Source organism: Watersipora subatra, chromosome 1, assembly GCF_963576615.1.
Source record: "Watersipora subatra chromosome 1, tzWatSuba1.1, whole genome shotgun sequence".
NCBI lineage: Eukaryota > Metazoa > Bryozoa > Gymnolaemata > Cheilostomatida > Watersiporidae > Watersipora > Watersipora subatra.
The window spans coordinates 46,170,879-46,280,106 of NC_088708.1; the positions used below are offsets into that span (position 1 = coordinate 46,170,879).

Below are 109,228 nucleotides of genomic sequence, written 5' to 3' on the forward strand. Positions count from 1 at the left end.
TATTAGCTATGAATATATTGAGCAGATATCAAGGTCACCGTGTCCAGTCATAAAATGGTTTTAAAAGGAACTCTTAATCTGAGCATAGTTTTAATATTGGAATCTACCTAATCAAATAAAATAAAATACTATCAACGCATGAAGTTCAGGTTTTTTCTGATTTTAAAAAGGTGTAAATTTTAAATTACTAAAGTGTAATGTCAAAGGCTAAAAAACTTCATGGACTAAACTTTGGATTGAGCTCACACACAACAAATAGGCAAACCTTGCAGGGGTCCTAAAATTTTATCTTTTTACCAAAACTGATATTCAAACACCTTTAAAATCATTGTTTGCTACCAAAACGTATATAAAATACAAGTTTAATCTAGCTGTTATGTTAGCTGATGTAATGAATGTTACTGCCTTTTGATATAAATTGTGAGTTTGTTGTAAAGAAAAGACAGTACAATCAATTTTACTGTGTTCAAATCAATAATTTCACTAGCTAACACTACGTTGCAACAAATCTTTTCATACATCAGAAGAATTCAAGGTCAGACACTGGCGGGCTTTGCAACATTTCTTCATGGTTTTGGTAAGTAAATTATCAGCAGAGTGTGAGTCTATTTTATCATTTTTGATTTGAATGCTGCTGTATTTTAAAATAAAACTAGGAACGCAATTAATAAGACCATGCTTTAAAAATTTTTACAAAAACTATTGATCTATTGAACCAGTTTGAATTTGTCGCTTTAAAGAGTCTTTCAAAATTTCTTTTAGCTTTTGAGATATTCACTGTAGTCAATTTGAATTTTATTTTTAATTTACATATATTTTTGCGCATAGCATTTGCTATAAAAATTATTTTAAATGATGTGAAAACAATCTGGTTTCTTTGATTTAGTTGTCGAATTAGAAATTGTCACACAAAGGAGAAATAACTCACTCAGGCAAGTCACTACAAATTCATTACATGTAAATACCTGGTATGTACATGTACATACTAATACTGTGCATTAGTATGTACATGTAATGAATTACATGTACATGTAATTAATATGATGTGCATATAATACATGTCTGGTATGTACACGTGCAAGCATTACTCGAAAGATTTGGAGTTGCTTTCTTACGCATATTACACACGGACACGTGTGTGAAATGAGGTTATAAATAGCGTTTCTACGTCAACTGGTTTATACGTATACGCAGTCGAATTTTCCAGTCGAAATATACGCAGTCGAAAAGAACTAAAGTTCAGGGCTGTTATCGGGGAAAACGTCGTTAGCTGGTTGGTCGAGAATGAGTCCTTGTAAACGGGCGTAGCTAAGACATTTTTTTACTTTATTTTGCTTTAGCAATTTTCATCGGAAAGAAAGCATTAGTCCGCTTATCGCGTTTCTGGATATTTGCTCAACGTATGCTTTGTCAAACATAATTTCTTCACATAGCAAAAGGTATGCATTGCATTGAGCAATGATGTAATTTTATTTAAAGCTTTGAATCAATTGTAGTGTTCAATGTCGACTTTCAAGGTGTTTCTTGTGGTTGGTTGGTATAATCAAGAAGCAAGTTTTTATTACACGGTACGCAAACAACCTACTTTTTTATCATACTACGGTTCCATAACACGACGTTAAAACATTTAGTAGAACTGTCAGGGCGTGTTTCTGTTCTCTTCTCGTCTGCTGCTACCTTGGCAGAGCAGGGAATGCGCGAAGCTGCATCGTGAAACCGGCTCTTGATATTACTGCTCGATTTATACTAGTTAATGCTGCTCAGGATAATTTTTAATTTGGGACAATTATCAAATTTTTAGTTAGCTCTAATGTGTCATAGGGTCTTTATTTACTTCATTAAAATGAAAGCCCAACACCTACAACCCGGGAACTTTAGGTATTTTAAGTGATGAAGCAAATGCCCTGGGAATAGATAATCTCTGCATTATTTCTTATTATGTGTAGTGTTTATAGTCAATGACTTTTTTAGCTAGTGCAACAAAGCTCAAAAGACAAGTAGGTGCTCTCAGTGCAAGAGTTTTATAAAAGCTGTTCATGAACATCAAAGTATAATTTACTTAAAATTGTAAATGCTAAACTCTAAATAATGTTGTATAGAGTTTTTCAATTTGGATTAACTGAAATTAATTGCCAGCTGGGTAATAAAGATGGTGCATACCTATTCAGCATGAGCTTATATTATTGGGTTGAATATTAGATATTAGAATATTCATATCTGGCTACTTTTGATGAATATTAAATACATACATGGTTGGTGTTTAGTTTTATTGCATGTGAGAGTTGTTGGAGTATGTTGTCAGAAGATCTTCAATTAAAACAACAGAAAATTTATTTTATTTTATACATGTAGCTCTAATTAAGAATTTATGTTTTGTGAGTACAGTATAAACAAGTAAAGGATCAACTGTGTTCCGTGATTCTAACTCGCTCTACATAATGATGAGAGTGTCAAATAAAAAAGAGCTTTGAGGTAGACTGGCCTTTATGTGCTGGTTTTAATCAAAAAGTCAGCAAGATCTCTCTTTTTGTAAAACTTGCATATACTCTTTTCAAACAAAATTGTGCCAGTTTTCCATTTTTCACAACCGAGTAAATCAGTTGCATGTCTTTAGCGTATACATTGTCGTCATGGTTACAGCTCCATGGGTGAACTCATAAAGCTCTTGAAATATTTATCTTGTTCTTCCACTTTAAAGCTCCATGATAATATTCATTACTGTAAAATGTTTATTATTTACTCAATTTGTGAGTATTCTCATTTTATTCGTTTGCATTTTAATACTATTATCTGAAAAATATGTTCCCACTCCAATTTTTCTTATTCTTTGAGCATCCCAATTACACGAAGATATTTTTCAATATGTTCAATTGGACCATTTTAAGAATGTGTCTTCTGTAATACGAGTTGCTTTGTGTAAATATCAACCAAGCAGTGGTAAGTGGCTAGATTAATACAATAGCTCTCACCGTTGTATATTGTACTGCGCGCTCCAATGGTCCTCAAAAAGGCCGACCAAAACTGTTTAATGACAAAGGGATGTAGGTATTTCACGAGGACCATTGAAGTCGTTCCCCTTAAAGCGTACAATGGGAATATTGGTGTGCCGTCTCGGCAATCATTCTTTGTCCACGGTATAGATTAGCTCTTTGAAAGGATAGAGGAAAAGTCCTGCCAGAGCAATTAGTGGTGGAGTAGAAGAATTCCTTAGTTAGTCTGTCAACTGTCTATCTACTAGCTGATCCAGTTGGCCCCTTTGACTGTCAATAAATCATGTATGTGAATACATAACTGATTGCAGTTCCATATTTATAGCTCATAACAGTACTTCAAGGATGCTGACACTGCCAATGCTGAACTTGAGTTGATACTCTCGTTAAAGGTGGGTGTGATTTAGTGCTGATTGATATAAAGGTAGTGATTCTAGTGATCAAACAGTGGTGTAGTTTGGCCATGAGTCTGCCATTTTTGGTTTCTTTCAAAGTTCTGTATCAAATCCTTTTATAATCGTGTTCGCGTAAGTTTTATCTTGTTCAAACAAGTTTGATTAGGAAAATTTTAGAGGATCAGTTACGCTGCAATGAATTTATTGCAAGAACTGCTAGATCATGTTTAGCAATTTTTTAAAATGCGAATTGTGTTACACGATGGGGAATGATCAATGCAAATTTTAGTTTTTGTAAACGCCAGCGTGTAAGGTTCTGGGCTCGACGCAGGTGCGATGAAATACTCATGCTGAATGCATGAATGTTTGTGTTTGCTGCTGCATCATTGGAAAGCACAGCTTTACGTAATTAACCTATATGTAAGGGAAAGGTCGAGCAAATCTCTCTAAACTGGTTTGACAAAACTGATGATATGGCATCTCACCAGCTGTGGCAAGTGTAGGCAGGTGCATTGTAGACACGGGTATATGCTAGATGCTATTAACACTTTGAATGTTGTCTTTTATCAGATCACTACTTTGTGGTTACAACTGCTGTAAAATTGTCAAACAATAGCCACTAGTAAAATCTTGTGAGACTCGCAATTAAATATAAGCTCCGCCTTCTTCAATGCATGACTTAATGCAGCAGTGCACTACAATTTTTGACCAAATAATGTGCTATAAGACATCAGTTGTTTCTTATCAAGGTTAGGTTTACTCTGATGTTGGGATAAAACTTCTAACCAAATTTAATTGAAACAAATTTTATTTTTAAATTGTTTAATTTCCATAGTTACGAATGCAATTAAATAATGATGACAGTATTTAGCCTTTTGACAAATATAGGGACATAGCTAAGTGCATATTTTGTTTTTCATGCCATTGATGCGGGTGGTGACCAGACCTGCTCCATCTTAGGTATCAGGTATGTACAAATCTGCTTTGCTCGCTTTTTCTAGCGATTTTTTCTTTGCTGCGTTGTTTATGTACATCATAGAAGTTAGGCGTATGCCTTATTTAGGTTTGTAGGCAGTGCTGTTAGTAAGTTTTACACTGTAGTAGGTTTGTACTTTTAGTCCCAAGTGCTTTCAACAAATTTTTCCTTTCATATTTTGATAAGGTTGCTATAAGTATATATGTCCAGAATATCATATCTCGCTCTGTATAGCATTATATAATTCATAGCTTATTCGTTTCCTAAAAGATACAAAAAATTCATTGAATTATTTTTTTCTTTTCATCTACAAGTTCACAGTATGTAAAAAATCCAACACTTCTAACAGAGATCTTAGCATTTAACAATTCTCAAGTTTTCAGCAGTTTCTCAACAGTTCAACAAGTTCATTCCATGATTCCTCTAAGTTGCTATAAGTATATATTACAGAGAATAACATTATGCTGCATGTTAAATGCAGTCCTGAGGTTGTGAGCTTTTTGACAAGTGTAAACAGGTCATTTTTTAACTGTATTGAGTTAAATCAATGATAGAGCTGCTAATTTTATATGGTGCATGTATATGTTTGCTCTGCCAGTATTAAAAATGTTTAGCTACATAAAAAATTCTTACAATTTGTTTTTATGTTGATATGACTTTCAATTCTGGGCTAGATATTGTCCGACACAATGAAAATTACACAAAGATATTTTAGTTGTGTACCAGGACAAGTATTGATGGCAGCCTCTTTGCTTATAGCTTTCTTTTTCACTGAGTTTTGCTTTATCTCAGCATTTAAGCTTTTATTGCAGTGCTGGAATCTGTTTGTCTAGTATCTTAGCACCTCTGATTGCTATTATCACCCAATTACTGGTAGATGTTGCCTGATAATACCGGAGCTAGCTAGTCATTCTCCGAGTATCTATCACTGCTAGTGTGTGGCAGATGTGAGCCTAGAGCCTAACTAGTCACGACAAGTGACAGCGAGTGCTTTGTTTACCCACTTATTTCTCTCTATTGACGCTATTGATTGCACGCCAGTTCTCTAGCTGTTTGTTTAATTTCTTCTCTATTTCATCTAAGAGCGTTCGTTGTGAATATCATAGGCAATTCGCACAAAACCTCTCTCAAATACAATGACATGTTTAATCTTTACTTTTGTAGAGCAAAACCAAAGTACTGTTACAAGATGAATAACGGTACAACTGGTTACACCCGTAGCGAAGAGCTACAGCATGCCTTCGAATGTTCAAGCTATCTGTGTGGTGACAGTGAGGGCAGTATTTCTTATAGCGATTCCTCGTATGTTCTCTATAGCGTGTCAAGGGTACATATTAGTTCTCCCATGATGGAAGAACCCGAGCATGTTCGCGTCTCTAACAGTATTCTCGAGTCGGTCAAGGAACAGGAAGCGCAGTTTGAGAGGCTTACTCAGGAGCTGGAGGCGGAAAGAAGAAGTGTCGTGGATCAGCTTGAACAGGTCTGGATGATTATTTTTGACTACATTGGTTGATGTTGAACATCGGTGTGTCTGGCATACGCTTCTGATAGCGTCAGTACTAGCTATAACATATAATTTATTCTGAACACTTTTGCATCGCTCACATCTCATTGGTAACTCTGTTATTGACGAGCACACTTGTTTCTTTTTTAAAGTTGTTATGACAGATAAATTAGTTATTACAACTAGTTTTTGAGACTATAAAAGGAAAGCATATCGTTGAAAATACTCTTGGATGCATGTTTGGCATGTCTTGGTTAGGATACTGTCTTCTTTACAAGTGCATGTCGTACATCATAACGAAGGCCTCAGCATACATACTCTGTGTAGCTACTAATTCATCAACACGACATCCCTTAGGTATTTGCCTTAATGGTAACTCAACCTTAACTCAACCTTCTACTGATAAATTCTGAGCTTCTGCTTACAAAAGTAAGATCTTACCTACGTTGCGGCTGCTGTTGAGATGCCATGCCACAGTGGTTGCCACTGCTAGTGAATAAATGGTATCGGCTGGTTGGACGCAGTATAGTATTTCAACTGTGATTATAACGAGTACAAGGCTGAGGCAAAAATCGCCTTGTACTAAAAATTAAAAGGGAAATTCATCTTAATGAATAGAATTTTAATCAATACAAGTTTTAATCAAATACAAATTTTAATCAAATCTTTATTTGATTTGAGTTTGTATAATGATGTGACTTGTGCTTTAGAAAAATCTCGGTCAACAGTGCGGCCAACAGATATAAATTTTCCATCTGTACCCTTGGAATTTCAAATCTATCTAATCTTTTGTAATGCGATCGTTCCAATATGCAAGATTTTGTTGATGTCTATTGTCAAAGTCGGCGAAAAAGATTAATTTTTAATTGAAAAAATGGAAAAAAATTAATTTCAGCAGTTAATTTCTATTTAGGATAAATTTTTGTATCAATCCATGTTTAGCAGTATTACTATAATTAGTGACAAGGAATAACTTTGGGTGCTTATATTGATATCTACTGGGAGATAACAAGAAAAAATTGTTTTGATTTTGGAGTTAACATTACCTGTCAAACATTTTCTTAAAACTGGAAATGCATTTTTCAAATCGCTTATGGGTTTTGTAAAATTATTCATCTCTGTATGTCTGGGCTAATAGTGTATATTTTATGTCTGATGCTGTCATAAATTATTATACATGTAGTATAATAGTATATAGTAATAGTATATACTTACTTGATTTATTAGTCACATCACAAACTTCACATTACAGTCATACTTCAACTTACGAGCTTAATGCGTTCCGAGACTGAGCTCGTATGTTAATTTGCTCGCATGTTGGTGCAATTTATTTATATATAGAACAATTAAATATATATTGATTGGTTTCCATACTCTAAAAAATGCAAATAAAACACTCAAAACAAGATATTGTAATAGAAAGAACATGTTGGTTATTGTCCTAACTTACCACATGCTTTCAAAAAGCAACAAATAAAAATAATGCAAGGAAATGTGATTAATTAAAATGTAAAATTAAATACATACAATAGCAGCTAACGCTAGCATTTGCCAGAGAGGGAGATATAAGTTATCCTTCATTACGACAGTTGACTTTGATAAATCTGGATTTTATCAATGTCTTAACAGACAAACTTAAAAGCAAACCTAAAAGCAAACTTTCATTTTCAACTTAGCGTAATTAAAATTTCTTCGGCGTTCATAGTTTGAAGTTTCTCACTGGTTAGCTAATTTTTCTTTTGTTTCGCTTTCACGACCAGCCGGCCATTTTAAGATAAACCTATCTAAGAACGTTTGCCTTTGTCGCCCTTTCAACATGTTGCGATCAGGACGAACACAGGTGTCGTCACCAAGCATTAATGCACGACCACTAGCCAACTTGTCCGAATGTCTATTTTTATAGTTTTGATAGACAGAACCGGCCTTTTCACATAACATCGTTTCAGTTACACTGTCACCGGCCAATTGTTTATCTTTTATCCAATGCCTGAACAGTCTCTCCATCAGCGGTCGTGAAGATCGCTGTACCGTTTATAAACTATCGTTAGTCCTTTTGTGAACTAAATGCCCTGAATATAATCCTTCTGTTTGATAATTGTGGATGTATTTCTGTCAAATTGCTGAGCTAGCTCAATCACGCATATATATTTCACATATTTTTCAATAATTTCCCGTTTAATATCAACTGTTATCATTCGCTTTTTCTTTGCATTATTTTTCATTTTACTGGCAAACTTTCGGTCAACGCACAGTACTTTTAATTCACATAATTCTGCACTGAAAATCGCGCACAAAAAAAACACGATACAAAAGTATAACCTGAGCAGTTGAAAAATACAGAGTGGTGCTGTTTTCATAAAACACCTCCAGCATACTTGGCAAGTGACTCACGTGCTCGTATCTCAAACATGGCTCGTATGTTAGTGCTAACACTTGCTTAAAAGCTGGCTCGTATCTCAAGTTTCTCGTATGTTGGAGCACTCGTAAGTTGAAGTATTACTGTACAAGAAACTTTTCTAATAACAGCTACTAACTTATAACTAAAAAATAGTAGTCTGTTATACCCATCACAGTAATTGTAAAATGTTTTATGTTATGATTTTAGTATTTAAAAATGTTTTCAGAGTCATCACAGTTTATTGCTGATCATTCCATGAAGAATATACTGTATTGTAATATATACTGTATTGTAATATATACTGTATTGTAATATATACTGTATTGTAATATATACTGTATTGCAATATATACTGTATTGTAATATATACTGTATTGTAATATATACTGTATTGTAATATATACTGTATTGTAATATATACTGTATTGTAATCAGCTATTTATACTCAGGTATAAGAGTTCGTCAATACCTCTAGACTCAATCGAAAGATTGACTCAGTGAATCAATTATGACAGATATGAGTAGATCTATCAGTTATAACGCAATGGCTGGTTCAGGAAGGTTATTCAAAATTTGGTATCAATAAGGAAAAAAATCATTCCTTGTTCCAAACACTGCAGTCTGACATAAAGCATACTATTCTTGAGTTGTCCCCTCTTGGTGGCTGGTGATGAGTATACTTGGTCTTACTTAGATTGTGTGATTAAAATTTGATGATATCAGATGACTAATATAATTTAAACACAGTTGTATGCATTTTGACTGTCGTCTCAGCTCTTCGTTTTAGTTGAAATTTTGTGCACAAGTAGCCAGCAAGTTGAGAACCGGTCTCTAAATCTGGAACTTTTAGACTTGGTAAAATTTGATTGTCTCGACACGCTTGGAAAGATGGTATACGATAACTGGTGAATTCATGTATGGCTCAGAAGGTGAATTGGAGTACGGAGATGAAAATGGAAAATCCTTATGAATCTTCTTTTAAAAAAGAAAAGTAGTCATCAATTCATAAACAAAATCTTTATTTTTGTGACAATAATTAGTAGTAGGCTATTACAGCAACAATTATTAATACTAATAGAACTGAGTACTGGTAGAGATGTTATATTTGCTGTATAACATTTAATGTTATACAGCAAATATAAGCTGTATAACATTATGATAAATTTGAATGCTGTATGTTAGATGTAATTATATATAAATCATAAGTTGTATTTTCATGATGTTATTATAATATTATGCATTCTGCTTTTGGGAACAATTGGAAACAGGTTGAATATTTGTATGATGTCATGGTGTAGTAAGCTAATCAAGTTTAGGATCAATTAGAAACTGAGATAAAAAGCTTTTGTATGATACGTAAGTTTTGACAGTAGCTGATATCATGCACTTTAAAATTACTGAAAGCAGCTAGCCACGGAGACGGTGGCTACTAATTATTATTTAGACAGCAATGTTATAAGTCGTCTCGCTGTATTTATAACAACAACAATGAGAAGTTTCTGTACGAATATGCTACAGAACTTATATTCAAATAATACAGATGTGCTACATAGAACATGCGGATGCTTCAAATTGCCTAATTAAAGACGTGCTTTTCACCCTAGGTTTGAAGTAACTAGTACGTATCGCACTGCTCTTTGTCCAAGCTTACAGTCATAAGTGAGCTTTTCATTAGCTACAATATCAATTCATATCATTACTCTAGAAACATTCAGACTTAAAATGAGAATTTTAGTATAACTGAACTTGAACTATCATTTTTGTAGTTGGTAAAACTTAATGAGCGCCGTCACAGGGGCACATAACTCCAAGTCTTAGAGGATTAAATGCAAATCCTAAATCTGACTATTGGACGTTTATTTAGGCTGCTGCCTTATCACGGTAGTTTTTGGCATCTACGTGTACTACATTACTCCTCCCTGCATCATTGCCATTCATATATGACAATCTTTTATTATATAATAAAAGCTCAGCACTCATGTGCTGACCCTGGATTCATTAATTACCTCTATTGGAGTAAGCCGTCTGAACACGCAGTTTTAGTAAGCTGGTAGCAACATGCACCAGACGTACTAAAAGTTTAGTCAACCACCGGTGCGAACTAAGCGCCTACCGAAACACTGGTGAAACCTCACCCTGTCAGACAAGACTTGCTGTCTTCAGCACAAATTATTGCATTTCATTTGTAGTGTAAGGTGGGCAGTCAGGTGGGCTCCATGCGCAGTCTCAGCTCACCAGGCGTTGACTATGTGGAGCAGGGACCAGCTAGCATTACTAGTGGAATGGATGAGATGACTAGACACCTTAACAATGGGGCTGATAATGACAGCACTCACCTCGTCGACTCTTTTCTGTGAGTTGAATATTTAGACACCGAGTATCCAAGTGTTTACAAAGAGCACTTTTATCTCATTTTTTGACTAGATTTATGTACTAGAAGCTACTAGAACATACATTTGCTATACCCTTGAATCATCTTTGTGTATGTAAGGTATTAGATAAGATGAACAGATGCATTGTGGGTACATATCTAATGACACATTTAGTAGAAGCAATGATATACAGCCCCCAAGGATAGCCGACGGCGCTCATATGGGCGGGGTTTAATGATGAAGCTCTGTTAGGATTAACCCGAATACGGCACCCGAACAAACAAATATGCTGAATAAAGCACCTTGTAAATTTACGAATATTATGAACTATAGTGGTTATTTTACTTATCTGTTGAATTCATTTTGTTGTCAAATAAATATAGTATCCCAATATTGTCACCGTTATGATCAGTCAGTTGCCATTCACAAGCATTCGTGATATTAATAGTCACGATCGTAAAATAGCTCAAATTCGGTTTCGCATTTAGATTTTGAGTATGAAAACTACATTGCACAGCTTTGCCTGCTGTCCCATCTTATTGGCAAGGTAAAACAATGTGAAACCGATGAAAGACTTTGTCATTTTATATTAGGGGTGGCAAAATATTAATCAAAAACTAGAAAAAAAATGCCGTTGTTCGAGTAATTATATTTAACTTTAGGCATATACTACGACCTTTACCAATTTTAAAATTACTAAAAGTAGGTAATTTGAAATGTTTTATTTTGAATAAATACATTATTTTGGTTAGGTATTACCCCTACATTGCAGAAATTCAATGTTTGCTATTGTGACCCGCGGGGTCTACTGGCTGAAAAAGCTAATGAAACGATAACAGCGATTCGTGTTTTCTAAAACCTAACAAGGCAACGCGACCGCCCCGCGAGAGTTGTGTTTGCTCCGAAACCCAGGCTAGCACAATCCTAATAGAGCTCCATCATTAAATCCCGCCCATATGATAGCCGTCGGCTATCCTTGGGGGGCTGTATATCATTGGTAGAAGGTAGTACTTAAGAGCGAATTCTGAAGTACTACAATAGAATCAAGCTATCTGCTTGGTGATGCAATCCTTGTGCTGAAAAATTTGTCTATTTTTAAATTTCATCAATCTTCAATTGTTCAAATGTTGATTGATGCACATCAACTGAACACTCGTAGCAAATGCTATTAAAAATATGGTTTCAGACATGTTTCTATAATTGCCAGAAGGTACTGCTGTAATTACATTTAAATGGTGCACAGAATGGCTGAGAAAATAACAACATTTATAAAATATGACTTAGAAATAGTATTTTTATGTTACTCTGAATAATGCTCGGTTTTTTAGCTGGAGTGTTTATGGAAGCTCCTAATGCAAACAGACAGCGCACTGGTTGGCTGTTCAAGATGGCTCTTAAGAACAGCTTTTTTCTTGTTACAAATTTTCTAATTTTGAAAAGAAAAACTTATTGGAAATGCATGTCCATGAGATTAGATGGACAAACGAAGCCAGTTATGTCCTTCGCAGGAAGATTGACAAGCGGAATAGAAAGTTAGTAGGCATAGGATTGCATTGGTACATTGCTATGTGGTAGCATCCTGTTTTCCATAAGCAGGAAATAATACAATGCATGGCTGTAAATACATCAGCAGTTCTATAAACTTGTGAGTTATGATTTAAACCGTATTGGAATATCGTGAGTCTGCTATGGCAGTTCAGTTATAATTGTGTACAACTTGTATTCAGCTTGATCAGATAGACTCTTCTTTCTGTTGATTATGTAATTATAATGATAATGTAGATAAGAAATTAAAAAAAACTAGAATTTATAGTAAAGAGTTTTACTGACCCAGATTTATTTTTAAATTCATCTAAAAATATGAAAGCAATATAATAAAGACAGTAATAAAAAGAATCTATTCATCATTTTAGAGCACATTAAAATTAAAATAAAGTATGATATCATTTACTCTGTATTAGTGCTAGGCCTATATAATATTGTATGTTATTATATGGACATGTAGTAAAGTTATATCTAATTTCATTATTAGTCTCGTGCATAGTGAGGCAGGTATTTCTGCTTTGTTCATATTTCACAGCTAAAATCACTTGTCCTACCCAGACAGTTGTTCTGTTTGGAAGTTCACATATTCTATGTCGTAAGTTGATAAACTTCCAGCAACCATATTGTCCGATCCGCAAGTCATACTGATTTGCTTATATAAAACTAGCTACTCACTTGTAGAGTCTCTTGCATCAGTGATATGTTAGGTTTATTGTGATCAATCATCTCTTTATTTGTACTCGAGTGTGAAGTGCTGCCAGTCATCTTTATCATCTGTACTTGGCAGCGTTCTCTGAGATAAGCATATATAGAAGTGTGCATACCAGAAAGAGGTTCTTCTTTTTGTTTGGAAACACACTAAAATAGTGTCCATTTTTCATTTTGTCTTATTTTCTTCCATGAGTTCATCACATGTACATAGTTGTTCAGCAGGAAGTCTATATGCATTTGCAGTTTAAAATCATACTGTATTTTCACATATGCAGCAGAATGTGCATGGGACACCCTTTTCAAATTGAAACAATGCAATGATTTTTTATGGATCCTGTAGTACATTCAACCGCTAAAATTCTAGAAAAATTTGTTTGCTCAAAGTCCACATAATTTTTACCTATCACGAATATTTATGGAAATTTCAGAAACAACACAGACTAATTTTTGCGTACATAAATATACGCATCTATATATATATATATAAATATCAATGTTTGTCTGTTTGTTAAACCCTGTGTCCAGTTGTAGCAATTAAAATCTAGCAATGAGCAATTCGCATGGCACTGGATTTGATCTCAGAACCTCCAGATCTAGAGGTGGCGAACTTTACCATTAAGTTACACGGAATATAATGGATTCATGGGGCAAATAGTCATTACATTGGTTAAGATAATCACGTGCTTAAAGCGCTTGTTGGGGTTTAATAACTAGCACTGCTGACCATAACGATTGTTAAGCTGGCCCAAAATGCGGGTATTACTTTAGTATAGATTTTAGTAAAGATCTAACTTTCCAGGTAAGTTACTCAAATTCATTAGGTAGTTATTATATTACCCGTGCAACACCAGACATTCGGCTAGTAATTGTATATTATTGCCAATATCTTTGATGGTTTCATGTCAAGAGGGCGTACTGTTGTCGTTGGATTTTTTATTTACATCTAGCACATAAAAAATTATACTACAAAACAATTAGTGTAAGGTTTATAGTGTAATAGTATTTATTAATGAACATTGTTATACACTAGATGTAATAGAGCATGGAAGAAAGTCTGTTATATTAGGAGGTTGTCTGATGACAACATTCTCATTTTGTCAAAATTATGTAGCTGTCGAATGTACATAGGCGCTCCACTTCCAAAAACAATATACTTCAAATAGAAATATACTTCATATTTTAGTGCTGTTCTACTTATTGACAAATGCTGCGATCGTTGAAATAGGAAAATGAGGTGTATGTTACAGCATCAAATACATGTACCTTATTGTGTTATTCTTAAGCTTTGCAACTCAAACTGTAAATATAAAAAGGTTAAAATTCTAAATGTTTAGTTCTAGTTCCAATTAACTGATGATATTCTCGGCTATGCATTGAAGCCACATTATCGCAGTTGTCCAAATTATTATTAAATATAACTAAAATAAGCTAATATTTAAATTAAAAACTTTTTTTTTTCATTTCGCTCGTATTTGTCTGCAATTCTGTGCTAAGAGTAATGCAAAGCATAATGTTACTATGATAAATCTCAATGCTCTGGGTTTATATATTCACTTGTCAGAATGTTTACCAAAACAACCAGCCAATGACTGCCGACCACAGTGGGTGATATCATTGGTTGGTTTATAATAGTATTTTACTATTACGCTTTCCAGATCGCATAGCTACATATGCTCTAAAGAGAGCTTGCCAAGTTGATATCACTGTACAACTCTTACAAATATATTGTATGAACTTTTGTCTCTTTAGTTTTTTAGAATATATGTGAAAAAATATCAGTGGGCCCTACTCGGTTAGGTTGTTTATTATGTAGCACAATCAATGGAAAACTACCATGCTTCCTGAAATTATGAGGGGTTAGTTCGTGGTTACAGTTCGAGCAACTCTCGTGTACCGTAATCGTGTACCCCTATGTGTAGGGAATCCCTAATGTGTAAAGCACTCTAATTAAATATTGCTTCACATGATCATATTTATAGGGATTTGCACATTACTTATCGCGAATAGGATTATTTACAAATTGAACCAAGCTTGAGTCTGCTTTGGCTGTAGTTAAAATCATTTTTGCGTTTTCGATAGAGCTGGTTATTACTGAGTATGTAAGATCCATAATAAAAATCATGGAAACATAGAATTCAAATACTGTTTTGATTGCGGCTTCAGTCTTACAGAATAATCTTTAAGGCTGAAGCCTTAAAGATCAGATTAAGCATAATCTGATCTTTATTAATTCTATATGGAGACAATGATATTTGAAATGTTTTCTTTAGTAAGGTCCTTTGGGGTGCCCTAAACGTTCCTTTATGAGATATGAGTGAAAAAGGTCTACCCTTAAATAGGCATTCTAGAAACAATTGTTCAGGCATGTTTGTACACAAAATAGGAGTAATCCTCTCTATGTTGGTTTTAACACTGCAGTTAGCATGGTAATTACTCTATCCATTAGAGAATGGCCCAACATTGAATCCATTTTTTACTTTTGCAGTAAAGTGCTCGTTATTTTGGCAGCCTTTTGGCTGTTATAACCTGCATATCTTAACTGCCTACAAAGGTTTCAAGCCACAATGTGTAATTATGTGATGAGAGGTAACCGCTAACAAAGCTCCACCTTACACCTACTCCATGTACCACATAAAAGTGCCACAAATCTTCTACAATTGTTTAGTGGATGCCCTGGAAATCTGACTGCCATACGTACACCTCATATGTGCATCCCCAAGCAGTAGACATTGGAGAGCATCCATAATCAAAATTTAACCGCATAGAACGTATTTATTTATAGATTGCAGGATTCATGTAATACGTTGCTGTCATCACTTTTACACCTAATTTCGCTGTATACAGAAAGCATCTGGTAAATAGTTCTTAGGCGTGCAGACAACTTCCATATTCAGAAATCTATTTTATCTAAATGCTATCTCTCTCTCATTTGGTTGTTCTGGTATGAACTTAAAGGTAATATTTAATTATACAGTGTGAGCTGGTCGTGATAACTATGTGCTGCTGGCACCGACTCCTTAATACTGGTAACTTCAATCATGGTTCACTTTAGTCTAGTAAAAGCATTTATTTATGTTATAAAGTTAAAATTAAAAATTGAAAACCTCCAATTACTCATTTGTTTTATCTCCACCTAGTAATCCTTACTAAATAAACTATCACCTTTTATCCAGCAGAAGGAAGCTAACTGTGACCATCTGAGCCAGTCTTTAGCTGACAAGTGTGATTAGTTTAATAAAGGGGATGTGATTCTACAGCATGTTGCAATTTGTTATAATTACAGGACCCTTGCCATACAACTTTAAATTTGTTCCAGTGTTGGCATCGTAAGGCAAAAATGTCATATAGAAGGGTATAGAAACTTATAGTATTTATTTAATGCAAACACCTCCTGGCAAAAACATTAAAATTTTGTATACGTATTAAAAATTAATAACAAAATGGTACGTTAACCTTTAGTAATTATAGTTACCTGCAGTAACTTTAGTGTATTTAGTGGTTATGATCTACAATAAAATGTAACATCACAATGTACTATGGGCAGTACGTACCATATGGAGTTCTTACCTTTCAGACAGGCGAATAACAAGGACATTGAATGTAATTTAAATGAATTGAGCTCACTAAACACATAATTAAAGCTAAGTTTTAGTATGTATTTTACTAAACTTTAACTTTGTCATTGCTTAGAATTTTATCACCCATCTGTTTCCGGTTTAGTTTTTGCTATAACCTAAAATGAATAACGCTGAAAAACAATTTCTCTAATCCAAGCTATATGACCACTGTAGTTTCAGCCAGCATGTTAGTTAGTCAAGTCAGCAATATGACCACTGTAGTTGCAGCTAGCATGTTAGTTAGTCAAGTCAGCTATACGACCACTGTAGTTGCAGCTAGCATGTTAGTTAATCAAGTCAGCAATATGACCACTGTAGTTGCAGCTAGCATGTTAGTTAGTCGAGTCAACAATATGACCACTGTAGTTGCAGCTAGTATGATAGTTAGTCAAGTCAGCAATATGACCACTGTAGTTGCAGCTAGTATGTTAGTTAGTCGAGTCAACAATATGACCACTGTAGTTGCAGCTAGCATGTTAGTTAGTCGAGTCAACAATATGACCACTGTAGTTGCAGCTAGTATGTTAGTTAGTCGAGTCAACAATATGACCACTGTAGTTGCAGCTAGCATGTTAGTTAGTCGAGTCAACAATATGACCACTGTAGTTGCAGCTAGTATGATAGTTAGTCAAGTCAGCAATATGACCACTGTAGTTGAAGCTAGCATGTTAGTTAGTCAAGTCAGCAATATGACCACTGTAGTTGAAGCTAGCATGTTACTTAGTCAAGTCAGCAATATGACCACTGTAGTTGCAGCTAGTATGATAGTTAGTCGAGTCAGGTGAAGAAATTGTACAGCTAGGATTGCTCCAGTTTTATTGTTGTGGCTAAGTAATTGTCCTTCTAGGATTGCTCCCAGCGTATTGTTGTGACTAGGCTGCCAAGTACTTCACTTTGTCAGTAACTTCTTTTTGTATTCTTTGTCCGTGAGTTGTTTGTATTAGCAAATAATTAGCTGATTTCCTGTTTTGAATCAGTGTGGTGTTTGGATTGGTGATTGGAATTTCCTTGCATTCTATTTGTTTCATAGCATTTCATAGCGTGTGTTTTATTTGAAGAGTGCAGAGCAGGTTATTAAAAAGGCAACATACTCATAAAATATGATGAGTATGACCTTAAGTCATATCGACATGAACTTTGACTTATGATCATGTCTACATACAACTTTTTGTGACATGACATCAAGTCTTAGCTAGCATATGTTTCAACGTTTAAAATAGTTTCCATCATATGACCTGAATAACGTAACCTAATTTTTTGAAGCAAATGTATAAAAATCGGTAAAAATTAAAGACCCAAAATGATACAAAATTTATAACTTACATTAGCTTGTGCTATATTTACTGTAGGTTATGTCACATAATTTTATTACTCTCTATACCCCTGCTGACTTAACTAAATGCTAGTTCCAACTATAGTGGTTGTGTTGCTTGCACCAGAGAAACTGTGTTTAAGGTTTGATGACAATAAAACATAACAATTGCTCAGACAACTTTGCATTGCCAAGCCTAGATTTTGGGTCTCTCAGGTAAAGTAATGCTAATAACCTCTATTGATTATTACTTTATTTATTTAATTTTTAACATGTAATTAATGTTTTCATTTTTATGGTTGTATACAAAGGGCTGTTTTATTACTATATGTCAACACTTAAAGTGTTTATCATCGTTAGTTTCAGCTATGGAATAAACTAAACAAAATACAATCACGCCTGCAAGAATATTAATTTCAACATTAAACAGTTTCTATATATGAAGCAAATGTATATATATTGTATATATATATAATACTTTATTGCAATAATTTCATTTCAAACAAATGTCTTCCAAATTATGCCAAACAAGAATCTTAAAATAAACAAAAAAGGGCGACATTTAGTCAATAAAATGAAATGAATGGTCATATAGCATTTAAAATACCTTTCTCTTTTAAGAGAGAAAGATGGAAAATGGAAGGCGGAAGATTGTTAAAGCAGCTAGCAATAATTTTTCAAAATTACTGTTAGAGGTGGGATGCATTTTTTTCATATCCCATCAGCTGAAATAGTTAAAAACCTGTAATTGTCATGTGAAAATTGAGGACCCAAACCATGAAATATCTCGAGTCTTAATTAATTAACTTAAAAATATTTAGCATCTATATATAGGCGGAGTAAGATATGCATATATAGTAATGGACGAACTCCATAGGTTAAGGTTTGACTATATAATTATTTCAACAGGCTTTGGTGTATTTGTAGTTAATAGGTACTCTTAATGGCAAGTTTATTAATCTGCATGAATATATATAGTCAAATATCTACGTGAGAATTTATTTCATACCAAGACCTGCGCTGATTTTAAAATGATCATATGTTGAATCAAATGCTCTGGTAAGAATGCATTGAAGCTAATTTAATTCATTCCACCATCTGACAACCTACAGTAACTCTACTCTAATACATGTAAATACTGCAAGTAGTTGCACAGAGAGATGTAAAAACATATTAATAGAGAAGTAACAGATAACAAGAGTTTTGTTTGTAATTACTTTACCTGAAAGGAAGTGTAGACTTTGTGATGCAGGAGACCGGCAGCGCTAGGGTAGAAGTGATGGTAGATACGTATGTGCAGCGTAACGTACTCTAATTTAGACTAGAAGTGATGGTAGATACGTATGTGCAGCGTAACTTACTCTAATTTAGACTAGAAGTGATGGTAGATACGTATGTGCAGCGTAACTTACTCTAATTTAGACTAGAAGTGATGGTAGATACGTATGTGCAGCGTAACGTACTCTAATTTAGACTAGAAGTGATGGTAGATACGTATGTGCAGCGTAACGTACTCTAATTTAGACTACACGAACTTTGAATTTATTTAGCGTATGCGTTATTTTATGTTTTTAGCTCTTTTTGTTAACTTTAATTTTTATTTCTAGCCTTATTATACATTTATGACATACACTGTGTCACTTCAGAACATAAACCTATTAACTATACACTGTATAGTTAATAAGTCTATGCTTCAGAATGTCTTATGTCGGAGATTACTTTGTGTTTAGGGTCAAATATTTGCTCATATTTATATTGTATGTTGAAAAACTTCCTTGCGTGGCGACCATAATAAGGGGTTTCATGATAATAACAATATTTTTGTAATTTAATGGTTAGTTAAAACCCTTGTTTATCTTGTTGTGGAAATTTCAAGCTGCATGTGGAAAAAGAAAAACAGCAACCAAAAAGCACACTGAGCATGTAATAGGAAGTTGTCTTACCTTGAGTGTTTACCACCTTCAGGCAGTTGTCTACTAAAAAGCTAGGAATTCGGAGTGTCTGCAATTACACTGTGGGAAATGTTGAAAATAAGCTGAATTTCTCAATTGAAGGAGTTGGGCAAGGAAAAATCTAGAATTGTCTACACGTGTGCATATTTATGTTTGTCAAACTATCGACAGTTATGAAAGTTCAATCACACTAAACAAGTGAAAGTATTTAGAATACTTTTTATAACTCTAGTAATTGTTTTTTTATTTAGGTTATAGTGTTTTTTGGGTCTCTCTATGGATTTGTTAGTAATCACCCTTCTTCTGTGGACAATGATAGTGTCATAGATCATAAAAATCGCTTCTAGGTGTCATTTTCTCTTAGCCACATAGGAGGCTGGTGTGCTGAGCTGTCGGCAGCGGTGGAGCCATGGTTGCTCATTTGCCACTGTTGATTACTATTGCCGTTAGTTAAGGCCTGCCCTTTGCTACCTATCAATACTCACTTTGTAACTGCCTATGCAAGCATTGTGAGCCATATTGTATGGCATTGTTTGTCATAAATAAACAGAAAACAATGTGAGGAATTTGTCTGACCTTGTTCTTATAATGACTTTGCAGTGTCGTTAATTGAATGATTAGTTGAGGGGTGCGTCGATGCTCTCTTGCAGTTGCTAGTGGTATCTTCTGCTGTATCGCTACTTACTCATGCTGTATATTTTTCTGTTGACAGCAAAGTGCTCGAGGAGAGAGGTATTATGCAAAGGTAAGTGCAGGAAGGTGTCACTAAACTTTTTTATGATAGCCACATGGAGAGAGATACTTACAAACGATCTTTCATTCTGATTGGTCTTATGAAGGGAATCGTATTCCCTTCATATGAAAGCACCTGCTAGCTGTGTCACTTTTCAAGTTCTCTTATGAAAAGCTATATGTTTAAGTAGTTAGTCAGTTGGGTGAAAAGCTGATTAACTTGATGTGAATAAGAACACATGTGTTGGTGATTGTTTGCTTCTCCTGTCCTAAGGCCGTAAGGTTGGTGGTTTGAGTACTTTGTAAAAGAGCATCATTGATGTATGGATGGGGTTTAATGAAGCTGATCAAAGTGATTTTATCAAACGTCGGGAACATTGTGTGTAAAACCAGCAGCAGTCTAACACAGAGGCCTTGTTAAATTTAAACCAGTCTTTGAAGTTATCATCTCCATTTTCTACAGCTGGTTCATTAATCAAAGTTCACTCTCTAGCAGACATCAGAGAAAATTAAACTAAATGCTCGTCAATAGTGTCATGGCGGAATTGAAGCATCTTGGCTGCTCTGGTAATCCATGCAATTGGGATTTTGTTTATTAAAATGCTCGAGTTGTGCAGTACATTAAAAATCTGACAACGACATGAGAGAAGCTATTTTTTATAGCCTACGGTTCTATTTACATCTTTGGGTAGTCCTTGTAGTAGTTTATTGATTTGTTGGCTGACAGGTTGAGTTGAGAACTGCATCAAGAAGACAACTAAAATGATTTTATTATTCAATTTGTTGTCACTCCTTTGCCTAGTTGCATATCATTGCTCTGTTTAGAATTAATAGGTCACGGAATGAAGTTGTCCTTCCTTCTGTTAACTGTTTTTCACACAACTAAAAGGATTCCCATTTTGAAAATTATTCGAAAGTTTAAAAATCGTTTTCTATTGACAATTCTGACTGTTCCCGTGATGGCATGTAAGTTTGATGAAATCTGATAATTTGATTTCTAGGAACAAAAAATGTTTCTCTAATACCAAACTGTAGATGTGACCTCTATGCAGACATGCGTGAACATAGTTGCCCTGAATGGTGGTGAAGCGGTAGTAAGTTTCCCACACTAATGTTCCTTTGTGTATTTCACTCCTCTCATATATGCATTCAAGTGTGCTGCCTCAGACGCGTCAGTGAATGTTTACCACATCTTCTAGACTGGGTAGCTAGACAATTGATTTGAATGCGAATTATCTGTATTTGACAGCTAATTATTTCTGAGCTTGAGGAATCGTCCAATTCACTTGGCCTCGCTGATATGCTCCCGTCAAGCGTTTTAAGAATTTGAGGAGACCATAAAATTCTTGCTGTTGCATTCGTAACCGGCTTGCTCATAAGGCATGTTTTATTGCAGCGGTGAGATGGAGTCACGGGGTAAGACTGTAGCCTTTGGGCAGAATGAGACACACCAGTACAACGGATATGATAGCAGAGGCACCAATTCTACACAGAATAGTTACAGACACAAGGTTGGTTTTCTCTTCAACTTATGTGTTGCTTTTTAATTACTAATATTTTGTTTGCTGCTTATTGTTATACTCAAAGTAATTCAGGCTTAATGAGCCATGAGGGCATTGCATACCGTATTCCTAGGTCTCTAGGGAGCTTGTTGTGGAAATTATCTTCTCATGCAGACTTTACCATACATTTTTAATGATATTTTCCAAGATAAAAACAATAAGACATCTGTTAAAGTTTTTTATAGTGTACTGTGATGTAAATAGCAATCATGGCAAAACAACTCTACCCAGGCCAGGCTTTTGTTAGTGATCCTTAACTAAGTAATGTTTGTTATTCTTGCTTTTTCCATGGACCCAGTTCAGGTACTATTTTTGTAAAAAAATGTAAAAAAATTTTTCAACTGCATTGATTTGATAAAAATACTCAAAATAGTTTTGGTCTGATAATTTTGGATCTTAGACTACTCCTTGTCTAATAGTTTTGGAACCTCGACTACTAATCATCTAATAGTTTAGACAACATCTCACAAAGTAATATGTAAACAGTAGGAAAAGATAAGGAAGTTGTGTATACTGCTGTCTGATATGTAGCGTGTCAGTATACAAGTACATCCTTCCCTGAATAAGTAAATACTGAGAACAGATACTTGTTGCCGTCAGCTGGGACACACTAAGATTGATTACTTTATAAACAAACTGTTCTCATGTATTGAGAGGGATAAATAACAGCCTCAATAAATCATATTGTTTAATGAAGTTGATTTAAATCAGATCTACTCCATCGACATCAGGACATTTACTTATCGTTTCAGTTATTAATAATTCTAAATGAATATACTTACATGATAATACTCGAGTAGACATTGCAGGCTATGTCCAGATCGGAAGGAACTGAGGCTAGATAATGTTGTTTTGTTTTATTTTAGCTAAAGGGAGGCATCATGTTTGTAATTGTACAACCCCAATCGTGTACCTCAGAGTGTTGTGTAGTTTTGTTATGGGTAATAAGTACAAATGTGTATGGAAACTTTGGTAGAGAGTTTGTTCCACGAAGCAATAATACACCTGCAGTCTTCGAAAAGCTTTTGGGTGCAGATGTTGCTATATTGATAAAAAAATGTTTTGTTTCGACTTGCTTTTTTCTCTTTGTAATGGGAGAAAGATTGTATCAGCATCTCTATCTCTCTGTAGACTATGATAGATGCTCTTGGGAGGTTGTTATATTGATGTGTTGGTTGTTTAGGATTCCGATGTGGCAAGATCTCAGGCTAATTATTCTCCTAGTAATCCCGCTGGTGACTATATATCATATGGAGAACTTTCATCAAACAGACAGGGATCATATCGGCAGTCGGAAGGGTCGTATCGGCAGCAGGAAGGATTGTATCGGCAGCAGGAAGGGTCATATCGACAATCAGAAGGATCATATCGACAGTCGGAAGGATCATATCGGCAGTCGGAAGGATCATATCGACCGCAGGAAGGATCATATCGACAATCAGAAGGATCTTACCGGCAGATGAACGATTTTTACCCAGAAAGGGAAGCATCATACAGACAACAGGACAGTTTATATCCAGAACAGGGAGGATCATATCGGCAGCAAAACAAACTTTATGAGCAAAAAGACCAACCTTATCATCAGCAGGACGAATTTTATCGACCACAGGAGGGGTCGTATCGACAGCAAGACGGGTCATACCGACAAGAAGAAAGTTTTGACTCATTTGGTGATGACAAACAACCTTATGTCAATATAAGCTCACTATCTCAGCCAACACAAAACAGGTAGAGATACCCTCTTACGTACTTGTCTTGGATGAAATTAGGGTGTTGAATAGAACAGGTAATATCAATTAGGGTGCAAGCAAGGTAAGTGTTGATGTTAGTTGAAAAGGAGTTTCTTTCTCTCTTTCTTCTTTTTCTTTACTCAGCATTCTAAAGTCTAGTTCACATTGGACGCTCCTCCAATGTAGTTTATACGTTAAACTTGATATAATAGATGTACGTCTGCCAGGCAATGCAAATAGGAATCGTTGGGTTGGTCAAACTCTACAACCTCACTTCATCAATGTGAAGTTTGACAGGCTCTCTATGTATGTGTTATTTGAAATGTATTTGAAAATGAATTTTAAACATTTAAAATTTTTCATAATGCGTTTACAAACAGTTAATGATATTTTAGCAGTTTAATTTTTTATGTTTGAATTTAATAGTCTATCAAAATTCGACAGATCACGCAACCCCTTTAAAGACAGAATACTATCAAAAAGGAATTTAGTTTAATATTTGTGTAGATGTCACAGATATTCCTGAAAATTTCTCGTCAAGTCTCGTAGGTGATTATGGAAAATAAATAATTTCCATGCAGCCGTCTGCTTTCCCATAAAAATGCTCCTGCCATCTACGCGGCGTAAATCCAAGTTCTGGTTACGAATAAAATCATCAGTTCTAAAAACTAGTTATTGTGGCAGACTTCATGTAAGTCTCTAAGAGGAAGTTGTGTTGGACTTACTCCTATAATCGGAGGCTAGGTTAGTGCCAAGATTAGGCAATCCTAAACAAACCTCTTTGTATGTCAACATAACTTCCTGATGACATAGGTGACAGTAGATCGAATGAGCTTGATTAGCATCCAGTGTCGACAAGTCTTGACGCTAGTTTCAGTTAATAAGTTATCATTCAATTGAGTTCCTTTAAGAGGCTGTCTTGCAGTCTGTATAGGCATAAGTGCTGCTACAATGTCGGTGTTGCTACTATTTTTCGCTGTTGATAACTATTAAAACTGTATTAAAACTATATGGTGTGGAATGCAATGCGTCTGTGTTATCTGCTTGTTGTACGTAACACGGCAGCATTTGCGTCTATGCGCTGCTTGCTCGTTGTTTGTTTGGCTATATCTGTTCTCTTACAGTTTTAATCACCTGGTAAGATTGTTTTGTTTTGATTTGTTGAACAATATTTACACTGCTACTCATGTTCCAAGCTCAAAAGTTTTATGTGGATGCAAGGATAAACACTTAGTTTTATCTGATTCTAGTGTGTGTCTATAGCTTTAGTGGGTCTATGGTTTAAATATATTTATGCTATCTAGGCTTTTGATATATAGACATGGTTTCATTTTTCATGGTTTTAATGAAAGTTTATCTTCATTGAAACAATGAAAGGTATTCTGATAAACACACCTTTGGTATGTTTATGATTTTATTGTGGTTTCAGTGTGTCTATATGGCACAAGGTTGAGACAGTTATGCAGCAATTGTTCTTTGCAGATCTGCAGACTATCCTAACAGCTTTAACAGTTACAGAGAGCAGGGAAACTCTGCACCATCAGATCATACTCCGAGTTCTCATGAGGCTGGTCATCATAGACAAAGCTCTGGCCAGCTCTCTCAAGCCAGCCAAGATCTGCCTAAAAACAGTCACTCTGACGGCAGCACTGGCTTTCTTGAAGGCCAAGGTGCTGACTATTTAGAGAGTGAACGTACAGACTATTCAAAAGAACCAATCACGGGTTACCAGGAAGACAACAGAGGCTATCAGGAAAGAGGCAGAGATCCAGAAAGAGATAGAGGTTATCAGGACGAACGCCCAGGCTATCTTGAAGGCAGTCAAGGGGGAAATCAAGGCTATGAAGAAAAAAACATGGCCTATAATTCTCCCACTCCAACTAGTAATGGCCAAAGGTATAATATATAGTATTATTATATAGCTTCTGTCCACGATGAAAATTCGATCGATTCCTTTAAAAGATTGATCTTTGTTAGGTGGTCTATACCAGTTCACAAGATCGACTTCTGTTAGGTGGTCTATGACAGTTCACAAGGTCGAGCTGTCTTAGGTAGTCTATGACAGTTCACATGATCGACCTGTGTTAGATAGCCTTTGACAGGTCACGTGATCGACCTGTATTAGGTGGTCTAAGACAGTTCATGTGATCGACCTTTGTTAGGTGGTCTATGACAGTTCACAAGGTCGATCTTTGCCAGGTGGTTTATGACAGTTCACAAGGTCGATCTTTGTTAGATAGTCTATGACAGTTCACAAGGTCGATCTTTGTTTAATCCAATCCACGATGTCTCATTCTGTGTGTTGACCTACATCTAAGTAATAACTGTAACTATCATGCAAACGGTGTGTCAAGATCGTCAGCAACAATAGCTGTCTTGGCCTCTTGTGCCAGCTAATTGTTGACCATCTTTATTTCTATGTGTTGTTACGGCTGCTTTTTGGCACAATATAAGCCAATCTTTCAAGGCTGGCTTACTCTCATGAGCAATATTTTGTCATTCTGATGATATAAGTACTGGTTATCTAAATTCTGGCAGATGTCAATTCATGGCTGAATTCTATCGATCTACTAATATATCGACCTTTTAGCGATCAAATATATATTATAAACCGTAACACGCAGCACATCGATTCAATTCTCCTGGTACTGTAATGATTGCAAAAAGAATGGCTCACTGGTTGTTGGTATTGGCAGCACAGGCGTTTACATCCTAGCCTCATGCAACCACCATTAAGACTCGGTCGTTGCGACACTATGGCTTCCTGTTTTATAAGTTGTAGTCACTCTGAACTGGCTCTTTTATGTCTTAAGACAACTGTCAGCAGGTATGTCCGACTGTTGCCTCGAATGGAAAAAGAAAGTGGCTTCCAGTTAGTCAAGCTACAGATATTGTTTTTACTTGCAGGTTTAGCAGTTATCAAGGAGGAAGTGCTGCAGGCGAGCTCTATGCAGAAGAACGACCAACAACATCAGGTAAACGCGTTGCCTCTGTATCATCTCAGTACTACCTTTCACTGTCTTTTGTTCCTTGTCATAAAATGTCTATCCAGCGTTTTTCCTAGATGACCCATTAAAGAATTTCATGTAGAATTAAGGTTTCATTAGTAGACTAATTGGGTGTAATCGACTATGTGTCTGTCCATTGATTGGTTGAAGCCCTCTGACTATGCAGGCCACTCGACTCCTCACTTTATGTTAATTGTCAATTGTGCCTTAATAGAGCACCTGTCATATCCGCCTGCAGCAATCATCTGCAACTTGCGATCTTTGGCAAGTGCTTGGACCAACATACCTCTGAGAAATGTTTTTGTCATGTACTCTTCAACCATTGCTTATGTCAGACAATCTTGTTCCACATTCAAGATGTATGAGCTGTAAAAGAAGTTGTCTGCTCACAGCAAACGATACATCCCTGCGGAATGCTTCATTGAATTTCCTGTTTACAAGATTAACCATTATTGTAATACCAGTTTTTTTCTAAAAATCTCACCGAGTGTTGTATCGGCAGTATAAATTATTTATGATTTTTTAATACTTTACAGTGCTATGTAAAATTCATTAAGCTAAGATCACATAACAGTTGGTAATGGAAGAAGGCTGTTTTCTTCACTAATATTTTCTTACCGCATAAAATATTTCATTTTTACAAATGCTTTCATAAATTTTGTAGAATGTTATGTCTTACTCATTTTGTGGTAGTTCCTTGCACTTAATCTAGTCTCAGTCAAATTCTTTTCCGGTTTTTGGCCTATCAACTTGAGCAGATGCTCCTAAAAGTATGGCTGTTCAGCACTTGGCCTGAAGCTTCCATACTGAGCATCTCTCAGTTGAGGCAACTGAAGTTTGTACAGTGGAACTAACAGGTCAGAACTGAACTCAAAGTTAATTTCATTCAGGCTATTTCCTGTTTCATGATCATGTGATTTCATTTGCTAAATTCTGAATTATTATCGAACTGATCGATTGTGAAGAAATAAAGGGAATAAGGTACTCACTAATAATATATTGTCCAATCAAGCGCGAGCTTGGTTACCTCTGGCCAAAAAATATTGAGCATGATCCAATTCATAAGCTTTATACGCTTTGGTTACTTCGGCTGACTCACCCAGCTGACTTTTCGGTTGCTGTAAAGCCATGGCCTGACCATTCTATCCAGCAGTAACTGACTAGTTCGCAGACATGACTCCCTTTTCAATGCTGAGCACTCTACTGTCCTGAACAGAATCTATTTGTCTTGTTCAGTCGACTCAAGAGAGATGAGGCATCAGCTCTAGGTCAGACCTGCGTCAGACCCTTGGCTGCCCATCTCAGTTGACTTGTTCAGCTACAGAAAGGCTGTTAACTTTGGTGCTTTTGATTCATTTCTGTCACTGATGAAGCTCATCGCTTGTTGATACCATTCTTTGTTCTCACACTCATAGTTAGACCTGAAATAATGCAAGCTTCTCTAGCCTGCTAGATAACCAGCTTGGGCTTGTTGCTGCCTTTCTAGGAAATCCATACAGCCGGCAGTCCTCCTATGCAGACAGACTTGGCAGCAGTCAACCAGGGCGGAGCAGTCATCCTATGTTAGCCGACCCGGAGCTCCTTTATGGCAGTCGCCAGTCTATAAATAGTCGTCCAGAGGCTGATAACAAATGGAAGCCTCCTGATATACCAGAAGTGATTGAGTACCTCAGCCACCCGAACACAGCGATCAAGGCGAATGCCGCTGCTTACCTCCAGCACCTTTCCTATGGGAACAACGAAGTGAAAGCTCGCACAGGGTGAGCCACTGACTCTTTATTGCTTTGGAAATTAGCATAAGGTTTATGCTTCAATAAGACTTGTGATGGTGGTGTTTGCTAAGCTTGGATATAAATATGATGATTATGCACTTAGCACATGTGGTAGTCTTTTTAATATATATATATATATTTATATGTATGAATGTATGTCGTTTCAAAGTAAAAGCTGTAGCTGCCGCAAAAATTTTAGTCATAAAAATCATGTACTAGAAAATATATGTACATATAAATATTTATGTATAAATATATATAGGTATGTAGCTATATTATATATATAAATTTATGAAAGGCCTTGAAACCCTTGAAACTGACAGTGGCTGAAAGCTAAGTACAAACTATTTCTTCAAACTATTTATAGCTAGCTTCATACCTCATGTTGAGTACTTTTAGTTTAGTAGTGTATATATATAGACTGCTAAACTATATATATATATATATATATATTATATACATAATATATATTATATATATTATATCTTAACATTGGCACAGTTCTGCTTTCAATTCTGCTCATTTTGCTTCCCTTTTTTGTAGCTTGAATTTTGCGATAAATATTTTTGTCATAAGCTTTCATCGAAGCCAAATTGCATAGTAAATTTAGATTCATGTGGTGCTATGGCTTTTAATAAACTAGGAAAGAGGCTTACTGTTGCTTTTTCATTTGTGACCTTGCATTTGACAGGTCCCTGGGTGGTATCAATGCTCTAGTGAGGCTGCTACGAGAGGATGTACCAGAAGTTCACCGTAACGCTCTGGGGGCGCTTCTTAATCTCTCCCGAGGATATGAAAATGACAACAACAAACGGGCTATAAAAACTGCTGCAGGCATTGAGGCACTTGCAGCTTTGCTGGAGAGGTCGAGAGACAATGATGTTAGAGAATTAATCACTGGCATACTTTGGAATTTAAGTTCTCTCGGCGTGAGTGTCGCTGTCTCGACTCATATTTAGTAGGCTTTTATTACTTGTCTTGTTACTCAAGAGCGGGGAGAAGGGCAGTAGATATGTCATATAGCCTTAGAGATAATAAATGTCATATAGCCTTAGAGATAATAAATGTTATGTAGCCTTAGAGAGTAATAGTTATTGAATTTGCAGCTTCACAGTTTTACTGGCAATAAATTTTGCTTTAGCGCTCCTGTATTCTGACCTTCACTTCGCATCAGCATCAGTTATGTTTCATTCATTTTCGCCGTATACTTGTTTCAGGAGCTGAAAAAACCGGTAGTAACACGTGCTCTCAAGCCTCTAGTTAACTTTGTCATACTTCCGTCTGCTGGCCTCCCTTCATCTGGTCAACTCTCCTCAGCTCCCACTGTCACCAGTGTCAGTTGGTCTACTGAATTCAGGAATGCGACTGGAGTGTTGAGGTTAGATTATGCTATTTCTAAACCAAGGTTAAAGACAATGCACTGACCCTTTGAAACTGTGATCGTAAACAGAGAATTCATTACCTGTTCATCAAATGCTCAGCAAATGTATATTTTATCACGTTTAGGTAGAATTTCAGTAAATATTTAGCGAGTCTCACAAAAATCATCTGTTACTGATTACATGAAATAAATGCGTTGTTAAGAGTTATCTTTTCTTTTTACGCATCGTCTCAAAAAGAGCGCAAACCTTATTACTATAGTTTTAGTGCAGCGTGTCAAACCTATTCGAGTGTTCTGACCAACATTTTAACAACCACTCAACTCCAGCATTTGATCAACAGTTAACAAGTTATCTTCCTGCCGGCTTATTGTCCGCTGATTGGATGCCTGTTTTTGCTGCTTGTAGGAATGTCAGTTCTGACGGCCTATTTGCTAGAAAACAGTTGCGAGATTGTGATGGCCTATTAGAATCTTTACTGAGTGTCATCTACTCCGTCATTGGACGAGCTGAAATGGGTATGGTTTGCCAGATACCTTTAGAATGACCTTGCAGCTCGTAGTAGTTGTCATCAAGGTGTCTAGTGATACTTTTCAAATAGTAAATGTGGTTTTATTGGAAATACTGAGTTTGAGGTTGTACTGAAAATACGGAATAAAAATATATGGTGAAAGTATCGGTAATATGTTTGTGCAAAGAATTATGTTTGTGTATAATCGATAAAGATGCCTTATATAGTATTTTAGTAGGACTGTAACCCTGGTTGAATGTTTTATAGTTGAACGCTTCAAATTGTTTGACATTTTATCTGGTAATTTGAGAAATTTCTGCATTAAAATGAGCTGCGCTAATTTAAACGACATAACTGTCATTTTCGATACATAGATCATGCATACATATATATGCTTAGATAACAAGACACATGTACAGATAGACAGATGGATTGTCCATATATGTATATTTTTAGATAATAAGCCAGTAGAAAACATAGTCTGCACACTGCGCAACCTCTCATTCAGGCTCATGGAGGTAGACTACCCAACTTTTTATGAAACGAAACTTTCGGATCTGCGGCAGCCAAAGAAATCTCAGGATCTTTCTATTCTCGGCTGCTTTGGCAAGTCTAAAGAATCCACAGAAACGTCTATTGAATATCCTTGGTATGTTTTCTGTTGGTTCCTTTTATTGTAGCAAAATTCTCAGACACGACTTTGGTGTAGAGAATGTATAGTGAGTGACCCCACTCTCTACTGTCCTCTATCTCAACCTTTACTGACCTCTGCCCAAATCTCTACTGACCTCTACCCCACTTTCTACTGACCTCTACCCCAATCTCTACTGACCTCTACCCCAACCTCTAGACTGGCTTAGCTTGAGTCTATACATTGGAATAGCGTTACTCAATGATTGACTTCACTTTATGTGATATAGTTACTAAGTTTTTGACCCTTTATTAAATAGAGTTACTTAGTTTTTGACTTCAATTTATAGAATAGAGTTACTCAGTGTTTCACTTCTTTTTATGTAATAGAGTTACTCAGTGTTTGACTTCTCTTTATATAATAGAGTTACTCAGTGTTTGACTTCTCTTTACATAATAGAGTTACTCAGTATTTCACTTCTCTTTATGTAATAGAGTTACTCAGTGTTTCACTTCTTTTTATGTAATAGAGTTACTCAGTGTTTGACTTCTCTTTATATAATAGAGTTACTCAGTGTTTCATTTTTTTTAAATAGAGTTACTCAGTGTTTGACTTCTCTTTACATAATAGAGTTACTCAGTATTTCACTTCTCTTTATGTAATAGAGTTACTCAGTGTTTGACTTCACTTTATTTGAATAGAGTTACTTAGACTTTATTTAACACTTTATTAGAATAGAGTTACTTAGACTTTATTTAAGTAGATTGATTCAGTTTTAATCGTTTGAACATTCAGTAGAGTTACTTAAAGCTGGATCACAGTCTAATTGATGGTTTATTGAACCAATCATTGATCATCATTGATGCTTTCTTGCTCAAATCAGTATTATGAATTAAAACAAGCATCATATGACACCTGCTGCTTACCTGTAGATGCTGGCAGTCAAACTACTTATCTTTATTAATTTGCGAGCATCATTGCTACATGTTTGAATTTTCAAGCAGCAATCTAGTTGAATCTGTAGTATTCTTACGGTTTTTACCCTCACTTGTTATAGCTTGATTATATCTCAAGTTTCACCTGCCTCAACTCACTGTCTTTCTGTTTTAATCAACCTTATTTATCATTACTGTATGAAATGTCTTGATTTTTGTCATTGAAAATGCAACCTTTTTTAACGCATACATAAAGCCATTCATCTACTATCCATTTTATAAATTTAGTTCAGTTAAATGCCATGTATCGTTATATAATGTTGTGTAATACTAGATAACTCATTGTAACACCATATTTACCATATAGTACCATATATTACCAAATACTATTATATAATAACATGTAATGCCATAATATACATGTATCAGATAATCCCAGATACTATCAGGTAATAACAGCTAATACCAGATAATCCTGTATGAAACTAGATAATATCATATAATGCCAGATATTGCTACAAATTTTCAACTGCGATGTGAATACTCAATTAGCAGATTTGAAATGTAAGTTGATATTATTAGAACAGTGAACAGGTTTAACACTGCCTTGTGTAATAATGTCCTATATAGCTTCTCCTTCGGGCTGGCTTGCTTTCTCTCTCGTTATAAGCGCTTGTCTGCAACCTATGCCATTACTAGACTCCATACATATTAATAACAGTGTAAATATTTCCTCTGCTTAGTCGAACACAGCTAGGTAGCAGAAGGGGTGAGCAACTATGGCAGCCTGAGCTGGTCGACATGTACCTACCTCTCCTTTCGGACTGCTCCAACACTGACACTCTAGAGGCAGCAGTCGGTGCCATACAGAATCTGACAGCGTGCGAGTGGCAGCCCTCAATTATCTTCCGAGAGCATGTGAGTCTTCCTCTTGTTTTGTATGTACTGATGTTTGTTTTTATTGAATGATTTGAGTCTGATAGGAGTTGTCTGCTCCTTGCAGTTCAGTATAACTTGTTGACATGGCTCATATATCGAAAAAGAAAACAGAAAATCTTCTCATCACATTTAACCTAATAAATTCAAAGCTGGCAAATTATCTTTTACAAGAATATTGAAAAATTAACTCCTGATTAGTGTATTTTGAATTTTGTGCACTTCAATAATTTATCATCTAAATACAACAGGTTTTTTATTATTCACAACAAAAAACTACAGATTATCTTCATAGATTAGTATCGACAATCAGCTGGGAAGTGTAGCTACTACCTATTGTAATGAAACTATGTCCAGGTTTTTTTCTGTCTTCTGTTTGAACTTACAACGGTTGTACAGCATCCTAGTATACTGATTTTGGATTTAGTTTGCAGCAGTATTTTTCACAGGCCTTGCCTATAGGCTATTATTTGACCATTGTTCACATAGATATATGTTTTAATACCTGCTCAATGTACCTTTGCAAAAATTAAATTTATATACCATGTCAGCTGGTGCTGCCACTCTGACTCAGTTTGACAGCTGTCTTATTTTACAGATTCGGAAGAAAAGAGGTCTGCCGACAATAGTGGAACTGCTCGGTCTGGAGGAAGCGGATAACGTTGTGTGTGGTGCTGCTATAGCTCTGAGGAATCTAGCACTTGACAAAAGTAACAAGACTCTCATTGGTTAGTTTATAAGAAAGGCCAATTGGAGGTCACATGGGCCGATCTTTGCTTCAGTGAAGCTGCTTTGGGCCTTATTAGTGTTTATTTTATCACCTTTAAAGTTCCCAAAAATATGCTCATTGTGACTGCGGAAGAGAAATTGAACATACAAGTTTTTAGGATATACAGATAAGGCTAGAGAAGTACATGAGCTAGATTATATTATCTGTATTATTATTCCTTTTTGTTGATGAGTTTCCAGTGCAATCACAAGTGTGTCAGTAACACAGGATTCATGAATAACAACCTGGGGCTGGGCAGAGACTGTTGGATGTTAAATTTCACAGGGTTAATTTGTCCAACAACTTGGTCCATACGACTACTAACTGGGTCTATATGACTACTGACCGGGTTCGTATGACTACTGACTGGGTTCATATGACTACTAACTGGGTCTATATGACTACTGACTGGGTTCATATGACTACTTACTGGGTTCATATGACTACCGACTGGGTTCATATGACTACCGACTGGGTTCATATGACTACCGATTGGGTTCATATGACTACCGATTGGGTTCATATGACTACCGACTGGGTTCATATGACTACCGACTGGGTTCATATGACTACCGACTGGGTTCATATGACTACCGACTGGGTTCATATGACTACCGACTGGGTTCATATGACTACCGACTGGGTTCATATGACTACCGACTGGGTTCATATGACTACCTACTGGGTTCATATGACTACCGACTGGGTTCATATGACTACCGACTGGGGCTATATGACTACCGACTGGGGCTATATGACTACCGACTGGGGCTATATGACTACCGACTGGGGCTATATGACTACTGACTAGGTTCATATGACCACTGAGACTTACATAAAGACATGTCATACGTGTGGGTAAATTTTTTGCTCCTCCAATAAATTTTGTTGAAATTTAAATTTGTTTCTACAACCTCTAGCAATTAAAGAAAAATGATCTAGAAGTTTTTTCTAGATTTGTCTGCTCTAATACAGAGACAATTCCAAATATAGTTGAGTTGGTTAGAATAGTCATCCACTGACTAGTTTTTAGATTTTTTCCATGTTTGCATCATTGCTTACTAGTGGTGGTGAACTGACATACCCTTATATGCAATTATTGTTAGATAATGTACAGATATTCTAATAATTATGAGATAAAAGGTGGAAGCAATTATTTTACCTCTCCAAGTATGGATAATGACTCTTTGCTTAGGTTTAAAGCGTTATGACTGCTCAGCTAAAAGGATTCTGTGCAATGATGTTACAGTTAAACTAAATGTTTTCTTGTTTTCAGTGCACTTAGTCCTATAGTATTCTTGAAGTTAATGTGATATACGTCTAATGCTCTTCCGTTTGTAGGTAAATATGCAATACAGCAGTTGGTCTCCAGACTACCCCCGGCCAGAGGAGGGTCACTTGAACACAGCCGAGCCTCAGAGGAGACAGTTCGAGCTGTTCTGGCTGCCCTACATGAAGTCCTTAAGGACCGAGACTTGGACAGCGCCCAGCACGCTAGGTAGGACATGGTAGCTTGGGCTATCTTACTGTACCATATACGTATATTGATGTATATTGCAGTTCTCGCTGTATGTATTATTATGTTCTTAGATACATAACAATAACGGTATATATCACTATATCTTGATGTATATACTTTGCAGCACTCTGGTGTGTATACTATATCCTTGTGTATATACTTTGCAGCACTCTGGTAAATGATAGTGATGGCTTAAGGCAGTTGATGAATATTGCCAAAAGCCAAAAAAAGTACACATCAAAAACCTTGCGCTGCACCCACCACCTACTTACATCTTTGTGGCGGTTTTCTTCCCTTAGAGATGTCTACAAACTCAAAGGCTATAAGGAGTCAGACTTTCTGTCTAAGTCTATGGTACCCAAGTATGTTTCTACTACTCAGTATTTGTAAGTCTATGGTACCCTAGTCTGTTTCTGCCACTCAGTCTCTCTATGGTACCCAAGTCTGTTTCTACCACTCAATCTCTCTATGGTACCCAAGTCTGTTTCTGCCACTCAGTCTCTCTAAGTCTATGGTACCCAAGTCTGTTTCTGCCACTCAGTCTCTCTAAGTCTATGGTACCCAAGTCTGTTTCTGCCACTCAGTCTCTCTAAGTCTATGGTACCTAAGTATGTTTCTAACACTCATTCTCTTTATGGTACCTAAGTACAGTGAAACACGGATAACTCAAACTTCAAGGGACTGAGCGAAAGCGTTCGAGTTATTAGAGCGTTCAAGTTATCAGGACAGTCATAAGTGCACGTATTTATCAGTAGATACATGTACATATACAAACTATATATCAATCAAAAGCATAGATTGCTTGTTGCAAGTTAAATGGTCTCTCGTGTGAAGTTTTAAATATTTTTAATCAGAAAGTATAGATATTTTTTTATCACTTGAGATTTGTTTGTTGCTTTAGGTGATGTGACTGCCAGGACGTTCTCAGATTAAAATTGGCAAAACTTGATCGCGGTTAAAACGCTCAGAAAAAATACATACATATTTTTCTACCGAGCATTTTAACCAAGATCAATTTTGCAGTAAGTCAGTTATTACAAAACTGCTTTACTATTAAAAACCCATTATTAATTTTGCCGATATTACTTTAAAGTTATCCAAATTTTACCTCACTTTTCTTGCTTTCGGAGGGCTTATTGCTAAGCGGATGTTTGGTAAAATTTGATTTTTGAAAACCTTTAGAAAAGTCGTTAATGAAAATATTTGCTGATGTTGGTAATAACGAGGCCTAAGAACTACTAAAAGTCGATGCTTATCTCTATGGCTTGGAATAAAGTGATATTCTAAAGCGATAGTAACAACCGTCTCGGTAGCCGTTTGGCAAAAAACTGTTCGAGTTAACGAAGTTTCGGTCAAGTTATCTAAAGCCATTTATCATTGCGTTGGAACTGACCAAGCAAATCCATTCGAGTTAACCATGTGTTCGATATATCCGAGGGCGATTTATCCGAGTTTCACTGTATGTTTCTAACACTCAATCTCTCTAAGTCTATGGTACCCAAGTATGTTTCTCCCACTCAATCTCACTAAGTCTATGGTACTTAAGTATGTTTCTACTACTCAATCTCTCTAAGTCTATGGTACTTACCAAGTATGTTTCTAACACTTCTCAGTCTCTATTTGTCTATAGTGCATAAAGATGGGTCTTTCACACAGTCTCTCCTTGTCTGTTATGCCCAAGTACACTTCTCTACCCCGTCTTTTTCATTTTATGCAGTCCAAGTATGCTTCAATCTTACAATCTCTGTCTATGTATGGTACCCAAGTTTGTTTCTACGTTGCACTCTCTATGTCTGTCTTCACATCTGGAGAGCGAACTAACATTAAGCTTAGATAATTCCAAACTTAATCTTTCAGAGGGGTTCAGCCTCAAAATATTTTTACACAGGATATTGTAATTAAGGTGATCTTGGGCTAGAAACTTGGTCTCAACATGAACCTTTTTAGTTGATGGCAAATGCTGTTATTGATAGATAAACAAGGTATCTACAGAAACATTGACTTCGACTGCTGATGTACAGGGCTGCCACATGACTTCAACTTTAGCCTTGTTATTATTATAATTTGTTAAGCTGGTCAAAAGCATGATACTGTAGTTTGAAAATTCAGGCCAAAGTCCATCAAATATGTGATGTGTTCTACTTCTTTAAAGCTTGATTACACTGTACGTCTATATCACATGTATCTATGTAAATTTTTTATTCTGCTGGAAATTAGACAACTCCTCACTATCATGACTGGATATTAATGCAGCTTTTTACATGTTGTAAATGCTATGTGCATAAAGGTATTACGTTGTATATAGTGCTTGGCACGAGTACTTCTTGGCCAACAGGTTTCTCGGGTATCGGGTTTGTTGATACCGGTTTCATGTCTAAAATTTCTAAACATCAGACATATGTTAAAATTTACAATGCAATCATAATTCTATTCATTTATTTATTATTTTTTACTGTTTTTTATCGATCGATATTCGTGCTCGCAGCGTTAACAGGTAGGTGTTAAACAGTGTTTAGAGTGCAGGGCGCAATAGATCGAGTTTTTGTCCTTTCTACTTGACAGATTCGTGTACCATAACTCGAACTCGCAAGTTAAAACTCGAACCTGCAAGATCGAAATGCTCAAAATTTCTATTACCGGAGGCTCAAGAGAAATTAAACCCGCGAGTTTAACGATTTTTTTTACCCGTGCCCAGCACTAGTATACATACGCACAGGAACCTATTAAAGTTCAGCCCTGGTTGAAAGAATCATTGCGTAACATGTAAATTTTAATGTTTATGGTCTCATCTTGAGAGATAAAACAATAGGAACCACACCATAGGCTAGCTGACGGTGGAAATTCAGCTTACATCATTGTCTCGAATCATAGTGATTTCAGTGTTTATACCTAGCATATATGTATTATTGGTACCCAGTAACATCTGTGATCACTAGATTGGAAAGAGAGTGTAATATGTTGGCAGGTCCGCTGTGAACACTGGTAACACTAGTGCATCAAGCACACTTACTAGGCCTCGAAGTGAGCCCCCTAGCAATAGCAACACAATTGCAAGAACAAATGGGGCTTTCCGTGATGATAGAATTGATGAGCGAGCAGGCAACTCCTATCCAATGAATGGAACAAGCAGTAGCTATCCTTCAAATGGCACACTTCCTATCCAGCGGCCCCTTTACCAACAGGTGAGCAATAGACATAAAGAACCTTGCGCATATAGGTTATTCTTTATTTCCTGATTGGCTATTTACGTATGAGGTTTTAGTCGTAGGCGATTTTGGATCGTAAAATTGAGTATTTGAAATTCCCTTTGTATAGTTCGCTACAATCTACAATTTACCTGCTTTGCTAAAGTGTCGTATGTTTTTAAATAGCAGATATACTTCTCATTCATTACATTTAGTCAAAGCACTTAGTAAATGTTAGCATATTCTCCTATTTTTGTCAGTCTGGGGTTATATGCTGGCCAGTCACAGCCATTGATCACTAGTGTTGTGTTGGATTCATGACTATTGCTGTACATATTTGTAGCAGGAAGGATGGCACACCAGCCATCAATCTTCACCCAATTATGACTCTAATCCGACTGACCTGTATGACCGATTACCACCTGGCACATACAGACGGGGTACGCCAGAACCATCCCGCACTTTTGATCGCCAGGAGTCGTCAGACTATCCTAACCTTATACAGATGTCTCAACGTTTCAATCAATCACACGAAGCCCTAATACAGGTAATCATAGCTGATTCAGAGGCTAGGCACAGGGGCTAGGCACAGGGGCTAGGCAAAGGGGCTAGATACGGGGGCTAGATACGGCGGCTAGATACGGCGGCTAGATACGGCGGCTAGATACGGGGGCTAGATACGGGGGCTAGGTACGGCGGCTAGATACGGCGGCTAGATACGGCGGCTAGATACAGCGGCTAGATACAGGATTATATTTGAGAACATTAGAATGCTAACTAAAAATACAGTTGGCTGTCTACAGAACAGGCGGCAGCATCACTAATTCATGCACCACATCGCAGCAGGCTGTGACAACTTCCATGACTTGTTTTTTAGGAATGATTTCTTGGATTATGGTGCATAAATATGTTTGAATGTTTAGTTGTATGTTTTAACAGAAAATATCTTTTGTGATTTTTTTCTAATTGAAGTGTAATCAGAATTTTAATCAGAATTTTAATCTGCTAAAATTTGCTAATAGAATTAAAGTGTAAGACAAATGACTATATAATATATTTTGGGTTAATTTATGTATATAAATATGCTTGATAATCATTGGTATAAATGTATTTATATACGTATTACTTTATTGGCAATATTTTCATTTCAAACAGGTATGTTGTCCGAATTACATCATAAAAGAATCACAAAAAGGCAGCAGTTAGCCACTAAAATTAAATAAATGGTTTGACATATAGTGTTTAAAATACATTTTTCTGCTAAGAGAATGGATATTAATTGAGCATACATAGTTAGAAAAGCTAATGATAATATTTTCAAAATAATTGTTAGAGGTTGTATGTAATTGGTGCAAATTATGTAAGCTGAAATGAGTTGGAAACCTGTTGTCACATAAAAATTAATTATTGGTATTCCACTCACGATAAACCTTGCTCATATGCACAAACATCTACATATGTTGCTAATTATTTTATATTCAGATTCTCATCCATTAGATTATTATTTGGTCTCCTCCACCCTATTTCATCTTTTGTCTGTTATGAAATCTTCGCAAATCTTTTCATATTTGTTCACTTTTTCCCAGCTCTGAGCTGGATTTCAGAGCCACTTGCAAACACTTATATACATATTTGTGACCGATTACTCTTCTTAGTATTATGTAGCAACCATGCTTGAGTCACCTCCATCGCCATAAATCATTATATAGCACTGCTGTGTTTGTAGATGGACCAGCACAGTTACGGAGGCAGCCAGCCTGGGCAGCCTCCAGGCGAGCCTTTGTACGCCAAAGTCGACAAAAGAAAATCAACAGCCAACCCTAACAACGCATTTCATAACCCAAATTACAGAGAAGCAGTAGCTCTCAGCATGGACTCCATCAACCAGCCAACAGAAATGTATTCAGTAGGAGACAACTCTCGGCAGGCGAGTAATGCCGGTGTAGATAGTTGGGTCTAGACACTCCAGTATTTTGTTTCTACCTTTTAATCTGAACAATCATTTTTCTCGAGGCAATTGTTTTATTTATTACAAATTTGTATAAACGCTATTCGCCATGCTAGTTTTTGTGCATGTACTGCACGTACACTTCAGCTGAAGCATTTTCATTACTACCTGATGCATTCCACACAAGGATTATATTCCTTTGCTTTTACAGTTTTTGTAGATTTGTTTATATAATAAACATGAATATGCCAATGAATTCACTTCAGTATTTATAAAAAAGCAATGCTAAAACCTCAGAGCTCATGACAATCCAGAATATCTCTCAATAGTCTCATAGAGTTCACCAGACAACCTGTGCTTTTCTCCTTGCCATGTGAAATGGGTTGGTGAGTCTCGATCCCCGACAGCACCTTCCTCATAGCTAAAGCTGTTACTCCATTCTATAGCTATGAGGGACTTGACCAGGCCCACCCCGCCTAAAGCCTCAGGTCCAGGGTGATAGACTCGGCCTGTACCAGGTAGCATGCACACCCCACTCGGTGTAAATGGAAATGTCAGTTTTTCATCACCATTATTATAGGAGAGCCTAATTTCACCCTCAATAGTCAATACCTTGGTGAAAACAATAGGAAGGTCATCGCAGCGCACATAGTTCATTTCAGGGCCACACGGAGAAATGTAGGGGAACTCTGGGTATTTGTTGCTCTTGTTAAACTTCAGTCTTTTGAAGAAGAATCGAAGGAAGTCTTTTTCTAAAAATGCAGAAGACTAGTGAGGGAAGCTCTGCAACAAGCTAAAGATCCATCTTAATTATATTACTGCTAGGTAAAATACTATTATATATTAATCTAAATATAATGTATATATAATATAATAATATGTAAGAATATAATTATCAATTATCCACCATTTTTCAATTCCAAAAAAAGACTTTAATGAACCATAGGATACTGAGAATTGTTGAAGGTGTCAATGTTAGTTAAACTTGATAATTTTTAAGTACCTAACAAGTTTTAGTAAAAAAACTTGCCCATATCTCAAACAGTGCCATGCATATTCATGCTGCCATTCTTCAAGTATTGTCTAAGGTTTGCCATCAGGTATGTCTGCTGTTTGATTTGTGAAAAAATCTTATCACCTCTGAACCTTACAAATCACACTTTAAAGGAACCCAGTCCTCCAGCAGAATAAAAAGCAGAGTGTTACTAGCTAAGAACATACCTTTGTAGCAAGAGGTAAAGTTCTTCATTTTTGCATCATCAAGAAAGAGCTACAAAAGTCCACGGCAACAGTTGCAAAGATATATTTTGGGTCCAAGAATATAAAACTCACTTTTCAGGTATTTAAAAGCTACACAGAAAATGTTGAATCTAGTTCACGTAAATTTTGCTCCAATTGAAAGGGTTCATAAACATCCTGTTAGCAAGAATTATGTCTCTTTGCAGTAGGCTATTGAGTTCTATCATGGTTTATAGATCTAGAAATAACACATCAATGTACAGCTGCATGGGTAACACTTTATTGATAAGACTGAGATGTCAAAAACCAGCAGCAAAACAGACACAAACCGTGTCATAGCTATAAAATAAGTGTACTGCTGTCATTCCTTTTTGAAAAGTTTATGATTGACAGCAGCTGTCAGATGCTCTCCGGAAATGATAGGATATTGTCTAATGTTTGATGGTATGTTAGTTTGCAAAGCAGGTTGTTGAGTTGAAGCAGGGGATGACCAAAATATTGCTATTATGATCATACCCCAAAGTATTGCTATTAAATGTGCTCTCTGTCATAACGCACACTTTTAGCTAATCGGCGTGTCTCTGGCACAATCTTTTATGAGTCAGAAACATTAAGATTTTACTTTGGACATTTGTCTGTTTCTCATTTCAACCCGGAGGAATAGTTACGGGTGTACGACAAGGAGCTCACTGTGAAATATGAGGGAGCATTATGTGAGGTTCATTTCAACCCAGAGGAATAGTTACGGGCATACGCCGAGGAGCCTACTGTGGAATGTGAGGGAGCATTATGTGAGGTTTATTTCAACCCAGAAGAATAGTTACGGGCATACACCAAGGAGCCTACTGTGAAATATGAGGGAGCATCATGCGAGGTTCATTTCAACCCGGAGGAAAAGTTACGGGTGTACGACAAGGAGCCCACTGTGAAATATGAGGGAGCATTATGTGAGGTTCATTTCAACCCAGAGGAATAGTTAAGGGCATACGCCGAGGAGCCTACTGTGGAATGTGAGGGAGCATTATGTGAGGTTCATTTCAACCCAGAAGAATAGTTACGGGCATACGCCGAGGAGCCTACTGTGAAATATGAGGGAGCATTATGTGAAGTTCATTTCAACCCAGAGGAATAGTTACAGGCATACACCAAGGAGCCTACTGTGGAATATGAGGGAGCATTATGTGAGGTTCATTTCAACCCAGAGGAATAGTTACGGGCATACGCCGAGGAGCCTACTGTGGAATATGAGGGAGCATTATGTGAGGTTCATTTCAATCCAGAGGAATAGTTATGGGCATACGCCAAGGAGCCTACTGTAAAATATAAGAGAGCATTATGTTAGGTGCTAGTTCCAAGTATGTTATTTGGGAATCAAATGGTAATAGAAAACACCCTGGTTAGTCTGAACGTAGTGATTTCGCAGAGGTTCTCCACAGTAAACCTGGGATGTGGAGCCTATCTGACATTATCCTTCCTTTAGCACAATTGTTGTCTAACGATCTAATCTAAAGAATAATTACACCTGACGATCTCTCATGGCGCATCGAATGACCAGGGTACTAGTATGAATAAAAACTCAACATGCTTCTGCACAGTGTGCACCTGAACAGACATATTAAAGCAAGAATGCTGGTTCCCATGTTTCGAATTACTGAGAAAATTCTGTATCATTACAACAAGTTCTCAGACCTACCTGACCTTGATGATCTATAAAATAGAAGTACTCTCTAGTGTTCCTATGACCAGTTTGACCTTGAACATAGCTGCTACAGTCTCTGTGAGCTTGTAGGGCAGAACCTTTCCTTACCAGACAGAGTTGCCTAATAATTCTTACTAACATTTCTTTCTAAAACTAAAAATAAAGAAAATTAATAACGTGTCATTAAAATTATCGTAGATATTCAAATCATCATAGCAAAAAGTACTACGCAAGTGCATGAATCACATGTGCCTAACCATGTAGAGCAAACACCAAACATAGCATCAATCTTGCCAAATTTGTAGCAAACTATTCTAATCATTTACTTCATGGTTATCCTTCTGAATGCATAATATTTGGGTGCCTCTTTCCCTTTTCTTAATTCATAATGCCATACATAAATATTTCAGACAACTGTAGTACTTTCACTAAAAACTTAATTTGCATATAGTACCTAGAAGTGCTCCAGAAGAGATAGATGGCACCACGATTACAAAGTAAAGCATTGCAGAGGCACATCACAATTGCTACTGCTTTGTTTTCTTCTGTATAATTACAGTTAGAGAATTCCTACTTCAAGTATTACTGCAATTGTATGGAAAGATAACCAATCTTATTAAAGGTAAGCTCAGAACAATAAAGATGAAAAACTTGGAGCAGTCTACAGGAAGAAAAAAAAACAATCTTGCAGACATCTCCATAACTAACACATTAGTAACTACCTTTAAAAATAAACAATTTAAAAAAAATAACATTCAAACAACTCTTAGTTCAATAGTAAAAAGGAAAGCTAACCTCGAGAATGTAACGCTAACTCGGTGAAATCATCGAAGTATCTCTAAATACTATAATTAGTAGAATCATATTTCATAACATGAAATTTGATGTTTAATTTTTATTCAGTTAATAAAGCTTTTATTACCAAATGCAAGTATACTACAGCGTTTGTTTTATTGGACAGACATCAGCTAGTCCGTTGCATATTTCAACATATGTTACTGGATAAGTCCGGTTTCTTTTGTGAACCTTTTTGAGAGCAACATATTTTGATTAAAAGGCACACACTGTTAAAATAACTCTGTGTCAAATAATATTCGTGGTTTTTTTCAGAACCGCCCATTTGACAACCATAATAGTGATTTATACACAACAACAAGAATCCTATCATGGCCAAAACTCTACAGGCGTGTGGTTATTCTGTGTTTTAGGTTACAAGAGCTAGCACGTGCATTTGTTGTTACATTTCTTGAGCGACAAGCCAATAGACAACTAGAAATTTATCGCGAAGCCAATAGTGTAAAATAGACTATTTTGTGCGTGGTAGCGATATTCATGTCATTGTCAAAGGTTTTTGATTGTGTATACAAACTATAGTAAGTTATTATTGTCATTAATTTACATTGGATATCTTTATTTATACTATTAAATAATAAATAGTCACTGTAGAAATCTAGGTTTTTGCAAACTTTTCAAGGTGAAAATACGGAAATTTTCATACTCGCAAAATACGGTATGACTAATCATCATTACAAGCAATTAAAGTATAATTTTAAGATATTTGCTTTTGAGCCTCAATGCAAACCTCAATGCCTCAATGCCTCAATGCCTCAGTGCTACTGCACAGAAAGATATTGCACTTAAAAGTTCCCAATGTTTATATTTAAGTGCATTCGCGACTAGTTTTGCTGTAACATCATTGAGTCACAGGCAGAGACAAAATATTGATATATACGTCATGGGCAATTCTCCTTAGCTGGTTACTGTCTTGCCAACCTACTTGAAAATGACTAGCTATGCTATTGCTATATTGCCCAACTGTTGATTTCGATATAGATTGTGTTGCAAATCAGACATGTTGTTCTCAATGCAACCAGCAAGTATAACAGTAACCTCAGTTATAATATCTATGTCGTAGTTGATGGCTTGAGCTCACACAAAAACAGAGAATGTCGACAGCTTCAACCAAGCGAGCTTGGCGGCTCCGTAAGTATTTTATTTATAAACAGCAGTGCTTTAATGTAGTAAATGTCTGATGGTATCACAAATCATGTAGGATCATTGAAAGTTGTCTTGAACTGGAACCCGAATATTTGTAATAGATTTATTATTTTACAAAAAGTGAAAAAAATTGCCAATGTCAAAAATAAATAATAATAAGATAGAAAACGACTTGAAGTAGTTGCAATCCATTTGTATTTCTGTAGACACTTGAAAATACTAATTTGATATGAGACAGGCTTCACTTTATCTGTTAGATCAAATGTTGGATTGAATGGTTTGAATTGCACATAAATTAATTAAACACAGACCAAGCTGTAATTGCAGTCATAACAGTCTGCAGGCAAATATTCAAGTTGTTTCTTCAAGGTTTATCTTATGTTGTATCACTCTACCTGGTGTTGATGTTTATCCTTTTTGGCATTATTACCAGTTTTCATTTGTTTCAATATTTATGATAGCTGGATTAAATTTTTGTGATGATTAACACAGCACAAAGCTAGTCACGTCTGTGTTGTTACCGGCTGCTAGAAACTGCTAGCAAATATATGGATGAACTTTTTATTACAGAGGAATTTGTTGCTCATGGTGCCAATGTAAATTGCTTGGCTTTGGGCCACAAAACTGGTCGTGTTATGGTGACTGGTGGAGATGATAGAAAGGTGAACCTGTGGACCATAGGCAAGCCAAATTGTATTATGGTATGTAAACTAGTTGCCTCGCATTTTCTGCTTTAGCTGTTCACTTCCTTACACTTGAATCATTAATAGACAACTATATCAGTTATATTTACATGGCTGCCAATGCCTGGGTTACCATTCTTGCCAATTTAGAAGAATTCATTTGCAGCCAAAATGTCTACAGTATGGCTGCACTTTATCTTAGAATAGCCTGAGATCTTTATCATATGCTTCCTAAACAGCCGCTGTCCTACAAAAACTAATGGATCAGTTATACAGCTTGCGTCAGCAGGAATGTAGACCACTGCACAAATATTATTTTGTGTAGTACTTTCCGTTCAGTACTGTTTTCGCACTGAAAACACATTCTTTTGGGATTATGAATAAAAACTAGCAAGCAGGCATTGACAAAACTGGCATGATAACCTAAAGAGCAAATGAGTGCATCATGCATTTTTCTAATCTGGTCCGAATACTTTTCTCTTCACATTGTATACTCAGTCCTGGTTGTCAAACCCATCGTTTCCTTTAACGACTATAAATGTCTCGAAGCCATAACATTGATATGTCGTAGGTCCTGTCTGTATATATAACTTTGTATTGGCATTAGTGATCCTCAACAAAAGGCTGTTTTTTATTACACGCCAAAAGAAATGAGAAAACAGAAATCAGGATTTATGTGGCGAGTTGAACGAAAGTGTTTTAAAAGTTGGTAATTTTATAGTATTGCGGAGGAGTCAAGATAGTAAATTGAAGGGTGTAGCAACAGTAAGTTCATAAACTGAAACATACGATGGTGGATGTAGTACGTTGGTATCATGAAATAGAGAACAATGTTTTTGTATGTGTTGAAGGATTAATACAATTATTCTGGCAATAGTTAATGCAATATTTTCAAAACTGTGACACAAATGTAGAAACGAGCAAGTTTGAGATAAGGCAATACGTGTATGTTCAAAGATTTTGTGAGGTGATTGGTGAAAGTTTGGTAAGCTGGAATACGTGTTCGGTAGTACGCATGTCTTAGTATAGATTTCTGTAGGAGGAATTTCCTTTTTCTGCTGTCGATATGGTGAGACAGAAAAATATATCTATATCAACCCCATTGATCGGATGACTATGCATAAGGGTCTTACACCTTTTTGATTTGCAACTGATCGGTTTGGTCTCTGACAGTAAGATTGTCATCTTTAATTTCGGTAGAGAGGTGGGGCATCGTAGATGGCTATGCCATTAGCAAAGGACTTCAATCCTCAGATTATTGTAACACATGCATTGCCCATCCTTTGTCCAGCTATCGCTTTTCAAATCAATATTTTCTTTGAACAAAACTGTCGAGAACAAACACAAAGACTGGATTCTGGAGTTCCTTTAGCTAATGATCTGCATCTGTTATAATGAATGAGGATAACTCGCTAATTTCTGTTCAGTTTGTTCAGCTCTGCTCCTCATCTCTCACGGAGGTTGATAACCCTCGACGCTGATAAGGGATTACTTTTTAAAGCTCTCCTTGCTATGTTTCTCAGGCAAACTAGTTCAATGTTTGCTGAGAGTTATCACAAACATCGCGGTAGAGATAAATCTATTGTGACCTGATGTCTGTAGCTTTCTTTTCCGAAGACAATCATGGAAGAACAGAATACAATTTTTGTACAAAATATTTGCAGCGGTTTGTTAACAAATGCAGGCATTTGCTGACGTTCACGATTACAATCTCATTGCTTTATCTCGCGGCTCTCAGGATTCCTCAACAGATTCATGTCTGTTTTGCAGAGCTTGTCAGGCCATACGAGTCCGGTAGAAGCTGTGCGGTTTGGTAATGCCGAAGAGATGGTAGTTGCAGGTTCTATGTCTGGTGCTCTCAAGCTTTGGGACTTGGAGCAAGCTAAAAGTAAGTTGACTAGAATATATAAGGAATTCTTTTTTACTCTGCTCTGATGTGTAGTAGTGACTAGTAGGACAAATGGTTGATGAATGGAAGGAAATGTAATTGTGAAGAAGAAAGGGCAAGATACAATCTTGTTAGGAGGCTTTTGGTGTGTAAGGAAGAGGCGTATATCAATTATTTGAATAGTGCAGAGGGAGTAGTACATTATTATAGAAAGTAGTACATTATTATAGAGAGTAGTACATTATTATAGAGAGTAGTACATTATTATAGAGAGTAGTACATTATTATAGAGAGTATTACATTATTATAGAGAGTATTACATTATTATAGAGAGTAGTACATTATTATAGAGAGTAGTACATTATTATAGAGAGTAGTACATTATTATAGAGAGTACCCTAGGACACTTAAGTATTCGCCTCATCTAACTTTCGCGTTTTCGCGGAGTCATCTTCTCGCGAAAATTTAATGTGCGAAACTAAACTATCATAACGAACGAGCGAAACCGCGAAATTAAATAGCTTTGTTCATTGATAGTCCAAGAAACAAATGGCAGCAAGCGATCAAATTACATTATCGACCTCGCCCACACCATTCTACCTGCGGTTCACAATTACAAACTAGTCCCAAATTGAAATTTTTTTCTTATCGGTGAACCAGGCCAGTATTCCCTGGAGCAGCTGGCCGGCTTAGCCGTCCCAAATTTTTAGGAACTTTCTGCTGCTATGTACAGTCAAACTCGGATAACTCGCCCTCAGATAAAATGTAACATTTCATCTCAAACACAAGGTTAACTCGAACGGATTTGTTTGGTCCGTTCCCACGCAATGATAAATTGCTTCAGATAACTCGACTTCAACATCATTTATTCAAAAAGTTATTTGCCCAACGGCTATGGAGACGGTTTTTATTGCTGTAGAATATCACTTTATTCGAAGCCATAGAAACAAACATCAACTTTTAGTAGTTCTTAGGCATCATTATTATCATCATCAGTGGCAAAATATTCTTGTTAACGACCTTTATAAAGGTTTGCAAAATATCAAGTTTTACCAAACATCCGCGTGGTCATGTCCCATTGAAAGCGTGGAAACCACCGTGTGAACTTAAAATAAAATCGGCAAAATTGATCTTTATTAAAACGCTCAAAAAAAAAGATCTCTTTTTCTGAGCGTTTTAATTGCGGTCAAGTTTTGCCTATTTTAATTTAAAAACGTCTCGTCAGTCACATACCTAAAACAAAACTAATCTCAAAAAATAGAAAAATATTGATCATACTTTCCGATAAAATGTTTTAAAACTTCACACGAGAGGCTCGGCTGAGGCCCTACATAAGAAAAACCAATAGGGGGGCTTACACCGCCTCCCTCAACACCCCCAGGTGTTCATAACTAGTCGCCTAACATTAGCCGCCCCAACTTGCAACCGGTGAATACAGGCCTGCGGTGAACTGAACCTGAGGAATCTAGTTATGTTTGTTCCACTGCATTTATTTTCACATCACTATATTTTCGCGCTCACCAGAGCTGCGAAATTGAGGTGCAGTGAAATTTTACTCTGTTTGCTACTCACGAAACTAAATACTAGCGAAATATAAGTGTCCTAGGGTAGTACGTTATTATAGAGAGTAGTACGTTATTATGGAGAGTAGTACATTATTATAGAGAGTAGTACGTTATTATAGAGAGTAGTACGTTATTATAGAGAGTAGTACGTTATTATACATAGTATTACGTTATTATAGAGAGTAGTACGTTATTATAGATAGTAGTACGTTACTATAGAGAGTAGTACATTATTATAGAGAGTATTACGTTATTATAGAGAGTATTACATTATTATAGAGAGTAGTGCATTATTATAGAAAGTATTACATTGTTATCGAGAGTAGTACATTATTATAGAAAGTATTACATTATTATCGAGAGTAGTACATTATTATAGAAAGTATTACATTATTATCGAGAGTAGTACATTATTATAGAAGGTATTACATTATTATCGAGAGTAGTAAAATTAGCGAGTATTAGTTTATTAACAAAAGGCTGTTGATTTTTAGAAAAATGGAAATTAACAGATAGAGCAGAAGATTGTTTGAGAAAATAATACATTATTAGTGAGAGCTAGAGGGTGTTAAATAGATGAGATCATTAGAGAGAATGTTACGTCATTAGAGAGAGAATAGGTCTATAGAAATCAAGAGTTGTTAGAGAGAGAGCAGGAGGTTGTTAGAGAGAGCAGGAGGTTGTTAGAGAGAGCAGGAGGTTATTAGAGAGAGCAGGAGGTTGTTAGAGAGAGCAGGAGGTTGTTAGAGAGGGCAGGAGGTTGTTAGAGAGAGCAGGAGGTTGTTAGAGAGAGAGTAGGAGGTTGTTAGGAAGAGCAGGAGGTTGTTAGAGAGAGAGTAGGAGGTTGTTAGGAAGAGCAGGAGGTTGTTAGGGAGTGCAGGAGGTGTTCCTAGAGAAGGAGGTGTTTAGGGAGAGCAATAGTTTTATGAAGAGAGAGCAGCAGGTTCTTAGACAAATTAGGAGGTTGTTAGAGAGGGAGCAGCAGTTTTTTGGACAGTCGAGGAGGTTGTTAGAGAGAGCAGGAGGTTGTTGTTAGTTATTAGTACAGACAGTCTATTACTCAATCTATTATCTTTCTCAGCTGTCTTATCAAACCCCTGCAGAGCGTCTGTACTACTGCTAACTGCTGTAGCACGGCTCAGGTCCCAAGATTTTCTCGCGTGTGCATACTGGTGTCATGCGCAGACAGCGATAAACTCTTTCACTATATGCAAATCGCATTAACATCCAGATATGATTTTTTCCTTATTGAATTAACCATATGTGAGGGCGTAGCATTCAAATAGTCTATGAATCCGTCTCATTGATACCTGACATTTGCATTGAAACTTGAGAATAAAATGAATTGATATGCAGAGCGCATTCAGCTCAATATTGGCTCACTGTTACAATAATTCGTATTCAAACTCTCTTGTGATGGATGATTCCGGAAAGAGCTAATTGTTGAAGACTTTACAATTCTAAAGTCTATCTCCTCTGATCACTACTCATCTGTCATGTAACTGACATGCATGAAATAGAGTTAGCTGTTTCTTCATGCTTTCTATGCGTGTTGAAGCTCTCGGCACTCTTTGTTAGCCTTTATTATCCTAGCGGATGCCTAGCTTCTTTCTTATCCTTGCCGTCTTAACGCAACCCGCTTTACAAGCACCTGTTAGCACCTGTTATACTTTCGAAACCGTTCTCTAGATGTCAATAGACTGTACAGGAGTTGTGTGTTAGTTGTCATGATGCTTAGTGTTATTGAATATAGATCTGTTTATTTATGAGAATGCTGAGGATCATTTGAATATATGTAAATATTCTTTTGAATATGAGAGATGTTTAGCCTGAGAGAATGTAGGATTTGATTGTGATTTAAGCACGTAAATTTGACTTTGCCCATGAAAATGGCAATCATAAAAACCTAGGCTATATATACATATATATCTGTGTATATATATTTATGTGCGTGCTTGTGTAATTGTATGTATGCATGTATAATATGGAACCAAAGTGCAACGCTCAGTCTGTAGAAACTATACTACATTAAATAATATTATGTAGTGTAGACAACTTCACATGCAACGACATTCTTATGAACAGGCTAGTCAGTGTGACACAAAAACCACAGGCTGTCTGGATAATAGTATTTGGGGATTTGTGATCATGGAAACAGAATTGTATCGTTATTTCATGTTTGGTATATCCACCCACTGCCTGGCACCAGTCCGTGATAACTGATTCAGTTGCAAGCATCCATGAGCATAGAATATTCATGAGCATAGAATATCCATGAGCATAGAATATCCATGAGCATAGAATATCCATGAGCATAGAATATCCATGAGCATAGAATATCCATGATCATAGAATATCCATGAGCATAGAATATCCATGAGCATAGAATATCCATGAGCATAAAATATCCATGAGCATAGAATATCCATGAGCATAGAATATCCATAAGCATAGAATATCCATGAGCATAGAATATCCATGAGCATAGAATATCCATGAGCATAGAATATCCATGAGCATAGAATATGTCTGTATTGTTCAGTGAAGGTGCTTTGAAACACTATCACCATATTAACGGAATTCCTTTTCCATCCAGCTATGTATGGCTTAACTCTCTGTATGTCAGCTGATTATTGATCTATCTGTTAATACGATGGGATGGGCTGGCTTTGCTTGCGTATTTCCACTAGAAGGGCAGCTATAACCACTGCAGGGTTTAGTTTTGATAGGCGGTAGTTTTGATTGTCACATTTTCTGTGTACCAAGTCTTTGTATTAAGGTTGGTAGTATGTTTCTTCTCCCTTAATTTCGTGGTGAGTTTTGTTTGCCTCAACTTTGACAGGGAAGGTTTATTCAGCCAGGCATGTCGTAATTTGACCAAAGCTATTACCAGGACACTTACAGCTAACTGATCGTAACTCTAAAGGTTTGCCATTTTGTGCAGTTATACACCTAAAGCAAGGGATTTTTGTTGAGATCTTTGTAGTGGAACTGATGGATTTACTGTTGTTGACTCTACAGTGTTCTTTGTAGCCTCTGCTAGCGCTCCGTTCCTTGTAACCTCTGCTCATATGTTGTAGTAGTCAGTACCTTGTAACCTCTATTCATATGTTATAGTAGTCAGTACCTTGTAACCTCTACTCATATTTTATAGTAGTCAGTACCTTGTAACCTCTACTCATATGTTATAGTAATCAATACCTTGTAAGCTCTACTCATATGTTATAGTAGTCAGTACCTTATAACCTCTACTCATGTTGTAGTAGTCAGTACCTTGTAACCTCTACTCATATGTTGTAGTAATCAGAACACTTACCGGACATAAAGCCAACATTCGGTGTCTTGATTTTCATCCTTATGGCGACTTTGTGGCCAGTGGTTCCTTAGACACCAACGTTAAGGTAGGCTGTACGTTTCATCACCTGCCGATTCCTGCATTAAAGATGTGGTTGCGTCAAATTTGAGTTGATTTTAAAAGCCAGTCCTGCCATTAATGCTCAAAGTTCTACAACAAAATCAAACAAACTCAGGAAACAATTCTAAAATACATGTAAAACTTCTTGGTTCTTGTTCATGTATATTAGACATTTAGTGCTATATTCTATAGTGCTATATTCTATAGTGCTATACTCTATAGTGCTATATTCTATAGTGCTATATTATATAGTGCTATATTATATAGTGCTATATTCTATAGTGCTATATTCTATAGTGCTATATTCTATAGTGCTATATTCTATAGTGCTATATTCTATAGTGCTATATTCTATACTGCTATATTCTATAGTGCTATGTTCTATAGTGCTATATTCTGTAGTGCTATATTCTGTAGTGCTATATTCTGTAGTGCTATATTCTGTAGTGCTATATTCTGTAGTGCTATATTTTGAAGTGCTATATTTTGTAGTGCTATATTCTGTAGTGCTATATTCTGTAGTGCTATATTTAGTATTTTATTACAACTATACTAAGATACTAGATTAATGTTCGGCGTTGTCCGGGTAATAAAAGTGTTTGCACAAAAAATTATTTTTCTTTCACAGCAGTCACCATTCTAACTTTCAAACTTCACATCATGAAAAAAGTGTTTTGTGCAGGTCAAATAAATTAAGAAACAAAATAAAACAACTATAAAAGTGTTTAAATGTAAAATAATTAGCAAGTAATAGCTAAATTAAGTCTGTTTTGCTACGATTGCAATAAAAGATGATTTGATAATGATACAATTAATACGAACTGAGAAAACAAAATAAAAATCCTGAGTAGGTTGAATTAATAATAAGAATTCTTGCATAGAAGCGCGTGTGTTTGAGAAAAAGGTTACTGTTCCAGCAGAAGATATCCATCAAAACTTTGAATACGATGATACAGGTACCTTTCGATACTAGTACAAATGAGATATCGGATACTTTGTCATCAGCTAAAATTTGATCACCTATCTGTTCAGCGCCATTCTTTTTCACTGTAACTTAAAACAAATAACGGGGTATAACGCTGAACTGAGATAAAGAGCGAGCTAGCATCGTATCTCTTTCAGGCATTGTGAGAGGGATTTTGGCAAATAGCATATCAGCATCTTCATCTCGTTGTAATCAGCGCACCAACCACCAAATTTCAGTAGAATTGTTTTGTTGATTTGATATGGCGGAAAAAGTCAAAAAAACTTTCGTCTTCGTATGGCAAAGACGAAAAACATCGTGTTCCACTTGGTAAGGCGAAAAAAATCGTATAACATGCTCATCGTAACCCGAGGGTGCACCATTTAAAAAAATGCATGTTTAGTGTGTGCAATCGTGAAAAGGATATACAGTATATGGTAAGAGTGATGGGTGTGAATGGCTTAGCTTTATGGTTACGTGTGCTTGTTAGTAGACTTGTAATTTGAGTGTCGTGAGTTCAAATTCACTATGAAGAGGATTTTTCGTTGTTAATACATTATTGTTATGCTAATAATATAATACTAAGGAGATATTTGCTTTATCTGAAAGCTTTCAAAGATTAAAAAAATATGTGGAAAATATCATATGATTAGCAGATCAGTTCTAGTATAGCCACAATCTACTCATAATACATACATGTACAGTACTTCTATATTGTTTTGTACGCTAATAATATATAGATAAGTAATACAGTGAATTTATCGAATATTAATTTCTTTTAATATAGTTTTATATTAATCCTTCACCTAGTAATGCTGAGATATACAGTAGTAGAAAAGTATCTGTCTGTAATAAGTCACTCAATTCATAGCCCATCTCTTTTCCTTAGTGAAACATGTCTGAGAATGTGTTTAACCTCTCATCCCTTTCTCTATCTCCCTCTGTTTCTAGTCAGTTTCAATGTTTGTCCTGTATCTCTGACTGTTATTATTCACATCTCTCTCAAATTGTTACCAAGTTTTATGTAATCATACCACCTGTAGGCATGCCTCACTTATCCCATGCAATAAATATTTCTGCATGTTTTAGCTGTGGGACATTCGCAGGAAGGGCTGCATATTCACATACAAGGTAGGCCAACCAGGTTTTCTAGCCTTCCTTTGTCTTATTATACATGTACCTGCTCGGCAGTCACCCGCTGTTCCAGATGCAATGGATGATTACTACTGCTATGTAATGCTTTATCAAGGACCTTTTCTATGGGTTTTTTATTTTCTCCCACGCATGACATTCAGTTACATATTAGGCACATTGAACTGGTCAGCTGTTTTTGTCACCTCATCAGTGCGGTGTTAAAGTCTGTTCAAATTACAGCAAAGATAAATCTGTTAGGGCGTTGGTTTGTCCGTTGGATCACTATGGTCATTTATTGTGTTGAAATATTTCACTCTGCTTTTTGTTTCTTATTGGTGTTCAGATATTGTATATAATCATTGAATGAACTATGCTAACAGGAAATTGAGAGTTGAGTCTTAAATAAAAATGCTGTGTTCACTGAATTTTAGCTCAAGTTTTACAGTTTTGTTCACATTTGTCATCACTTGGAAAAACTCTCAGTCAGCCATTCGATTGGCTGATATTTTTGGGCTCACAAAAGCATATGGTATACAAAAGGTCTCTATGGACGACGCAATGACGGTGTCAAGAGAGTTGTGCTCTCCTTCTACGAATTGCTAAAAACCTTAAGCTATCACACCTGGTTGTATACTACACTGTGGTATTGCCACTGTCTCTTTCCTAAAATTGCTGAGTGCCTAGCTAGGAAGCTAGCACATTCCATTTTCCATGAAGCCTGCTGGCCTTGAACCAATAATAAAGCTCAGCCTCTACCTTCTATAGACAAATATAGATAGCAGAGTCATGGCAATTATGTAAGTATAGCTTCTCCTATTAACCAATTATCCAGGGTCACAGTAATGGAGTCAACTGCCTAAGGTTCTCTCCAGATGGCCGTTGGGTGGCCTCGGCGAGTGAAGACTCGACCATCAAGATCTGGGATTTGGCAGCGGGTAAGCTTCTTGTCGACTTGAAGCAGCACGCTGGGCCAGTCAACAGCATGGAGTTTCACCCGAGCGAGTATCTCCTTGCTTCCGGCAGCAGTGATCGGTTTGTAATAATTTGTAGTTGATTTGGTTTGCTGTACTTAACTACTATTGTTTAATTGTTAGGCGGTTCAGTGTCATAGCATTGTTTTTCCGGTATCATATACTCGCTATTCTACCTTGTGTTGGGGCCAGAGTTGGCTGATTAAAATTAAATGATTAAAATCATCCTAAAATATCATGTTTGATATATTTTCTTCAGAACTTTCCCATCTCAAAGGCTGATCCTCAAAAAATGGGACTTATAGAGGGTCTACTGTGAATATGAACTGCACAACTTGGTCATAATTAAAATTGAAACAACTTTTAATAAATTAAAGTGATGCAAAGTTGTTTTGTTATGTTGCTAATGTTTCATGTGGCACTTTTCAACAAAATAAAATAACATTATGTTAACGGTTATGAAAAAAGCTGGTAATTGGTGTTTTCAAAAAGATCCAATTTAAATTAAAAAAACCAATATAAAAATCATGATTTTTTCCAACCCTGGTTGGGGCTAGTTTACCACCCCCAAACCGCCTCTGATTGCAAATATGCTATTAAAGCTAACTTTGATATTAATATATTATATTATAGGATTATTAAAAATGTTTTCAAGGAGCTCAGATATATGTTATCTTTTGAATATTTCTAATGGTTTGAGTTATCGGTTGGTGTGCCTTCACTGTGGCACGAGCAGTCTTAACCATGTTGTCAGCATAATCGGCCAGTCTACATTTATTAGATAAGAATTCAGAGCATAACTAGCTTTATCTAGTTAAAAGTAGCTCTATCTAGCTAAATGTAGCTTTATCTAGCTAAATGTAGCTTTATCTAGCTAAATGTAATTGTATCTAACTAAATGTAGCTCTATCTAGCTAAATGTAGCTCTATCTAGCTAATGTAGCTCTATCTAGCTAAATGTAGCTCCAACGTATCTCCACACTTACACTGGAAACTTTGTTTCATCATTCTATATTTGGAAAGTGAGGCAGCATTTAGTAGAGTGGCAGCACATGTGGGCTGTCGAGCTCTCTATCTTCACCAAGTCTTAGCAATACAGCTTAGCATCAGGAATAAATATTCTGTTACTGTCTACTTTTAAGATAGTCTTGTGGCTTGTGTTGCAGGTCGATACGCTTCTGGGAGTTAGAAAAGTTTCAGTGCGTTGACTGTACAGACTATGATAACAATGCTATTCGGTGAGTCATCAGTGTGAGTCATCAGTGTTCAGTTCCTCTGCCCTACTTTTTACCTAGTCCCATCAGTGTTCAGTTCCTCCGCCCTACTTTTTACCTAGTCCCATCAGTGTTCAGTTCCTCCGCCCTACTTTTTACCTAGTCCCATCAGTGTTCAGTTCCTCCGCCCTACTTTTTACCTAGTCCCATCAGTGTTCAGTTCCTCTGCCCCACTTTTTACCTAGTCTCATCAGTGTTCAGTTCCTCTGCCCCACTTTCTACCTAGTCTCTATTCTGCACTGCGTGTTTGGTTTATGTACCATTCAAATAGCACTCTATGTTTTGTTTAAACTTTACTAGAGCGACACTAGTCTGAGTTAGTTTTTGCTTCTCATCAGAAGCATGATGGGGTGATGTGGGTCTCTGTAACTATAGTGAGGTGTTTTGACAATGCACAGTTCCAAAGGCCATTGATATAGTTGTATTGTTATTAATTCACTTCCTTTCATTCCTCGTGCAACAAGTAAAAACGTCAACCATGTACAAGACTTGTTAAAACGGGGCATTATCACGGTCAGAAAATTTATGCCTTCAAACCGTAGTATATTAGGTTCATTTTTTAAGCAACAATTATGCTTCCGAAAATTAAACAAAACATCACTGTTCATTCAATAGAACATAATGTTGATAAGGTATAGTCAACCAAACAAGATGTACGCTATGTAAACATGTAATACTGTTGTGATTTTGTGAGTCATCCTTGAAAATTAACTCTCAAATTTTAAGCCAAAATATTGCATATAGACATACCACAAACAATATTTCTGACTGTTTCTTCCATTTACTGTAAAACCTCTAATTGAACGCCATGGCATTTAAATAGAGGTTTTACGGTACTCATTTGTGTTGATTTATTGAACTTATCTGCTCTTGTTAAGCAACGAGCAGATAACTGAGATGTGATCGAATTACTATATACAGTGAAACTCGGATAACTCAAATTTCACGGGACCGAGCAAAAGTTTTCGAATTACCAGAGCGTTCAAGCTCAAGAGCACTGTCACAAGTGCATGTATTTATCAGTAGATACATGTACATTTACAAACTAATGTATATATAAATCAAAAGCATATATTGCTTGTTGCAAGTTAAAGGGCCTCTCGTGTGAAGTTCTAAAAAATTTTATCAGAAAGTATAGATATTTTTCTATCATTTGAGATTTGTTTGTTGTTCTAGGTGATGTGACTGCCAGGGCGTTCTCAGGTTAAAATTAGCAAAACTTGATCGCGGTTAAAACGCTCAGAAAAAGACATCTTTTTCTCCTGATCATTCTAACCAAGATCAATTTTGCCAATTTTACTTTAAGTTTATCCTAAGGTGACCTCGTTTTTTCTTGTTTGCGAAGGGCCATCGCAAAGCAGATGTTTGGTAAAATTTGATTTTTTGCAAACCTTTACAAAAGTCGTTAACAAAAATATTTAGCCAATGGTGGTAATAACGACGCCTAAAAACTACTAAAAGTTGATATTTGTCTCTATGGCTTGGAATAAAGTGATATTCTAAAGCGATAACAATCGTCTTGGTAGCTGTTAGGCAAAAATCTGTTCGAGTTAATGATGTTAAGGTCAAGTTATTTAAAGCAATTTATCGTTGCGTGGGAACGGACCAAACAAATCCGTTCGAGTTAACCATGTGTTCGAGCTATCCGAGGGTGAGTTATCCGAGTTTGACTGTAGTTAACTATACATGCTATACATGTACATACAGTTCTACACCAAGCTATGATCATATTTCCAGATCAGTTGTATTTCATCCTGATGGAGCATGTATATTCGGAGGTTCTACTGAACTGCTCAAGGTGTACGGCTGGGAACCCTCACGCTGCTTTGATTCCGTCAACATGTCGTGGGGGAAGGTAGCAGACATGGCTGTCGCGCAGACTCAGCTGGTTGGTTGTTTTATCTTGTGTAGAATCTTAATATTGTATCGATAACCCTTTTTCAAAAAACTTCTGTTTAAATCCTGTGAGCAATTTGTGTTAAAGTTTTCTTAAATTTTGCGCTACGGCTGCAAGTTTAATGCCACCAGTTTCGTATCCCTCAGTGCTATGCATTTGTATCCCTCAGTGCTGTGATACGCATTCGTCTCCCTCAGTGCTGTGATACGCATTTGTATCCCTCAGTGCTGTGATACGCATTTGTCTGAAAACTCATTGTACCTAGCTTTAGATGTCCATAACTCTTTAGTGGGCAACTTGTTCTTTAAAGTTTCCCTCCCTGTGGGCGAATTTATTTCGAAAAAAAATTGTCAGTATGTTTTACGTTCACTATTTTAGTCATAGCTCAAAAACCATTTCTTTGATCTTCATGAACCCATGAAAACTGACAACTTTATGATAATGATCAATGAAAAATTTTCTATAAAATTATATTATTAGTGACTAGATTACATAAATATACAGTAGACGCTCCTATAACATATACCTCCTATAATGTAAATTCCAGATAATGTAAAAATTAATGTGAAGTTTTTGCTTCCTACTACGTAAAAAATTCCATATAACGAAAAATGTCAAGTTGGGTGAGTTTTCAAATTCAGATTTTAATGTTAGTTTATCTCGCCGTACTTGCGTGGAAGAAAAACCGCCGTGCGTATAGCGTTATGTATAACTTTCGCGACATTCTAGTTTCTCGTAATAGATCATTAACTGTGTCGACAAAAAGAAGAATAAGATAGCTGCGCAATTGTTCATAAATACAAAGGCGATCGATTGGTTCAGGTGTTACAGCGTCGGTCTACCAATCTGAATGTGATGAGTTGGAGTATCGTCGAAAGTTATCTTATATTCTAACCTTGACCCCCTGGATGCAAATAGACGACGGCCAGGTAGAACCACTTTTTATAATAAAAATATTTTTTTGTTTCGCCTTATTGTAAGTGTTCAAAATATTTGTTATTAGTCTTTGCAGTCTTATTAGTCTTATCAGTCTTATTAGTCTTATCAGTCTTATTAGTCTTATCAGTCTTATTATTTTGCAGAATAGAATTTGCTGTGTAGAAAAAATAAGAAAATCATTGTAAATGAACGTCGAAAATGTGTAGTCCCCATCCACTTGTTGTAAAATTATCGCAATCGTGGTCTATAAAACCAGTGAGATTGTTTTTAAAAAGCAGAAAGGTTGTCGATGCAAACCAATAGTGCTGCAGTTACGGTTCAGCCCACAAATTAAAACAGTCGAGTCAAGTTTTTCCTTTTGCATGGACAAAGGGTTGAGTTTGGAAAGATCTTGGAACGGATTAGGCAATTTACATGTATTTTATTGTTCTTATAGCGTAAATTTCCCATAACGTAAACGTTCCTGGAATGGATTATTTACGTTGTAGAAGCATCTACTGTATATTAATTTTTTGAATGAATCAATAACATTCAAATCATCAGTTCGCGGTTTTCATGAATCATAAACTTTCTTCGTCGTTAAGTGTCATAGTTGGTTATATTAAGTACTACTGTTCAATAATACTCTGCGTTTCACCATAAAACCACACCGACCATCTTTGCATCACAAGTGCCCATTCTGGTTGTAAAAAATGTGGATAGCTCTGCATGACAAGTTGTTGTGATTATCTCTGCCTACATTAACCTGTTGCTACATCCGCATCTTTATTGGTACTAGGCCACTGTAAAGAACATGTATGCATGTATGTGAACATAACTTCTCGAAAGCATAGACAGTTACCTAAATTCCACTGGGTTAAATTGGTATCTAGAGTGAATTAGGCTTTACATAATCATGACAGTAAGCAATATATTTCTAACTGATAGTTACAAAAGTTTCTAGTTTTACCAAAGAACGAAGAGGACAACATTATTATGTTCACTAAGAGACACTTGTCGATAATTGTCGCATTCCTAAAGAATATCGCAGGCCCAATATCCTATAGCCCCAATATATTTGTTTAGCTATATATGCAGACCATTTTATTTTCTGACTGCAGATTGGTGCCTCCATAAACCAAACCACAGTGTCTACCTTTGTCCTTGACCTTACGGTGAGTACATACATCTCTGCCCTATTCTCACCTTTAATCTCTTTATTCACTCACTTTTTTATTTACTGCAATGAATGTTGGATTTAAAATGCAAAACTCTTACAATTTCACTTTGCGTCAATGTATTGTGTATCTTTACATTGTTACCATTCATGTTTGCTATTACTCATGGTTAGTACGATAGCATTATTTGAGCAATGGATATTTTCTTTTTTAATGTGTGTAGTTTTAAACAAACTGCAAGACTCTTTTACAGCTTAGAGCCATGCCGGTTGCAAACGGCTGCAATTAGAATTTTCTATTTAGCCTTAGTTCTAACACAATTAACTGGAACAATCAAGTCGGTAAATCACAAAATAACTAACAAAGTAAATCAAATTATTCTTGTAATTGCATAGTTCGAAAAGGTTAACAGTATGTTAAAAAAATTAAATACTGACCCGTGCCTCTATTTATTCACTCAATACTCCGTTACAACAGTACCGTGCATTGAGGTAGAATTCTATCAGACTTATGTTGTGTCATCAAATTTGAAACCAAGAGATTAGCGTCACATCACCACTTTCCCAACCAGTAGGCCTACTCTGGACTGCTATTGGTCAGGCAAATAGGCCTGTGGCAGCAAGGACCAACGATGAAACCATAAAAAGAATTACGCACCCATTTGCTGAGCTAAACAAGTACAAAGCTCAGTGCGATATTAAAATAAATTTAAATATAGTCATATCAATCAAGTCAAAGTTGATTTTGTTATTGGTAGGTTGCAATTCTAAGAAATGTACTATAATGTGTGTGCATCCAAATGTTCTGTAAGTCTCGAGTATAGGTAGACTTGTACACTGGTGGTTGCAGAGAGTTGCCCCGATTGGGGAGGTTCCTGGTACCCCTATCCCTCCACTTTCTGCGAGCGGTCGAAGAAACTTCAACCACGAGCGTCCGCCTACAACCTCTACAATGCAACAAATTCCGTGAGTAATATAACCTATTATAGCACCCATCTGTTGGTTAGTTTTTGCCGCTCTTCCGCTTTGGTGTGTCTTTGCAGTGTGACTCTCGCTCTGCCCTCTCAGAGTCGAAGTTATGTTTGTAGCTACCTAGATGTGTGTGATATTTCTCTATCTCTTCATATCTTATGATTTAGCGACCAAAGACCTGGTGTAGCATCAGTCCCTCGACATATCAGCAGGCAAGTAGCTCACAAGGTTTATATTGATGGCATGGGCAGTGTACCTAGCTCCCCCTCTGACACTCTCAGGGACATCCTTGGATCTCGCTCTAACAGTCCTACGCTTAGCAATCAATCCGCTAGTCCTGACCTTTTAAGAAAGCGTCGTAGTCACTCATCGCGCGGTGATGACACCCGAGCTGCTGTCAGACCGGGAAAAAAGTCGGATCTTCGTCGTGTCAATTCAATGCTTGCTATGCCGAGTGATCGTAATGGTGAGCGGGTGCGTCCTAGGCTCACTCGCAGTTCTAACCAATTTTTGCAAAGGTCTCAGACTATTACCTCACCAACTAGTAATGTTCATGCTGTAAGGCGACGCAACAGATCTACTGTCAACAGACCCAAACGCTTAGAGAAAACATCAAGCGGAGCTGTAGAGCTGATCAGCATGCCGTAAGTTGAGGCTCGCTACACTCACAATGGCGGCAGCGCACAACTTAGCCTTAGACCTTAAGTTCTACTTGTTGCGCTGCTTCCTCTGTCTCTCTCTTCTACTCACCCTACGAAAAGTAACTGGATGGGCCTTCCAATTTCATTCTTTTACTGTCTCTAACCAAAGCCTAAAACACATATTATTTTCACTGCCAATCTCTCGCTAATACTTATTTTGCAGTTTTAAATGTTGCTGATGCGCATAGCAGCAATGCATTGTGGTATTGCATGCGAGTCCTGCACTAATTACTTTGGTATTAGCGTCATTTATGTTGCTCATCAGTGCCAACCCTATGATATAGTGGTTGGAACATGGCAAATTGCTCAAACACAGTATTGCATGCTCACTGTTAATGATTTTAACCTACTCACATTCCGTTCTACACATCAACAAGGTTTAGTTTGTCTGTAAAATACAGATGTTTACCAGAGCACTGAATGGTAAGTATGCGAGAAATTTATTTTTAGAGTTCTTTCCAGTGACATGGTGCCACTCAACTGAGACATTCTACAGATCAATTAAATTCGGTTGTTGTTTTCATACTTCTGTGGTGCAGCAATATGTAACCTGTCAGGCCCTATTCCTCAGCTAAGTCATTTTGCAGGAAGCCTGCGGAAGAACCCGAGGAGCCTGGACCACCTGAGGATCCAGGGGAGGACGCGACATCCACAGCCGATGTTAAAGATCCGACTGAATATGCGGAGATATTTAAAGGCAGCACTAAAGTTGGTGAGAGAAGATGACTGCTTGTCTCACCAACCTCTGTTCATCTATCCATTTCACTGCATTTCAGCCACGTATCTGTTGGATTAGTTGAAGTTGAAATGATCACAAACTGCGTAATTCCTTCAGTCTCTTTTGTTTGTTTCAGCTCAGTCACCTCCACGCAAAATTCTGCCATTTCCTGCTCCTCAGGATGACGGTATGTATCCTGGTGGCTGTCTGTTCTCTTAGTTTATCTTATTTTGTTTGTTCTTGTCCTTTATAGCAAGAGCACTCTAGTCTTATCCTAGCTTATACAGCGCATCTATCTGCTTTTTTGGCAGTCTTCACTCATCCTAACTAACTGCTTGTAGACGTGAATAAACTGGCAGGTGACCTGCAGTCGGCATCACCTTTTCAGCCACCTTCCCACTCGCCAGTTAGTGACACAAATAATAGAGGGCAGAGAGCGCCTTCCGAATCCGTCAGACAATCAGGTGGTGAAACATATAGAGGAGCAAATAGAGCACCTGCTCCATCCAATCAATCTAATGCTCCTACTTCTCAATACCCTCCGTCCAATCAGCCTGCTTTAGATCCAAAGGATTTTATGCCTGTAAGTAATGGCTTGTGAAAATGTTACTCTGAACATTTAGTTCTCAGTTTGAAAAGTTATCATATTTAGTTGTTTGTTAACAAACAAGCACTGGTTACAGATGCCAAGATGGTTTGAAACTTGAACAGGTATGTTGGCAGGTTATGCTCCAGAGACTGTTGTTTTTGAAATACAGTCAAACATGGATAACTCGCCCTCGGATAGCTCGAACGCACATTGTTAACTCAACGAATTTGTTTGGTCCATTCCCATACAATGATAAATTGCTTTAGATAACTCGAACTGAGCATCATTAACTCGAACAGTTTTTTTTCCCAACGGCTACCGAGACGGTTGTTATCACTTTAGAATATCACTTTATTCACATATAGGTAAACATCGACTTTTAGTAGTTTTTAGTAATTTTAGTAGTTTTTAGGCGTCATTATTACCACCATCGGCAGAATATTTTCGACTTTTTTAAAGGTTTTCAGAAGGTCTAATTTTACCAAACATCCACTTTCCGATGGTCTCTCGAAAGCAAAGGAAAGCGTGGAAACCTTCGGATAAACTTAAAGTAAAATCGGCAAAATTGATCTTGGTTAAAGCGCTCATGAGAAAAATATGTTTTTTTTCTGAGCGTTTTAACCGCGATCAAGTTTTACCAATTTAAATCTGAAAACGTCCTGGCAGTCATATCACCTATAACAACAAACAAATCTCAAGTGATAAAAAAATATCTATACTTTCTGATAAGAAATTTTTAAAACTTCATATGAAAGGCCCTTGCAACAAGCAATCTATGCTTTTAATTTATGTATAGTTTGTATATGTACATATATCTACTGATAAATACATGCACTTGTGACAGTGCTGACTGATAACTTGAATGCTCTGATAACTCAAACACTTTCGCTCGGTCCCGTGAAGTTTGGGTCATCCATGTTTGGCTGTAGTTTGTATGTATAGAAGTGACCCTTCCAAAACACACAAAAAGATATCTAAGCTTTGTCTAGACTCTAGACTATCTGGTGTAATGCTCATGGCATTGATATCAATAATAATATTTAAAGGTTGACTTGCAACAAAATTCACATTACAGTTATTTGGTATCAAAAGATTCACCATGTCTTACTCTGCTGTGTTGTAGGCGCAAAATATGTGGAAATGTGATTACAAGCTCTTAAAAGCTAAAAAACGAACAGTTAATCGCCGCCATCACGAGACTGTCGTAGATTAGAATCTCTTTCCAAACGGCTCAAATGGGACGTAGTTGTACAAGATGGCTTCTGTTTACACTTTCACACAACCTCATTCGTCGAAATATTTTCACAAATATACTTCACGCATTCAATAAAACCATGTCTATCAATCTTACGCGTCTATTTTATCGTCATTGTAATGCTGTCACTTTCAGCACTGATATCTCAAAACCTACCGTAAAAATTCGTTTAATTTTTAAACCTTAGCTGGAAGGAGTATATATTATTGTCTGATGAACATGACCAGCCTGTTGGTCACCTGTGATAATCGAAAAATGCTGCAGAACTTATTCGTGAAGTATGGGTCACATGATCAGATTACGACTAGACGATTAGACCAAGCCGAAACAAAACTATAAAGTAGCGAGCATCTATATTTGATACGGGGTCTTCGGTAAAACCCAAAGTGTTTATCATAAACTAGTGCTACGAGAAGTTTTATATTGTGCCTTTTATTGGCCTTTCAATTCATATGAGAACATCACGTGACAAAACAATAACCAAATGTAATCACTACGTCAGAGAAATAAACTGATTCCAATCTACGGCGCTTTTCGTTCTTTAGCTTTTAAGAGCTTGTAATTACATTTTCGCATATTTTGCACATACAACACAGCAGAGTAAGACATGGTGAATCTTTTGATACCAAATAACTGTAATGGGAATTTTGTTGCAAGTCAACCTTTAAAAAAATTAAAGCTTACGTTGGAATCAACATGATACTCTCCTATGCATATCTGCCTAATTGTTAATTATCTCATTCCTTATTTTATTATGTATTGGAAACCAGGTTCAGTACGATAGCAAAGAGCTAAATTATGCTACATTTTTTACAGCTCAGACAACTCCAAAGTTCTATGTAGGATATTTAGGTGAATCCAATCTTTCATTGAGTTTGATGCCATGGCGATTTATTAGATGTTAAGTTAGTGAAATGCTTTTAGTTTTTGTTTGTTCTGTGAAAGGCAGATTACGGACTTCTTCATGTAGTTGTCTTCTTTTGTTAAAATGTTTTTCATGTAGTAGAGCAAATGCCAATGATTTAAAATGTTCATTCTATTACTTTAAAAGGCTGTGCAGTTGTATTGACATCTGTAGTATCAGTTTGCTATTTCAGCATTTATTGAATTATTACTAATATTTATCTATTAAGGTTTCCATCAAATACACAAATGCTCTTACCAATGCCAAATACTAGATGTCATACTGATGTCATACGGTGTATGATAGTACATCTGGTTTTGTAGCCTCACCAACCTGTGGTGCTGGGGGACTACGATGCCCTCGGAATGATATCCAAGGGACACAGCTCAATGAGTGCGAGTCTTTCTGCTAGAAATAAGAACCTGCAGTTGGTTAGAGCCATGTGGTCATCTGGCAATGTTAGGGTGGGTATATTATGTTCCTCGCCGAGCTCCCATGCTCAATGTTCCTCAATTCTCAGGGAGACTCGAGGAACAAAATTAAAACAATATTTGGCTCTTTGAAAGCTTTCTTAAACAGGAGTGCCTGCTTTGCTCAAAGGGTTTAACGCACGTATTGACAGTGACACTTTTACTGGGTCGGTTTAGATATGAAGTCAAATGCTGATCTTTCTGCTCAATTTTTATAAGAGCTGAGAAACAACAAGTTTTTGGTTTTTCTTTAATCAATGATTTCAAAAGCTTTGCTAGTTTTACAAGTTTACAAGACATAACATACGCAGAGATTTCCTATAAATATTGCTACAAAACTCTAACATCCAAAGTTACTCCATTCCAATGATTTTTTTGCGTGTCAAAACCAGCTTGTGTTGAAGTAAATTTTTCCATAAGAATAGGCTGCACTTGTTGTTGATTCATTTTATCTTTCAAAAACCTTTACAGCAAATGTTTCAGGTCAAACCTTACGATCACTTCTACAGAAAATTTGTCAACATAGGAAGTAGTTTTAACAATTACGCAATTATGTGTCTCGTAATATTCAACAAGCGACATATTTATACATATACACGCGACATAGTTTATATTGACTATTTTCGAAATTACAGACAGCCCTGGAGTCAGCGGTTCAAATGCAGGACAATTCTGTGATAGTTGATGTACTCAGTGTTCTCAATGATAAACCGTAAGTTTGTGAACTTCTAGGCTGGTGCCAACTACAAGTATTTTGTGTCGCGTCATAAGATGTCCTTGTCATCGTTTATTGTATTAAGATTGGTTTCCACCCAACTATAGGTATCGATTTATGATATAACCACTTGCATTAAAACCATTTTCTGCAGAATACCAGTATAAGCATTTAAATTTTTTTAAACAAAATTCCTTTGTGAAATCAATTATTTTAGCTGTTCAAGTTTCTTTTTTTTTCTGTTGCGTTTTGCCAACTGTTAAAAATTATTCTTGTTGCTCTACAAAATGCTTCAACCTTGCTAAAAACGGTTTATGGTGCAGCTGAAGACTTGTTCTGCTACCTCTGATATTGTGAATGTGGCTTGATGTGATGTCCTTCCACTCAGTGTTACAAAGCTTACTGAGGATTTAAGGCCTGCATGATCTCTACGTGTTCATTGCAAATTAAGAATGTTATAACGGTTCGGTTGTCTTTTGCAGCACGTATTGGAGTTTAGAGGTGATAGACCTGTTACTACTTCCTGTATATAAATTGCTCACTAGTAGATTTGAAGAGTAAGTTGTACATCTATCTGCCGCATGTCTTTCTTATTTATTGATTGTCAATTCCAGACAGCTTTGGAGTCTGGATGTGGCGGCCATTTTGCTTGCGCACATTAAGAACCTTGTTGTTAGCAAGCATGAAAGGTACTGTGCTGTTACCTACTGTGTTGTGAGTGCAGTCTTTACCACTCAGCTTATTTTTGTTGCTATAATAACCTTTAGATTCGGTAACAATTCACTCATTCGCTCCTAATAAGTTTATTTCCTGCAACCAGAAGATTTGCCACTCATATATGTAATGTAAAGCTTGTTAGATGGATGTGTGCTTTTCATTTAGCTGCCATGCACTGTGGCTTTATTCCACTATAACCTTCTCACCCCTTTGTTGGTTTCTGATTGGTTGATAATATTCTCAAATCATTTCCAGTTTTTTTGTTGTCTTTATTTGAATCTATAATTATATTTCTCAAAGTTTGTGTAAGTCCAGTTAGAGATATTAAAATCTTGGAAATTACAATTCTGCATTATGATTGGTTTGAACTCATGGATATTGCAACTGCAAGTCTTCAATCCATGCACTCTACCACTGAGCTATACAAGGCATATTGATCAAGGGCACTATCATACGCAATAGGCTAAATGACGTATTACTTTAGCATTGCGCTCACGCGTTACAATGCCCCTGTTATTAAATATTTTTCGTAACTCTGGGAAACACGGTGCTTTTTCGGTATTTTTTCGTTAGGGCAAATTCTTTTACCACATAAAACAATAATTTCTCTCGAAATTAAAATTTGGTGATTTGTGTACTGATTATATACGTTATTAAGAGATATACGTTACTCGCCATGGCGAGTTCAGCTGTCTCCGTTATAGTGAAAATGGATGCGAAAATGAATAAATGATAAAATTTTAGTGAAAAGTTTCAAGTTTACTAAAATACATATTGAAACTTTTTTAAGCATGTGTTTAGTAAACTTAATTGATTTAAGTTAGATTCAGCGTTTATGTTACACGTCTGTCTCGGAGGTAAGAACTCTCCACGTAGTACATTGTAATGTTATATTATTTTGCAGATCGTAGCAGCAAAATGCACTAAAGCCATTGTAGGTACCTATAGTTACAAAGGTTAACATATTATTTTGGTACTATTTTTCAATGGTGATGATTTTGACTAGGAAGTGATTGCATTAGATAGTTACTATGGGTTTTTATACCACTCTATGTACGTCTATAGCCAACGTCGCATGCCTATTTTCGCATGCGAAAATTGGCATGCGAATTTTTGCATGCTGACACTGAAATGAACTAAAATCGTAAACTTTTCATTGTAGTCATAGTAAAAGAGATTATATTTAGCCGTTACTTGATAATGATTTCACATTTACATTTAAACACCTTTATATTTTTATTTTTTCTCTTTATTTCAACGAAACACTTCTTACAAATTATAAAGTTTGAAAGCTACAGTTGTTTGACAAAGTTTGCAAACCTTTACAATTGTTTCAATTATCTCTCTTAATTTTATTTCAACTACACAAAAAACTTTTCTCATGATATGTAGTTTAAAAGTTAGAAAGGCAAATGTTGTTATATGTTAAGTACAAATAAATTTTCTGCCCAAAGACTGTTTTATTACCCGGGCAACGCCGGTTAGTACAGCTAGTATGTGAATAGAAATATTGTAAGTTGAGCCATTCTCTTTTAGTCACATTCTTGTCGCTGGACTATCTCTCAAGGTTATACTTAAGACATACTCGCCTCTGATTCGTCAAAATTTGTCTCCACCCTCTAGACTCGGTGTGGATATCACCGGTGAAGAAAGGTAGGTGACTCTCCTAACGCAGAGACTAGGACTGTAAAATCTGTTCAATTATGTTAAGTGTGGATCCAAATTCAGGTTGAAGCTTTGAACTTTTCTGGTGTCAAAGGCAGCTCAACAGATCTGAGCTCATGTTGATGAGATGTGTCTTTTAGCCAATCACATTCATGAGTTACCCAAGTAAGCTTTTGCTAGAATGGTGGAGCTGTTGTTAAGTAACATGTAAAATCCGATGACAGAAATTTCTTCTCATGTTGTGTCCGTTTGTCTCCAGGCACAGACGCTGTATGACTATCTACAAGCAAATGCAAGAAATTCGTCGGTTAATGGAAGGCAAACACTTTCAAAAAGGAAAACTTGAGAATACCTTCAAGGAAATACAACTTCTAATCAATAGTTTAGACACATGAGTCGTTGACATTAGGTTGCATGCTATTTAAATTTGTTGACGAACATCTCATATAATTACAGCTGTCGGACATTAAAAAAACTCGTATTACATTTCTTTTTTAAATTTGCAACAGCGTTATTTATTGGACTTTCTTATAGTTTATCTGCTGTGTTCTTTTACTTTCTGTTAGTAAGCCCATTGCATTGCAATTGGCCATCAGTCTCATTTGGTTAGATAAATATTTGTTCTCGCTATTCTAGTTGCTTCTTTTACTCGTATCGAATCATATCAAATCACTCTCGGAGCCATTGGTTACAGCTCTCTGCTCAATATAGATTACGAGTCTGTGTGTTGTGATGGATTTTTACCTGCGCTTATCTTTAGGCAATCACAGTTTGTATATACCATTAAATTTAAAACGTGCTGTGCTGCACCAGTAGATTTTCTGTTCATGTATTTGTTGCCAGTTTTAACTAGTAGATCATTCATTGCACTCTATTTAAAGGCATTCCTTCATTTTTTCAATAGTTTTCATAGATATTTAGGGTGTTAATAAGTATGTTTGAGTTTTTCATTGATCATGTTTAAACCTGTTTTTCCAATAAAAACTATTTTTGATGGCACACTGTTTAATAGCCATACAAGATGAATCATACCATAACAGTTTAGCATATTTTCATTATGTCTCGGAACATATGATTACAGAAGTTTTAATACTACAAATATGTCAAGAGGCTACAAACTATGCTACCAACATGTACTACAAACAATACTACAAATAATTATGTCAAATATGGTACCCGATTAAAAAGCCAAATTTACAGTAATTTGGTATTGAAAGACAACATCTCTGAAAAAACTATTTTATAGTTTTTTCAGAGATGGGTTAAGGGTTAGGGTAAAGGAGGGTCACCAATTTTGAAATGGTATAGATATGATTTGACGGCCATTGTCTCAGCATGTCAGGTCAGAGGTTTCCAACATCCAAGCACTCTTATTATACTCTGGGTTGTTACTAATTAGCGCTCAAATTATCTGCAAATTATTGTCTTTTTATGAGGCTAACAGACCAGTTAAAGAACAAGATCGATTGCTTTGTCATTTCGGATTGAAGAAGCATTCTATTCATGATCAGTTATTTTTCTCATCAGTGCATTCTACTAGTTTTTACATTATAGTTCACAATTATTTGGCTGGAGAGAATACAATTTACTTTAGTAGCCTGGGATTCTTCTGAATTGGCTGATAGGCGATCTGTGACTGATAAGGTAATGTTTAGAATGATTTACTTTAGTAGCCTGAGATTCTTCTGAATTGGCTGATAGACGATCTGTGACTGATAAGGTAATGTCTAGAATGACAAACTACTGATTGATCAAGCTCTTAATGGTAACATCAAATGAACTCGCATAAAAATTTACATCTCAAACAGCTTTTAATAAAGTCAAGTTCACAGAGCTTGAATATGAACATTGGCATGTTCAGCTAATGCCTGTCGTATGATTGTAATAAAAATATTTGGCATGGCCAAACTTTTTGGCCCAGAGCTTGACAAACATAAAACTTGATGGTGTCTCAAAATGCCAACAGATCAAACTGTTAAACTGATAATTGTGTAGATTTTCACCAAATATCTAAACAAGTCTTTATGTTGCTAAATGTCAGCTAGTATCTCGAATATCACTGATTGTGCAGTTGACTACTTAGTCGAAAAAGTCATGCCAACTATTCACCCAAATTAAGCTGGATTCTGCAAAGGGAGCTATTCATTATGTTAACCATATGAAAAAGGCTTGGCGATGACGGCAATAAATTCTGAGTAGAATATCATATTGACAAGTTTGTTAGAGCAGTTGTGTATGCTCTTGACTCCTCTAACAACTGATATATAGTTTTTCTAGCTGATAAGATTGTGATGATTGTGTGGCATTAATTTTAAGAATATGTGATGAGTTTATAGCACATTTGAGTAAGCTAAAACTGAGGTGACCCTGGATTGGATTGTCACTTTCGAAAAAAGGCGGTTGAGCAAAAATGAGGCTTGTGCTAATAACGATTAAAAATCTTATTCATTAATAAGCACTACATACTAGTTGCTAAAAAAATTTTGCATGCTGAAAGACAGCAGCAACACCATGAATAGATTATAACTGTCTCAAAAAATAGCTCATCTGCTACCTATGTATTCACAAGGACCGTACCTGCTATGTCACAATAAGTTGTCCTCTCTTGCAATAATGATTATTTAACGTAATGACAACTCCTAATAAACTATTGAGCGATGTATCTTGCACTATTACTGGCTGAAAAGATAGCTAGCTTTAAGATACTGTTGCATGTAGATGATGCGCAAAAAATTAAATTATTCTTTTTCTTCACTATAAAAAACCTTGTTTGTCTCCAACTTGACACTTGGCGAGTTTTGCGAATTTATGAAAAAAGCAACTTAGTAGGTACCGCGCAGACAGACCTGCCAACCCAAGAGTGGGGCAATGCGTGAGATTTGGTTTTGGGGCAATTGATGTACCAATGATAGTATATATATAAAAGTGGGGAAATTGGGGCAAAAATCTCACGCATTTTTCACGCATTTTCATTTTTTCTTTGGGGTGATTGCGTGAGTCTCACGCCCAATGTGTGGGAGTTGGCAGGTATGCGAATAGACTATAATACATAGTTGTTACCTGTAGTACATGTACATGGTAATAGAATCATGTCTTTATACTAGGCTCATAGAGTTATCTCCCCCTAGAGTGATAACTGTGCCATCAACAACACGAGCGTTTCCGGTGCCAACAAGGAGCGTTTAGGCCACGCCCCTTTTTTGTGCTAGTCACTCGCAGTGATTGACAAAACGATAACATCAGCCATGAGAATGATCATGAATTTCCACAGTTAAGATAGTAATTATTGCTCTTATTAAAGAAATGTTGATTATAGTTTATTACTCTAATATATGCTTATTATTTAAAGCAATTCAATACCTACATGCATTGCAAGGGCACTGAATAGACAGTGTTAAGTAAGTGAGTTAATGCAATCAGTTACTCCAATGATATACAGCCCCCACACATGGGGGGCTGTATATCATTGGTTACTCATAGATAAGATAGATAATCATACTGGGGTTGTATTACATTGATGTGATGGGAAGCTAATCAACTGCCATCAACTGAAAGTATTGACATTGTATGGTGATAGAGTGATTCATTGACACCACAGTTCACAAACAGCCCTTGCATGTAATATTAGATTTCAATACATATCAATCAAATACATAGACTAGCTTAAAGCAAAGATGTCCACTAGTTAGTGGACATCTTTGCTTGATGTAAGCAAGCAAAAAGTTTGAAAGTTAGAATGGCAAATGTTGCTATATGTTAGATAAAAATAAATTATACCTAATCATACTAAATTGTAATTATTTAAAAATAAAAAAGACTTTTTTATTACTTTATTTATTAAATAATTTTTTATTGTAATCATAGCTAAACAGATTATATTTAGCCATCACTTGCTAATTATTTCACATTTACATTTAAACACATTTGCAGTTTCATTTTTCTTGCTAATTCATGTCAACAAAAAACTTCTTTCATGATATGAAATTTACAAGTTGTAGTTGTTTGAAAAAGCTTGAAAACATTTACAGTTGTTCTTATTCCCTCTCTTCTCTTCATTTATTTCAATTACACAAAACACTTCTCATAATATGTAGTTTGAAAGTTAAAGTGGCAAATGTTGTTATATGTTAAATAAAAATAAATTATAACATACTTAATTATACTAAATTATAATTATATAAAAATAAAATAGACTTTTTTATTACCTTATTTATTAAATAATTTTTCATTGTAATCATAGCTAAACAGATTATATTTAGCCATTACTTGCTAATTATTTTACATTTAAACACATTTACAGTTTTTTTTCCTAATTTATTTCAACAAAACACTTCTTTCATGATATGAAATTTAAAAGTTGTAGTTGTTTGAAAAAGCTTGAAAACCTTTACAGTTGTTTTCTTTTTACTCTTAATTCATTTGAACTGCTTAAAAATATTTTCTCATGATATGAAATTTAAAAGTTAGAATGGTAAATGTTATATAAAAATAAATTTTCTGTCCAGACTTTTTTATTACTCGGGCAACTCGGGTAGTACAGCTCATAGTTGATGGCAGTCAATTAGCTTCCCATCACACCAATGCAATACAACCTCAGTATGACTATCTATCTCATCTATGAGTAACTGATTGCATTAACTCACTTAACACTATCTATTCAGTGCCTTTGCAAGTCAAGTAGATATCAGGGATTAGGTGTATGTCACAATTTCCATTTCCATAATTCATTTCCATATCAATTCCATAAAATTTCCATAATTTATTTCCATATTAATTCCATTTCCATAAAATTTCCATAATTCATTTCCATATAATTCCATTTCCATAACATTTTCATAATTCATTTCCATATTATTTCCATTTCCATAACATTTCCCTACTTCATTTCTATATTATTTCCATTTCCATATTACTTCCATTTCAATAACATTTCCATATTATTTCCATTTCAATAACATTTCCATATTTCTAAAATAAAATTTCCATATTTCTAAAATAAAATTTCCATATTTCTTAAATAAAATTTCCATATCCATCTCCCTAAAATTATGGAAATATTTATGTTTATGGAAACAATAATATACAGGGGGCTGTATATCATTGGCTGTATATCATTGGTGTATGGGGCTGTGGGGGGTCGCATATCATTGATGGAAATGGATAGGAAAAAGTAAACATTTCCATAATATGTTTAGCGATTCCTGGTAGATGTTGAATTGCTTTAAATAATAAGCATATATCAGAGTAATAAACTATAATCATCATTTCTTTAATATGAGCATTAATTACTATCTTAACTGTGCAAATTAATGATCATTCTCATGGCTGATGTTATTGTTCTGTCAATCACCACGAGTGACTAGCACAAAAAATGGGCGTGGCCTAAACGCTCCTTGATGGCACCGGAAACGCTAGGGTAGTTATCACTCTAGGGGGAGATAACTCTATGACTAGGCTACACAAAGCGCTCTATTGCGCGGCAACCAATTTCTGTGGTTTACTGAGCTAAAATTTCGATCCATTTAATCTCGGTGCAATGGATGCTTCCGGTGAAAAATATTCAATTTTGCTTCCCACCTACAACGAAAAAGAGAATCTACCAATAATAACTTATCTGATTTGTCAGTATCTAAATGAAAGGTAATGTTTAAGCATATAATTTTGTCAAAAATTGAATTGAGTCATTAAATTACCAACGCAAACACAAGCAGCGTATTAATTTCATCTTGCTATTATTTTGTGTATATGACACGTGTGTTCTTTTTTTAAAGAACCATTTACTGAAGGATACGCAGCAGCTTTAATCTTTAAATCTATCAGGTCAAATGTTTTTGTGACCTCATAATTATAACACCACAACGTATGTTTTGATTCATATTTGCGTGTTGAGTCGTATAATCGCCGCAAGCGGGAGGGGGGTGGGGATGCGCACTTGCTGAAGTCTATGTTGCTAAAGCTTGCAGTTTTCTTTTGAGGATTTAAAAGGTATTGAAATATGCAAATTAAATGATTGAAAAGAATTTGTGTTCTACCAATTTCTTGAATGATAATGCTGAATTTAGAGTCCCCATACCTTCTCAAGAAGTACAAAATCAATCATTGAACATTCTAAATTTTTCATTTAATGAATAAAGTTTCTTTTATGTGTATATATATATACATGTATATATATATATATATATATGTACTGTATATATAAAAAAAGTTGTTTCCTCACCCCGGTTAACCCATATGGGTGGTAATTTCTGCTCTAACTCGGGTCTTTTACCAGAGACCTGGGAGTTTGAGCACTCACCTCAAGATCTTAGCTGTTCCCAATAGTGCACTTTTCTGCAACTCACTTGAGTTGATTGCTGTTGGTATCTGGGCAAGCCACATTTTATGTGCAAGTGTTATTGCGCTCAGTACTTCAATGACTACTGGAATTGCAGTTGTTCTTACATCCCAGCATTTTTCAATCTCTTCTCCAAGAGAGAGATATTTCTCTACTTGTTCTTTTTCTTTGCTGGCTTTATTGTAGTCATTGGGTACTGCCATATCTATTATAGTAGCCCTTTTGTTCTCCTTGTCCACCATCACTATATCTGGTTGGTTTGCTAGGACATGCTTGTCAGTCCGGTTGTAGAAGTCTCAGAGGATCTTAGCACGGTCATTTTCATAGACCTTACCAGGAACTTCCCACATGGTTTATTAAGGCCATACCCACCACATAAACTTCTGTACACAACACCTGCAACATGATTATGCCGCTCAGTGTATGCGTTTCCTGCTAGCTACTTGCATCCACTGATGATGTGTTGGATGGTCTCAGGTGCATCTTTTCATAGTCTGCATCTAGGATCGTTTCTATTGTGATAGATTTTTGTTTGGAGTTGCCTTGTTGGGAGCACTTGCTCCTGGGCTGCCATGAGTAGCGACTCTGCATTGGTCGTTAGGTTTCCTTTGTTCAGCCACATATATGTCTGGTGGAGATTGCCACCGGTAAGCACCATGAAGAGATTTCATGTGCCAGTCAAGTTCTTCATCATTACTGCGAAGCTCCATTGTCAGAGCAGCCGATTGAAATTCTGCTAGCAAGTTATTTGAGGTGGCCATTGAGGCTGCATAAGGCTTTAATGCTTTGTTCTTCCTCTTTCACTGTCTGCTGTACACTTTTGAGTTCCCTACCTCCATCTTTCCTATCACGATACAATCTAGTAGTACAGTGCACCCCAGAGATACGATGTTAATCCGTTCCAATGCTGGCATCATATGGCTAAACAATCGTATGTCGGGGTATAGAAACCATTGTAATTACACAATGAAAAAAAAGGTAAAAATCCTCCAAAATTTTATAAAAATGCTGTACATTTTGAAAATTAGTAACAAAGTAGTATGTTAATTTTAGTAACTATAGTTACTTACAGTAGCTGCATTGTATTAAGTGCACCTAGTGACCATAATCTGCAATACCGTAAAATTGTAATCTGTGTACTAAATGTAGATCGTACGGTAAGAAGTTCTTACCTTTAAAAGGTACGCATAACATAAACTTTGAATTCACTTCAAATAAGCTTAGCTTGCCAAACTCACCCTTAAAACTAAGTTTTAGTATGTATTTTGAACTATTTTAATGAATTTCAACTTTTTATCACGAAATTTTATCCTTCATAAGTTTCTGTCTTCACTTTCATTATAAAATTTAGCGTGTCTGGTTGAAACCTTTTTCAACAAGAATTCGGCCAGAAAGGCCGAGCGATGCAGTTATTAAAAGTGGCCTCTCACATACCTGACCATTTAATGGCTACCAAAAAGAAAAATGAAATTTTGTTTACTATTATACAGGACGTACATACCTTTGGAGTAACGTGACTATAGCTGGTACATGTAGCAAATAAAGCAAAGACAGCAAAGCAAGCAAAGCTGTACACTTGAAGATTAATTTAACACGTAATGAAATGGAATTTTTAGCAGGCTAAAGAAAGTTGACTAGTCCTGTCCAATTTTTTTCTGGTTTAAAAGAAAAAAATGCTGGTGCAATGCAGAAAGCTGCTAGCTAGCTAACGTTTGTAGGATCCAGAGAAGATGCTACAGTAGTTTTTCGTGTATGAGATGTGCACAAGAATCAATGTAACCGTACGTACAAAGTTTGTACGTATTTATACCCTAGAGGACAGGGCTTTCACAAGTTTCAGAAAGTGATGTGAATGCGTCAACTATCTTGAGTAGCTAGTTACATGAGTGACATACATACGATGAATTGTATTCACATAGGAGATAACAAGCCCACCTGCAAAGACATGGTTAAACAAAAAAAGAAAACATAAAATCAAAAGGAAACAAATAAAATATGAAAAACATGCCACACAAGAGATAAATAAGATATATTATACATGCATTGTTTTAATATACCAGTTCATGTCAGTAAATTAAACACTTGAAATATTTCTGCCAATGTGGGGTTTTCTGTATCTTCTACTTCCTCGCCCATACTAAATGGTTGCTCCTTTTGAATGCTGATCGCGTGCATGGCCTTCGAACTCCTTCAAATTTTCAGTCGTATGGTCCTTCTTGTGCTTGCTTTAATGGAGTTCTTTTTTTAATAATAATTGCAAATGCTGATTGGTTGCGATCATATTCCTTGACAATGTTAATAATACGGGTGCCTTCTTCTTTATTTATGACATCCAACTTTGTTGACATAGAAATAATTTTTCCTTCATTTTGTAACGTTTGTATCAGTCTCAGATTCCACAGCTAACGAATTAAATGTAGATACTTCTAGTTATATACGTGTTCTGACTTGAAAGTTTATAGTAAAATATATTATAACGCTACAAATGAATATTTGCTCTCGCTTGTGTATTTTACACGAACTTTTCCACACGGAATGCTGACATAAGAGAACTCGATCATCATGTCTCTTCTAAACTTTCTGAAAGTGTTTTCGGCAAATATATTTCGATGTCTTTTTTATTTTGACGTGCGTTATGAGCTCACCGACCGCCAAATTTCAACTAGGGCGAAACTTTTCTCAAAATCGTATGGTGAAATAAAATATGTATAGCAAGGTGAAGATCTCACGATGTTCGACTTCGTAAGGTGAAAAAATCTTATATCAGGGTAATCTTATCTCGAGGGTGCACTGTATCAGATTTTGGGTGGAGTGCTCCATGCATGGTCAGCAGTTTACGAGTTGCTATATCTGTTTTTTGATGGCTTCCTCAGTCCACTTTATTATGCCTGTAGGGTATCTTATATATAAGATATCCTACAGGCATCTAATATACCTAATAGACAAACTAATATACCCAGCAGGTATCTTATATATAAGATATATATACATACATATATGTGTTTCTCAAAGTTTGTGGGTATGTGGGTAGTTCCAGCTATAGCTATTAAAATCTTGAAATATAGAATCTGTATCGCAGAAGATTTGATCTCGAACCCTCCGGTTCACCAGTCCGACTGCCTTACTAATTCAGCCACACAAGCTTGATAGATTCCTAGGCAATATATTTCGGTATATGGGAGAAAATACGCAACGGCTTTCCATTAATACGCAAAGTCATGACAAGCCGTAGCTCTTATTAGTAAGCTTACTCAAATTATCCATTAGCAATATGCTAGGCTAATAGCAAGTGGTAGACAACTCTCATTACCTCTCATTGTTTATAAGCTGATTTTTAATACCTGGACAACGCCGGGTAGCACAACTAGTATATACATGTATATATATAAATCACTGCATTGTAGACAATACATTTTTTTGCTTTGCAGCGCAGACCTTGATAGGAAAACTTGTGAAAAAATTGATATAAATTGCCATTGAAGTTTGCACGCCCTCTTTACTTGACGTAAAATTACCGTAATCGTGGACCTTAAACTAAGTGTAAGTGATAAAAAAATGGAAAGGTTGTCTATACAAACTAATAATACCACAGTTACTATACAGTCATTAAATTAAGAAGTTTTAAGTTTTTTTTTCATTTGAAAGGGCCAAAGAGGTGAGTTTGGAAAGATCTTGCAACGGATTAGGCAATTTACATATATTTTACGCTTCGTATGACGTAAAATCTCTATAGCAAACATTCTTAGGGCGGATTATTTACATTGGTTGTCTACTGCACTAGTTTGTAGTTTTCACAGTATTTCATAAAGCTGCTCTTCAAGGACAATCGATAGTTCTGTCTTATTGCAGGTTTCTATTGACCTTATTTTCTGTAGACTTTAAAGTTTATTTTTAATTTTGAAATTTTGTTTAGCTCGAAAATTTGAACATTGCTAGGAAGTAAGTGAGTTTGCTGTTAATGATCCTATGCACAATTTAAGTATCATGAGTTGACAACTCCTACACGTCTCATATAGTACTCAAACAGGAGACGCTTAGAGCAAGTTTGCACTTTTAAATACCCAGTACCTGGCTACAATCATACCTCGACATACGAGCTCAATGCGTTTTGGGGCTGAGCTTGTATGTCAATGTGCTCACTTCTCAATGCAATATTCCTTAAATAAAGTACAAACAAATAAAATTAATCTGTTCCAATGCTATGAAAAACCACCTAAAAACAGGATATTACAATGAAAAAACGTGTTTTTAATTGTTGTAGTCTACCTGCACTCGCAAAGTGAAACAATTACTTATTTCGTGGTTATGATCTGCAATAAAATGTAACAATGCGATGTACAGTACTGTATAGAGTTCTTACCTTCGAGGCAGACGTACTGGCTAACGGCAGCATGAGAGAGACTTGACAGCAATGCATTTGATATGCTAGAAGTTTGCGGCGCTATGTAGCGTGACATAATTTTGAATTTAACTTGAATGAATTTAGCTTACTAAACACATACATTTAAAGCTAAGTTTTAATATTTTACTAAGCTTTACTTTTGTCATCCCCCTAACTTTTTATTATCTGTTTCTGACTTGATGCTTTTTGCCTCGTTTTCTTGAAACCTTTTTCAAACTGATTTGATGAGAAAGACTGAGTGATGCTGTTCTCGAAAAAGGCCTCTTACATACCTGGCCATTTAGTAGCCATCGAGAACTGGCTCGTAAATCCATATCTCAAACGGTTCTTTTATAGCGAAAGTTTGCTCTATCTCAATATTTTTGTATGTTGGTGTGCTGGTCATTTACTAATAATATATAACAGTTTTTAACCATGATTATTACACCGTCTTTACATATTTGACTGTAAGTTTATTATCTTCAACCATTTAATTTGGAATTAATGAACTTGGCAACCTTCAAAGGATAAATCTTTATTTTTTGGAGCTATCAACTCTAACAAGATGCCCATTTTAAAAACCTTTGCATGAACCCTTAGAATGACTTTAAAATATTTTTTTAATTTTTATGGATTTCTGCTGTACGATTATTTATTGTAAAATATATCACTACACATTTTATATCTGCAACACTCGGGTTTTTCACATGTATAATCTTACAACTCCACGTAACTGAGCATTGGCGGAGATTTAATAAAACTCTCGGCTAAATAATTAGAAAGAAATTACACCAGCGGCCTGATTGGCCAGCTGCAAGCTCTAGGATGTTTTTTACACAAAGTTTGTCTCATGAAGCCTGTGAAACCTGTCTATTTAATTGGCCCAAATCGGTACCAACTGCTCATGTACATAAGATAATCATATGCTAATTTTATTGCAGTTTTCTCAAATGGTTTTATTATGTAACTTCTGATCAACTTGTGTAAACCTGACCTCTGCAAAGCCTAGACCTGTTTACTTATGTGAAGCATTTATAGTAAATGCATAGAGGTATAAGATTATGTATTTTACTGACGAGACTATAGCCTTATTACCATAGAAGGTAGGTGTAGGAACTGTATATATTCAGGCTAATCAGCTGATTTCTGTTTCAATTCAGTGACATAAACTATGAGATTATAATAATTGACGATGGCAGCCCGGATGGTACGCTCGAAGTTGCCAAACAGCTTCAGAAGATCTATGGCTCTGATAAAATAGTGAGTGTCTACGCTGACCCTTGGTAGCCATACTGGCGTTTATTTCTTTGGTGAAATAGGCTTGACTTGCTAGGTGAGAGAATAAGCTATTGTAGAACTTCCGTCAGTCTATGCCACTGACAGTTCTTGGAGGTTTCCTTGTGGTTCCAGACCCCATTGCTAAATAGTATCTTAGTACTAAACACTCCTACATACAAAGTATCACTACTAGTAATTTTGGTTCATAATTGGGAAGATCCATCTTCGCAGGCTAACTTGTTTTTCTATTATTAAAGGGTCATTCACGTCAAAGGATTTTACCAGAAAGATATTTTTCTCTAATTTTATTGTTGTTTTTAGTAGTCTGACTGCCAGGATGGCTCAAGATTAAAATCAACAAAGTGTAATCACAGTTAAATGCCCAGAAAAAAAAGATGTTTGCAGACGTCCCTAAAAATGACATCAATAGTCATGCATATTGTTTATACGTGATAAATATCAGTTTTATAAAAAAATGGTCTCATCAGTTTTGGGTATTCATATGTTTACACTGCATTTAAGGGAAAAACATTGGGACAAACTAACCAACCTATCTTCAAATTATGTGAAACATATATAGCAATGTATCTGAGGCTATATTTGAAGTTTTATTCCGACAATCGTGAGCAAATACAAAACATAATATATGTCAATAGAGAAGAGCAAGACTGCAACTTAAATGCAATAGCCGATGTCATAACAAGAGGGACAAATAACAAGTGCGACTGTTGATGTCATTTTTGAAAAAGCCTTTTATTCAAAGTGTTCAACTGCGATCAAGTTATGTCTATTTCAATCTTAAAACATCCTGGCGGTCAAATAAACTAAAACAACAAACAAAATCTCAAAGAATAGAAAATACCTGCATTTTCGGAGATTAAATCTTTTAACGTTTAGTCTGAGTGACCTTTTAACAGATTCTTTCTTCCAAGTTTATTTAATTAACATTCTGTGTTCAATGTTGTATTTTTGGTTGAAGCTCATTTAAAACAATCAATGCTTGGCTGATATAAATCATGAATCGCTATTGCAACACTAAATTTGGTTGCTGCAGTTTGCTTTAGGGAGATCTGTCAACCCTGTCGAATCTCTGCTGATTTCTTTCACATATTCTTAATAGGCTTTTAGCTAGCATTAACTTTCCGGATTGATCTGATGTATGTCTGTTTCATAAATAACTTCTTGTTTGTAGGTGCTGAGACCAAGAGAGAAGAAGCTTGGTCTTGGGACCGCTTACATCCATGGCATCAAACATGCAACTGGCACATTCATTATAATCATGGATGCTGATCTTTCACACCATGTATGTCCTACAGCTGCCATAACATAGTATATTTTAGAGAATGCTGTGTAACTTTACCTCTTTATCTACTCTCTCTTTATTTTAAGTGCCATTTTATTTGTTTGTTTTGTAGCCAAAGGCTATTCCACAGTTTATTAGGTAAGTCTTATCAATATATTGTCTTTTTAAATAATGTTCATGTTTTTAGTTAATTGTTTTTTATTTGGGCATTTCCTACCATATCTTTCCTTGTTTAGCTTTTGCTTGCCATTCTATCAGTTGTTTGGTAATTTAGTGCTAACATCATGTGTATTTTACCATTTTCTGTTAATCTAGTACAGTAGCCGCTCTTATAACATATATTTCCTGTAATGTAAATTCCGCATAACTTAAAGAATTTATGTAAAGTTTTTGTTTCCTACTACGTAAAGAGTTTCATATAACGTAGAGTGTCAAGTCGGGGCAAGTTTTCAAATTCAATTTGAATAGTGAGAACCTCATGGTTAGCCCTAAAATATCGATATCTCTTGCTGCACATAAAAGAGAAAATGACATACATATATAGCTCTCTTTAATATATATTCTAGTACCGTGGTAATCTTATTCGACCTTAGAGCACCTTTAGAACCCTAAACCTAAACGGAGTGAAATTGATAAGAAAATGTAAACAACTAGTCAATATAAACCATTAATACTACAGTTTCTTTTCAGTCGTTAAATTAAAAAAGGCAAGCCTAGTTTTTCCTTTTGGAAGGTCCGAAGGAGTGAGTTTTGGAAGATCTTTCAACGGATTAGGCAATTTACTTGAATTTTACTGTTCGCATAATGTAAAATCTCTATATGGTAAACATTCTTGGAATGGGTTATTTACGTTGTAGGAGCATCTACTGTATTTAGTTGTTTGTTGTCAGCTTCTTTGCATTGCCTTTGAGACTTCCGCAAACAGGCGTATGTTTCTAGGAAACAGCAAGAAACAGGCTGTGACATTGTAACAGGCACTCGATATGCTGGTGATGGGGGAGTATATGGATGGGACTTCAAAAGGAAACTTATTAGGTGACTGATTTCTCATACCTTTTTGTTGAACCGGCACACACATTTGACTCAACTGTGAGTCCAGTCGATCAGCAATATCTTGTTGGAGGCGTGATCGGCTGAACATTCAAAAAATAAATTTGCGACCGATCAAAAATTTAAACGATTGGTGAAGCTCAAGTTTCAGACGATTTTTCAGGTATGATAACCTATGATGAAAGATTAGTACTTACTGTAACACCTCTCTTCGAACGCCATCTATATTTGAATGCCACCTCTAATACAACTATCTATCTCTATGGAAGAAAGGTTGAAAAATGCCACTCCACCCTTTAATTGAACACCACTTTTATTTGCCCGCCACCTTGACATTTTTTGATCTTAATGAACAACCCACCACAGAAAGTGATCAGTAGAAAAGTGTCCTCAAAATAGTACTAATAATGACTCTGTTACATCAATAGCAATTAATTTCTTCGTTGTTGCTGCAGTGGCTGCCATGGTTTAAGTGACTGTGTACCTGATAAGATCGATCGTCGCAATCATCAGAATTACACTCAAAGTCACTAAAATCTAAATGATACCCATTGTTTTTGGATTCATCCTTGATGTGGTTTACAGTCTGACCTGAAGACTTTCTGATGAATGATGAGAATACTCTTCCGAAGCACTGTACGATGTAATAGCAGCCATTATTATGACGTATTCTGACTTTAAAACGCTGAAAACATTTCTAAAAATTGAAAAATGCAATGTCCGCTTTCTAGCTATAAAGCTTTACAGGTTTTCTTTAAGACATTGAAAGCAAGTTTCAAATACACCATTGAAATAATTAATAACAGTGCCACGCTAATATTTTATAACCAAAATAGTTCCTTTTTTCCTTGCTTAACTCGGTCTGATACTTAAACATACATGAAAAACAATTTAGCAAAATTGCTGAGGTCGACGGCATTAATGTCGATCTACCCGATAGAGAGGGTCTAATATAGGCGACATTAGCATCACTTCACCCGTAAAAGGGTTAAATTTATCTTCCCAAAATTCTGATGATTTAGCCGAAAAAAACAGCGTCACCCTTTATTTGAATGCCACCTCTAATTAAACGCTACTATAAGGGAAGGGTTGAACAATAGAGCGCCATGTCGTTCAAATAGAGGTTTTACGGTAGCTAGACTGGTTTTGTTTGATTTCATAAAAGAGCACCACTTAATTTCACCTTACAACTCACTCCTTAATTAAGTGTTTGTTTAAGGAAGGTTTGGATGTTTTTAAGAGTTTAAACCTTTGCAGAACAAGTAGACTTTTGACCCAATTCAGTGAGTTAGAGACATAATCAGCGAGCTGTGATAGTTCATTTTTGTTGGTTATTTGTTTGTTGCTTTTATTTTTGTTCCTACTGAAATTCACTCAAGTTTAATCTTCTAATCTTTGCTATAATCTTTATTGTTATACGAGCCGTATTCGTCCGTTCGTCTGTCCGAGGCCACCCTTCGAGGTTAGGAAAAAGGATTGCTTTCAAAAGGACTCGAACCCGCGACTTTCTACTGCACCAGCCAGCCGCATTGGACATTGGCGAGTAATTGTGCATATTTATTCTCTGTGCTTCATTGGCTCTCTTCACGATCGCTCACAGTGCACAAGACTGCCAGGGCACTAGCAGGATCACCATTAACGTCTCTTCATATCTGTTTGTTTTAAAAATTATTTGGGTTTGTCGAAATCCATGCAAATAAAAATGTGCATCTCATATATGCTGATGAATGAGAAGTACCGTAAAACCTTTATTTGAACGCCATGCTGCTCTATTTTTCAATTCTCCCACAAGGGTGTTCAAATAAAAGCTGGCATTGTATTTTTCAAATAGCTCGTCAGAATTTTGAGAAGATAAATTTAACCCTTTTATGGGCAAAGCGAATGTCGCCTATATTTTCACTCTCCTTTGGGTGAAGTGACATTAACCCTTTTGGGTGCAATAAATCTGCTAACTTACCTTTAACTTATGAAAGATCTCTTAATAAGTATGCATTGGGAAGCCGAGAAATATCTCTACCAGTTGATGTCTATTGCTTGCAATTAATCTGCGATGATATTATAGCCTGTGCCCTGCTTTGCAATTTGTTGGAGTTTTTAATTTTTCATTTCATTCTAAATTTGAATCATATTTTCATTTTGTATCTATATTTAACAATGCTGCATAAAAGCTCATTGCACTCATTGATATGTTTGCTACAGTTTGCAGCCAAAACTGGCTTTTTATGTGCAATAGAAGTGGAGTTATGAGTGTCGATCCATTGTATCATCAGATTACCAATATGATGCTTATCAAATAATATGCTATGAATCTGAAAATTTATAAGTTATATAATAATTATCTATCAAATGTTACAAATTTATATTCATGAACAAGTGACATAAACGAACCATACTTATAATACACGCACAAACAAAAATTACCATTTTTGAAACAAAAAATATTTGCATTGTTTGCTCAGCCAGTGGCGTTTTGATTGTTGTTTTTGATGGAACGAACATCTTTTGGTTGTCCGATACCTTTCACAATGTCTTCTGACCTCAACTCTTTTTCTGCACTGTTGAGCTAGTCAATATTAGCGTTGAAACAATTTACTAGCGAGCAAAACTTACGCGTTGCTTTTAGCACAAATGGATGTAATGATAAACTTTCAGTCGCATGCACATTAAGCACAATTTTTAGCCTAAAATTAGTCTTTCATATACCATCCTATATGTAAACCGTTTTTTGTATACTTCGAAGTATCAAGACTGCGTTATATAAGAACTACTGTTAGTCTGATACAGTTATTAATTATTTTATGGTGCTGATTTCAAAGTTTTAACAACAAAAAATTAAAAACCTTGGAGTTAGACAACGAGAGAATTAATTGTTACTGATGTAAAGGATTCATTATTAATATGATTTTGTGGACACTTTTCTCCTGATCACTTGCTGTTATGGGTTCGTAAGGATCAAAGAATGTCAAAGTGGTGGTCAAATAGAGGTGGCATTCAATTAAAGGATGGCCCTCTATTTTTCAACCCTTCTATAGTGGCGGTCAAATAGGGGTGGCATTCAACTAAAGGTGGCAGTTCAACTGGAGATTTTTTACGGTATCCAAACACTAAAAAGAATCGTGGTTTCCTATTGGTTCGTTGATTGCTGGTGGCTGTTATACACGTGATCAATGATAATTAACAAGCATTTTTTCATTGGTAAAATTGCTCAAATAGTCACCAGTTATTGATAGAACATTTTAAGACAGTAAGAAGATTTGCCTTGTGTGGAATGACTATAAATTGTTAGAAGCACAAATTAAGTTAAATTAATTATTTCTTCACACTGAAGAATGCAGGATGCCACTGAAGTTAGTGCAGGATCATGTATGAGGACATTAATATCAATTTCAACTGAAGCCACGGTGTTCACGGCGCTACGCTATGGAAGTTTCAGACACCCATTGCAGATGTTTGCTGTGATGTAGGAATGCAACTGAGCAGCCAGTTCAAGTTATAGCCTGCACTAATTTTTTTACAAGCAATAACGTAGTTTGGATACTCTGACTGGGCCCGACCTGTGCTGATTGTACTGTAGGAACTTGAGCTATGCAGTTGTATTAAATACATTTTATGTTTTGCCAATTATTAAAAATGTCGGGACTGCGTCTATCTCAGTTACTTGCTGTTCATTACATATTTTGCACATACCACTGTTAGGCTGTCTTAGGTTTTTAAAAAGGAGAAAATGTGATTGAGAATATGCATAGTTGTTATTCTATAGCATAATTGTGCTATTGTTTTAGCCGTGGTGCTAACTTCTTAACTCAGATCTTGTTGAGGCCCGGAGTCTCGGATTTAACTGGCAGTTTCAGGTACATTTTATCGACTCTATCTGTTGCCACCGGCTCTACTCTGTCTGAATTCTCTCTCGCTCACTCATAAAATAAACCTAACATTCATTTATGGCTTTTTGATGGTAATTGAATTCAATAGATGTGCAGGTCATATCAGGTCTGTTAAACGGTATTTGTATGCTTATTATTCAATAGAAGTATGCAAAGTTATATCAAACAGTCATTTACCGTAATAGAAGTATGCAAAGTTATATCAAACAGTCATTTACCGTAATAGAAGTACTGAAGTATGCTAAGTTATATCAAACAGTCACTCGATAAAAGTATGCTAAGTTATCATTTTTTTTATCTTGGTTTTTTAAATGAAGCGTAACGCAATGAGCAGAAAAAAAGTGTTGATTTCTTTGCAAAGCCGACATGTTGGCATAGACTGACGATTTGTTACTGGTGGAAATCTCACTTCAAGTATGTTTAGATCTGTGGTTTCTCGCCATGCCAAAAGCGCTTGATCAACACCAAACTTATCAGTGTGTTTATACCTTCACTGTTCTATTGCAGTGCTTGTAGACAGACTATAGTCTCAAGACAGTTTTGTGACTTGTAGATATCTTAAAATAGCTTTAGAGCTCAAATATTTTCAATTATTTATATTTAAAAATGAGAAAGCTTAAATAAAGATGTGTCCAACTCAAATTTAAATAAATTTGGCATAACTCAGTGTTTGTACCATTTTATTAACCAAATATATGTCAGTGTTATATCACTAGAGTCGTCTCCTCTTACACGTGTTAAAAAAGTAATTTTTTAAAATTAAAATAATTTCGTCGCTGATCCTTTCATGAAGATTTGAAACGCTTCGAAACATCTATAGTTTTTCAGCGCTGCGCCAGCTCTGCACTACTACTGGTCATGTGTGTCAGGTTGTTAGTAATGCATCCATATACAGTCTAACCTCAGTTTTGTTTGTCTCAGATCTCGAACAACTTGGGTCTCAAGCAAAGTATTTCAGATTTTTTGCTTCAAATGTCTAGCAAAAATTCTCTCTCCTCTAGTTATCTTTACTGCTTCACTGTTTCATGCAGACGTGTCTGTTTGGGTTTTTGAAATACTAACTGAATTTTGTGTTCTGATTACTGCCTTATTTTATTCTTATACTCTATTGAAAAAAAACACAAACTATTTAACCATTTTTTACAAAATATCTGAAAAATGAGGCAGTTACGAGCACTGAATTTAATGTTAACTTGAGGTTAAACTCCACTCTTGAAAGCAACACTCCTACTACTTGGCAGTGAGTCAAGTACAGCACTGCATTCCTTGCTTGGCTATAATACATAAAACTTAAATGGGTCCTACAGGCTATACAGGAAGAAGGTGTTAGAGAGACTTGTGCAGTCTTGTGTCTCCAAGGGGTACGTCTTTCAGATGGAGATGATGGTGCGAGCTCGTCAATTTGGTTACACCATTGATGAGGTGAGGTAATAACATCTGCTCATGGATAGTCTAACATGAAAGTACAATGGTGTGCGAAATGAACTGGAACTCTTTGTTGAAAAATTAAAACTCATTTGCAACATTGTTACTGATTGTGAATTTAGTGAATAGAGATAAATTATATATTAAATTAATTTTGATTTTGTTCTGATTTCAAATATGTAAACCAAAGAGCTGTAAAATTATGTTTTTCATTGTTTATGTAGGCTAGATTCAGAACATTTAATGTTTTTAGTAGTTGAAGATCACAGTCTGTACAGATATTATCACACCACATAAACTTTTATTTGTTAATTTCAAGTCATGTGCATATACAATGTACATGACATCCAACAAAGGTCTCCAGTTTGTTTTACACACCACTGTAATTATGTGGATGTCTTGTTCCAGTTGATAATTTGATCTTGATCCTCTCTAATATATAAAATTTCAGTTGAAAATAGTTAATCCAGAACTGTGATATACATTTACATGTTTCTTAGAATCCTTTAATGAATCTATCAAAGGAGTGTTTGACTCCAAATGTTGCAATTAAAACCCAATTAGAAGTGTCACACAGGGTGTTTGTCAAATACTAAGTGTCACACAGGGTGTTTGTCAAATACTAAGTGTCACACAGGGTGTTTGTCAAATACTAAGTGTCACACAGGGTGTTTGTCAAATACTAAGTGTCACACAGGGTGTTTGTCAAATACTAAGTGTCACACAGGGTGTTTGTCAAATACTAAGTGTCACACAGGGTGTTTGTCAAATACTAAGAAAAACATTTGAATAACAAGTTTTAATCAAGTGATGAAATACTAACACTCTTCGTATAGAACACTCCCCTTCCTCATCTGTTTGTTGGTACCAAACTATTGCTAGATCATTATTTGCTAGGCTCTTAGCCAAGAGCACATCGGTTTTTCTTTATGGAATTTGTCCTGGATTTAATATATAAACAGATTTGACTGGAAGTTTTATTCAAGTAAAGGAAATTATGAAGAACCTAATTCATACTTTATACATTTTCGACTAAATTGTGCGTGTCTCTTGGCTACCAACTTGAGTCCTTGCTTAGTATTGACAGTCTTTCAGTTCCTAAATTATGAGATTTGAGGATATTTTATTACCCCACAAAGTGAGGTGCTTTGGTTGTCTCGGAGCACTATCTCTGATAGCGAACTAATGTTTATAATATCTAAACTTCAACCTTTGTTTTTAATGTGAGTGGATTGAATGAACATATATATATACATATATATATATATATATGTACATTCAATATGTATATTTATATATATAATGAATCTTATTATTTACTACATGCTAACAAAACTGACCTTTTTGATGATGTTAGTTAGCCATTGGAGATGCATAACTTATGAGCCAAAATCGACGTAATTGAAGTAAAAAGAGATGGTTGGCGTTACCATAAGTACCACAAATTGTTCAATTTCCCATGTTTATTTCAATCTGTACAACCGCTTCCAGTTTTAGTGGCCAATTGCACATTTGTTGCGCTAAAGGTATTGCGTTCTGCCTACGTGACATTTCCTGTGCTCTGAAACTGAAACCTGCCAAAACTAATTAACTGAACCATGTTTGTTATAGAAGACTAACAAATTTATCACTAATTGTAATGAGAAATAAAATGACGGCAACTCTTGTGTAGATTTTTCTAGCATGAAAATAATTATATAATTATGTGGACACGTTGCTACAACGAGAACTTGATCTTATTCTTCTCTTGTTTTTGACATTTCTGCTAAACATAGCGAGTTAAACACTGATATATATTTGTGTGTTTCATAGAAACCTTTAAGATGTCTGTAGAAGGAAGTTATCAATTACAGCTGGATATGAGTTGTGTTACTTGAAGGTTTTGCTGACTCAGCATGAGTTTGTTTTGTAACCGTCAGCAGGTAGTCTGATAATCCATCAACAACCAATCAATTTTGAGGATTCTCTTTGAAATCTCTGAAACATCAACTATCAGTGTCTTCCATGCATTGCCTTCTTCATTTGTAGCTTGTGTATGATTCTATTCTGACTATTGATTGGGTTTTAGTTTCTTTCGATTACACAGTAACCTCATTTTGATTTTAACCTTGCCGATTTCGCTGCCTCTACACAAACTCGAATACTCAGCATTAAGCTGAGAAATCCTAGATAGCCCTTACTACGCCATCTTTCATTGCTCTGTTATTTTTGCAGGTACCAATTAGTTTTGTGGACAGAGTTTACGGCGAGTCGAAGCTCGGAGGAAGTGAGGTTATCGGGTTCGCCAAGGGTTTACTCTACCTCTTTGCCACAACATAATGACAATGCTAAGTGATGGATAAGTAGTTAGTATTTATTAGTTTTGTAGGAGTAATAAAAATGTCTATTCGCTCAGACCAATGCATATCTGTTCACCCGCTTGATGCAGCACAAAATTCCCAGAATTCATGAAGAAATGCCATGATCTGCTCATTCATTTTAGAGATAAACTTTCACAAATTTTAGTTGATTTTAACAAAATGATTTGGTTTTTTTTTCATTTGCGATTGTTTTTTTATGTTTGAGGTGATCTGACCGCCAGGTTTCAAGATTAAAATCGTTATTGATATCGGCTATTGCTTTCAAGTGCAATTATATACATCTTAATATTTTACTTATAGACATGTTAATAACTTTTGCATGAATGTTAACCGAGATTAAGTGTTGTCAATTTTGATCTTGAAAACATCCTGACAGTCAGATCAACTTAAACATCAAAAACAATCACAAATGATGGGAAAATACTGATATTTTCTGATAAAATCTACTAAAATTTTGTTCAGGTTTATCTGTAAGGTGAAATTCGTGCTGTCATATGCTTATGACATATACATATGTCATATGTCACCTGCTTGGCACAAAGACTGCACTGAAAGGGATTGAATTGATCTCACAAACAACATAATTTTACACTGATCATAGGAACATCTCCGCCTCATTACAACGACTGCAAAACTCTCATAATATCAAAACAGCTTTTCCATGATAAATAAAAGTTGGCTACAAGACCAAATACTGGCTTGAAGAAGTGTACAGAGATTTGCAAGTGTGTAACATTTATTGTGGGCAATATATTCTATAGCTATAAAATGCGCACTAAATACTGAGTAGTGATATAAGGTATGGGATTTGATCTACCAAATTATGTGTTTACTTGAGTGAGTATTGCATATGCATAAAGCCGGACATAACATCGGCTGGTGAATGAACAACAACATAGAAGCACTGACTAAGAGCATTTAACATCTCATGCGTTGAAATATATTTGAAGAACTATTCTAAACATAAATACTAATAAAGGCTTTGATTATGATATTGTCAGGTGGCACAAGCTTGCCGGACGGAATTATGAAGGAGTTTAAAATGGATGGGTGGGTAGTTATGCTGAGATGTTATTGCCTCTAGTTTACTTTATGCTCATTCCAAGCTTCTCCATGTGTTCTTCTAGTGTTTTTGTTATTCGCTGTAACAACATATACTCATATATGTATGACAATAAATCACCCTCTTGCTACTAAGGATTAACCTTAGCTCTAGTTTGATGAAAACTTGTACAAGGTCTGCTCAATGAACTACAGTAAGCGCTCCTATAACGTAAATAATTCGTTCCAGAAATGTTTACGTTATATTGAATTTACATTATAAGAACAGTAAAATACATGTAAATTGTCAAATCTGTTCCAAAATCTAGTTAAACTCTTTGGCCATGCAAAAAAACTTGACTCAATTCTTTTAATCTGTGGGCTGTACTGTAACTTCTGTATTATTGGTTTGCATCGAAAACTTTTCTTTTTATGATCAATTTCACTGGTTTTATAGACCACGATTTCGGTAATTTTACAACAAGTTGATGGGACTGCGCATTTTCAATGTTCACTTACAACGATTTGCTTATTTTTCCCAACAGCAAAGTATATTCTGCAAAGTAAAACTAATAACAAATATTTTTAACGTTTACAATAAAGCAAAACCACAATCATTTTACTATAAAAAGCAGTTCTACCTTTTCGTCGTCTATCTATATTCAGGGGTCGAGGTTAGGATAAAAGATAACTTTTGATGATACTCCAACTCGTGACATTCAGATTGGTAGACCGACGCTGTAACACCAGCACCAATCGATCGCCTTTGCATTTATGAATAATTGCGCAGCTATCCTATTCTCCATTTTGTCGACACATTTAACGATCTATTACAAAGAACTAGAATGTCGCGAAAGTTGTATAGATATACAGATATAACGCTATGTGCACGATGTTTCTTCTTCCACAAGTGCGGCGAGATAAACTAACATTCAAATAGAATTCGAAAACTCATCCGACTTGACACTTTACGTTATATGGAATTTTTTACATAGTAGGAAGCAAAAACATCACATAAATTTTTACGTTATCTGGAATTTACGTTATAGGGGGTTTACGTTATAGGAGCGTCTACTGTATCTCGACTGGTTTTTATTTAGAGCTCAGACTCTTGTAAAAACAACCAGTCAACCACCAAATACAATATTTCAGCATGTGCTGTGTAAAAACAAAACTATGTAATTCCAAAATACCTGGTTACCACGATAAATGGTTTGTTGAGCTAAATAGAGACTAAAGGTCACGATGCTGATAAACCTCCTACTATTAAATGCATCAAATGATAGACATTCCCTAGTTAGAATGCAAACCCTCAGTTGACTTCCGTAAGGCAGAAAAACAAATGTTCTGAATCATGACCTGTGAGAAGGCAATACTTTTACTACTACATTTACATCTTTAACATATTTTGAGTTAACTTCTCTCGAAAAATAGACGGTAAAATTCAGTAATCAGCAAGTACAGCGAGGAAAATTTAGAATTCGCTGAAGCGAGATAATTCTAGTTTTTGATGATAACGTTTTAATAAGATGTGTAAATACCTGGCGAGTACGCTTGCTGATAGTAAACTAAGAGATTCTATTGATATGACATTTTATATCAACAAATATAAGCCTTAATAAGACCTGGGCTAACAAAGTGTGATGAAAAGATAATAATTGGAACCATTCATATAGCCTTTCATGATGGCATTTATCTCTATAAAATCAAATTTGTCAGTCCAGTAACATCATTGAAGAGTGTTTGCTGTGTCAGGAATAGTGACTTCATAAAGCTGATATCAGATTTATTTAACTCATAAAGCACCTTATCTAAATCTGCCAGTTAAACAAATGTGGACTTGTTTCACTGCTCACTTCGCAACAGTAAAAGTGATCACTTTCCAAATAGTGAGAAAGTAATCAAAATGTTGTTTAACCATGGCCTTTCCATGTTCCGAGTATCTTCCAACAGAATAAGCAAGACATGGCTTACAATTACGGCAACTAATTGCGATAAGAAAGTGAACCTATATTTTGAGTTTTCCTTAATATGTGCGCGTGTAAATATTGCACTTACTCTACGGTAAGCAAGTAATAATACACAAAGTGGTTATTACAGCAGTAATATGCAATAAAAGTAAGTGGTTAGTTTTGGAGGGAGAATACCATAGATATAATAAACCCTTATTTTATCTACGGAGAATACACACTGCAAGCTAGAAATAGTCCATTTATACTATGGTTGCAAATGTTGCATTTCCATCAATTGGACAAGAAAAGGGGCCAATACTAAGTGGTAGAACAAGCTTCTAAAAGCTGTTGGGATTCTGAAGGCTGTTGGCTGTAATAGAATAGCGAGATAGATAATCATAGTTTAAATGGTGGGATTGACTATAGCGCAACCTCTTCTCAGGCTATATTTTATATAACTTTGGTTAACTAATACAGAGTAGGTGAATGACAACGGAAAACGCGAAGCTCAGTTCAAAATTGTCAAGCTTAACTTTGGAAATTTAAATATGTAAATTGCGTCACACTCCGACTAACAGAACAATGCATTCAACTCACCCTTTTCTCCATAGACTGCGCCATTTCATATGCATTCTTTCCAAACTGAAATGAGAATATTGATTGCAGTATGACTCGTCAGTTAGGAGACAATATAATACAAGCATAAGACTATTCAATGATCAGGGGCGGTGAGGAAGCACTTAGCAATGAAGTATAACAACATCAAATAGTTTTGTACCCAAGCAATTAAATACAACTCACTTTTATTTAAGTTCCAATTAAACTCACCGCATTCTTGACCTTAATATCGGCCTCGTGTTTGAGGAGTAGCTCGACCAGATTCTGGTGCCCATTTATGACAGCGATCATCAACGCCGTTTTTCCATCAGCATCCATAAAGTTGATGTTAGCATCATTCTTTATCAATAACTTGGCAACATCGGCATTGCCATTCACTGCGGCTAACAATATAGACAAAACTGCCTTGAAGGGTTTTTCAAACTACAAATGTGGTGATGTATTAACAATAAATAGTTAACATTTAAAATGCTAACATATAATCATCAAATATGGTTTTTAGACAGCAAATGCGACACTGGTGCCCAATATTGTCATCAGATGCTAGCACTAGATATTGAACAGTAGCGCCCACACCAGATTTTTACAGCTGACACCGATGACAGCATTCCTTGTTACTCTAAAGGGGCACAAAATGGCTTTATGCCAACTTTATTGCAACAACATTGCTCTTTAAGCTCAAACTTAGTGACGCAACAAACTAGCGCATTTGAAGTGGAGGCCATCTCACTGACAATAATAGTGCACCAGGACCATGGTGTGTTTAAACTTGTGGGCATCAGCTAGGTATACCATGGGTTCACTCCACAACGATTTGGGCATCTCTCCACGACTACGATTATCGTGAAAATTATAACCCTTATGAAAGTGTATTATCGCGTTACAATATACTCAATAGTTATCATAGTTGAAGCCAAGCACAATAAAACTCTCATCAAAGTGATAAAGCAACAGTAATAGACCTGTAACAGAATTATACAGACGCTCCACAATTTATGAACGAGATTCGTTCTGAACAGCCGTTCGTTAAGCGAATTGTTCATAAGTTGTTTCAGTTCGTTATTTTGTACGGAACGTATGTAAGGATTATACAAGTATGATTAAGGCTTGTATAAGTAACTTACAGTATATTGGTTTAAACTATGCTGCACTGCCTATACTGCATTTGAAAAACACATATACGTAATAATAATAAAACAATATGTTCTATAAAGATGTGTACAACTGGAGAAAAACAGTACTACTGTAAAAGAAATGCTACTGCATTTTTCAAAGTGTTGCTGCACGTCACAAATACGTTAGCTGAGTAATTACTTGGGAAGATTGATATCGGCGGCAGAAAGCCACACTACTCAGAAAAAGGCACACAATACAAAGTCTAACTTAAGGCATCTCTATACAAACATGTTTGACATACGCCAACACCGTTCATATCTACTCTTGTTCATAACACAAAAATAGGGTAGCGTCTGTATCAAGCAACCTTTGTAAATTTCGATGAACGAGGTTGCACGATTCCTTGACTACCATCTAACTATTGTCATACCTCTACATACAAATGTCACAACATGTGAGAAACTCGAGATACGAGCTGACATTCGAGCAAGTCTCTTCCTTAAGATACGAGCCGGTTGTCGATGGTCACTATATGGCCAGGTATGCGAAAACGGACTTTCGAGAACAGCATGGCGGAGTCTTTCTCTTCGAATCCGTTAGGAATAGGTTTTTAAAAGGTTGGCTAAAAGTTATAGTGAACACGAGGGAAAACCGGAAATAGATACTAAAACAATAAGACAATAAAAATTAAAGTAAGTTTAGGAAAAGATTAAAACTTAGCTTCAAGTGTCTGTTTAGTAAGCTAAATTCATTCAAGTTAAATTCAAAGTTTCTATTAGGTAGGGTCACAAAAGTTTAGTATACCGAATGCTTTGCTCTCGTCTTTCTCAGACGGCTGTTATCCACAACGTCTGTCTCGAAGGTAAAAACTCAAAGTAGGCCTACTGTACCTAGTGATGTTACATTTCATTGCAGATAATAACAAATAACTAGGTATTTGCTACTTTTTTAGCGCATCTACAGAATTACAACAACTAAAATCACGTTTTTCCATTGTAATATCCTGTTTAGGAGTTTTTTCCAAAGTATGCTAACAGATTAATTTGTACTTAGTTATCTTGTATAGGAAATAATGCCATGGCATATGAGCTCAGTTCCAGAATGCATTAAGCTCATGTCAAGGTATGACTGTGCGGTAAAAAGGAACTTTGTGAGCAATATACATGGGACCTAGTCCACTTAGCAAGTCTGTCCTCCTGATCCCTAAAAATGGATGGAATCCTGCTGAACCGAAACTAGGCCAACTAATAGACAGGGCTAGAGAGCAAGCATGAGCATGCATGGAGCTTCCTAGGAGAGCATGAGCATGCATTTTATCACATACAAGGTGCTCACAAAATCGTCAACACAACCATACAAATATATGGGTAGAGTGAGAGATAATGCTTACCGCATCGGAGAAGGGGCGTCCATTGAGAACCCGTATCCTTGATATTTACATCCCAACAATCATCTATACACCACTGAATTGTGTCGAGGTGCTGCCCATCGATAGCCCAATGGAAGGCTGTGGAGCCACCTTTATCACGTAAGTCATACTTGGCATTATTTTCTCTCAACAATTCAACAGCCGGTGTCTTTCCAGCAAATGATGCCAGCATCAACCTGCACGATAAATCTCACTCATTGTAGTTAACCAAAACACTCAAATGTATCCTGTTCTTCATTAAGGTTACAATACCGTGTCACCTAGAACAGTGCTTGCCGTCCAATCTCTAGCAGTGACTGATTATGAGTGAACAACCATACTAGTAGTACACACAATCGCTGTCTCCAAGCTTCGAATGGGTTCGGAGTTGCCCAATGTCGATGAATTCGCACCCTTCCATTTCAACGATTCGGAGTTCCACTGTATAGACCTTTCTAAGATTTACGATGTATCCCTCAAAACAAAACTCGTTACAGTACAATAGCTTTCGGGTCAAGGTCACTATGTAAATTCAAGGGTAGTCAATTACTAAATCTAAAATAGTAACTATTTCCTCATCTTCGTACGAGTGACCCATCCAATGAATGTTAATGTAAAGGCAAAACGTCAGGCAGAAACAATAGTGAGTAGAAAAAGAACATTTTTGTAACAGACATCCGCATAGTTGTGTGCTGAAAGCTTTTTACTTCTACTGGGGAGAGCTTAGCTGAGTATTATCGAGTTAGATCCATCACCTGTGAGTCTTTCTATGATGTCGAATGGTGCTCACACGGCGAGTGCCTTCGCACAAATTTGGCAAGGCAAAATTGCGTCGAATGCATTCGAATTTTATCCTTTCTATAATTTGGAGTGAAAGCAACTCCAAATCTTTACGAATCTTGAAAACAGACTGATTGTACTGTAACTTAAAATGATGTAACGTCTGTCACCAGGTCAAAAAACATTTGGGTGATATAACTAGTCTAGCTAAAACAAAGGTCTAGTGTTCTGGTGATGAAGTTTTTAAAAATAGCAAATAGGATTTAAAACAGAAAATCATTATTGTTTGAATTTTTATCTCCCCTCGAAGAAAAACACTGAGATGAGCATTTTTTTTATTTCACGGCTCTATATCAAAAGCCTCCATTTAGGTTACCTTATAAAAATTTCACGCTCGCCGTTCCTGCAAGTGTTTCAACAGGCCCACGTCATATTTTATGGCTAAGAAAGCTAGGGGAACTATTTTATAATGACCATCAATGCTTTGAAACATCACTGACAAAGATTTTAGCAAAAACATTGAAAAAACTGAACATGTGTTGAGTAAAAGAATTAACCTGGAGTATCACAAATTTTTAAAAATGCAGAAAACTGTAAGCTAACCAACCAGAGAACTTTTAGTCCAGAGAAATAAAGATACTAAGTTTTAACTGCTAAATGAAATCAATGCAAAAGTCGGGAGAGATAATTCACTGGAAACTACGATTAGTTATGAGCTTACGTTTGCACTCAACAAATAAACCAAATATTAAGAAGGTCTAGCATGTATGAGCATGACTGAAGCAATGCCGATTTTACAACGTAATCGAATCTATATACTTGTTTGCTGCGAGCATAACAACCATTGCAAAGCCTCCAACATTTGTATGCAAATAGTGAGTGTTGACATTTCGGATTGGAAACAAGAATGGTGGGATCATGTGATAGCGGTTTACTTCGCACACAGAGAATGTTTGCATCTCCATTGGAGGCAATGAATATTTAATAATCCTCGACAAATTAGAAATGCAAAGCTTGTGGATCTTTCCATATTCTGATGAGCCGATAAACGCCAAAGCAAGCAAAGGGCATTATGTAAGCAACCTTCATGGGAGAGCCGAGTTAACAGCAATAAGCTCTTAAACAATTTCAGATTGCATTTCTCGTTCTTGTATGAGTCTTTTTAGATTGTGCGCAATCCTATCCTATGAAAACAAATAATCAAAAACAGCTAAGAGGAAAGTAAAACACAAAGAGTGCAATGCATTATTAGTTTGGTGAAGAAATAATTTCAAAGACATATTGAACCGTGATCGAGCCAAATTGATACCCCAGTAACAACAAAAGGGAACACATCGTAGCTCTGTCGAACTGCACCACATCATAAAAACTAACAAAGAAAAATGCAAGCCATTACGTCAATAATGAAGCCTGTGTCAACAGTACTTTTGTGGCCTGGCATCCAAAGATTCCTGCACAGTAACTAGGAGGTATTAATGAGTTTTACAATGATAGCCTGGGAACCATTCAACCCGGTTGCTCGGAGCCTACATACATGTAATATCTAAATAAACAGAATAAAAGTCACAATCAATGATTAGTTTACGGTGACAGTCAGACCAATGAAACTAGACTCGGCACAACTTTATCGGTCATAACTTCTATTGCAACCGAGTACAAGACTAAAATATTAAAGGTTTAAAAGTTCGTCTTCAATGATATTTTGTTATTTTTTGATGGGTAATGTGGAGGAAACTAGACAAACCGTAAAAAGAGAGGTGTAAAGCTAAAGCAGGGAAAATAAAATTGGTAGGTCTAACATAAGCCAATCATTAGCCTGCAATCTTTACTATAATAAGAGCCGTGTCAAATGTCTGCTCTAAGCAATGGTTAGAGCTTGAAATAAAAGATTGCGGTCAGTAAGATTGGAACTCATGATTCTCAGTTTCATGGACAGACACTCTAACACCCGCGCTAATTGACTGCCAACTAGCATATCAGAATAATTGTGGAAATAGTTATTCGTTGTGTTTTATCGACAAACATGATGATCTCTCACAGCTTACTAGGCTGCCTGGGTACTAACCTATAAAACACTGAGGTACTTACGCAGTCTTTCCCGAGTCATTCGCAGTGTTCACATCAGCACCATGATTTAACAAAATCTCCATAATCCTGAAGAAAATGAAAAAACTTTTCAAAGTTGAAGAAGGATTTGATTGCACCGCAGAGTTCCCCTTAAAACGTATTACATAAGGACAAATTCCTACTAATTTGACCTTTTTGTATCAACTCGAGCACTTCAGATGGAGCGTGCCAGATAAGAACATACCAGTTGATGGAATTAAGAGGGAAGTGGCTAATCAAACCTTCAATGTTACGTGACAAAGTTACAGAGATTCCGCCGGACTATACGCTGATGTTTACAAGCAAAACGATCATGTTCCAATCAACTACAATCAGCTGTAACATTCTATTGCGTGTTTAACTATTTAAGCTGACAGTTTTCAATTTCTATGCATGTTGGGAGAAAGATGTGGACCAACTACGTGAAAACAAAGAGAACTATTTACATACTCTGTATAGCCTTTTTGAGCAGCTTGCATGAGTGGGGTGAATCCGTACTTGTCCGTTACTTCTGCATTTACTTCGCTGCAATATAGTCAGGAGTCTGCAACACTCTGACGATAAACAGGTGTTTAGTTCTTACAACTGTACGAAGACATTGCGTTACTTATAGAGAGTGTATGGATGAAAAAGAGGCGTGTGGGGGTGGGAACTTGTCCACTATCAATATGTTTCCATGACATGTATGAAGCGCATCATGCAGATTTTGAGTTGTTCGTAAGTTGTGTTACCATGTGAATTACGTGTCTCCATGGACACTTGCATGATGCAGATTGACTCCGGTGCCTTGTTGAAAAAGGTAAGGAATTGGACGCTATAAGTTAATAATTAGCGACGCAAACGCCAGAAACTCAATCAAGAAAGGACAACAAAAGTATTGAAAATGTTTAAAATTGAATAGCTGTCGTGAGATTTTAATGCACATCATCCGCAAGTGCTGTTTCCATCATTCGCAAGCATGACGGATTCGACAAAGTTTTGTGAATCGCAAAACTCGCTTGGCTTGCGGATTTATGCCGTTTCCATGAAGCTGTTAACTTGCGGATTGGCTCAAATTTGCGAATCATGTGCGTCATGCAAACATAGTGTATATTCTAAGTTCCGTTAAGTCTTCACCAAACCATAGCCTCGGATCCTGTTTACTTGCAACGTTCTTGTTTAGTTTTAATTCCAGCATTTTTAAGGGCATCTGGAAAAAACCCTAAAAATACTTTGTTTTCACAAATTTTAGATCGAACTTTGATTGTTGGACTCACCTGTGACAACTATTTAGTAATTAAAAAAAAGTTTTCAAGTCAAACTAGTTACATGGGTGGTCTTGTTTAAATCATGGCAACATTAGCTAGCAAAAACATATCATTGGCAACAAATGAGAGGTCAATGTCAACAAATAAGAGGTCAATGTCAACAAATAAGAGGTCAATGTCAATAAATGAGATGTAATTGTCGACAAACGAGAGGTTGCTGCCGGCAAATGAAGGGTCGCTGCTGGCAAATGAAAGGTTTTTGTCGACAGTTGAGAGGTCATTGTCAATAAGTGATTTTTTCATCACAGAGATTAAGTCATAAAATATTTCATATATAAATGCAGCAAGAAAAAAATGATTCCTTTTACACAAAAGACGAAATTGTATTTTAAAATAAAACTAATTATCTCTTAAAGTGCTGCTGAGGTTCACGAAACTTCAATGATACCAACCGGATATGACTCTAAATATTGAAGGAGTTACTACATCAAAATTTGTTTGAGACTCAATAAAAATTTTCCTCTCAGAGAACTATAAAGAAATGATGTAGCAAATAAACAGAGCCAGTGTCAGTTGGTGGGTTGGGAATTCAACAAAGAGCAGTCGAAAATTGAGAGTGTGAACTGATACGGTGGAAAGTGACAAAGTTGCATGAAGGAAACGGAAAGTGAGCAGGTGATCACCAAAATAATTCAGATATGAAAATGGGAGGTGGGAGACATCACTATCATAGATACAACGTGCAATAGATGTGCCATGCTTGTAAGAAACTGCAACCACATCTACTACCAAGTGACATAAACGAACAGTGATAATTAGTATGCACACAAATGCATCGGCAGCGCCAAGCTAATGCATAAGAAATGTGTAGTTGTACCTTTCGGGTCCAAAACTGCAAAAAGAAAGAGTTATCCTTACAATACTGATAGGAAAAAGAGGAGTAACTTATAAAGAGAAACATATAAGAAAATAAACGATTGTGGAAGAACATTGATTACTGGTTACAGCCAAAGTGCAGTCAATTTTATGCGTGCAAACTGCAGTCATACAAGTAATTACACAAATGTGTTAGCACACGGTAGCAGGGGCAAAGAGGTAAAGTGTTCAGGTTGATAAAACTTCAGTATTCATATGACTTCTTTGACAAAACCACATTAAAGTACAATTGACCAAATAATCTGCAGAGAAATATGCTTATACGCCACAGCCATTCTCTTGTAATGTCTAGTAGCCAATCAGAGTGCAAGATTTCAAATTTCCACATATTTTAAATGCAGTCATGTTTTGAAGTTGAAATGATGTCGTTATGAATGATTTTTAATGCTGCTAACCAGTAAACAGGGACATGAACAACAGCTATTCATGCAGAACTGAATATAATCAATAAACAATGCTAAAATATATTGAAAATAATATTTTGTTTCATTATGTTTGCTATTCTAAATATTGTTTTTCATATTATTTGCTATATTACATTATATATATTACAATTACACAAGATTGATACTGCAAACAGAATCGCTGTATAACTATTTAACCCTCTCAGTACTACATCAGCAAAATTAATGCTCAAGATGATGCGGATTTCCCAAAACGGCAAATAAATGCATTATTTTACTAAAATACATCAATATTTGAGTTATTGATAGCAATCTCAACCCAGCTTCTGATCAATCAGAATCAATAAATAAGATAGATAGTCAATAGTTGCAGGTATGAAACTGAATGATAAAAGTCAATATGTTGATATATTGTATCATCAGATCAAATGCAACAATATTATCACAGGCTAAGGTATATTGTGTATGTCTAGCGTTGAATATTCAAACTTCAAATATATTCGAAACTTTCAATATATGCTTGAGCTTCATTATAGCAGCAAGCTACTATATATATGTACGTCCTTTTGAAAAGTGCTCAAAGCAAACAGCCACATTTATATATGTGAAATATCAACGAAAGCTATATACACCTCTTCTGCCATTCAATAATGCCATATGAAGATATCAAAAGAAACGTACCCTGTCTCCAAGATTCGTTCCACACCCATGATGTCATTCATCATAACAGCTCTGTGCAAATGGATACCAGTTAGGGGCTCCTCTGCAACAAATATACGTGTCAACACAATCTGACACTAGGTTGAAACCTTTTGTATTTGCTATAGGAAGGCTGTATATGCGATTGCATCACGTATCCATGTTACATATCTGACAGCGGTATCCACAACTGCCTTATCTCCTAATCATATTCACACATCACCGCTAGGAAATGTTCTCAAGGCTGTCCAAAGAGTAGCAGCTCACATTCTACAACTACTACACCAGTATTAACCTTGATTCCTACACTCTTAGATGTAGTCTAGGTTCTAAAGCTACATGTGTTTGACGAGGAGTAACTTAGGTCCCAAAAATTACTAGACGAGCAAGAGTTGGGCCTGCCAAACTATTACACAAGTATTAGCCTAAGTTCCAAAACTATCAGACATGTAGTAATGGAAGTTACCAACCTATTAGATAGGTGGTGGTCCAAGGTTGCCTCTGTTTATTAAAATCATAGCACATATTTTAGTTATATGGAATGAGTAATTGAAGAATTGAGCTAAAAGTGTGCAGTCACGTTTCTGCACAATTTGAGGTATTAAGTAAAAACACTGTTTTAGACATGACAAAAATTTATTTTTATGCATTTATTATATATATAATATTATATATTTATTGAATAGGCAACCTTAAAACTGAGCTATTCGATTTATATATCAAGTGAGAGAAATAACATGAAGAAGGTACAGATAACTAAATAAACAGGTACTAGTAAACTGGGCAATTTTAAATATATGCACGAATGTCGAGATAAAGTCTCTCACAAAATCCCATTGGGTTAGTGATAGAAGTAGTTTTATCAAAAACTCTTAGATTTTTTCATAAAAAACTTCATAAAAACTTTACCATTATTAAATGATGAAAGTTTGAGCTAAGTTTCACCAATATTACAAACTTTCAAGACAACTCAAGTGTCACACATTATGCATTCTTGAAGCAAAACATTCACAGTTAACAGATAAAAAATTAACGGTAATGGCATAGAATATTATGCCACGTCTCACGCTGCCTGCATCAGAAGATGACCCTGGCAGCGTGTGACGTGACTGCCTTCAATGAGCACAGTCAAAGCAATGTATTGATCGGCATAGTTTATCATCAATTGAATTGCGTGCCTGATTAAGGGAGTCAATGGATGCCGATGGGAAGATGTGTCAAAGAGGAATGGGAAAATGCTGATGCAATTATACTCAAACAAAGCTCACAACAATCAGCTGCAAAAGTTATTTGTGATTTGAGGACACCATCACTTTTATGGCCGCACACAAAACCTGTCTACTTTTAATGTGAGCATTCTAGTTTTTTCTATTATTCTCCAATATAAAGAAAATACAATCTGAGCTAACGAATATATCATTATCTGCTAAAGAGAAAAACTTAGGATTGCTCTTTGAATCTGTGCTCTGGCGGATGGCTCTTTGACATGATAATCAATTCCTCCTCTCTATATACAATACTATTTGGCTTAAAAAAGGAAAACAGTTCAAGTAGTAAGTTTACGTTCACCTAATTTCACAGCGATCTGTTTATGTGGTCTATCTCATTATATAAAGCTTTTAACAGGGGCCATTTAGAGGCCAACTCAAATAGCTAACAATCCTTGCCAAGCCAAAACAAAAATTTCGCAAATTGGAAGCTAAGGCTAACCATTTTTGCTACTGTTTGTTATCATAAACAATTTAAGCATGGAACAGAATCATTGAAACTATCTGCCAACAATTGAAGCACAAAGCTAGAAAAAAACCTTAGCCTTAGTTCTCTCATAAAGACACTCACACAGGCCGAGTGTGAAAATGAAACAAGGAAAATAAAAGACTAAAGACTTACTTGTGGTGGACACGCTTGTCACTTGACTCCACTCACTGTTTCCCTCGTCATTCTGAAACCTGATTCGGTACCGATAGAGTGTCTGGGGCTCAAGGCCTTCAAGCGAATGCTGCTTTGCATAGCCTCTGTCACAAGGGAATAATATTTATGACTAGCAATATTGCTAATTAATCTGCATATAGCGACTCTTCAGCTCCCACTTCTAACTCGACTTCAAATTGACTTTAGTCGTCAAGTGGAGCCTCTGTATTGTATTAGCGGCAACGCAAGACCCCAAATATAAAATATCCTATTTATCCTGTAATTGAAGTACTATTTTTAATTAAATTTACTCATAGCAACAGAGACCAATGACTTTTACAACATGGCCATAGATCACTGACCAGTTATGAATGTCTCATAGGAAACTATTGATAGAAGGAAATATTTGCAATAAACATTGTGGACTAACGAATAGTTACAGAAAAGTGCCTAGAAATGTCAGAGGGCTATTCATAGAGCAAACAGTAACTTTCGTATTTCACAGTTTTATAGAGAGAGCATGAGTGTCTTGAAGGTCAAACAAGTTGTGGACACCAAGTCAGCTGACGCGTAGATCTGCTGCCTAACGCAGTAACCTTTTGCCGTGTCCCATAATCAGCTACAACAATGAGGCCTTCCAAATGTATTGTGTTTTGTAGGTGAATAATTATAAATAAATACCTTGAATGCGTTGCTTATTGTGAAACCTTAGACCGTTTTTAAGGTGGAGCAGACATTTGTTTTAGGCTGTAGTTATACAGAAGTTCTAATCAAAAATTATGACTCATGTTGACAATACATCTAATCAATTTCGAATAGTACTAACACCCTCATACACTGAGCAAACGATACCACACCTAATAATAGTATAAAGTTTTTTCGGCAAAGTTCACAACATAAAACCTATTAATACATTGAATTTCTGGACTTTACTGATCAATGTTAAGTACATTTGGACACCTACACATAAACATTTCCCCATTCTCCGTGTTTGTCTTCTTCTTGAACAGCTACCCGTACCCGCTCGTCTCCTGACATGTTGTTTTCACACGCCTTTTCCAGAGATTCATTCCAATACAACTCAATGTTGTGGTGAGTTACTTTTCCCACAATGGGCGGAGGTGGTCTCTCTGGAACACCTAATATCGAACCGAAAATCACAACAGAGAATGCTACATTAATTCGGCAAGTTGATGAATTGTTTAACATATTATATCATTATTTTATAACCAAACAAGCCATTAGCCATATTAACAATAACTAAAAACAAACAGTTTTGGATCTATTAAACTAAGAACATCAAGATATATTGAAAGTGATGAATTAATATGAATAATGTATGAGTGTCTTGTGTTACAATGTTTGTCGAACTCACCAGATAGAATAACTTGATACAAACAAAATGTAAAATAATAGAAATAATATACAAGAAATATTGATTGATTAAAAATGAACGAAATAATGAGATATGGTTAAAGAAATTAAGCATTTGTGAATTAGGAAATCCTCAGCTAAAATAAACATGAGAATAACTAGTGAGAGGCATTTAGTAATAGTGTAATCACAAATAAAATACAATGAAATAAACTGCAAGAGAATCTTTTTGATTTAAGTAGAACATGCAACAGCAAGAAAATAATTCTAAGCGATAAATGGTGGTTGCGTTTGTCACTAAAATAAGAACGAAAGATGAAAAGATGTGCAGACTACAAGCTTCTACAGTATCATTATTACAAGCATCATTATTACCATAATAAAATCCTAAACAGCAAGACATTCATTGTAAAAATAACAACTAGCAAGTTTACAAAAAGGCAGTATGGGAATACTTTTATTGAGCAGCTGTAGATTTTTACACTCAACAAGGTTAGTAATATTTAGCTAGGTGTCATTGTCAAACATCACTAAATATCAAAGGCAGAATACTAACAGATGACACTGAACAAAGCTAACCAGCTACTTTTACAAAGTTATAAAAAATTAAATTATTTAATATAAAATGTATACATACCTGACATCTTGATCCCACAAGTGATGCCTGAAGCTACTGAGTTGAAGCCAGAACACACACAAGCACCAACCTCAGCTATTTTCCACGTGCAGCCTTTTTAGCAAAACTAGCAGAGATTTACGCTACCTAAAAAGTTCAACATCATCGTAAGATACTTAGGTTTTATAGGCTTACATTACAAATTCAGCTCTTCGTATTTTCAGCCCGATTTTACAACATTAGTTAGTAACATTTATTGTCACAAAATCCATTAAACAACACGTTTATGTTCGTGGCACAATATCGTTTTACAGAGAAAACGTTTTGCAGCAACCCGAAAAATTTATTCAAGAATAACGTATAAATAGTAGTTTTGAATTTGCAGCATTCTTAAAAGCCATTAAGCAACAATACACAATTACCTGAACATATGATAAATTAAAGACTTTTCTGTTGATAGAGTACGCTTTATATTGGCATTTAAAAATCTTACGTCTTCACTTTTATGAACCTAGAGAAGTGAAAGATTGTCGCATATCATTTTCTCAACCGCGACTATACCGCCGATAGCAAATGCTTGCTATCAAATGAAAACGCCAACTTTATTCCTTTCGGTTTGTTTACCCAAGCAACCAATCAGAGTAATCGACATATGAGGCAGTAATATCGAGCAATAGTAAGGTACGAATTCGAATCGCAACATGTTTGTTAGAAGAGCTGTTATAAGCAGACAACTCCTTTCAACTGAATACGTACTATACGCTAGCAACCCTATAGCTTGCAAACTACACAAGAACATGTACACTAAATGTACATCAATTGAAATAAACGAAAAACAAAATTCACAAAAATTGAAGTTTTTTTCTTTCATAATAAATAGAAGCAATTACTATGTTAAATATATGCACGTGTAAAATGCACAATGTTCCGTGAGCGCCATTATATGATCTACATGTATTACTAATGACGCACGTGGATGGATAAGAGTTGATCTGCGTCTAAATCCTTCGTTGCGATTCGCTTCTAGTTCAAAACTTGTAAGATTTCCGCTCAATGTCTTCCACCAGGACTCGCTACTGGTGTATCGC

General features: G+C 35.9%; 5 protein-coding genes across 13 annotated transcripts; 3 read left to right on the forward strand and 2 right to left on the reverse strand.

Moving 5' to 3' along the window:
* The first annotated feature begins 3,313 nt into the window (after window positions 1–3,313).
* Window positions 3,314–40,411, forward strand: LOC137405816 (catenin delta-2-like). 2 transcript variants are annotated; one of them, XM_068092269.1, is made up of 20 exons: window positions 3,314–3,382; window positions 5,679–5,841; window positions 10,453–10,616; window positions 20,485–20,517; window positions 21,901–22,015; window positions 23,250–23,794; window positions 25,279–25,692; window positions 26,704–26,771; window positions 28,291–28,564; window positions 29,268–29,505; window positions 29,794–29,954; window positions 30,364–30,473; window positions 30,923–31,115; window positions 32,776–32,950; window positions 33,567–33,696; window positions 35,079–35,235; window positions 35,424–35,618; window positions 38,222–38,438; window positions 38,785–38,988; window positions 40,168–40,411. In XM_068092269.1, the coding sequence occupies exons 2-20, from the start codon at window positions 5,707–5,709 to the stop codon at window positions 40,399–40,401; spliced, it is 3,762 nt and encodes a 1,253-aa protein (XP_067948370.1). In that variant the 5' UTR covers window positions 3,314–3,382; window positions 5,679–5,706; the 3' UTR covers window positions 40,402–40,411. The 2 variants fall into 2 exon arrangements, with proteins under 2 accessions (XP_067948370.1, XP_067948450.1); XM_068092349.1 differs by having other exon boundaries at window positions 38,788–38,988.
* A 249-nt stretch (window positions 40,412–40,660) lies between these two features.
* Window positions 40,661–43,486, reverse strand: LOC137406036 (UPF0598 protein CG30010-like). Its single transcript, XM_068092591.1, has 3 exons — window positions 43,322–43,486; window positions 41,611–41,659; window positions 40,661–41,141 (listed from the first exon to the last, which is right to left on the reverse strand). The coding sequence occupies exons 1-3, from the start codon at window positions 43,466–43,468 to the stop codon at window positions 40,690–40,692; spliced, it is 648 nt and encodes a 215-aa protein (XP_067948692.1). The 5' UTR covers window positions 43,469–43,486; the 3' UTR covers window positions 40,661–40,689.
* Window positions 43,487–44,625: 1,139 nt separating this feature from the next.
* Window positions 44,626–70,916, forward strand: LOC137385939 (katanin p80 WD40 repeat-containing subunit B1-like). Of its 5 annotated transcripts, none has more exons than XM_068072561.1 (20): window positions 44,626–44,700; window positions 45,243–45,310; window positions 45,896–46,026; window positions 47,779–47,896; window positions 52,762–52,862; window positions 54,930–54,971; window positions 55,807–56,006; window positions 57,112–57,183; window positions 58,957–59,107; window positions 61,156–61,209; window positions 62,062–62,177; window positions 62,351–62,827; window positions 63,472–63,596; window positions 63,739–63,789; window positions 63,944–64,185; window positions 66,674–66,814; window positions 67,456–67,532; window positions 68,018–68,092; window positions 69,789–69,905; window positions 70,177–70,916. In XM_068072561.1, the coding sequence occupies exons 2-20, from the start codon at window positions 45,274–45,276 to the stop codon at window positions 70,310–70,312; spliced, it is 2,463 nt and encodes an 820-aa protein (XP_067928662.1). In that variant the 5' UTR covers window positions 44,626–44,700; window positions 45,243–45,273; the 3' UTR covers window positions 70,313–70,916. The 5 variants fall into 5 exon arrangements, with proteins under 5 accessions (XP_067928662.1, XP_067928661.1, XP_067928664.1 ...); XM_068072560.1 differs by lacking the exon at window positions 68,018–68,092 and adding an exon at window positions 68,150–68,224; XM_068072563.1 differs by lacking the exon at window positions 68,018–68,092 and adding an exon at window positions 68,150–68,224 and having other exon boundaries at window positions 62,351–62,399; window positions 63,476–63,596.
* Window positions 70,917–75,450: 4,534 nt separating this feature from the next.
* LOC137410581 (dolichol-phosphate mannosyltransferase subunit 1-like) lies at window positions 75,451–93,132 on the forward strand. Its single transcript, XM_068096022.1, has 8 exons — window positions 75,451–75,557; window positions 81,793–81,892; window positions 83,103–83,213; window positions 83,326–83,351; window positions 84,153–84,248; window positions 88,046–88,114; window positions 89,455–89,569; window positions 91,787–93,132. Exons 1-8 carry the CDS (start codon window positions 75,454–75,456, stop codon window positions 91,889–91,891), a joined length of 726 nt encoding a protein of 241 aa, XP_067952123.1. The 5' UTR covers window positions 75,451–75,453; the 3' UTR covers window positions 91,892–93,132.
* On the reverse strand, window positions 92,934–108,718 carry LOC137410580 (fibronectin type 3 and ankyrin repeat domains protein 1-like). Of its 4 annotated transcripts, none has more exons than XM_068096018.1 (13): window positions 108,634–108,718; window positions 108,162–108,287; window positions 107,900–107,911; window positions 107,115–107,289; window positions 106,130–106,254; window positions 104,222–104,303; window positions 103,078–103,092; window positions 101,404–101,478; window positions 100,936–101,001; window positions 98,050–98,264; window positions 95,754–95,926; window positions 95,523–95,567; window positions 92,934–93,074 (listed from the first exon to the last, which is right to left on the reverse strand). In XM_068096018.1, the coding sequence occupies exons 2-13, from the start codon at window positions 108,166–108,168 to the stop codon at window positions 93,018–93,020; spliced, it is 1,047 nt and encodes a 348-aa protein (XP_067952119.1). In that variant the 5' UTR covers window positions 108,169–108,287; window positions 108,634–108,718; the 3' UTR covers window positions 92,934–93,017. The 4 variants fall into 4 exon arrangements, with proteins under 4 accessions (XP_067952119.1, XP_067952120.1, XP_067952121.1 ...); XM_068096019.1 differs by having other exon boundaries at window positions 108,563–108,696; XM_068096020.1 differs by lacking the exon at window positions 107,900–107,911.
* Between the last annotated feature and the right edge of the window lie 510 nt (window positions 108,719–109,228).

Bases quoted from the DNA above. Each gene is read 5' to 3' on its own strand.
- LOC137405816 (XM_068092269.1), top strand. From the start codon at position 5,707: ATGATGGAAGAACCCGAGCATGTTCGCGTCTCTAACAGTATTCTCGAG. The intron at 22,016-23,249 runs GTTGGTTTTCTC...TTGGTTGTTTAG, and splicing joins AGAATAGTTACAGACACAAG to GATTCCGATGTGGCAAGATC. The intron at 29,955-30,363 runs GTTAGATTATGC...TGCTGCTTGTAG, and splicing joins AATGCGACTGGAGTGTTGAG to GAATGTCAGTTCTGACGGCC.
- LOC137406036 (XM_068092591.1), bottom strand. From the start codon at position 43,468: ATGTTAGTAAGAATTATTAGGCAACTCTGTCTGGTAAGGAAAGGTTCT. The intron at 41,660-43,321 runs GTAGGTCTGAGA...GGACTTTTGTAG, and splicing joins TTATAGATCATCAAGGTCAG to CTCTTTCTTGATGATGCAAA. The intron at 41,142-41,610 runs GTATGTTCTTAG...CTGCATTTTTAG, and splicing joins CTTTACCTCTTGCTACAAAG to AAAAAGACTTCCTTCGATTC.
- LOC137385939 (XM_068072561.1), top strand. From the start codon at position 45,274: ATGTCGACAGCTTCAACCAAGCGAGCTTGGCGGCTCC. The intron at 56,007-57,111 runs GTTTGTAATAAT...CTTGTGTTGCAG, and splicing joins GCTTCCGGCAGCAGTGATCG to GTCGATACGCTTCTGGGAGT. The intron at 67,533-68,017 runs GTAAGTTTGTGA...TGTCTTTTGCAG, and splicing joins AGTGTTCTCAATGATAAACC to CACGTATTGGAGTTTAGAGG.
- LOC137410581 (XM_068096022.1), top strand. From the start codon at position 75,454: ATGGATGCTTCCGGTGAAAAATATTCAATTTTGCTTCCCACCTACAAC. The intron at 75,558-81,792 runs GTAATGTTTAAG...GTTTCAATTCAG, and splicing joins TGTCAGTATCTAAATGAAAG to TGACATAAACTATGAGATTA. The intron at 83,214-83,325 runs GTATGTCCTACA...TTTGTTTTGTAG, and splicing joins ATGCTGATCTTTCACACCAT to CCAAAGGCTATTCCACAGTT.
- LOC137410580 (XM_068096018.1), bottom strand. The intron at 104,304-106,129 runs GTAAGTCTTTAG...TATTTGTTGCAG, and splicing joins GACAAGCGTGTCCACCACAA to AGGAGCCCCTAACTGGTATC. The intron at 98,265-100,935 runs GTAAGTACCTCA...TTTATCGTGCAG, and splicing joins AATGACTCGGGAAAGACTGC to GTTGATGCTGGCATCATTTG.